At 37.7% G+C, this 121,424-nt stretch overlaps 1 protein-coding gene across 2 annotated transcripts; it reads left to right on the top strand.

The window, feature by feature from the left end:
* The first annotated feature begins 46,371 nt into the window (after positions 1 to 46,371).
* LOC149802600 (uncharacterized) lies at positions 46,372 to 117,761 on the top strand. 2 transcript variants are annotated; one of them, XM_089951878.1, is made up of 14 exons: positions 46,372 to 46,469; positions 55,783 to 56,270; positions 62,726 to 62,885; positions 78,972 to 79,105; positions 87,834 to 87,902; positions 91,633 to 91,762; positions 97,894 to 98,015; positions 99,182 to 99,688; positions 100,209 to 100,243; positions 103,128 to 103,159; positions 103,473 to 103,544; positions 109,150 to 109,238; positions 112,873 to 113,157; positions 115,030 to 117,761. In XM_089951878.1, exons 2-14 carry the CDS (start codon positions 55,865 to 55,867, stop codon positions 115,041 to 115,043), a joined length of 2,055 nt encoding a protein of 684 aa, XP_089808004.1. In that variant the 5' UTR covers positions 46,372 to 46,469; positions 55,783 to 55,864; the 3' UTR covers positions 115,044 to 117,761. The 2 variants fall into 2 exon arrangements, with proteins under 2 accessions (XP_089808004.1, XP_089808005.1); XM_089951879.1 differs by lacking the exon at positions 46,372 to 46,469 and adding an exon at positions 54,283 to 54,383.
* The last annotated feature ends 3,663 nt before the right edge of the window (positions 117,762 to 121,424 follow it).

Here is a 121,424-nt window from a genome sequence, read left to right as displayed (position 1 = left end):
ATGATAAATAGAACCAAAAGTAGTGAATGGGGCCACCCTAGCCTCAATGGGAATTAGCATTACAGAGACCCCTGGGCCACTCTAGCCTCAATGGAAAATTAACATGGAGAAAAATCGTGGGCCACTCTAGCCTCAAGGGGAATTTAACATGGGAAATAGTCTTGGGCTACTCTAGCCTCAAGGGGAATTGAACATGGAGAAAAAACCCTGGGCCACTCTAGCCTCAAGGGGAATTGAACATGGGATTTTTTTTTTTAATTTTTTTTAAATTTAAATTTAAATTTAAATTTTGAAAAGGGGTAGGCAATTGAATAAAGTCATTCTCTTTTCGAGAAATATGGCTGGCCCTGAAAAGGGCCTTTGGTTTTTCTTCTTCTTCTGCTTCTAATTTCTTCTTTTTCTCAACCAACTTCTTATTTTCTCTCCTACACTCTTTCTCTTCTTTTCTTTCTTTTTTTTCTCCTCCTCTTCTTTCTTCTTCTCTTCCTCCTCTTCTTTCTTCCTCTTCTCATTTTCTTCTTCTTTTTCAATTTTTTCGTTCCATTTGCGTATTCTTATCCTTTCCTCTTCATCCTCCTTCTCCTCCTTTATCTCTTTCATTACACCACTTATCTTATCCTTTACCTTTCTTAAGTTATTAATTTCCATCTTTACACGATGGGGACTATAGGAATAGTGGTCTTCAACGAGTCTTATTAACATCTGCTCCATCATTCCTAAATTGTCCAAAACGTCTTGCAATGTTTGCATTTTGTCAATTTGGTTAGAAGCCATCTTCTTTGTAGAATGGTTTGAACGACGAATACTGTGGGTTCTTATAGTGAAAGCGCGTACGTGATGGAAAACATCCCCCTAAAACATAAAATTGATATTACCTAGATCATGACCTAACATCGTGCGGACGTGAAAGAAAACATCCCCTACTTTTCTCATTTCATATAATATACTATCCACATAAGTGAAGCAACAATAAACAAACCCCAAATCTACTATTTACACACGCAAATCATTAAAACAAAATCCATAATCTACTATCCACACAATCGTACGTGAGCGGTTACAAAACCCAAACTATACTCTTCACATACGCTAAGAAACAATAAAGAAACCCATAATCTACCATTCACACAAACTTACGTGAGCAGTTACAAACACAAACACACAAACACATACCCTCGCACTATGAAAAAAGAGTGTTTATAATCACACTACTCTACCTACACACACACACACACACACACACACACACACACATACACACAGACACACACATTGGCAAATCGATAGTTATTTCTTTTCTAGAGTATTGGGTAGCCCTGAAAAGGGCTGTTTTTTTAAACTCCAGATGCAACTATCTAATGATTGCACCTTCCTGGCCTGGCGCCACACACGCATCTTCTTCCCCAGTCTCCTTTCACCTTTCTTCTGGGGAGCGAAGAGGGAGGATGATTCGCTTCAGCACCCCAATCCTCTGTCTCGGGAATATTGAACGACATCCTCTCTTCTCTTTTCTTTTCCTCCTCTTCCCTCTGTCTTCTCTCCTCCTATTCCTTCTTTATTCTTTCTTCTTCTATTATAGCCTCCGCAGCCAGTTCATTTACCAGGCGCCTGACATATTCCAGATGTATCTGGAGTTCAAGAAGTTTGCTTATTCTGCTACTATTCATTCTTGTGCTGATCAATCAACAAGGGTAGCTAGACTGCCGAACGAGTTTCAATTTATAGTGAAAGCGCGTACGTGAAGGAAAACATCCCCCTAAAAACATAAAATTGATCTTACCTAGATCATGACCAAAAAAAAAACAACAACGCGCGGACCTAAAAGAAACACTCACTCACTTTTTTATTCTACCCATCACTATTTTAAAAATTTTTATAAATCACTTCAATTGACTATCCACATACTCAAAGCAATCCAATCTAACCCCGAAATCTACACCTCAAACACCAAATAAAGACATCATTTTAATCTACTATCCACACCAACGTACTTGATCACTTACAAACTCACAAACACATATCCTCACATTTTTTTTAAAAAGAGTTAGTGTTTATTTTCACACTACTCTACCTACACACATTGGCAAATGGATAGTTATTTCTTTTCTAGAGTATTGGGTAGCCCTGAAAAGGGCTGTTTTTTTTTTTTTTGTTTGCTATGGCAATCTTTTAGTTTCTAAGAATGCGATGTCCTCTGAGGATAGACTTTCTGGCGATAGGTCTGCTTCTTCGGAAAGAGAAGAAGAACTCTTTGGTGTCGATACGACAATCGACAAAGCCTCTGTCAGCTTCAGGTTCTTGTTGCTGCTGTTGTTGTTGTTGCTGCTGTTGCTGCTGTCTCTGAAGTCTGTACTTCTCTGTCCATTTTTCTTTTTCCCTGTTCATTTCTTCTCTGAAAAGCTCTTCTATCAGGTCTTCAGTGATTTTTAACATTCTCACATTCTCTATTTCTTCTGGCTTCGGTATCAGACTGTGTCTGACCCTATGCAAATTCACGTAGGCTTCGTTGAGCTTAGCTAGTTCGGAACACATCTTCTTAGGAGGATGAGTCGACAATGGATGGTTAGACTGGAAACAAACCGGTTCTTAAAGTCAAAGCGCGGACGTGAAGGAAAACATCCCCCACACGGTTTTCGAGTCGCAATGTACAGTGAGTGTCATGAGAGGGATAGTAAGAAGTCAAAGAGCATCAATCCAACATTCTTATAGCTAAACAAAAGACAAAGTCATTTTTTTCAAAACACAACATTTTTATTCAAAAATCACTTAATACTAACCAACAACAACTCAAACATTTTTAACAATAATCCAACACTATAACATCAAACAATTTTTTCAAATCACCAACATTTTTTTCTCAATTCACAATCTACTTTAAACAGGGCTGACAACGTTGTGAATGAAATTGTGATTTCCACTGTTGGAAATCATTAGGCCATTGATGGACACTACGTTTCCTAGCTTGAGACAAAAGATAAGCATAATGGTCACAAAACCATCGATCTACTTTCACATCATTTCTTGAAGAAGAACGAGGATCAAAATGAGTCACTAAATGTTCTAAGGAATAGCCCAGGCTTCGATGATGCAGAAAATACACGCAATATTGTCCACACACCAAGGAATCTGTGCCTTGTAATTTCACATTATTGAATCGGGTGGTCTGAGCATTTCTTCTCATAAAGTCAATGATATCGTCTTCCAAAGGGGGCAATCCGTACGAATCGAAATATTCCACACATCCTTCTTGAGGAAAGTAGACGGCTACCCAGTGGGTTCCTGGGAGATGACTGTCGTCCGTGTTGATCACGTAAGCTTGATGGTCTTGAGGTTTGCGATGAGGGAGTTCATCTTTAGCACAGACGACAGGATTCAAAGAAGCCGTATACGAACTGTGGTTCAAAAGGTAATAAAGTTCCCAGGTATCCATTGATTTGTGTGTGTTTTTTTTCTTCTTCACAGGTAATAATAAGTCGTCAATTCGATCCTGACTTTTTGCTTGAAAATGTCTGACGAATAAACGGTTATTCGTTCTGTTTCCTCACTCTGATTCAGGAGAGCTTCGATACGATGGATATCTTGAGTGGTTAATGGTGGACAAGAATGTTTACGCAAGTCTTTATACCACTGATGCAACACGTCTTTGTTCGAGATGAGACTCCAAGCTTCGTCCAGATACTCGTCCAATTTTTCTTCTTGACTCAACATTCGGCATTTATCGTGTTGAATTTGACTGGGATGATCGTTTTGACATCCATAGCAATTTTTCTTGATCAATTCCGTCATTTTGTCGACCAAGTGTTTGGCAAAACAGGAGACTAAATGGGCTTCTTGTTCTGGCCATCTTGACTTCATCATGATCACTTCTTCTTTTTCCACGGTCTCCTCACATTTCATGTCCAAAGTTTCTCCACTAGGTAAAGAGGGATAACAGTCTTCCATGGTTTCTAGTAATCTAGGATGACTTCTCTCAAACTGTTGATTTCTATCGTATTATCGAATTCTGCATACAGGATGACGTTCGCCGTTTCATCAGGGTCTCGGTCTTTAAACTGAATTTCCACACGAATCTGGCCGGATTTTATAGGGTGGAAATGTCCCTCGTCGCTGCCTTGGTCTGGAGTGAAATCGAAAGCCCACAAAGCATAGACTCCTGCATAATCTTCGTACGTAATGCCGTGACTGGTGTTGGTTCCTAACTGGCCGGTGGCCTCGTACAGGGACAAGTACGATCTCAAGTAATTCTTCTTGGTAAAGTCAGGTTCGAAAGGTCGGGTACACAAGGTCTTGCCATCGCGACTGACTTCGATTTTGGACACGCCAAAGTGTTGAAAGTAGAAAGGATTTTTTTCGGCAGCTCCGTTGAAGGCTGTATTCTCGACGATACCAACGATCAAACGTTTGGGTAACTGTCCTTGGAACAGATGATCTTCGATCATGGATCGCTGTCCAGCAGGAATGGTGAAGGTTTTCACTTCCACGCGTCGTATGGGATACTTGGCAGTCGTTCTGCTCAACGTCTGATTGATGTCGTTTCCCACTTTAGGTAACACTTCCACACGGCGTACGTAGAGTCTGGCTTCTAGGATTTTGGTTTTGTAACCGTCACTATCAGCCAATAAATGGAAAGCGGCACTGCTACGATTCAGTCTCAGGCGGACATCCACCCCGTTCAGCAAATACTTTTCTTGCAACCACATGTCCAAATGCAAACGATCCATCAGTTCTAAACTTGTGTCGGCTCCCGTGATTCTCTTTCTTCGTTCTAGAAATCCATCATTGTTGTCTTTCTTTTCATCAGTTTCCAATATTTCAAACTTGGTAGGTTCGTCAGCTTCCCATACCACACAGGCATTGAGATGAGTGTTCTTGGCATCTATTCCGTACGTCAAGAGATTTTCCAAGTAGGCACGGTAAGGGTATGTATCCATGCTGCTGCTGACTAGTTTGTTATTCAAGTACAAATCCACTGAGCTGAACAAGGAATGCATGAAATTGTTGACGGGAGCTATATTCTCAGTGTCGTCTACTGGACCATCTTCCTTATCTAGAACTTGGACTTTCAAGTACAAGTAACTGCTATTCAGATCGATGTAATCTTCGGGCCGTCCTTTGATTTCAAACTCGATGGGAGCGGAATCGGCCAATGAGGAGACGGGATGAAATTCCACCCACTGGGATTCTTGCATGGTCATCATCGTGGGGGGCATGGCAAACAGATCCAGTTCCGTCTTGGAAGAAGCGCAAGACTCTCGGTGCATCATTTTTTTTTTTGTTCTTTCTCAATAATCGAAAACGTCTAAGTCTCGAACGGTTCTTCTTTTCTTGGCCTTTCTAGCTTGAAGTCTGGTGAAAGGGTGTTTTCTTCGTCGTCTCTTTCTGCCTTGTCCTTGCTGAATGCCTGACTCGGTAGCGTGCAGGGCATTTATAGGTGTTTCTCGGTGACCCAAAATGTCTTTGCCCGTTTGCAGCAAGACATTTTTGCCTGCCCTCATGAAGGCTTCTTTAGGGTTTTGTTTGTCGATGATGACATTTTGGAGAAATTCTTTGCCTTGCGTCAGTGCCGCATCTTTCAAGGCGTGCAATCCGCGTGTCACCATCGGTTTCAACACCGGGGCCACCGAACGAAAGGCCGATTTTAACATATCTCCTAAACCGTGTCCTCGCTGTCGAGCAACCCCTCGGTACACTGGATACATGACTTACGAATCGTGAGAAAACCGTTTTCGAAAATGGAGTTTCACCGTGACTTTTCCTTTGGTGAATGAAATATTTTGTCCCAAATCTCCTTTATAGTAATGTTGACCGTGTCCAAATACGACTTGCTGACAGGCAAATAGTGAGGATGTACAAATTCGCGGTGGACGTGGTAAGTGTTTCCACCTTCCTCGTCAGTGTTCGTGGCAGAATCCACTTTGAAAGGAATGACACGCAGTAACGGTACGGAGGTGTGTCCCACCACGTTATACTCCACCACATCGGAGTACACAAACATCAAATTCAGTCCTTGGTTCAGTTCTACCGGGGCACGAAATAACTTGCTAAAAGACTCGTTGTCGTAAACGATGGGTAATTCGCTTTTCTTCATCATGCTCATTCTCAGGTTCATGTCTCCGCCCAACATGTCATACAATTCAGGACAAAATAAAATGGACAGGATTTTACTCCGTTCAAATTTCATCAAGAAGCGACGAGCTGTTTTGTGGTACTCCATGGTGACACTTTTGTTAACATGCTCCAAAGCTTTCAGAAACACGACATTAAACCTGGAGGCTATGGTGCTGACCAAATGTTGACCACTAAAATAATAGCCTGGGGAAATGAACAAGTGATAGGTGGTGTACTTTTGTGTACGGATTTTCTTGTCATATTTGACATTGCTATCCATCCACTGTTGCAATTGTTCGTCATGAACTTCCACATCAAAAAAATTTTGATTGGGAAGGACATTGAGGACTTGGGTCGGGTGAATCATTTCTACTAAAGCCACTTCCCAATGGGCTTCATGATCTAAGGGGATCGCCTGAGGTAATTTGGCCGTGTAACAGCACAACGTGTTGTGGGGAAACACCTCCATGGAACTGTCACTGGGTAACGTTAAGTAAAATTGGTTTTGGTGACTCATAATTCCAGAGTTCTGTGGCTGTCCGAGGGGTTACTGGACGTCAGAGGCGTGTCTCCGCCCAAAATGGGGTTCTGATTGTGGTGATTGGAGTGGTGACTGGCACTGGCACTGGACACAAGGTTCCCGTTGGAAGAGAATTTCAGGGAGGGATTGGGAAGCAGGTAACCGATGCAACTGCTCAATAAAATGGTCCACAATTGTTTGTCTCCTTGTTGCAAACTCAAATTGGCGATGGCTGCCCCGATGACACAATACACCAAGAAGATTTGGCAGAAAAAGACGATTTGCGTTTTAGGCACACGTTCTCCACACCACACCCACAAGGGTTGTTTTTGTAAATCTTGCACAGAAGAACTAGGTGAAGGAGGAGTGGTCGACGTAGCTGCGTCTACTGAGTGAAAGGGCATGATGGTCACTTCTTTTTATAGTCGATGACTTGCGAAGCGTCGATCCAAGAATCAAAACTGGGTGGATATCCTTTCCAACGTACTTTGACTTCTTTGACACGTCGTTTGCCCACTTTACGGGTTCTGCGTTCGAGAATGCTTTCGATGTCGTACACGTCGTCTTCTTTTTTGGTGACACGTTGTAACTCGGGCAAATAAAACGTTCCTTTGAGCACTTCTCCGTTCATGTCTTCCAATTTATAGACGGCAGGATGACGGCCATGCACTCGTCCAGTGACGCGAAACAATTCGGTCGTCCAGTTAGGTAAGTAACCTTTGTCGAAAGTGCGTTTGGTTTTGCCAATGCGCACCCAATCTCCTACGGCCAAGTCTCCACTTTTCTTGGGGACAGCCCTTGTCGGGGACGTACCAAACAGGCGCTCAAACACCAACACTTCGTTGTCGGGAGTCACGTCTTGCGGGGCACGTCCAATGCTTCGATGGTAAGATTGGTTGTACGCTTGCACCAGGTGCGGTAAGATGTCGATGTACTTCAGAGTGTGGTGATGCGTAAAATATTTCCACATGCGTTCTTTCAAAGTGCGTTGAAAACGTTCCACGATGCTGGCTTTGGTTTCGGGATTCTCGGTGGTAAAAAAATGAATGTCACGTTTCTTTAATTCTTTTTGGAAAGCTTGGTTCAGAAATTCGGTACCTTTGTCCCTTTGCCATCGAAGAGGGTGACGACCGCTTTGTTTCAACACCCGTTGCAGGGCTCGCACTAACTCGCTGCTCGATTTGGAAGTCAAGGTTACGACCCAAGCAAATTTGGAAAAGACGTCGATGACACAAAACAAATATTTGTAGCCACGATTGTAGCTGGCCAAATGAGAGACATCGGCTAAATCGGCTTGCCATTGATGATCGATGCCTTCCACTCGGGTGCGACTTCTGGCAAACTTGCGTCGAATGGGTTTGTGTAAAGTATAGGTAGCTTGTTCTTGTAACCATCGTTGCACTTGAGGTAAACAGAGACTTTTCAGTCGCGTTTTGGCAGCACGATACAATTTTTGAACTCCTGCGTAACCTGCAGGATGGGAGGGATCGTAGTAAATGCTGGCTAAGACTTTTTACATATTTTTGTGTTGGTTGGTGTGTTAATAAGGCACCCACTCTTGGAGGATGCTACTCTTTTTCTGTTAGGGTATTTTCTTGGATTGCAATGCTTTGCGTGTGCGACCGGTAATAGGTGTTGAAGAGGAGGAGGATGTCTGAGCGGGGGATATCGGTTCTTGTTTCACTTCTGTCTTCACTTCTGTCTTCACTTTCTTTTTCTCTTGTGATGAAGAAGGGGTGGCCATCATCTTTTTAATCCATCCAATTCTGGAGGTAGGTGGTGTTGTTAACTTGTGTACTTTTTCTGGTGGAGTTTGAAACCCTTCTTCTTCTTCTTCTTTTCCTTTTTCTGTCTTGGTCACTGGTACTGGTACTGGTACTGGTGATGGTGCTGGACTTTTCATCAAGGTCTTAAAATCTTTCTGAGTGGGTAGAGCTGTTTCGTCTAAAGCTTTCTGGTGAAAGAGTTGCAGTCGTTGCAAGAGTTGACCGTCCTTTTGCGATTTTTCTGTTTCGGACAAATCTTGGCGATCCATCAAGGACTGCAATTCGTGTTGTAACTGGGACATCTCGCTCAAATTGGGATTGGGAGGTAAATGCGGGGTGTGTTGTTCTTGCCACCGATGGTATTCCATCCATCGTTTGTAAGGCACTAAAGCTAGTTTTCGTCCTTCCATGGGGTTGTCAGGGGTCGATTCTGAGATCTTGGAACTTCCGAGGCCTTTTTATCTTGCTCCCACCAGTCCTCCCAACATGGTTCCCAAGACTCCTTTCAGTATGGGGCCTAACAAGAGAGGTAAAATACCTCCACGTTGCACTAACATCTTCTTTTTTTGACGAATGGGAATTTTCTTTTGAACCATTTGGCGAAGAACGTGACGATGTTTGCTTAAGCATTGTTTCTGGTGTTTGGACAAAGGGATCGTGCCTTTCAAAACGTTCAAACAACATTCGCACACGGTATCGATGACCTCTTTGGAGGCTGTTTGAATGAGTTTTTTTCATAGGGGTGGAGAAGCTTTGGACAGGACAGATAACATGTCCCCATGTTTGGCTAAACGTGGTGGCAGTCCTTTCCTTTTCTTTCCTTGGGGTTTTCTGGAGGGTGACATCTTTGAGTCTTCAGGAGCACCAAAAAACACTGATACCCGACTTGGTCACAGGCCTTTTTTATACTGGAACGCGTCGCCACTAATTGTCTTTACGTCGTATTAGTTTGAGGACAGGCATGACACGTCGTGCAGGGGTACGTAACGGACTAAATCGAGCCAGTTCTTGCTTGGACAAATCCAGTAAACTTTGTAACATGTCCGATCTTTCTTGAACTTTGATTTTGGGAGAAGGTACTTTGTGAGCAGCAGCCACTGCCACTAAATTGGAAGGTCCTGCCACTGGGGAAGTTCTTTTTGGGGTCATCAACGGAGAAGTTCTTGGTGTGATCAACGTGTCCAAGTACTCTTCAGTTCTGGGTGTCATTAACGGAGAAGTGGACAAACGTGAGGCTGCCGGAGACGCAGTCACCGCCGTGGCAGGTCGTGGTTTGCGAGTGTAAGGTTCCGTCCTGGCCGAAGTGCCTCTCTTGCGACTAGTTTTCTGTGGACTTTTCTTTTTCTGGGGACTTTTTCTCTGTTTCTTTTTCTGGGGGTTTCTTTTCTTTTTCCGGGGTGGTGTCTGGTAAGAGGAGGGTCCTGCCACTGGAGAAGTTCTCCTTGGGGACCTGGTCTTTTTCTTCTTGGGGCTTCGTTGGACTTTTGTCTTGGGTATAACTTTGGGGGCATTAGGATCCCATCTTAAGAGTGAGCGAATGATGACCCCTCCTAGAGTACCGCTCCCTCCAGGTTTCAAAATGATTTGTTTTTTGGTTTGAGTGTCGATGCGGGGATCGGCCAGTTGGACCAAAGCGACTTTGTTTCGATCAAAAAAGCGTTTGGTTTGATGAGGAATCTGAATGATTCCTTGGAGTAATTGACGTGCCGTCACCGTGAACCATCGTAAGACTTCTTTGAGACTAGCTTCTAAGACACGAGCTCGTGTTTGTGGATCTTTTTCTCGACTGATGCCATACAAGGCACGAATCAATTTGACGGGAAGATGCGACTGAAGGGACGTCATGTTCGCACTGAGAGTGAGACAGACGAAAAAGGGTCTGAGGTTTTTATAGATTTTTTTATGTGGAGTGAAATGAAGTCGAGGACGGAGACGTGTACAGGACAGGCCCTCCGTCTTGGCACCAGTGGTGAAACAAGTGGGTACGAAATCGCAAATCCTCGGGAGTCGTAGGTTTCAAATCGACGAGTAAATAGGCGTGTGGCGTTTGAGTGGCATCGTCGTACGCCTGAGTCAGCCAAGGCGTTCCTAACTGTTTGGCTAAGACTTGCACTTGCGATTTATCTCGAGGGCTTTTAAACAAGACCACGTAATGCGCATTGAGACTGATGGTGCGATGGGCTTTACTTTGTTGAAACAAATTTTGGGTGATGTAAACGACACTGGCATTACGGTGATGCCCTTTGCGCGTGAACCACAGTTTAATTTCTTCTTCGTCTTCTCCTAACATGTCGTCAAAAATGACCAAATGGGTTAGACGGGAGTCAGAGACGATGCCGTCGTCTTCTTTAGGAATGCCTTCCACAAACACGATGGAATCGCCTTGACTTTCTCGCAAGAGGCTGTACGCCGATTGCCACTTTTTGTAACACCACACGATTCGTTGAGGGGGTCGATCGATCAAATGATGTTTATGTTCGATCAAACGTTTGACGAATTCGGTTTTGCCTGAACCGCTAGGTCCAGCAATGAGCATGTTAAAGGGATGGCGAAGATACAAAGCCTCCCAACTGGCACGATCTAAGTGTTCGTCGATGACTTTGACAGTAGAGGAAGAGGGAGCAGAGACAGCAGAGGTAGCCATAGTGTGAGAAATGTCATTTGTCAAATGTCACAAGACAAGAGTTTATATACTTTTTTTCAGAACACGTTTATTGAATGTTTTTTTTCAAACATGAATACGAAAGACAAAAATACATAAAAGCCAAAGGCTTAAGTACAAGAATAAAAGGCACATGATAACCATGAACGTGGAATAAAAACAAGTGTCTGTACAACAACCACATGTTTTGGGTAAAGTTCTAACCAGTTCTATAGTAGGGGGTAAGCTCACACAAGTGTCCTCCCGAAAGGGTCTTTCAGGCCTGTCCACGACAGTCCTGTCCTGGGTGACGGGTTCTTCTGGCACCGTCACTAGCACAGGTTGAAAAGTAACTTTTTTCCTTGAATAACTCTCGTGCATACTGGGCTACCTCTTGTGTCCAAGCCTCAAAACCCTGGTCTCGGTGATGTCCAACATTTGACTCCTAACCAATCTGGTTTCTTCTTCGTCAACGACATGGTAAGTTACTTCAATGAACAATGAACTATTGATCTTGCCTAGGGTTCCTTTTTATATACAGACCAATACCGACGTGACCGTACGGCAACGTAAAGTGATTGGGAAGTCGCACTCGCTTCTGGTATACAATTTGATAGACTTTTTCCAAGGGTCGACTGACGATGTGGTGAGTGGGTAAACGTACAATCTTGTTCGGTTGATAGGTGGTCACTTTAAAGTTTCCATCCTCTCCCGATTGCAAGGCTTCTTTCAATACCCCAAAGTTGACCACTCGACTGGTACGATAATTCAGAGTCAGTCCTTTCACTTTGAACGTCGTGTGCACTTCTCCTTGTTTGTCCCGGTATTCGTAGCCGTAATTTTTGGGGCCGCCACTGACGAAACTTAGAATCTTGTCGTCGGGATGCTCGTCTGTCCAGGCTCCTAAACGGTCAAAGTACAGGACGCGTTCTTCTAACAGTTCTAAAGCTTCGTACAATTTTAAGCGAGCATGAGCTGTCACGTAAGCCGCAATGATGACATTTCCAAAAGGGTCGTCTTGTACAAAGTCCAGATCTTCTTCGTAATTGACCAAGATCAAATCCTCTCGAACGACGTCCACGTGTTTCATGTATTTGGTTTTGTCGTGAATCATCTGGAAGTAGCGGGAAGGTTCTGTCAAATATTCCGTCTTGGGTAAACACGGTCGTTGTGCCATTTTACCCCACAAGCAATTTAACATCACTTTGGCAAACGATCGCCTGCCTTCGTTTTTTTCGATGTGGTCTAAAGAGATGCCTTCTTGTTCGTAGTATTTCTCTTTGAATTTTATTTGGTCTTCGGGAGTGTGACACCAGGAAGGATAGCCGCTGGCTTCTTGTTTCAGTTTCAAAAAGGCATCCACGTAGTCGGCGAAAATGCCTTTCTGGGTAGGGTCACCCTTGTGGTACTGTTGTGTCTTGGGAAAGTGGCAAATTTCGTACACTTCTAACAATTGGTATCCCATGTCCAGAGCTTTGAACAATTCTATGCTGACCCAGGTTCCCGTCAAGGTCCGTTCTTCCTGGGTGTGCTGACAAGGCTGATCTTGGTTGCACGTTTCGGCACAAGTACGGCACAATGGAAACATCAGTTTGCCTTGACAATGGTGAGGTAAGACGGGATGGTATAGGTTCGTGGGAGGCAAAACTTTACACTTGATCAAGCCTTCGTATTGTCGAATGTTTTTCAGGTCGATGTGTTCCGTTAACAATTGCGGGTGCCCTACAGGAAAGCGACAATATTTGCACACGTAGGGATACAGCGAACACACGTCCAAGTATTTGATTTCTTCTCCTTTCTCTTCGTCGGCTTGGTACAGCAAACAGGTGGCATTGGTCCTTCCTCCGTACAAACTATCCCTCGGGTTCAGCGGGTCCATGAACTGGTAACCTTCCACGAGGCGTTTAAACTAGGGATCGATTTTCATACGGTGATCGTACTCGTGTTCCCACATTTCCACCACTTGGTATCCTTCCTGTTCTAACTTTAGGCGCCGCTGACAAGTGTCCTGGCACAAGTCTTCCATGGTTCGTTGCAAAAACTGATTTTTAGTGCCACGGTCAGGGTAACAGACGGGACATCCGTGAAATAAGCAACCGTTAAACTCGTACACGATCTTGGGGTTTTCTAAGTTCAAGCCATCGACCGAATACGTTCCGATGGTATTTTCGCCCCCTCCATTGCGGGCATGCTGAATCCACTTGTCTTCCTTGTCGCACAAGTAATGTAACCAACGTAGGGCTTTGACCGAGTATTGACGTTTGACAAAGTGGGTCGTTTGAGGACTGATGACAGCCACAGTGTTTTCAGGTATGAATCGTTGTCGATACACTAAGGAACACGCTTTGGCAATGGTGCAAGCTTCTTTCAAAGGATCGACCCCTCCGTGTTCCATGAACAGTTCTCGAAATTTTCCACAGCAACGCCGTAAAATGTCCACGTCGGAACGACAATACTTTAGCATTTCTTCCTGAAAGTCGAAAGGGTCGGAGGCGTGAGCTTGGTACCAAGCGTAGAAAGCTTCTCGTTGTTCGGTACGCATGTTGTCGGGGTCGTAATAGTGAGCCTCAGGTAAATGGGGTAGAACGGCATGTTGATTGGCTTCCGTATTGAAAAAGTGAGGAAAGTACCCTTTAGCCATTTCTGTCATTCCAAACGTTTTAGGCATTCGACTCAAAGGCATGGCCAAGTAACTCATCGAATCTTTAAACTGCACTTGTCCCACTTGCATGAAAATGATTTTGGCTCCGTTCAAAGTCACTTTAGGACGCTCGGTGCCTTGTTCCGTATAGTATCTGAGAAGAAACTGTCCATCGTATCCGGAGAAATTGTGAGCCATCACTGTGGGATGACGATGACAATCTCCGTAACGTTCGATGTCCTCTTGGCTCCACGTCTTGTCGATGGGATCTAAGACCCATTGGGCAAAATCGGCTAACGTGTTCGGTCCTCGAAAGATTTTTTCACGCCCTCCAGGAATCTTGCTGCAGTGAGGGCAATGACTGAAGATAGGTTCTTGAATGCACTTCTCGCACGCTCGATGAGCCACGCAGAAATTAGGAATGTGAATGCCGGTCTCTTGCATGCATTCGAAATCGAAAAAGATGAAATTGCTTTTCTTCTTGTGACCGTCCTCTTTCTCTGGTGGGGGTTGGTATTTTTGCACGTAGCATTGGTGTTCCAAGTCGACGATGTGGTGACAAATGTGACATTTTTTCTTTCCTCGACATACGTGTGCCTTGGTGCTGTTGGTACGTATGCCTTGTCTACACGTAGGGCACAATCTCAGGAGTTGACAAGCACATTTCTTCTGTGAACCTTGTGTTTTCAAATGTTGTTGGTAACAGGTAGGGCTGACAAACGTGCGCAGACAAGTCGAACAAGGCACTGGTTCTTCGCTCAGACAGGGTGGAGAGGCCAAACATCCTGGGCATTTCCATCCACAATGCTTGTGTTGCTCTCGATTGTTATAACCATAATCACATTTCTCACAGTAATATCTGTATCCCAGGAATCCGGTGATAGTGGTAATGGTATCGAAATGGTCATCGTGATAATAAACATGAATGTATTTTCCGTCCTTAAAGTCTTGGCCTCGAAACAACAGAGGTCCGCGCATTTCTTGAGGGTGCACTTTCAAGGTGTAGCGTGGAGCTAGGGCATCTTGCAATTTTTGCATCTCAGGAATGCCACAGGGTGTGTCTTTGGACAGACCAGCTTGTTGCAACAGGAGTTCTGCTTCGTTTCGTTGTTTGGCTCGGTCCGATTGTCGAATAGTTTTCCAGGCTCTTTTCCATTCTGCCGTGTCGTTCTTGTTGGCATAGGTTCGTCCCACCACGATGGCTCGAGCTAAACACATCTGGTCTTGAGGGTTGTTAATTCGGACGAGACTTGTTTTGGTGTTGCGAAGGTCGTCCACCAATAACATCTTTCTGCGTCCTGTCCCTTGAGAAGGACAGACGTGGGCCATTTTCAGTGTGGCTTTACCATCGGTGATGTCAAACTGGTCATTAGATTGTTGTACGTGTTGAATCTTGTCCATGACTTTGGAAGGGGTTAGTTCTGCGGGTCTACTAAACTCGATCCAAACAGGGGATTTCAAACCGTCGTGATCTATGGATAGTGTCAAGCGATCGTCTTCTTTGGGTTGACATTGTCTCTTGAGTGCGGTGAGCAAAGAATCCCACATCTCGGTGATAAACCCTTCTGCTTTCTCCAATGGTACGTCGGCCTTGAAATCTTTAAACTTCACTGTGTAGGTGTAAGCCGTGGTCCTAAATTTTCTAGAGGAGCGCTTTTCCGTCTCTCGAATGGAATAGTACTTTTCAGGGTTGACTAAGGGTGGTGAACTTGGTTTAGAGGGTTCTGATTCTGGTTCACTCATGTCCTCTTCAAAATCACTGGCATGAATTTGTGCCAAGATTTCAGCCCTGGTAGGAGGCGATAGATCACGTTTCTGCCTCTTACTTTCTTCTTCTTCTTCTTTCTTCTCGAATGAATAGGATCGTTTCATCTTGAGTGAAAAACGTCAAATGACTAAAGTTTAAACACCATAGACTAATTTATAGTCATGACAAACCAGCGTATATAAAAGGGTGTGTGTCTTGTCCTTTCACTATTCATTTCACTCTCAAACCGAGCACAACGATGGAAGAGACTACCCAGATGGAACGTTTCGTCAGAGCTTTGCGAGGGGTCATTAGAAAATTCTCTTCAGACCAGCCTACGGACTACTCTCCTTCCTTTCAAGATAAAAGTCAGGATACTTGCTATATCTGTCAGAAGAAAGGGCATTGGTCTTCAGAGTGTCCAGACCGTCAAAAAAGAAAAAAAAACAGGGGCTAAAAAAGACAAAAGTCACGATACCTGTTATTATTGTAAAGAAAAAGGACATTGGTCTCCAGATTACCCAAAAAAGAAACAAGAGGAGTCAGAAGAAAGGAAGGATTCTTCAGAAGAAGAGAGGGATTCTTCGGAAGAAGAGAGGGATTCTTCGAAAGAAGAGAGGGATTCTTCAGAGGAAGAAGAGGAAGAAAGAAGACAATTCTATTTAAAAGAGGCAAAGAAACAGGAGAAGAAAAGAAGAAGGGAAGAAAATGAGGAAAAAACGGTGAAGAAATTCAAAAAACAGAGAGACTAAACAAGGAGAAAGAAGAAGTCAACGAACTTTTAATTAAAGTGTTCTGTTGTGAATTGTGAATTGGATTGTAACTATGGAGAAAAGAATACATTAATGATATAAGGTAAGTGTCTTTGAGTTTTGATTTTAAAATAAGAAGCTACACTCACGCACTCATACACACAAACGTACTATAAGGGTAAAATGGGTGGGGTTTATTTTTGAGTTATTGGCAAATTGAAATTGTATTTCTTTTCGAGAAATGTGGGTGGCCCTGAAAAGGGCCTTTTTTCTTTATGGTGTAGGAGTGAGTTTAACCAATCAACTTTAACTGCCTTAAGCCTTTGCCACGGCCAAGGCCTACTTCTGATGATTGGGTTGAAATCACTAAGGGTGGTACGATAGGCTTAGTCACAGGGTTGGCGTGTTTAGCTCGGGAAGGTCGTATTCTCTTCGGTCGTGATAAAGAAGTCTGATACATTTGTTTCAGACTTCTTAACTCCGCTAAAATGTCCAACAGTACCGTAGCCGTTTGATTTTCACCCTCTTGTTTCTTTGCTGCTACTTCTTCTTGCTGTTGTTGCTGTTGTTTTTTTCTTACCTCTTCTTCTTGCTGTTGCTGTTGCTGTAGGAGAAAAGCTTGTTCCGCTTCCTTTTGTCGTTGCATAAATTTCTCCAATTTTTCTTTCTGTCTCTGTCTAAAATTCTCCACTTGCGGTAATGAAGAATGAGACGAAGGTTCCGGAACAAATTCTTGCGAGGTAAGAAAATCCACAAAATCCCAATGTACCTCTTCTGAAAGTAAGTCCGGGTTCCCTTGGGCGGTCTCCCCTGCTGGTGCACCCCAATGGATCGTTTTCTGAATTTCCGTCATGTTGAATCACTGTCGCATAGATTGACTGCACACAAGCGCTAGCGAATCTATATAGACCAACTGACGTCACAGACTAATCTCTTCGGATTGGATGCGGGCTGACTGAATTTTGTAACGCGTGTTTGGATTGGTGAATGAACTCAATCCGTTTCAATCCTACCTCTACCTATAAATAAGCGCAGTTCAGTGCATTGATTCACTTGTTCTCGTCGCTTCAAGATGTGGACCGATGTGCAATCTTCTACGCTTGTGTCTTCCATGATGTTCCGGACGGACATACCCATGTATGTCCGATCCAAGTGGACCGTTGTCCACAGGACAAACACCAGTCTGTGGATACGTAGGATCTACGTAGAAAGACAAGGATGCCTCAAAAGAGTCCTGATTTACGGTCCTACAGTGAAACGCAGCCTAAGGACAAGAAGAAGACCAATGCGGTGCCCTTTATGTTAATGGATACATTAACATAAACCCAAAGGCCCTTTTCAGGGCCAGCCATATTTCTCGAAAAGAGAATGACTTTATTCAATTGCCTACCCCTTTTTAAAATTTAAATTTAAATTTAAATTTAAAAAAAATTTTAAAAAAAAATCCCATATTCAATTCCCCTTGAGGCTAGAGTGGCCCAGGGTTTTTTCTCCATGTTCAATTCCCCTTGAGGCTAGAGTAGCCCAAGACTATTTCCCATGTTAAATTCCCCTTGAGGCTAGAGTGGCCCACGATTTTTCTCCATGTTAATTTTCCATTGAGGCTAGAGTGGCCCAGGGGTCTCTGTAATGCTAATTCCCATTGAGGCTAGGGTGGCCCCATTCACTACTACCAAACTAATACACGACGTCCAAGCAAACCTAACAACTTGCTTACCTCCTACAGCAGAACAACTCGATAACTGCCTGCGTTCATTGCTCGACAAACATGACCCAGCTACCAAGTGCAGAGTATCAATTCAAAAGTGTTCTCCATGTTATAGCAGTGTTAGGGACCAGCTTCGCACTGCTAAAAGAGACCGCCGTAAAGCTGAGAGACTTTGGCTTTCCACCAGACTCACTATTCATAAGCAAATATATGAAGTCGCTAAGAAGAATATCACAAATATAGTCCATGCAGCGAAATCAGCCCACTACACTACTAAGATCATGGAAAGTTCCAGCTGCAAAGAGCTCTTCGAGATTACTAACAAGCTAATGTCAAAGAACCAATCTACACCACTTCCAACTACCTTCTCTCCAGTCGACCTTCCGGACATGCTTGCAAATTTCTTCTGTGACAAAGTACAAACCATGAGAAATAAGCTTGACACCACAATTTCAATTGACTCGTCGTCACCATACAGTTGGGATACACAATTTGAGCGACAACCATTTGAACCTGTCTCTATGGATTTCATACGTACAATCCTGATGAAGAGTGCACCAAAGTCATGTGAACGTGATCCAATTTCATCATCGCTGCTGTTTGAGTGCTTAGATCCAGTATTGCCTTCACTAACTGATGTTATTAATACCTCTCTCTCGCATCTGGGGAATTCCCATCAATTTTCAAAACTGCCATTGTAAAGCCTCTGCTAAAGAAATCAACACTAGACCATAACGATTTAAAGAACTACCGCCCAGTTTCTAATCTCCCATTCACATCAAAAATCTTAGAAAAGGTTGTTCTATCTCAGCTTGTATCTCATCTGAATTCAAACATTCTTTTTAGTAATGTACAGTCGGCATATCGCCCTTGCCACAATACTGAAACTACTCTTCTAAAAGTAGTTAATGACATTCTCTCTGCGTTGGATAACGGAAAGATTACAGTCCTCACTCTCCTTGATTTGTCTGCAGCATTTGACACGATAGACCATGATATATTACTTCACCGTCTCCAGCACGTATTTGGCATTCATGATACAGCCTTACTGTGGTTCAAGTCCTACTTGGTCAACAGGACACAAATTGTATCTGCAAATCGAATACACTCCAGCCCAGTTGATGTGCGTTGTGGTGTTCCATAGAGGTATGTTCTTGGATCTGTTCTCTTCATTCTGTACACTCAGTCGCTCTCAAGTGTCATAGATCATCATCCAGTGTCTCACCAATTGTACGCTGATGACACCCAACTATACAAATCTAGTCACCCAACCAAAGTTGATGCTACCATCCAAGGTGTAGAGAGGTGCATTTCTGATGTGAAATCATGGATGACATGTAACAAGCTGCAGACGAATGATGATAAAACTGAGGCCATTCTGATCACAACACAAAGACTTTCTCATTCACATCCTTTACCTCAAACAATAAATATCAGCAACATCAACATTAAATTCACACAATCAGTACGAAACCTAGGTGTTACTCTAGACAGTACTCTCGCATTGCACCAACACGTCATGAACATATGCAAGGCTGCATATCTTGAGCTTAGACGCATCAGCTCAATTCGCAAATATCTTTCAGTTGATGCCACTAAAACACTTGTGTGTTCATTAGTACTTTCAAGACTGGACTATTGTAACTCAATTATGTCTGGTTCATCTCAATATCTACTCCAGAAACTTCAAAAAGTTGAAAACACAGCTGCTCGGATCATACTTAGAGTACCACGATCAGAGTACACATCCCCACTGCTCTGTACCCTACACTGGCATCCATTCGATCCAGAATCAAACAAAAATTTGTTCTCTGTGCTACGTTTCACTGTCGGACTCTAGCCCAACATACCTATCCGATCTCACCCATGTGTACACACCAGCAAGAAACTTACGCTCCTCTTCTGACAATCGTATACTCATTATTCCCACTATGAAAACAAAGTCATATGGACAGCGTTCTTTTGCATACCAGGGCCCAGCAACGTGGAATGAATTGCCCACTGAACTTAGACACAAAGTCACAGTGATCACATTCAAGAGTGCTCTCAAAACTCACTTATTTCGACTGCAAGAACAAACTTAAAGACTTAATAATGTTTCCTACATGAAATATTCTCAGCATGTTTTTTTTTTTTTTAATGTTTTTCTAATTTCATGGTGTTTGTTTTTGTAATAATATTATTATATGTTTTTTATCTTATAGGTATTGTCTAATGTTGTAAAGCGCTTAGAGCTTCTAAAGATTAGGCGCTATACAAAGTCCTCATTATTATTATTATTATTATTATTATTATTATTGTTATTTGTATGAGTGTATAAGAGACATAGTAGATATGATTTTCATGGTTTCAAGTTCAAGAAGGTCATGGAATGGATCTTCATGTTGACATTTAGAAATCACATTTTCATATGCATTTCGAGTCGAACCGTGTTTGTACACTTTATGACTATAACTTTTCTTGTTTAAATTGCGATCGTTCTTTCTTGATACAAGATGGAATTTTTAGCCCCCCCCCCCACCACCACCAAAAAAACCCCCCAAAAAAACAAAAACAAACAACACGTGATTCAATGTTTACAGAAATGACGTATCGTTGCGCAGAATTACCCGACGTGCAGAATTGGCTGACATGGTGGGTATATACTGTGTAGCAAGCAAACTCAGTATGAACCAAGCTTCCTGTTAAATTATGCAAGTGGTCGTGCGGTTAGAAAGGATGGGCTGGTGATTGGCCAGTGCCGTTGATACAAAGGGTAAAGAACGTTAAATAATCACCCAAAATTAAAACAAATAATTATACAAACCACAACAACATATATTACAGTGCTATGGTATCGCGAGTCTTAAAGTTAGCGATCGGCGAATAAGGAAATAAAGACACTGGCCTTCAATATATTAAATATATCTATATGGTGTTCTTTACTCTATATTAAAATATATTTAATTTCCAGTTTACATCAGATAATTGCGGGAAATCATCAATAAACAGACGCTATGTAGATTTCAGATTATGCAAGTGGCTTTATTTTGATATCGTGGTAATACCGAACAAAAATATTTTGACAATGGCACATACTTTTCTTAATGTTAGGATCTCGATGTATGTGTTGCACAAATTATAAATCAGTTTGTAAATTCGATATTACTTCAATGGCTGTCTTTCTGTTTCCTGAACCCTCCAACAACATAAACTTATCTGAGAAAATTAAAGCAATGCAGATGTAATCACTTGTGACGGGGAATGGTCCAGGATTGTTGGTGAGAATGTGCACACGGTATGAGCATGAAAGTTCAGGTCGACCACAGACTATTTAAATAAAATCAGATGTTATAACAAAAGTAATAAATTTTGTACAACAAAGTTTTTAAATCAGTTGCGAAAGCCACCAGAGAACAACATTAACAGCTTTCATATTTTTACTCTTATTTGCTGCCATAGATTCGATCCTTTGCTTCATGACAAACATGGCAATCATGTGATGTGACTCTTGCGTAAAATCATCGGACATTATCAGGCGACAAACTAGTTAACTGTTTCGTTAGAGTGATATCGATTTTAAGAATATATATATATATATATATATATATATATATATATATATATATATATATATATATATATATATATATATATGCGTTTGAATTGTTTATTAATGTAATATTAGAAAGTATCACAGTTTTCTTACTGATTAACTACATGACGTTGAAATATAGCTGCTTTCTTAAACTCATATTTGAGACGAAAGCCCAGTGTAAAACCCAAATTGTTGCGACTGCAAAAACTGACAGTAATGCAAAATAATGAGAAATATATTTTATAACCATACTTTGGAAACATGTAAATCGGCAGAGTTTGGGAATTTAACAACACACACACACACACACACACACACACACACACAAGTGACACTTCCATGAAGGATACCTTCAAGAAATCCTTGTCTTCATTACAGTGTGGTTCGACTAGGCCGATAAATCAGCCCTTCATCCGTGATGATATTGATTTTCGGGTGAGGGACTGATATCACCTATTCAATAAAGGCTGCAATTATCTGCATCCAAATTTGGCTGCACACATCGATGTATATTTTATACACTTACCGGTATTTCTCGTGGCTGTACAGCTACCGTCGGTTGAAGGGTTCTTTTGGTGACATGTAGATTATATTTCCTAAGCAAATCATATCTTTAGTTACTTGTAAATCCACCTGGAATAGCACAACCATTTGTTCTGTGGCCATTTTGAATTTCGCGCTTGATATGGGTGTTACCAATTACCGGTGTGTGTCTAAAGTGTACGCGTGTTTGTTCCTGAATGATCTGCATGCAGCAAAATTGCATATTTCAATGAACAGGTAACATCATACCCACAACATCGTCCATCAGTATCAACACAAATTTGTGGGGTTGATTATTGAACTATGGTTCGACCTGCTTTTCCCCAAGTCTTATTTTTATTGGGGGGGGGGGGGGTAGGCGATGGTGTTCTAAATTTTCCAAAGAGCCCTGACTTTCCTTGAAAGGGCGCCAAAGTAAAAGTATATACGTTTATTTATTCAAAGTGTGCGTAATACCCAACGAACGTGCGCAAGAATAAAATGATGATCAAATTTCGAGTGACAAGTGACTACGTGTGTGTATATGTGTGTGTGTGTGTGTGTGTACGTTTCATTTTTTGCGGGGGGTGGGGCCACCCCCGATCCGGACCTGTTTCCAGAGAAGATATTTCAAAGTTTTTTCTTATTAAACTGAAATACCGACCGTCAAACCTAGTATCACTATTAATTATTATTAAATTATAAATGTTGTGTTAGATTTTCACGTTGTGGCTAATACGATAATCATGATATGTCGAAATTTAGTTACCGCTACAGATAGAATTTGATTCCAACCAACTGAACTCCGGCTTAACTTCAGGAATAGGTAGCACACGTTAATCTCGCTGGTGATGTTAATGTATGTAGTAGCGTTTCACAGCACGTCAGCACAATAGTTGCAATACGGTACCAGATGAAAGTAAATTCGACAAATGTAAATATGAGTTGAACAAAAATTTAGCAATTAAAACTCTTTCAAATATATGTAAACATAAAATATAGCAAGATAAAATATCGATCATAATGCAGTTTTCCCCGGTAATACACCATCTTACGGTTTCTTCGTGCAGTTTCACATCAAAATAATTCTGTTTGACAAGGTGGATTTCGATAAGAGGAGAAGTGTAATTATTTTATGATCGCATGAATAATGTATTATATTAGATTTGTGGGTAAATAGTTGTTTATTAAAACCACGAATCTTACACATTGAAAACTACAGCCAATTGACTCGCACTTAAAATAATACCATAGACACTAGTCTGGTTCCCTGATTCACTTATTTACGGCTTATAAGGGGCACGTCTGCTATATCGCTGTATTAGAGCTGTAAGACTATTGAATTGGAATAAGTCTTCGTCGTCGTGGCGTGTGTGTGTGTGTGTGTGTGTGTGTGTGTGTGCGAGAGAGAGAGAGCGTGTCTATAATAGACATGCTACAGCACTTCACTGGTAGGAGTATAAGGGTGGTAGGGTGTTCTATTTTTGTTTAAAAGGAGATAGAATGGAAGTTTTTGATATTTTACTTTGTTTATAAGAGGATAATAGTGATATCATGTGGGGACCGGAAGGTTTGTTTTGTTTATAATGGATTTAAATTATATTTTATACCATATCTTTTTAACCCTAGCCAGTGTGGTCAACGCTTACGATGTTTCTTTGTCCAAACCAACTCACCGAATAGTAAATGTTGGGTACTGGTAACTCCAAACGGGCTAGTGGACATTAAATGACGAGGTAATGGATAGTGCATGAACGGGTGATGGACAAACCTATTCATGTTTTAACATTCCTTTTTCCCTTCCTGACACATACACCCATATTGTTAAACATATGGACGTTTCCAACAATACGTTTCCCTTGTTGCCATACAGGCCCATCCCAAAACATTTACAGCTGCAAGAGTAACTTATTATTCAAAATTAAATTTAGTTTTTTCCCCTTGTCACAAAACAGGCTCATAACGTTACACACACATACATTTTTAACATTCCATTCCCCGTTAGAGGTCATAGACGCCCATAATGTTAAACCTATATTGCATTTTCCAATGGAGGCCACAGAGGATGCCCCAGAACAAAATAACAGCATCAATGCTAAATTCACCTTTTAGGCCATAGAGGCCCATCTAAGACATTCCTTAGGTTTACCAATAAGTGATATTAATTCGTGTATGACGCTATATCTATACTACTTAAAAATTTCTGTGTGTATTTATGTTTTGATATTTTACTGGGTATACATATATATATATATATATATATATATATATATATATATATATACACACACACACACACACACAGAGGAACGTGCTATCCCTTGATTCTGCAGGCAAATTCTTAAGAATACTAATAACAATTCGAATAGATGCGAATAAATAGCATTATCATACAGGCTAGAGAATTTTAATTATTATTTAAATGTAAAATCACGAAACTCTTTAAATATGTAATAACCCGCTTTTCATCTCGCCAGTTCATGTTTCCTAAATGAGCGTTGGTATCTAGTTAGACAGATAAATCTGTTCTTATGACCATTTTTTTCTTCTTTCTATTCTAACACGACAAGGCGAATAATTAAAAAAATCGTTCTGAGCATAGATTTGTCGAACTATTATTTTTTTTTTTATATATCCTAGATCGATTAGCGATGTTGAAGTATCACAACTGAAGTATCTGATCATCTCCATTTAATTGAAAAGGAAGATTTCATATCACGTATGGTAGTATTTCATTAGTAAGTTATATGATGTTTCTGGTACACAAATTAAATAGTTGAGTAGCGACTTCGCACTTACCTATGGAGGGGGATTACCGCCATAATTCTATGCATGTATTTTCTAATCTTCCATACTTACTAGTGGTCTTTTTTATTCACTAGTAAGGTAGGTACCTCTTAATCACGCGCACATATGGGAGAAGGCTCAGTATCAGGTAATATATAACAACATGTCATTTTAATTAATCGGTGATTCGGTTTTATTTGTTTCCCGCACACGCCGAAAGATCAGACTATTTTAAAATCGTTTTATGTCATTTATTACCTACTAAAACGTTAGCAGCACAGTCCATATGATCATCCTCATTATGAGGGCGGAACTAAATATTAAAGAAGACTCTCGTGTTAAGAACTTGTCTCGCCCAAAAGACACAATCTATCTAGATTTAAATATATATATTTTTTTAATTTCCTTAATATTTCTTTAAGCGTATAACTTTCTCATCAACATGCCATTGGAAGAAATATATTAACAGGAAAATGAGAGAAAATATAAGACAATTTAAATTCATCCTATGTAGTTCTAAAGTCGCTGATCTGGCAGTGATTTAATATATGCGCATTTGTCTTAAAGTCAATGTAGATCATACTGATTTAATAAAGCAGATGTTAACGTAAAACAAATGCCAGTCATTGCATGAATATCAAACGTCATTTTGTGTCCAAAGTTTATGTATGAAGTAGTGAAAAATACGGTCGATGGAAATGTAATTTGTGTTGCTAGAATTTTAACGTTGCTGAACTTTAGGGTAACAGGAGATCTCGGCCAATAACGGAGTCGGTCCATGTCGGAGTCGTCCCATAATGGAGTCGGTCCATGGCGGAGTCGGAGCAGAACAAACTCGGCCCTGAGTTGGTCCATACAAATTTCATTACAAACAAAAAAATTCCCATAACGTTACTCGGCCCATTAAGGAGTCAGCCCTCAACAAAGTTGGCCTTCTTACCCTTTCTCTTGTATGAAATCGTAAAACAATGTCAAAAATGATACGTAAATTATACTTTAAATTAAGTGCCCTTATAGCACGAAAGGCAAAATAGACATGGAAGTTCCTTGGCTTATATCGAACGACGGAATACTGAGGTAGAACCGCAATCATGCAGCAGCAGAGAGGGCGAACAGACCCAAGAATTCCGACAAAAAAAAAACAAAAAATAAAATCATCTCGTAGAAAGGTCCAGATTTTTACAAATAAACGTTTCCTGGGAGGTTTTTATTTTTGTTGAAACCAACCCCATCAATAAAACCTTAGTTCGAAAAGGTAGCTGAAAAATAAAATACTCTACGTGTTTATTTACTTTTTGTTTAATTTCCACGGACGACCAACGTTGGTAGGCGCCCTCTTTGCTGCTATTAATTAAAAAATTGTTATATTAAAATAATGGTACATCCGGAATCTCATACTGCAAGAATAGCACGATAACGATTAGAAGCAATTAAAAAATTTCTTCCTGTCAGAGATTCATTTAGAAAAAACTTGCAAGCGCAGCAAGAAGCACAAGTTGAGTACATCGGCTGTTGAAAAAAACTATATGGGGGGATATTGCGGAGGAAGATGAGAGGAGGAAAAAGGGTATTTTTCCGGTATTAGAACAAACTGCGGCACAAACCGAAAAAATAGCAAGAAGAACTAAACAGACAAAGAAGATTTTACGAGATCTTCCAGTTGATATAGCTGCGGCTCAGCCTCCACCTGCTGGTGAGGAAATACTTAAAGATATTGGAAAACATTATACTGAAGTCACAGGCGTAGAAAAAGAACATACACCTGAACCCTCACCAATAAAAGAAAATATAAAATTAATTACAAATGTCAAAAAAGGGGTTGTTGAAGAAATTAGAAATACTGAAAAAGAAAAATTACCCGAAAAAATATTAGATTATATATCTGGCAAATCTGGTGTTTTAAACCCCCCTTATGAAAAAACAAATAATGAAAAATTTATTAAATGGATATATCGCATATATGCAAACAAAAAACAGGCTAGAAATAATGATTTGGAATACAACGTTCTTCGTGAAAAAGTAGAAATACTTCATAGAGAGAGAGAATAAGACAACAAAAATAAGAAGAACTCTCCCAGTATCAGCTTCCTCCACCTTTACAACGTAAAAAAATTTCTGCGCCGGCAATGACATATTCACCGGTAGATTCACCACATGGATTTCGAAGAAGTGACTCACCTGACATATATCCGGTCATCACTGAAGTACTTTCTCCGGTAATGCTACCACCAGTATTTAAAACACCTCAAGATGAACCTAAAACAGGATCTGGTTTATGTCCTGATAATATCATTAATGATGTATCACGGTTAGAAGTTCTCATAGGAGGAAAACGTGCCGGAAATAATTCACCAGAAATAATTAATGAAGCATCTAATATTTGTCGGCAATTATTTCAAGGTGGTATCATGGATATCGGAGTTTACCGAGAACTTATCGATGAACTTGTTGATGACTAGTTGTTAGATAAATAACAAATAAAATAAGATGATCATACATAATAATCATCGTAAACCCGTGCAGGTCAGAGCGGTAAACTCACGATTACCAATCTACAGAGCTATTTACGGAGATGGACTTAGTGATGTTATACAGGGATTATTCACGAGGATAGCTCCAAAAGTAGCACCCGTTGCAAAACAATTATCAACGAAAGCTACTGATATTGTTCGTGACAAAGCTCCAGGTGCAATTGTCAATGTTGCTGGTAAGGCGTTCTCGGCGATCAAAGATAGACTAACACGATTAATAAGACGAAAACAACAACCAGTAAAATTACCAAGTACTGAGGTGATGCCAGCAGATATCAGTAAAATAATAAATCAGGCTGCAAATCAAAAACTAGCAGAATTATCTGAAGAAGCAGAAAAAAATATAACAGCAAATTTAATAGCAGGAAGCGGTCTTCGTCGACGATAATTTAGATCACCATTTGGAAAAATGGTAATTATAATAAAATGTTCAAGCGCGAATCAGACACAGCATTTGATATGGAAGCACCTGTCCTTAAGTATGAATCGGTACGTGATTATCAGTTTTATTCCTATGACGCAAGACAACCAAATCAGCAGGGGAGAATCGAATTACAGGTTCAGGATACAAGTAGATATTTCTTGCCCGCTGAGGCGTTTATTGAAGTAGAAGGTGAACTTGTAAAGGGGGATGATACGCCATATGGTGTCAATCTGCGTGTTGGTTTTGTCAACAACGGGATTACGGCGTTGTTTGACAGCGCCACATATATGATTGACGGAAAAAATATCGAATCAATTCAGAAGTATGTCGATGTTGCTACAACGATAATTGGTCTAGCGAGATATTCTGACGACTTTACAAGATCAGCCGGTCCAACAATGATGTTTGCCAAAGATATTACTAACCACGCTGATCATGTTCAATATACTAAAATACGAACACCACAAGATACTGCATCTGATCCACAGCCAGCTGATTTTGAACACGCAGCCAGACCGGCTGCTGCTTTTGATATTATAGGAAATGTTAATACAACTTACAACCTAGGATTTGCAACACGCCGAGCAGCATTGTCAGGAAATAATAGAAATTTTTCATGTGCAATTCCATTATCTCACATCTTTGGATTTTGCAGAAATGTTAGAAAGGTCATCTTTGGAGCTAAGCACACAGTTGTGCTTGTAAGAAAAGGTGATGATAATGATGCAATCTGGCGAGGTGCTGGTGTTGCTGATGCTGGTAAAGTAAATATAACAAAACTTCCACTGTGGATGCCAATAATGACTCCATCTATTACTGAAGAACAAAAATTACTCTCTTTTATGGATCAAGGCTGTAAATCATTGTTATCATGGTTAACAGTAACCACAGATGCTATTCAAAGTTCTGTTCTTGGTTTATTTACATGGCATATAGCATCACAACAAGGTGTTTCTGCACCACGACATATTTTTATTGCGCTACAAGATAATGCTAGGGCGAATAATCAAGAACGTTCACATATGATATTTGACAAACTTGAAGTTAATGAAGTTTCCTTACGGATAAATGGACATCAAGAACCAGCTGAAGATATATTGTTAAATTTTGGTCAAAATCACGTAGCGCGTGCATATCATCGTTTGATGTCATTCATGGGACGTGATCAAAACGTCGATACTGGGCTGCAAATATCACAATTAGATTTTACAACATTATATCCGATTTATTATTTTTCATTGGAACATCTTGATTTGTCCAAACAGTCTGTCGTTGATATACACTTTCGAGCTCGTGTTAATGCCCTGCCACAAATCGCGGCTGGTCCACCAGTTGTTTATGGTCCTTATAGAGCAATCGCGGTCATACTCAGCGATAAAGCCATGTTACTTGAAGGTGGTAGTGGTCGAATGAGAGTCGTTGATGCACCAGTGGAAAATCTCTAATTATTCAGAAAAATATATTTTATATAAAAATGTCGTATGGTCATGTTAATGTTACTCTGACTCCTGGTCAGGTAAAAAAGCTTCAATCAAAAACCGCCAACAAATGTGGAACTAAAATATCACTAAAACGAGATCAGATTGGTGGTGGTCCAAACAAATTATCGTTGACAAATAATCAGATTAAACATTTCAATAAAGCCCTAGAATCAAAAACTGGAGTTCAATTACATCTTTCTCCGAGCGCTATAAAAGATATGATTAAAATAGGTGGATTTTTCCCACTATTAGCTGCAGTACCAGCACTACTTGCAGCAAAAGCTGCTGCGTTACCTGCGATAGCCGCAGCTGCTGCACCGGCGTTAGCAAAAGCTGCTGCGTTAGGTGCTGCTGGAGCGGCGGGTAAAAAAGTTTTTGATAAAATTACTGGTGGACGATATAGCAAAAAAAAGGACGCTGTCTAAGATTACCCGGATCTCGCTGGGTAAGAGGTCTGAGGCTTCCACGTTAGACGTTCCAGCATCAAATTTTTGATTTACTTGATGCTGCTAAACGATTAAAAATAAAAAACTTCAGAGGTGTTTTTATGCGAGATCAATTACCGAAACAACCAAACAAACTCGAAACAGGTAATCTAGGCTCGAATTCAGGACCCGGTACTCACTGGGTATCAAACGCGGTTGATCCACGTGGAATTGTTTATTTTGATTCATACGGGTTAGCTCCACCCGTTTAATTTATCAAGTATGTCGCACCACTCCACCCAAGAACCTCTGGTTGTAAAGTTTGGTATTCAACACTACCCACACAAACAATGACAGATCCGCCAATATGTGGCCGTGAGGTAATTAATATACTTAACGCTATATCAAAATCATCCAAACCGCCACATAAAGTCGTGCATGATTATACAAGCAACCGCTTCGTTGCGCGTAAAGCGTTTTAAACAACAGGTCTTATTATAATGGTTGATATTTACGGAAGAAGATCCTCACGCGTTGAGAAAAAACCCGGCGACGTTGATCTGTCAAAGTACGCGACTAAAGATGAACTTGCTGATATCATGAATCTTGCTGGAGTTGATCCAGATGAGGTTGTTATTTTTCAAGATCGATATGGTAAACTAAAAACGAGCAACATCAGATGGAATGATGTAGTTCGACGAGTACTCGGTACAGTTACGGATAATATTCCCGTGTTTACTGACAGCGGCAAAATCAGAGATTTAAGTATGTCGTTTGCAACCATCAGAAATGAAATTGCAAGAAGCGTTGCTAATCGTGTGAGAAACACCGGCGACACAATGACGGGTGAACTCAGCATGAACGGAAATAAAATAGTAGTTTTAAGAGATCCAACATCCGACGAAGACGCAGCAACAAAAAAATACGTCGACACCGTAGATGGTAAATTATCCACGCTGCGGGCCGAGTATGACGTTCACGTGGGCGCTTTTGCAAGATTTCGTAGAAACTATCAAAAAACCGCAGAAGAATTCTTCGGCACTCCGAACACCATTGACATAAAACTCGTTGATATCAAAACTAACCTAGACACGATCAAACAAACACAGTAAGACATCGTAGCGGGGATTCCTGAGATCGTTAATAAAACCAATTTGATTAAAATTTCAACTGGAATAACTCCCGGACATATCACAAACATCGTATACACGGTATCATCGGGATTTGCAACGTGGTCGCAGCAAAATAAAACTATCAAATATACCGCAACAGTCACTGGCGTGTACAGGCTGTCTGTGTTCAGTGCTGCAAAATTTGAGATTTTCACAAAATATCCATGGCGTCATTCAACCGATAAGTTTTCCATGGTTGTATCTGTTATATTAAATAGCGGAACCGAAGAGGAATTTATGCTGGAAGCAGCTGATAAGAAATTAACCGCAACATCTTACTGGTGGTGTTTGGAATTTGTAGCTGAAACACCTCAATTGGTTACTACATAAAAATATATGGATGTGCACAATACAGATACAATCAAGCGCGTGAATGGCAGGCAACGTTGAAAGATCGAGTCGAACAATATACAGTAAAAGTAAAAAAATATCGACGACGATTAGTTATCGTTGATGTGATTGTTTATTCAGTATCCGCTGCTGTTGCTGGAACCGGTGTTATATTATCAGCGGTGACAATGATGGCATCAGTAGCCGTAACTATTTGTGTTTCAGCAGCAACAACGATTGCAGGTGTGCTTAATATCATCGCAAAAAAAATATGTACTTGCACGAACGAAAAATTATCCGATTACATAATAAAATTACACACAGCGACGGTAGCATACTCGAAATTGTCTTCGTTGTTATCAGCGAGTCTCAGTGATGGAATTATATCTGATTTCGAGTTTTCAATGATGACTAAAATATATGACGAAGGTATCGGTATTAAAGATACAAGTACTAATAATGACAGAATTACTCCAGCAGATCGTGACTAATACAACTCCATCAAAGATAACGATGATTTCGGTAAGTTCAACTAATCCTGAATTTAGTATTAACTTTCCTACTGCAATTCCAGTAAAAGAAATAGCATTAGCTCAATTACGGGTATATTACAGCTGGCCAAATATCAGATCAAAATCATTTAATGGTACACCAGCAAATAATTTGCTTGTATTTGCTAACAAGAACAAACCAGATGGTACTCCTGACTGGATAGATGTTGGAATACCCACTGGTAGTTATGAGATCGAACAAATCAATAAGGAATTTCAACGTAGAATAAAATCAATAACCGGAAAAGAAGCAAAAATAACGATAATGTTCATGAGCCGACGCTATCCTCGACGGTTGAGATACATTCTCCCGATAATGCCGTTGATATTTATCAATCCACGATAAGATCTGTACTAGGTTGGCCGGATGTTCCCCCGGTGCATGAAGGACCACCTGAACCGAAAAAATCTGATTATATCACAGATGTACAATCATATCACGAAATTAATACAGTGTATAAAAAAACGTTAATTAATGCAAAAAATTCAAAGGCTGGTGATAAGTTTTTTTATCCTGATAAAGATATATTTTATTGGTCATTTTCGTCTGAAAAAACAGAATTTGGAACAACTGACCTAGTTATTATTAACACAATTGAACTTACTAAAATATTTACAGAAATTAATAAACATCATAAACAACAACTAGAGCAACTACAACAGTACTTTCAAGAACATCTTTTTGATATAACAAGCTTACGCAAAGAAATCATTACGCGTATAGAAATATTAAATCAACTTGTATCCGACATGGAATATCTTAACCAGCGATTAATTAATACAGTAATTAATACTAAAGCAGACAACCATGACAAAAAGATTTTTTTAGACAAGTATAAAAAAGGAAGCTGATCTACCACATTTTAAATTCTCCGGATATAACGCGAATGAACTAAAAAAATCTGTCAATGATGTCATTGATGAGAACTTTCCTAAAATACTCGATGCATGGAGAAAACTAGCACCACCTCCAACTGTTTTAAGATATAATAATGATCCACATGGCGGCGGCAGACACGTCTCTCCGGGAATCGTTAATATAACCAGCACGATCGTTGTTAATCTAGTTTGTGACGTAGTCGATGGCAGCTATCAAATAGATCTCGGAAAATCAAATCAGGCTCAACAAGGACATATTTTATATACATTTACACCACAAGTTTCCCCTGGAAGTGTAATCGTGCAAGAACCAACTAATCCTCTGTATCTGCGGTGTCACAATAATATGTTAACACGAATAAATTTTAAGCTCGCAGATCACCTTAATCGCTTAATTGACATACGTGGAGAAGAGCTTGTAATAAATCTGTATGTGAAATCATAGATTTTTAATTTTAAAGATTCAGTAAATATTATATAATGTACCAGCACGTGAGGGTTATTATACATGACAAAGAAGTACTTGAAAACGCCATCAGAACAACGTTTTCACAAAACATGGAGCAATTTAACGTTAATTTAGTTATTGATGAATACGGAAGTGAGGATTTCTTATTAACACAAGAACAGTTAGATGAGCTCCGTCAAAAACATATTATCGAGATCATTTGAAGCAGAGATCAGATTCTAAATTATGCACACTCCTGTATCAAAGTCGATCAACTTAAAAAAATAATATTCCAGAATAAATAGAATAAGGGGTGGATCTGAAATATTTTATTTTATTTTATCAGAAATATTTTATTTTATCAGAAATATTTTATTTTATTTTATCAGAAATATTTTATTTTATTTTATTTTATCAGAAATATTTTATTTTTTTTATCAGAAATATTTTATTTTATTTTGTTTTATCAGAAATATTTTATTTTATTTTATTTTATTTTATCAGAAATATTTTATTTTATTTTATCAGAAATATTTTATTTTATCAGAAATATTTTATTTTATTTTATTTTATCAGAAATATTTTATTTTATTTTATTTTATCAGAAATATTTTATATTATTTTATCAGAAATATTTTATTTTATCAGAAATATTTTATTTTATTTTATTTTATTTTATCAGAAATATTTTATTTTTTTCTGAATTTCAGTGAAAAATCAACAAATTTCGTGTTTTTGAGGTGTATTTTACCCATCTTGGGTGATTTTGTCTATTAGATCGTCGGGTAAAGTTGCCTGATTCTCTGATTGATTTTAATTGAATAAAATATCAAAGCCAGTAAATCAGTAAAAAATTACATATTTTTTGAGCTAATTTTACTGATATTTGAGCTAATTTTACTGATTTTTTTGTAATTTTTACTGGTTTTGATATTTTATTCAAATAAAATCAATTAGAGAATCAGGCAACTTTACCCGACGATCTAATAGGCAATTCAGAAAATAAAATATTTAGAATAAATAAATCTGAGTACCAACTAACCCGAATTTGATCATTTTACATAAATCTGAGTATCAACTAACCCATCAGAGTTATGAATTTGATTGGTCTGCATGATTCTAACCCATCAATTTCAGAAAAAATAAATAAATAATAATTCAGAATAAATATAATAGTTCAGAATAAATCTGAGTACCAACTAGCCCATCAAAATTACAAAATTGATTGATTTGCATGATTCTGAGTACCAACTAGCCCATCAAAATTATGAATTTGATCATTTTTGCATGATTCTAACCCATCAATTTCAGAAAAAATAAAATATTTCAGAAAAAAAAATAAAATATTTCAGAATAAATATAATATTTCAGAATAAATATATTTCAGAATAAATTTCAGAATAAATATAATCTGAGAATAAATATAATCTCAGAATAAATATAATATTTCAGAATAAATATAATCTCAGAATAAATATAATATTTCAGAATAAATATAATCTCAGAATAAATATAATATTTCAGAAAAAATAAAATATTTCAGAATAAATATAATATTTCAGAAAAAATAAAATATTTCAGAAAAAATAAAATATTTCGGAAAAAATATAATCTCAGAATAAATATAATCTCAGAAATAAAATATTTCAGACAGGGTTGCTTTGGTCGTTACTTGTTGACATAATTTTTCTTAAGTATCTTATGCGGGTACTGATTGTTGTTTTCGTTTCGTACTCGCTGGATAATCCCAATCTGAACTTTTCTACTGCGACAGAAAGAGGAACAAATTCATTTACTTGATCATCGTTCACCATAGCCAGTGACTGAAACATAGCTGCCTGAATCCGCTTTATGAACTTATATTGAGATGATAGAACATACTTATTTTCATTTTTAAGTTCTTCTAACGTTTCAAAATCAGATATTATTTTTTCAGGATTTAGTTCATCAGATATATTAATTCCGTTTTCTTCTAGTTTTTTGATAGCAGAAATAATGTCTTTGATATTTTCATGGTTCATTATATAATATATAAATCTTTAAAATAAAAAAAGTTATCCCTATAGAACCCCTATTGAGTGTTTAGCGAGTTCGTCGGGATGTTTCAAGGACGGCACAACATATACAATGAAATGGATATATACAATGAATGAAGAGCCCCTATTCGAGTGTCTTAGCGAGCTCAGATTATGATATATACAATGAAATGGATATATACAATGAAATGGATATATAAAATGAATGAAGAGACCCTATTCGAGTGTCTTAGCGAGCTCAGATTATGCATGGGACGGCGCAACATATATTATGAAATGAAATGGGTATGTACAATGAATGAGGGACATTACAAACATATAATGAATGAAGGACAATACAAACATATACGCTCAGCAAAATCCCACCCACAATAATCAAGCCCGTGGGTGATACGAAAATATGTATCAACCACCGGTTGATATGGTGAATGAGTTTTGCTGAGCGAGGGTTTTGCGGTTCCCCAATTAATATAAAAATCGCAATCATGCGTACACCACCGACCAGTTGTCAGCCATGGGGATTCGGTCCTGGACCGCGAGCGTCACAGTCCAATACGATACCGATTGAGCCATCGAATATTGTTACAAACATATGTTTAGGAAGTTAATATATAGCTGAAAAGGAACTAATTTCAAATATATTTGCACTAAAACAACGGTTTCTGAATAATAATAGTTTCTACATTTAAATAACTGTTTCTGCATTAAAATAACGGTTTTTGTATTATAACAGCGGTTTCTGAATATATCTGTATTATAAAGCAGACTGCAAATACAACCTGCGAAATCTATAACGGATTGTGAAATACACCTGTGCACCATAACAACGGTTTCTAAGCTGATTGTAAATGCAGCATACACAGCTACCTGCGGATCCATAACAGCGGTTGTACATTGCCCTGATTTCTCGTAATGGATCCGCTATATTGTATGATGGGAAAATACGTTTATATATTTAAAAACCATAAATATACTTCTACGAGTAATTAATTACGACGTAATTAGTTAAACTGACTAATTACGACCATAAAAAATCAGAAATCTGCGAAGAAAAATATATATTACAAAGTAATCTCCCTTCTGTATAATCAAAAATTCAGTAGTATACGATTATGCAGTACTGGGTCTCCTCAAATAATAATATAATTTAAGGTAGTGATGATAGTTAACAATACTGAAAGGTGATTTTCTGTTTATATTTTTTTTTGAGAAACCAGTTTTATATATATTTTCTGTTACTTTTTGTACTGAATATGGGTGAATATTAAAGTATTTCGCAGCAGAAAATATCGAACGAAATATAATTTCTTCACCAGTTTCTGTGTTTGCAGCCTTGATCACCCTATTGAAACTGTCTTACATCTTCCAGTATTACCACGCATACTATTCTCACTCTGTGAGATAGCTTGTATATTGGATGTTATTTTGATGATTCCCGTCAGCATGATCAATAACAAGATCATCTTTGATCACTCCGAAGAAACAGTCGTACGTAAATCGATGACAAAGATATCTTTTCTTCCCAACAGTAAATCTAAGATAGCCAGTATTATCAACAGTACCAACCAGTCTCTTCAACATGCAATTTCTAATCATGCCATTACGATCTGATTCGTGATTCTTAATGACAGGATGTGGGACAAATATATTTTGCTCCATTTATACAATAATATTATTTGTTTAAATCATTGTTTGTCTGAAATCTTGATATATAATCCTCCACGGATTTTATAGCGTTTTCACTATTATTATTTTTTTTTTGTCATAATATCTTTTAAGTTCTCTGAACCGTTTTCCACCGCACTTTCCACATAATTCTGTTTTTTCTCGCACCCCAATACCACATCGCAAACATGGTATTGGTCCTAGACTTCCTCGTCGTATACTTTGTAAGTGCATCCAACAAAATTCCTTTCTGCAGGATTTACTGCATCGATTTACTGAACCGATCATCAACCATCTGCATTGAGACATTGTATATATAATATTTTTTATTTAAATATTTGTTTTAATTATATGAACGAGTTTGAGAGATTATCCCAAACTAGGCCTTCTAAATATAAATTTAATCTCGACAGATTATCTTCTGACTTACCAGTACGAGATCTGGTTGATCCGAAAAATAAAAGTTTGATCTCGAAAATTCACGACGCCAAGAAAGAATTTTACACGGATGGTGCATCTCATGTATGGTCAACGTTCAAGATTATTCGCAATACTGTCAAGGACGCTACAATGAATGACAAACGAGCGGCAACTATCATTAACTACATCGCTGAGTACGAGGGCAATCAAAAATATTTCTTCAAAGAAAAATTTATTGTATTAACAGAAACGGGTAGTTGGATTATCCGTGACAAATATGATCCTGTCCTTGGTAATAATAAAACTGTCATATTAAGTAAAAATTCCAGACCGGGTCTATTGACAGGTATTGACAAACCGTATTATGAGCGAGCGTATCCTGTAACAGCAGTTATTTATGGAATCTATGCGATAAATAAAAAACCCAACGTTGATAAACTGGCACCCATGAAATTTTCAAGGTTAAATTGTGTAGCCGAACGAGTAATAGAACACTTTACAAACGCGATGCGTGGAAATGGATTAACTGATTTAAGGCGTGAAAAAATAAACTCATGGGCTGATTCAGTTAAGGATACCGGTGCTACAGTAAAAGATGTTGCTGAATTAGGAAAAATATTAAAATTTCCAATAACCGTAGCGACAATAACGGGAGAAGTACTGTACGAATCGAAATATAAATCGAAAGGAGCTCCAATAAATATAATTATTATATGCTCATTTTTTTCCCCGTTAACTTTACATTGTCGGAATCGTTCAGTATTCCCCGATACTGAATGCGCGCGACAATACACATATAGCATTCACGTGAATAAAGGAACTACTTTCTATTGTAAACAAGCAAAGACGCAGACACCAGCACTTTTGATTTGTAAACAAATCAAATACACTCGCGTAAGAGGTTCTTTACGTTGTGGTTATTTAAATTTGTTTCTGAATGAACTAAAACATGTTTCGTAGACTGTACACACACAAAAAACCCAGCTGTTTTGGCACATTCCACGTTGATACAATGTTACGGATTTAGGCTAGCTACATTATATAAAAGACGGACGATCATGTCCTTACAAATAACATACAACTGACAAGGAATATAGTGTATTCTTTATGTGGTGATAAGAATGGCAAAATAAAATATACTTACAGTTTTACATCCTGAATTTCCTCAAAATGTTTTTTCTTAATTCTGCAAATCGGAATTACATGAGCCACGTCATAGGTTTTCAATCTGGATTACACATTTCAAAAGTGTGCTGTAATTTCTATAAGTCCAATTGCATCCTCCTTACTCCACTCAAAATGAAATACACATTAAATTCCATAGCGTTCTTTTGAAAATTGCAATTGAAAGACTTCATATTTTCCCACGTTATGATTTCAAACATTCAGTGACAGAAATAGAAACACATTTGCAGACGTAAATACGCTTATTTTCGCGCCACTTCAATCCGATGAATTTCATGTATAATTTGCACAGATGAATCCAGTCCAAAATCACAAACTTTCATCGAATCGAAACTAAATACCAAAAATACATTCACTCCAGATCAAATGGAAAAGTCGTTGCAATGCGCATTCATTCACAATATGACTGAAAATTTCAATTTTAACTAGACACGCCATTTTTCTTTCGAAAGTTATGTCGACCGCGCGACTAAGTTCAAATATATCTGGGCGGAGCTATGTGCGCATTAATAATGATGTCATTTTGTAATGTCAAATCTGCGCTTGTGTATTTAGTTTGGAATACGGCATTCATTCATTTACTTTGTTTCTTGTAGCGTATTTTATTTATATAATTTAACCTTAGGTTGAATAAAAAAAATGAGCATATATTAAAAAGGTTACTGCATTTGTATGGGAAAATAGGAACTCGTTTTTTCGGAAGGATATACTGCACTCACAAGTTCGTGCAGTATTCATTCCGAAAACTCGTTCCTATTTTCCCATACAAATGCAGTAACCTATAATTGATCATAACGCGCACGCATGGACTAGCGCAGTAACAATATTTCCGCGTGATCGAACTGTTAGATTTTACCGCTGAGGCATGTTTGATTTTATTAAGGAAATAAGTAAAAATGATCCTGTATCAGTATGGTTATTTAAAAGTAATGAGGAAGGTGAATTTGATCAGTTTGTCAGACCAAATGGTGAAATATATCGAACAGAATCCCTCCATGACGAGATGAAAAATCTTGCGGAGAAGTTTTTAGAGTGCAAGCACGCGGAAAATACTGACAAATTACTAACTAATTGCTTTACCGTTCCATCTGTTGCGGCTCATTTCGCTAGAGAAAAAAATTCATGGAAACCAACATGATTTGATTTACTCGAGCACGTACGCGCAAGTTGCGTTGAATACGGACATGGCTGATTATGGAATACCAAATATAATTACAATGATGTCATTTCGGTTGATATGGTTGCATGTTATCCGGGAAGTTTTCTAGGATACGGAGATTGTTCTGTGTACTTTAAAAGATTTGGTCACCCTACAAACGAGATGACGCGAGTGGCAATTAATGGACCATTACCTGATTTTGATCTGACTGGATTTGCTTGTGTTGAATCATTCGAGCTTAACGAAAATCTTCACAAGATTTGTTATGTTTGGTTTGGCAGACATTTTTGTGAAAAACGTTGGGTGCCTATAGTTTTATTACGATATATGCTAGATTGTGCGATACTGACATCGTTGGTGGTTAGTGAGGCAATTATATCATATCACGCGCAGACCGAAGTTTGGTTGCCCATGCCAGATTATATCAATCTCGATGAAGTTATTAAGGAATTTAAGGAAAATTGTCCTGATGTTTCCGAAGATAATATTATCAAAGAAGCTCCTAAAATTCTCGAGATTAAACTTAAAACCGCAAAAGATCTCGGTAGAAAAATTATAGGTAAATTTACTCAAGGTGGTGCATATGATCATAAAAGACATCACGCACGATGAATTTTAGATGATGCCGAGTACGATTTTATAATTGCAGATACAACAGCGAGAAATATATTTGTAAATCGAGAAAGTGTTTATTTATCCGACGGAACAAAATTGGGTACGATCGTTAGTTACATAAATGATGTCTCCCCACAGTATACTCATCTAAGATCTTCTATGTTGGCTTATGTTTCTAAAAATTTATTATCGATGATTAATAGATTTCCTGAGACCGCAGTCAGAGTCGCAACAGATTCGTTTTATATTTCGAGTAAATATTTAGAGTCTGTTATGAAATTTACAAGTACTGATGAACGATGGGGTTCGTGGAGAATAAAAAAGGAAATATTACACAATTATACAGAATCAGCAGATGTTCCAATGAGAGATTTTTATCGTAAGGGTAATAAAATATCAGAAATGTCGAAAGCACCGTCAGTGAGTGATCCAATAACTAGATATAAGACAGTATATCTCAATGGACCTGGTGGATGCGGCAAAACGACTCGAGCAATTAATATTTTTAGAAATTCAGATATGATCGTGCTGACACCCACACATATACTTGCACGCGAGATGAAACAACGGCAAGTACAATCGTGCACGTATCATAGTTTCTTTCGGTGGCGCGGGGATACATGGACTCCTGAACGAATGGGAGAAAAATATATACCTAAAATAATTATTTGGGACGAGATATGCACGGTGTCATTGGATACATTAAAAACGTTTCTTGATTGGTTGTTGACGAAAAATACCGCTATAATAATGTGTGGCGATCATGGTCAACCGCCGCCTTTTGTTGGACCATCTCCACATGATTGGTTAAAAACTTTCGTTGATTATTACGAAGAAATAGATGATGATCATAGAGCCCTCGATGCAAATTTAAAGGAATTTAAAAAATTAATCAGATTACAATGAAACAAAATTCAGTGTGAAATAATACGCGGAGTGATCTCAGAGACCTCATTGAGTGATTTTTTAAATTTATGGAGACCCAACGATTTGATAGTAGCAAGCAGAAAAATAATCAGAGACGCTTTACAGCAGCAGTTATTTCAACTACATAAAGAAAAATACTCAGAATTACCCGTACCGTTGTGTTATAGACCATCAGATACACGAAAACAGAATATTAATGTTGATATTCCAGGACAGACTGAAAAACAGAATCTCGTATTAAATGATATTGTCGCCGTTGATATCAGTGTAGTCGAAGATGCATTACGCGCTGACAAATCTCCATGGATGTTGTGATACGCTACGACGATCCACTCGTCTCAAGGATTAACTATTTCTGATACACGAGTCTGGATTGTAGACGATCGTATTGAGTGGTCAAATTTAGTTTATTTAGCGGTATCGAGGGTTAGAAAAATATCTCAATTACGAAGAATCATAATTCCTGAAATCGTTGATAAATTTAACATCATCGATGATGATATAATAAGAAAAAAATTAATCGGATACAAACAATCTGATAAAAAAATAAACGCGACTTTGATCTTAATGTTGAATTTATTATTGAGTTAAAACAGCAGCAGAATAATCATTGTGCAAGTTGCAATTGTATGATGTTATGGCGGTATTCGAGTAATGATTCAAGACAATTTACCGTAGACAGAAAAGATAATAGTCGCGGTCATACACGAGAAAATGTGATGTTGACCTGTCTCGAGTGTAATCGACGTCGGGGTGCTAATTAAGTGATCGCGGTGGTAGTTGTGTATCCTCGGGGATTATTTGTAGTTGTTCACGTGTAAATCCACGTTGAGGAGCAGCCGAATCTAATATGTAGATTGCAGGTCTACCTGAGGATCTTGTCACGGTGGATATTTTGTGTGTGGTAACACTCCAAATAGGATCAGTCGCTCTCGCTTTACCACCTTCAAGTTCACCAGGCTCGTATAAATATCTAACTGTAACATCACCAAATATTTTTTGTTTTTCAATATCTTTTCGTTGTGTTGGTATATTTTTTTGTAATTGCATTAATGGGTTTCATGTTGGTTGTTCGTGTAATCTCATTATTTAATGCAGCTATCACGCTTGGTAATCTTGCAACCCATTCGCGAGATCTTTTATCTTGAATAAATTCCTTCGCGTATTGATATCCAAATAACCGCTCAGCAAGTGTTCGATTAAATCGCTCAACAATTGCCTGATCACGATGAATTGCAGTATGCCCTCGTCGTATTTTGGTATTATGTTGTTTCATCAACGATAATACTGGACCAAGAAATTCCTTACCAGGATCAACCTGTAATAATTGTGGCCATCGCAATGGTCCTCGTTGATAAATTCGTTCAAATGCATCGGCTACTTCAGATGATGTTTTCGTTGATAGCGGCTCTGCCTCTTTAGACCTACTTGCAACATCAACAACAGTTAGCGCGTATTTGTATGTTTTTCTACGTACAATATCATGTGGTAAAAACAGAATATCTGCTTGATGAACTTCATTAGGAATACTAACATCGAAATACGCATACTGAATTCGTTTCGGTGGTGGTAGATAAATTTGCCATATTGCTTGTTTGGATAACCGCGCTTTAGCAGTAGAATGTTTAACCGCTGCTGCATCAGCAAGTTTACCAATTGCTGCTCTGCCTCTCCAGTATCCTCTTGGTGAATAATAAATTAATTCCATTATATATTACCAGCCCCTAATACGAGTTTACCTTTCATCGCAGATCTTACCAACCAATTAGCTAATTTTTCTTTGACATTTTTATTTTTTTTATAGAATCTAGCGCATGAATTAATTTTACATCTGCAATATGCCTATCTTGTAGATTTTTACTTTTATAAGCTACATCATGAGGGTGACAAGCTCGATCAATAGCGTTTACTGGTTCCTCGCCTGGTTTTGGTTGATCTTGATTATCAAGTCTGATATCAAGTCTGGTACCAGGACCGCAATAATTATATCCTGGTAGATGTTTTTCTCCGCTGTATTTAGCCCATGGAGTACCTGGAAACTTTGACATCAAATTAGCAATATCACCACCGCGCTTATTAGGTAAAAATGAAAATTTCTTTCTACCGCATATAGAACATTTTCCACCATACGCTATTTTTTATTTTTAGTTGTAACCGTAGCTAAATCAGCAGTTGGAGTTTTAACTCTACAGCGTAAACAATATAAATTCATGTTATAAAATATATGGATATAATTGATTTCTCAGCAACTCGGCGACGAGAACCAGTTAAACACCACCCTGCGTTACCCAATTCCATCAGAATGAGTATCATAGGACCATCTGGATCAGGTAAGACGCAATTATTACTTAATTTGATAATGAGATGGTTGAAATGGGATAAATTATATTTGGTAGTACCATCCGCTGATGGTCAACGATGTTATGATGTACTTAAAGATTTCAATGAAAACGCAAGATTACTGGACGAAGGTGATGATGTTGTAGAGTTTATAACCGATATTGATGAAGCACCGTCTGTTGATGCTTTAGACGGATTTATTAATAATCTAGTTGTATACGACGATGTGATGCTAGATAAACAATCAAATCCAGCCAGAATATTTTCTCGCGGCAGACATAAAAATACAGATGTGATCTATGTTACTCAACGGTATACACAAATACCAAAAGTGATCAGAGACAACTGCAATATTTTAGTTGTGTTTAATGGTGTAGACACACACACGCTGCGAAATATTCATCAAACTTGGTGTGGTGGTGACATGGATTATAATACATTCAGAAATGTCTTTTTACGAGTGCAAGCTACTCCGCATGGATTTATAACAATAAATCTACATGATCCAAGAACAAGATATCGTGTGGGTCTTGATAAAATCTTTTAACGTTTCTGATTTTTAAAATTAATAGCAGCAGAAAGGGCGCCTACCAACGTTGGTCGTCCGTGGAAATTAAACAAAAAGTAAATAAACACGTAGAGTATTTTATTTTTCAGTTACCTTTTCGAACTAAGGTTTTATTGATGGGGTTGGTTTCAACAAAAATAAAAACCTCCCAGGAAACGTTTATTTGTAAAAATCTGGACCTTTCTTACGAGATGATTTTTTTTTTTTTCTTTTTCTTTTTTTTTTTTTTGTCGGAATTCTTGGCTCTGTTCGCCCTCTCTGCTGCTCATGCAGATCGATATGAAATAGAAATGCAGTCACTTTTGACAAACAGGCAATATTGCAGAATAAAAAGGAATATTTAGTATGGCGTCCAAAAGATTGTCATCTTCAAAGAGCATTTCAGGAGAATGATTATCGGGATAACGTATTATAGAACTAAAATTACAGAAGCATATGTATTATTCCAGAACTTTTATATACTGTAATCAATTTGGAGCATGCGCATTTGGTTACAGCGCCCCGTTTTAAGGAATTCTTAGATTTTTGTGATTACTTGTCTGATTATTGGAATTCGGTGCTTTAGAAATATTCCTTTGCCCGAAATAATTGGCCAGTTACTAGGAACAAACGTCACGGAGTTAAGTGTTAGTGAGTTTCCATGAGGCTATGGTTCACTAGTAGTGAATTCAGGTCCAAACCGAATGAGTGTCTTTGAATACCATCGCCCCTATTAAAATCTAGTGGTGTAATTGGTCGTGTGACTGCACTGGCAGTATTTACGGTAGGAAACCGGTAAATTACACAGTGGAATCAATAAGAAGGGACTCGGCAGATACCGTTTATGTCGCCATGGTGGCAAAGATGCTGTAGTTACACTTGAGAACAGTGCCTGGAAACCATTGATTGGCCTAAAGTGGCGTAGTTAAAATAGTTCCATGTGTTAAGGGTTAGTTGTATAGTTTCTACGGTTTGAACTGCTGGCGGTACGGAAACCTAACAAAGAGAAACCATGCAGATGTGCGGTTGATGGATATTTGGCAGGTTGTGAGATCTGTGGTCTGTATTGATTAGAGCAAAATTTATGTATAGAATGGACACGTCGGGATTTCTAATTTACAACTGAAGTTGTGTGGTAGTCTTTGGAAATCTTGTGACTTATAGCGGGAATCGCGCCAGGTTTGAAACCGCTCGGTCAAGTAAAGAACCCTGGCTTGTAACAATACAAATACATTTTCGCGAAAACAAGTACTTGTGCTAAAGACAGCTGACAACCCAACTTTAACTAGTACGGTAAAATATTTTATTTGTGGTGAAGATGATAGACGGAAGATGATATTAATGAAAGCGAGAAATGTTCCAACACGTTTCATCTTCAGTGTATTAAAATGAGACATTGATTTCAGCTCATGAAAATTGTTAATCATTATAGTTTTCAACTTTGTATCGATTTGTTTATGTGACTGTTTAATGATCCATATGTTTGTTTATGAAAAAATAACAAAGATGGTTGAAATTTAAATGTTTGATTTGAATTTTTAAAAAGGGAAAAGTCACGCATTCGGTCTCGTGCGCTTGACATGCACAAAAGAATGTGACATTAGGATATCCTTACGCACAAAATGAGACGTGCCTTAATAATTATGTGGGAAGAATAATGTTGTTAGGTGTCGGTTTGCGTGGCTAGGGAATAAGAATGACGGATATAGAAGTGCACACGTTTTGAGGTCACGTGAAAACAACGGATGGACAGAAGGAATAAGACATGGCAAAGGCGGCAAAGATAAAAAAAAATGATACTAGAAGAATAAATACACGAGAATTTTACATGTTTGCTTTGTCTGTGTGCTTATCCTTTTTAAAAATATAATATCTAATAAATAAGTAAATTAACATAGCGGCTTTACAAGGTCAAAGACGTTGTAAACGTAGAATAATGTAAAATATTTACTGTTGATAAAACGTACGGTATATGGATGGGAAGTGCGACTGCAATCAGATTCACACGTTTCAACACATGTTTACATTTACAGATAGTAGAGCAGACATGTGCTATCGTAAAATGTCTAATTTACAACGGCAGGACGAGGACAGTTTCAAAATGTTGATTGTGCAGTGTATAATTTAATGAATCTGGGATTATGATTTTGGCCACTGTACTTCTATTGGAGAAAAAATGACCATTGACAGAAACTTACAAACAATATAAAAAATGAAATAGCCGTTGAACCCCCAAAAAACCTCATTAAATCCACATTACTAGTATATTAGTTGTGGACCAAAAGGCTGACAGAACATATAATGGGCCGAGTAGGTAATGGGCCGAGTTCGTTATGTCGACCGATTACGTTATCGGCAGAGTATTTTATTTTACCGATTTGACAAGGGCGAGTTCGTTATGGTCCGAATTCGTTAATGGGTTTACTCTGCTATGGGCCGAGTAGTCTCGTAACCAAATTAGTATGGACCGGAAGTTGAGGAAAAAAGGTCTCTTTAAGATTTCAGCTTGACTTGGGGAAAATCTATCAGAGGAACCATATAAAATAGCTCTTGTTACATTTGCAGGTAACAGTTATTTCAGAAAACGTATATACAATTTTGGTAACCCCAGCTAGCGAACACGCCTCTGTTGTGTTTTTGTAATGTACTTTCTCAAGTGAGTTATATTTGGACTACTGTATAATATACTGTAGTCCTACAAAAAGGCTACATGTAAGACCTCGACGCAGATATTTATATTTTGAGCGCCCAAAACATAAACATGAGCGTCGAGTTCTTACATTGTAGGACTACTTCGAAGACTGAATTATTTCATTAAGTGACAAGTACACGTAACTAAGAAATTGCGTCCAAACGAGCGCATGCGTATTTGTGTTGTAATGGGAGATAGATGTTTACATAGAGTATAGGCTATATAAATAATACAACGGGTCACACTAAACACACAGGGGCTCGTATCGTTGCTTACAATTGACCTGTCATACATGTACTGTATAATAACTACTGCTTAATAAATTTGGTACCGATATTTACCTCAGGCATTCGACTGAAGTCAAAAGTTTGACTTAATATCATACCTTTAAGGAATGCCAAATCATTTTTGCATGCTACTGCTCGACATGGCCCTGATTGTGTGCGCTTAATATGCAAGTCAGATCCCGCTGATTGTAATACTGTCCTCTCATTAGTTAAAAGAAAATGATGTCCTGTATTTTTTTACAACTTATTTTCATTTGGCCAATGAGCAGGTTTTATGGCATTCAGCACGTTATTCTTGTACATTTAGCAGGCACGATTCATATGTCTCTTGGTATCTTTCCTTCATCATTTCTTTTAATTTGTCAAAAGTCCTTGGATGAGTTCTTACAAAATGTTTTTCTCCTTGCCTATTACCATGTGATGCTGCGAGTGGCTGATGATTGACTTGGTATTCATAAAGAGCGATACTGCTGATGCCGGAGTCATTCTTTTTGACAAAATGCACTCTTTTCTTAAAACCAGGGTCAGTTTTAAGTGTTGCATAATATTTGCTCAAAAATAACCACCTTGTCTTCATTGGGTTGAGGCTCCAGTTCTTCCCAAGTTACTTAGTACTTTACACTTAATGCAGTCTTTTTTATTCATAATAACCACTTAAATTTATTAATTCCAAGACAACATCTCAAAGTCTTACGGATGCTTCTTTTAGAAATGATCACTGTCAAGCACCTCACCCCCACCCCCAAGAGCCAAAAGTCTCACACAAGTATAATATATATATGGTGGTGGAAACTTTTTGGTAGCTGTGGGCTATTACATTATTATTCATTCCATTATTTTATTAAATGGCAAGTCTTTCACAGCGTAGAAGTATACTAATTAAAGTGTAAGCAAAATGGAAATTGTGGTCTTTCCAAATGAATATTAGAGTATACAGATGAATATCTAACCGATGTTAATGCTTGATTAATGAAAAGAACACATATTATGTGCCTATACATTAGTGTGTTTAACTGAGGTGACATCATTAGATAAACTTTCAATGGTACATATGGCATGATTTAAGTGTATTTGAATTAAACGACATAGTGGTTTGTGGGTTACTGTTGATAATTAATTGTCCATGTGACTGTACCAGTCATTAAATGACCTATATATTCAAACAGTTTAGATCAATTAAATCTGATTTATCAAGTAATCAGCAATTTTTCTTGACACTGAAGTAAAATCAAGGGAAATGCATTGATTTATCTTCACAGCTAAGTAAAATCAACAGAAATCACTCCTGTAGAGTTCGTAACAATCATTGGTCAGGAATTTTAAATGTTTCTGTCAAAATTTTCAATGTATACTTTAAAATGAAAATCTGTATATAAACAGTTTATATTTTTTAAAAATGAGGGAATTACAGTATATTGCCATTTGTTTTGCTTCTTGATGTGTTTATTGAGAGCTTTGGTGCAATTATATGTAATATTGGGGTGTCGTGGTGTGTTTAGTGAGACTGTAATACAATAGCCTCTACCAACCATAACTAAGTACCAATTTTCAACCATCCACATTTTTAGTTGAATAAAAAAAAAGAAAAATCTTTGTTATTCAGCCTTTATATTATAGCAGCAACAAGGGGATGACTTTTTCAGAATTATGGAATATAAGGAAATGGAATGCTGTATGGATAATTTGAGTGTGTAGAATTACAAAATGAACACATCTTCTGTATGATATCTTTGGGGGAAAAAATCACAGGAAGCATTCAAACACATACACTGGAGATTTTTTTTAAATTGTTGTTTTAGTAACTTGTTGCAAAACCTTTACCTCATGTTATTTCAAGCTGAAATGTATACATGTATTTCATACAGATGGGGTTGCTGGTAGCTTCTCATGGGTCAGCGGTTCTTTTCAGGGTTTTCCCGGGTTCTTCCTCCACCATTTTTACTGGCTGCCATGTATAGCCTAACTTGTGCTGAAAAATGGTGTGAAACCCTATAACAACAACAGATGACCCCATATGGGGTCATTCCACACCAAGTCACCCATAGATGCCCTGCTGACCATCTCTGATTTCAATCAAATGTTTTGCAGGTGTACATCAATGTAAATGATGGCTGCATGCAGTTTATCAGTAAAAAAATTAAATTACTTATGAAGTTATTGTAGTTTCCTCTGACCATTCCCAGCCAATTTTAGATATGTGGCAGGGATGGTCCTGGCTTTTAAAAAGCTGTCGCCAAAAAAATCGCCAACCTCAATATTTTGTCGCCAATTTTCAAAAAGTGTCGCCAAAAAAAGTAGTGTACATTTTTCCAAGTGTTAATTTAGTCTATTAATGTAACAGGCAATGAAAATTACAAAAGATGGATTAGTTACTACTTTAATTACAACAAGCATTAACAAAATGTTACAAAGTGTTACATGAAGATCCGTCGCCATTTTAGGGCTGCCCACTTGTTGAATGCAGTTTCAAAGTCTAATTTTTCACATCTGTACATGCTGATTCTCATTAAATTCTCGAGAGATGAGATGCAGAGCTTATTTCTGATGTCACTTTTTATGAGGTTCATCTTACTGAATCCACGTTCACAGTCCTCAGTGCTGGCAGGTGACACCAGTAGTCTCTCAGCAGCTCCCCCCCCCCCTTTTTATGGCTAGCTTCACAAAGCTTGTAGGGAATTGCTTCCTAAATCCCAAGAATGATCACTGAATGCTGTATAAACTTTCTCGACAAGACAAATAGGATCTCCATTCCCACGAATGAAACTTACACGAGTCAACTCCTGGCAATATTGGACCGTATATATAAGCGTAAATTCACACCCAATTTAGGGATTCTTTCACTCCTATATTTTGAGAAATAAATAATTATTATTAATTATGCAAAACTGGGTTTTTTTTTTTTTGTTTTTTTTTTTGCTATTTCTTGTTGCGTAGTTTAAGTCTCTGTAGCCGTAACACGGGACTGATGGCAAAAGGAAAAGATCAATGAGTAAAATGCTGCACTGGCGACAGATGTAATTGTGATTTGAGATTTTTTCCATTTGCTTTGTATTTATACACAGTAGTCGGTACTTCAAAGGTTATCAGTTTTCTATGAAGGTTCAGCAAAACTACTGTATTGGTATATGTATAAAAAAAACAAAAAAAAAAAAAAAACAGAAGGATTAGCCATACAATTAATTGTATCTGTTCTATTCGCGTCTTCAGAAGTCGGTCAGTTGTAGGTATAGTGCGGTAGCATGATTGACTGTATCGCAGCATACAGTAGTACTCAGCCCAGATGTCAGCATAAGCAGATTATGACGTAACAATGCACTGTAAAGATAGGGTTGTCAACAAGAACAAAGGATCGTTTGTGTAACAGATTGATTCCAATGCATTGCTTAGTCAAGTTTGTGGCTTCCTTTCGTTCTGGCTTTAAATTTATTCAGTCCAAATCCATGATTGTATGTACAAATTAAATAACCAAAAAGTATGTCGCCAAAAAAATCGCCAGGTGGGATATTTTTGTTGCCAATAAGGAAAAAAAATCGCAATTTGCGACATTGGCGAAGCCCAGGACGATCCCTGTGTGGATATTTATGTTTGGGTATGGGGTCAAAACCTTCAAAAAAGTTGTAATTTGCTGTCAGCATCGAGTAGCCACTTTATAGTGGGCCTAGCAAACTAAAACAATCTTACATTAAGTAGTACCTGCATGAAATTGATCAGAAAATTATTTATTTTCTCTGAAATTATGAGTATTATATTAATTCTTCAACCCACTGACAGACAAGACAGATCTTCATTCATCATTGATGACATTTGACCTGGTACTCTCCATTTACATTGCTAGTAACATGACTACACAAATCTCGCAACCTATATGACCATGACATCGAAGGTTCATTAGTCTTATAACATCAACAATAAACCCATTTTAGATGTTGTACAAAAAAACTCCAAAATATTAAATAAAATTCATATACTGTTTGTAAAAAACGAAATGGCACATAATTCTTGAGACATTTATCTCAAGAACAGCACCCAGTAATATGTTGCAGCAGCCTAGAGAAAGCCAGATTCATCAAGCATTGAGCACATTTAGATGCTGTGGACATGTGTAAGCCATGAAGTGGCTCATTTGTCACTTCCTGTCATGCTCATCAGTTCCTCTTACTTGGATGAGGAAGAGATATGATTCTTTGATAAGTCAGTTAATGAAGTTTAGTGCCTCTTAACTACAGAATGGGGCCTTAAACCATCTGGCACACACCCCAGTTTGATCATTCCATTTTGGTAAAGACCTCAGTTACTCAACCACATCCAGATCGCCTGCTTCTTCCTCATCCCTCCAAACTTGAAGAAGTATAATAGAGGTTTGCAACTGATAAAAACCTTGCTCAGTGGCATGGAGGATGCTCTGTTCTTCTCTCTACTGTGAGACCTGTTAACTCTGCCCCAAGTTACCAAGTACATTATCTGAAGTGGCCCATTATACCTTCCCAGTTGGATGCAGGTGCATCTCAAATTAATATTTCAACTGGAACCTGGGCATGCCTTTCCATTAAAACAACTGAAGCTATTGAGCAGTCTGGAACCTGGTCATTTTAGTTTTACATATTGACTTCTTCTCAGCTACTTCATTTAGTACATTAGTATACACATGGGGGGCCCTGAGCGGTCTAAAGCGCTCTCCGTTATGGATCGCTGCCATCTCACCTCTGTTTGCGTGTTTTCGAGTCTATAATTCGGCCAATATGGGTATGTGAGAAAGTTTTCCAGTAGCTTCTCGTGGGTCGGTGGTTCTTCCTCCACCATTAATACTGGCCGCCATACATAGCCTATCGTGTGCTGAAAAATGGCATTAAACTCCACAACAACAACAAGTATACACATGGAGGTCACTCTGAAGCTTCTTGTTGCAATGGCTTTATTGGCTGAACTTTTGCACATCTGCCATTGCATTGCACTGGACTCCTAAAAAGTCACTTACCACAGTAAAGACCTTCTAAGAGCTGATGTTTTAGAAGCTGAGGTCCTCTTCAGAGGACTTGTCCGTATCATGGCTTTTTGTTAGATTCGCAGGATCATCAACATAGATCCTGAATGCCCACCCAAGGAATATCACAATTAGCCAAATGTGTACTAATGTGAATCACCATCCAGGTGCAATCCAAGAAATTATTAAAACAGATGCAGCCGCAGTCCAGTTTCCAGCCTCATATGAGACCTCATCATTCAGGTTCACTGCATTGAAAATACCAAGAACTGCTAGGAGGAAGTTCTCAGACCTGCCTTACTTTCCCAGGATGGGTGGGGTGGTGGGAAACAGTCCTAGAAACTTACACTCTCTCCTGCCATGGATTCCTCTGCCAAATATTCTCATAGTTGCAAGCTTAATGCCTCTCTTTGGAGGTTTGTTCAAGCATCTCGGATGATGGATGGGTCCTTTCTGTTGTGGACAAGTATGAACAAATTTTGGGTACAAACCTCTCTGTTAATACCTCCACCCTGTTCTTTTGCCAGTCCAATCAGTTGAAATCAGGGGAAGAGGTACACACCCTTTTGCATAAAGAGTTATAGGGCATCTTCACTAGCCAAGGATCTGATGTGTTAACCCTATCTCTGAACATTGGTGGATCTAGCAGATATTTCAGAGCTTTGTCCTAGTGACATCTGTTGGAGTCCATGAGTTGTCTCCCTTGGTATGTCATGACAACGAACAGCTGTGCATTGTACATTGGCTGAAAATGGTGGAGGCAATTGACTTCAAAAGATACTTTGTAAGTTTAACATCAAAAGTATGACTGTGTATCAGAGAGAAGCCATTACATGCGTATTTGAGGAAAAGTATATATTTGAACAAACACAGACTGGCAGTGGAAAAGTGATTATGAGTCCATTCCAGTTGTGTGTTCCACTTGTCAAGATCTTGTAGTAACAGTGTTCAAATTTGAACAATTTGATTTTGATTGGATGTGATGGCTTTCTGTCGCAACTAATGAAATTCGGAGACCCAAAGCACCAAAATATCAGAATGATCTGCCAAGGTATAAATAGGATTAACACATCAGAACTTTGGCTAGCAAAGATGGCTATAGAGTTGTCATTTCCTACATACATACTTAAATTCTCTCATGAATCGATTTCGATTTGCACCATGAATATCTTATTTTGAGCTGCAGAGAGTTGGAATCTATCATGTACTTTATGGCCTTTAATCAAGCCCCACCTCCCATGTACCATTAAGAAAGGCTTACATTCCTTACATTCAAGACCTCAAAATAAGCGCTTTTACTCACTTTGGCATCTGCAAGAATACGCAGTAAGAATCTTGCATTGTCGAGTGACATTAGCTGTCTCCATTGTAATTAGAATAAGGAATCTGGTTCTATCCTTTGTCACCTGGATCTTTAAGCCAAAAATCATTTACCTTTGGTTGATCCACTAACTAGAGTGATCCCAGTCTCTATCAAATCTGTGCTGGAGATGACAAAAATAGGCTTTTATAACCAGTTAGGACACTGCATTTCTATCTTACAGGAAAACTATGGATATGAAACATCTTTTTCTTTTTCTTAAGAACTCGATTGATATTTGGCTTCCATTATCTCAAGGTGGATTGTCACCACAATCAAAAAAGAGACCTTTTATGAAACTAAAAGCCCAGGAGGTATGAGCCTTCACTACTTCATGGGCCTATCTAAATCTTTATTTGGAGGACTTCATGAAAGCAGCATATTGGTGTTACCATACTACCTTCTCCTCCTACCTGCACTCATTAGTGCAACAAAGTACAGACATATTTTCTACGGAACTCATAGTTGTGGCAAAATGTGTGGCGAAGAAACACCAACATTCTGTAAAGTGAATCTCTCCCTCACATTGTGACTAGACATATATTAAATTAAATTATTTAATGTTCGCTTTTATAAAAGAAAATTCCAAAGGGTCAATTATATTGTTACATCATTCAAAGTATCTTTCTTTTTTCTTTCTCTCTTTCTTCTTTTAACTTATGGAGCAGTAGTATGTACTGATATAAAAAGCATAAAAACCAAACCAGTAAATATCTGCACTTAAACGTGTTGGAGCATGCTTTAATTTGGGTACGTTTTGACTTGGATACGTAGCAGGAGTCTGACGTTTTATCAATAAAGTACGGCGAAATCTTTGACATAATGAAATCCCCGTATCGGTGTTATTTATATATGGTTACTTTTTTACCTGCTTCCATTTGCCTCGTGCACATTTGTTTCAAAAAGCCGATTTACGACAAATTGATATAATCCAGCAGAAGTTTTGTAAAGGATAGACGTCAAGTCTGTTATAAAGTGTTGAACTCCATCTTGTATCTAAAGTTTATTTATTTTAGAATAAATTTCATTGGCTCAATAAAATCGTAACACAACCGAAACTTTAGTACAGGCCGGAAATAGTCCTAGCCTCGTTTTCAATTAGAGCATGGCTGCGGAGAATTTATAGTGAAAGAAGAAATTGCTACCCTTATCTAAGCAGGTCAGATGGATTTAATAGTATTATGGCATTTTGCTGATCTCAGATTGTGAAACTTTCTTTGTATTCTCTCCTCCATATGTGATACTTAAGTATTGTTCCGTAGTTAGACTGCCGCTAATTCCGTATGCATTTCATGCATCAAAACTTTGGATAGCTATGTGTAAGGTATTTTGAAAAATGCACTTTCATTGTGTAATATTAATTTCTTTGGATTTACCATCGTTTCATTATAATATTTGTATTGTTTCCCCATTAAACTCTGAAATACTGCGCCACGAGCTGTCCAAATATTAAAATCTAAAAATAACGGGTCGTCAAACTTTTCGACCTAAATATAACATGAACTAATGATTTCTTAAAATGTTGGAATATTTAGCTGAAATTTGGCATATGTCCGTGGACGGTGGTAGATTATCAGAATATATATATATATATATATATATATATATATATATATATATATATATATATATAGACACACACACATACACACACGCCATAGCAAACGTTTTTGTTAAGGATTTATATCATTGCCTGACAAGCATTTGTGTAATTGTATTTTTTTTTACGTAGCTTTTAAAAATTTTCAGTCATATCGCTACAGTGTCTGCAGTGTGTCAGTTTACAGTGATGTCTAGCTCTGGGTCATCATGCTGCAGACATGTAACACCATGTCTCGCATAGTCATAAGATAATTTGGTAGTAAATCATCTTTGATTCACATTAAAATTCACCTTGATTTACTCTGAAATAAAAAGCATAATCCTCGGAGCATTTAGTACAAGTTTGTCAGAGATAAACCTGTACTAAATGTTTTAATTTTACACAACTGTTTAGCTTTGCAGTTGCTGCCTTACTGAAGAATTTATAATAAGCAACAAGTATTTTGTTCTTCAATAAATATTTCCTGTCTAAATTAGTTTTTCAATAGAATCTAAATATAATCCAAGAAAACGTGTGAATTACTTTTAGATCATATAAACCCCAATAGGTTCTGGGGACCTTAACAGCCCCAGACTTTAAGGCTGTTGTATGTATGGTCATCATATCATTTAGATGAAATTCCTAGACCAGACTTCGGCATGGATTGCACTTGGGTAGTGCCATAGCAAATCCTGTAAGAAAATTGGTTCTGCATAGCAAGTTTAGTTGAGGCCCACATGCAGGCAAGTCTCGGAGATGTATTTATCAGTTGTCTGCAGTAGACCATGTTCTGCGGTACTATCACATATGACTAGTATTAAACACATTGCAGGTGCATAATGCTAACATAATGTTTACAGTATTTTTTTTGTCTTTATATTCCATAGTGTCTCCTTTCTGGTTCTTCTGCTTACTTGATATTCTTTATACATGCTCAGTGGAAGATCCTGACTCATTGTTACATAATTTTTTGCAGGTCTACACTATTTTAGTAAAATTGCTGACTACGAATCCATTGTTCAGTCAACTCCAAATATTAGATCATAAATAACAGCAGAATGGCAGATGCAATTACTGTCAAAGCAGAACCAGTTGGATCAAAAGAGATTGAAGGCATACAAGAAAATTCAAAAGTATTGACAGTGGAAAAGGATGTGGAGAGTACAAAAACTAATTCACCTTCAGAAATCAAAGAGCAAGACTTGCATGAGACAGTGTTAAAGGAAAAAGTCTTGTCAGATGAAGCAGAAAAAGAACCAGAAAGCAAAGGAAACAATGAAGAGAGTGGAGAAGAAGAAAATGGAAGCAAAGATGAAGAATGGATGGTGGTGGATGAAGATGATGATGTTGATGATCTGGATGAATCCATTGAAATACATGAGAAGGAGCTTGCTAAGGAAAAGGGAAATGAAGAAACGGATCAAGTCAAGGAAGGCCAGCAAGAAAGACCACCACGTACACTCTGTAAGCATTCAATGGGTCTTGCCAGTTTGAAAATCTGATGTGGTCTACCAAAAGTATAACCTGGTAGACCAGCCTAAAGATGGCACTTGTAAATGAAACTATATTTTTGTCTTGTGTTTCATTTACAAGTATTATCCCTTGTAAAATAATTATTTTGGTTTGTTCGAAAAAGAACCACAGTTTATTTTATATCAATCTACTGAAGCAGCTGGCTAAGTATCTTGTAGCCTGGGTTGGACCCTGATTTTAGTGACATGTTGGACCCTGGTTATAGTGACATGTTGGAACCAGATTATAGAGTGACCTGTTGAGAAGAGGTCATATTGTGTGTAAATGGTGATTATGCTTCTACAAAAGTAGTTGTTTTACATTGGCTAGTGAATTACATTATCATTACATGTAAAAAGATAGATATGGTACATATAAATATTACTGCAGTAGATATTCCATCATAAAATACATTTTATTGCTTTTAAATAATAGAGACAAACAGATGATTGATAATGGAAAGTAACTTTTTTTTGTCAAATATCATTTTGAATTAATTCTTTACCTTTAATATCGGTATGTATTGCTAAAATTGGATACATCTGTGAAATGTTTGACACCCAAAATTTTGGGTTTATTTTGAGAGGTATTGTCGGTGCCTCTGCAATATATTTACTTTGCCTGGTAAAAAACAAACTTCATGCTAGAAAAGTTTAAGCAAATGCAGACATAAGAATTTTCTGAATGAATCCATAATTTAAGATTTGTGGGTTTTGATATGACTTAACAAGAATGACCTGTTTATTTTATCTATCAGATGAATGCCTGGTCCATTCATGAACCATATATATTTTGCATGATGAACTTGCAGCAGTCAGCTCATACAGACTATAAAAGCACAATGTCAGATTTTCTTAGCTTTTATTTTATAGCAATCGTGGGAAATATTTGTGAGCATTAAGTTTATTGTTCTTGTATTACAGAGGCCAAAGCTAAATAGAATCTGATAACGCGATGCCTGGGGCCCCTCTAATTTTAGTTTGGGCCCAACTTGTATTCCAAGGGAGGTGCCTGTAGGGCTTGTAAAAAAAAAAAGTAGCTTGCCTGATGAAACTTGGATCACACTGATGAAATAAGTAAATGTACTTTCAAGATGTCGACATACATGCCATAACACAGCGTAAATCAGGTTACCACTGTCCTACGTGAAATTGAGATCTGATTTTAATCAAATGGAAGCTTTGATTAAAATATGATTTTGTACTCCCAAACCCCACTGACACAGTCATATTTTTTAAAAAAAACACAATTTTCATTAATCTTAGACAAACAATAATAATTTTAAAAAATCCAGTCTATGCCTGTTACATGTGTGTATAAACAGCAATCTGTAATGATTGGAACTGATATAAAACTATCCCTTGGTCAGTTTAAACAGCATCAATTAAAGGCAAAAAATGTCAGTTATAAAATCTAAGTTTCACATTAACAATATCTAGTGAGAGGTCTTGAACATTGCACTGGGTGAACCCATTGTGCTAATTTGCATAGGTAGGATCAGGACGTGGAAAAACCCATTATAGTAAATCAAAGAGATGATAGATGCATGTACAAGAATAAAAGTTGCCCAGAATGAGACTGTTTAAGCAGCAGTGTATTATAATTTTGACAAGTTTTGTGAAAAGCGGCAGCATTTCTTTGAAGTTGAATTTTACTGTATATATATAATGTAAAGCATGATGATTTTAGTTATGGGAATAGTGTTCCAAGTGTAATTCATTTTTTTCTTCAAATTTATATTCGAACTGTAGCTATAGCAACATTGTGTAACAATAGTCAGAGGTCTTGGAAACGCTTAATCATGTGTATTTGGATGCCAGTGTTTTATCTTGGACGCCAAAAATCACTTCTGTGGGTGTCCTCCATATGCATGTAATAATTTCTGAGCATAGCGGAATAAGCAGTGCACATGACCTCATAATCAAGACCTGTTAAGACTTTGATTAAATGTCGTTCACAAATTTGGGGTTAAACGGCAAACTGACGAAGACTCTAATAAGATTCAGAAGAGTACTCAAGTTGCTTGAACTGATAGTTCGGATGGGACAGTAGCTAAGTGTAAGAAAGTGTGTGATGCCTAGCATAATTCTTTAGACTGACAAAATTTTGTCTAACTCTAATGGACAAACAAGAGCTATGCCGGTGTTATAAAGAATGTAGAAATTAAACTCGGTGGCAACCAATAGTTCTTCTGATTTGCAGTTTTTTGGGTGGGGATTGCAACTTTTGCTGGTGGGACTCCTAATTTTACCAAAATGGGAGTCCTGGACTCCTATGTTTAAAATTATAGTGAGACCTCTGAATATTAAAGAAAGAAATTTTGGGCTTGTGGAAATTGGAGTCCGCCATACCTGTCAACTTTTAAAAAGCCAAGTAGGGAAAATAACAAATAAAATAGTGAGATTGGGACAGAAAATCAGAAGGTTTTTATGCTGCATTTTTTAAGTGCCAGTTTCAATAGATATTGACCGATCTTACATGTAAATCGAGGGTTAAATTCTCTATGGATGCACCAGAGAAGCCTGTAGAAAATATTGGGGGGTGGGTGGGCACGGTCATGTAGCGGTAAGCCATTAAAGTTTATGGATGTTGCCCAAAACATTTTTAAGGTGAAATTGGGAGAGGTGATTATTGCCCCAACCCCTTGCCTTGATGTGTGAAAGCCCATGGGATGCACCATTTCTCCCTGTGAGATGCCTTATTTTCCCACAGGACAAGCCCTTGTTTTCATATTCTGATCAGCTGTGGCTAATCTGCATAATAGTTAAAGGTTAAACTGATGTACACAAGCATAAGGCCAGTGTGACTAATTAACAAATTAATACTTATTACATTCATCTTGCGAAAAGGACTGCCCTTCGGACATACTTTCAAAGAAACCATGTGCTGCAGTGTGTGTATATAAGCACTAGCAATTGATTGGCAAATAAATGATGCCTTATTTTGTTATAACTTGCGATACCTAGGACTTCATTTTAACGGTTCATTTCTGCAGTCACAAGTTACCATACATGTAGCAACTGTTTTTCCGACATTTTATATCCCACCTTATTTCCTTAGGCTTAACTCTTGAGGCATGTAACACTGTTTACTAAATAAAATATTTACTCCGAATTAGTTCTTTTTGGGCACATATTAAAGCTGCACCAATTAATTGTCCATACTCATAATCGGACCGATTATTGGAACAATCGGTATAATCGATATCGGCAGAAATAATTGGTGCCAATGTAAACAAATTTCCAAAATATAAATTTAATCATAACAGTCATCTTGACATGGCTTGAATTTTAAATGAGAATTAAATAGTGGAAATTAAGGAATAAACATTTATTTTGGGGGTTAATTGAAAGACAGTATTTTCTTAAAAGTAAATACTTTTTAACACGCTTACTGTAAACTACTGCTGATTGTCTGCTCACAATAAATTATCAATGCCATGCATGCACTTATCCCAATCACAGCAGCCAATGAGGCCTCGTGTGACCATTGAACTTCCAGCATACATATTACAGGGATGGTCCTGACTTTTAAAAAGTTGTCGCCAAAAAAAATCGCCAATCTCAATATTTTGTTGCCAATTTTCAAAATATGTCGCCAGAATAAGTAGTGAATATTTTTCCAAGACTGTTAATGTAATTGGCTCTGAAAATTGAAAATGATGGGATAGTTATTACTTTATTGACAACAAGCAATACAGCCATAATATTACAAAAAATAAATCATTACATGACTGTTTTGCACTACTTCCATGGTCTTTGCGTTACACATCACCGTTAGTGCATAGATCTGTCGTCACCTGAAATAAATGCATTATCAAATGCAAAATATCTACTTTCCTAAAGTCTGTCTTTTTTTAATAGAAACATCAGGTATTAAGCAAATCTATATTATGTATATTATTTTCCAAATAATAGTTTTGTAAGAAACTTTATTTAGATAATGACATTTTAATACTAAAACCCTATGATCGTACTTTGCAGTGTAAGATAAGTGACATATAATGCGATCGTCGATTTCACGCATTCAGAAATTAAATGCCCCCCACCCCACCCTTTTATGGCTAGCTTCATAAAGTACATCTCCATCAACCAGGAGTTCAGAAATTTATTTTTTCTGACGCTTTATATGCGTTGCTTGTTAGTGAACTGCTTCATAAATCCCAGGAATGATCACTGAATGCTGTAGATTTTTTCTTGACAAGCAAATTATGATCTCCATTTTCACCAATTAAACTTGCACGAGTCACCTTGACCTGGCATTACTGTACCATATATATAAGCATTGATTACCGACATTAAAAGAAGGAATTCAGAAACATCACAGAGCATATGTGCCCCCAAAAAACTAATTTGGAATAAATGTTATTTAGTAAAGAGTTTTATTTGCATATATGAGTTAACAATAAGAAATAAGGTGGGATATAAAATGTGGGAAATAGTTATCACATGTATGGTAGCTTGAGACCACATTTGAACTGTTAACATACATCTGCACACATTTTAGGCATGGTTATAACAAAAATAGGGCATGGTTTACTTGTCAGTCAAATGCTAGTGCTTTCACTAACTGTAGAACAGGCAGTTTCTTTAAATAATTGGTCTCATATGTGGTATCGGCATGATCGGTAAAAAGTGATATTGGTACAGCTTTAGCACATATACTGCTTGGTATATTTTGTTTTATTCCTTCTTTTAATTTAATTATGGTAATTAAAGTTTACGGTAGATGAATGCCAGGTGTTTACTATCTGAGTTTCTTTGGCAGAAATGGAGATTTGATTTTGTTTGCAGATAATTTCTCAGCATTCACAGTGATCATTCATGGGATTGAAACTAATTGATGACAATCTTTTTATTTTGTTTTATATTGTACTACTGTTGTGGGGGTTTAACAAATCTGAAATTTATGTGAATGTTTAATCTCAATCTTCTATTTACTGAAGAAATAAAAACTTTGTAGTGTGATATTATTTCATCACAGCAGTATTCACAAGTGATAATATAGAATATGGCATCTGTGGATTGCAAAAAATAATTCTATGTTTGGGTTCTTTGTTGTTTGTTTTTTTGAGAAATGAAAATTGACAGACATAATGTATTAATTGGGAGTTCGCTGTGAAAAATTGGGAGATATTATGAGATCGGGAGATAGATGTGAAAATACCTCCAAAATCGGGAGGTTTTTCTCCTGGCTTGAGAGTTGATAGATATGAACTGTCTGGGGTTGTGGAATTTCAGTCAGGGCTTGTGAGTTTATTTAAATAGCCAGTCCAGGGCCTGCGTCTCAGAAAGATTTTCTTTGAGTTCTGGCGGCACAAGTACACAGCATTAAAAAAATCCTCTTTTTCTGATGCAGCCATTTGAGAAAGCTATTGAGCTTCTTTGCAGTTTAAAATGGGACACAAGATATATTTTAATTTAGAGGGAGGGTGTGGAACAGCCTGCAATTTCATTGTCAGTTAATATAACTGCATTGTGGTGATCTTTAAAGAAATACTTGGAAACATTAAAGAGAAAGAAAGTGTTTACCCACAACTGAGTTATTACTGCTCTGTGAGTGTATTTGCCTCCAAGAAACATTAATCTGTTTAATTGCTACAGCCTTTGGGCAATAAAATACTGATAATTCACTATATTCTTCTGGTAACATTTATAACAAACCTGGTCTGGCTGTAAAGAACATAAACCCCAATCTGTCATCACATAATGTACCTGCAGATTTTGAGTCTCTGTTTGAATGAAATCAGCATCTATTGTGGTCATACATCTCTGGTTTGAATAATTGAAAGTTTCAGCTGCCATTGCAATACCTCATGGCACCATCTTGAGTTGTTTGCTGGATATAGCCATCATTTTTACCAGTCATATTCAGTTCTACTATCTACATCAAAACCTGTTTTTCAGAAGTTGTTTTTTGGGATTTCCTTGTGTTCATTTGCCAGGATTGTGACTGGCAAATGTTATAAAGCAGATTACCCATTGAATCATGTTTGGCATGCAGCCATTCGCTGGAAGCACATTTGGACATTAATTGAATGCCTTTTGTTGAAGCTCAGATGATATTTGGACAGGATCTATTTAAGAATGTGCATTAGTGCCGTACATTTCAATAGATTTTTGGGGGTGGCTCGTGAGAAAATGTGTATGAATCTTACAGTCATACAGTCTTAGAATAAACCCTGATGATAAACTGATAAATCAATCTTGCTTGCTTTCTATTTTGTTATTTTTGTAAAGATGTAGATTAGTACCACAGAGTTTGAGAAAGTGTCCAGCATTTCTTCCCTTCAGCTGCTTGAACCATATGGAATGGTCCAGGGCTAATAGATTAGCTTTTAAATAAACATTATAATGTGCTTATAATTTATGTCAGAAATTGACATAACTATATTTTTTTTCTTGTAGTGGCTACCATCACTGTGAATATAGGACCATTAAGGATGGAAGACTTGGACAGTCCACAGATGAGAGACATTTTAAACTACAGTAAAGGCTATACATTGACTTTTGAAAAGAAGGAAGAGGGTCTTTTAAGCAAGGAAAAAGAAAGGGCCCGGCACGAGGGGTATGAACTACCATACAAGCTCAATTATAAGTCAAGTCAGATTGCAAACAACAAAGATCCTGATCTGCTGTAGCATGATGCACAGATCAGTCTGTGTTGTTGGTTTTACTCCTTACTCCTAACAAACTGCACAGAACCAGATCTGACAGCACATTGTGTGATGGCAGATCTGGTTCTATGCAGTTTGCCATTGGACTCCTCTTAACGGTACATTGATTACAAGACCACCATTATTGTAGTATATCTTAATTCAGTAAATGCCCTGGCCAGTAGCAGCAGAGGGGGCGAATCCGACATTTTGTCCAATCGTTATTTTGCTTAATTATTACTTTCTGCACTCAGCGGATCCGGTGTAGTCAGCGCTGGTAAAAAAAAAAACGACGACGTCGTTGGGGGATCGTCCAATCGTCATTTGGTTTAATTAACACCTTCTGCGCGCCGATCCCCAGCGTCGTCAGCGTCCGGTAAGCACATCGACGACCGCGTCGATGTCATCGCCCCCTCTGCTGCTAAGTGGTTATTTACAATGAAAATTATTTACAACTAACCGAATATTTGGTCAAGTCCGATACGATATCGTGTCCGAGGATCATGTAAATTTATCGTTACGAATCCATGTGGGGTCGACTGAGCATGACTAAAAAAGTTTCGAAAAACATTAATGTCCATGTCACCGCCGCACCATGTCTGCCAAATATTTCGTAGCGTGTGTGTATCAACGCCGTTGAACACAGCAAGAATATTACAGTTGTCTCTAATTACTTTTGGAATCTGAGTGTATCGTTGAGTGACATATATCACGTCGGTGTTTTTATGCCTGCCTCTGGAAAATATCCTAGCTGGGTTTTTTTGATTGTCTAACATAACATCATCGTACACGACTAGATTGTTAACGTCGCCATCAATATCATCAATACCCGGTGCATCATTGATATCTGTAATAAACTCGATGACATTTTTTTTAGCGATCGCTGATGCATTCTCGTTGAAATCTTTCAACACCTCGTAGCATCGTTGATCATCTACGCTAGGAGCAACCAAATACAACTTATCCCACTTCATCCATCTCATTATTAAATTGAGTAACAATTGCGTCTTGCCGGATCCAGATGGTCCGATGATAATCATCCGGATCGAGTTTGGTAACGCTGCAACATGCTTAACTGGTTCTCTTGTTTTAGTCGCCGAAAAATCAATTATATTCATATTTCTATACATAAATTATGGATCTATATTGTGTGAAGTGTAGAGTACGTACTGGCACAAATGATATGACAACCGCTACAACAAGAAATAACAGATCGGCGCTTACTGGTAAGTGTGTACAATGCGGTACAAAGAAATTTAGATTTATTTCTATTAGACCCGGAGATGTTTTAAAAAAAAGCGAGGAGGTGACATCGCAGCCAAATTGGCAAAACTCCCCGGAACACCGTGGGCAAAGTATCCAGGAGAAAAGCACCTCCCAGGATATAGCTACTGTGGCCCCGGAACACGATTAGATATTAGACTCGATGATCAAAATCAGCCCAAACCCGGTGAGTATCCAATAAACACTATCGATAAGGCGTGTCATGCTCATGATGTTGCTTACAAAAGTAGCGATCTGCAACAGCGTCATATCGCGGATGTAAAATTAATTCACGCATTAAATGTTATTCCTGATAAATCCGTCAAAGAAAAATTGGCCTCATGGTTGGTAAAATCGGCTATGAAAGGTAAATTAATGATTGGAAGCGGAGCTTCTCGCGCTGGTAATTGAAAACGCTAGCGTTTATAATAACAATATGGAATCCATCTATTATTCTCCGAGAGGATACTGGAAGGGGAAGGCCGCAATTGGTAAGCTTGCAAGCGCTGCAAAAGTAACGAGGACCACTGCGGCTAATTGGTTATCCAAACAGGCTATATGGCAAATTTATCTACCACCGCCTAAACAAATCAACTTATCGCGCTTTGATGTCAGCGTACCTAATGAAGTTCATCAGGCTGATATACTATTTCTGCCGCATGACAACGGTTACAAATACGCGCTAACCGTAGTTGATGTTGCGAGTCGATACAAACAAGCGGAGCCGTTAAAAACAAAGTCAGCAACTGAAGTAGCCGATGCGTTTGAAAGAATTTATCGAAGAGGTCCTCTGCGCTGGCCAAATCTATTACAAGTTGATCCTGGCAATGAATTTCGCGGCGCTGTTTTATCAAAGCTGAAACATCATAGCGTCGCGGTACGACGAGGTCATACTGCGCTACATCGTGATCAGGCAATTGTTGAACGATTCAATCGGACTCTCGCTGAACGGTTATTTGGATATCAATACGCGAAGGAATTCATCCAGGAAAAACGATCTCGTGAATGGGTCAAAAGGTTACCAGGCGTAATTGCAGCGTTAAATAATGAGATTACCCGAGCAATCAACATGAAGCCCAGCGACGCGATTAAATACGAGTACATACCCGGAAGATCAAAAATAGATAGCGTTTCCAAGCCGATTCTCGGCAATGTCACTGTTAGATATCTATATGAACCAGGAGAGCTTGAAGGCGGTAAAAAAAGAGCTACTGATCCTATTTGGAGTGTTACCACACATAACATATCAACGATAACACGATCAACTGGTAGACCACCGATCTATAGACTGGATTCAACTGCCCCACAGCGCGGATTTACACGCGAGCAACTACAAGTGATACCTGACGATACTCAATTACCCCCGCGTGGTCTTAACTAGCGCCGTTGCGTCTATTGCACTCAAGACAGGTCAACCTCACATTGTTTTTTACATGACCGAGACTGTTATCGATTCTGTCCACGGTAAATTGGCGAGCGTCTTTATCCGAATAACGCCAGCGCATTACACAATTACAACTCGCGCAGTTATTATTCTGTTGTTGTCGTAACGCAATTATTAATTCGGCATCAATATCAAAACGCCGCTGTTTTTTTTTATCCTGTTGGCGGTAACCCGAGAGTTTTCTATCAATGACGCTTGCATGATGTCGTTGTCGTTGGTGACTCCGTCACTGACTCCGTCAATAACAATTCTTCGAAGCTGATTTATCCTCCGTACTCTGGACACTGCAAGATAGACTAGATTTGACCATTCGATGCGATTATCAACTATCCAAACAATTGTGTCCGTGATGGTTAGTCCCTGCGAGGAATGTATTGTTGTTGCGTATCCTAGCGTCCACGGGGATTTATCAGCACGTAGCGCGTCCTCGACGACGCTGATATCAACGAGCACGATATCATTCAGCACGAGAATTTGTTTTTCTGTCCGGCCCGGGATTTCAACTTCGATGTTCTGCCGCCGTGTATCCGCGGGTCTATAACATAACGGCACTGGGCGCGTTGGAAACTTTTCCTTATGCAACGTAAACAACTTCCGCTGAAGTGTGTCCCTGACTATCTTTCTACTCGCTACAATTAAATCGTTTGGTCTCCATGTTTCCCAGAATTCATTTAACGGCGTTTCCGGAATCACCTCGCGGATTATTTCACACTGAATTCTATCCGGCTGTAATCTGATTAATTTTTTAACCCCGCGCAGTTGTTCATCAAGTGCTCGGTAATCAGTATCGGTTTCTTCATAATAGTCCACAAAACCCTTTAACCAATCATGTGGACCCTCGCCGACAAATGGTGGTGGTTGACCATGGTCGCCACACATGATCACCGCTGTATTCGCGAGCACCAACCACTCAAGAAACATTTGTAAAGTATCTAACGAAACAGTACATATCTCATCCCAAATGATAACCCCAGGAATAAATTTTTCACCCATTCGATCAGGAGTCCACTCACCGCCGCTGTATCGAAAAAAGCTGTGATAAGTAACGGCGTCAACATTTCGTTGTTTTATCTCTCGCGCTAGTCTATGGGTCGGTGTAAGCACGATTATACTTGCCCGCGTTCGAAATAATTCAATTGCCCGAGTCGTCTTTCCTGACCCGCCACAGCCGCTTAAATAAACCGTCTTGTGTCTACAAATTGGATCAGAACACGGTGGTGCATTAGACCATTCTGATAAATTATCACCGCGTAAGTAATTGTTTTCAACGGTGACATCTGCTGACGGGGAATAATCGCGTCGTATTTCATTTTTAATTCTCCATGTACCCCAACTCTCGTCCGGACTAGTAAACTCGGCTACGTTTTCCTTATACGCTACATCAACATAAAACGAATCAACGGCTACTCTAACCGCGGTGTCGAGAAATCGATTTATCATCGAGAATAAATTGATAGCGGCGTAACCCAGCATAGACGCCCTCAAATGTGGATACGCCGGGCTGTCTCCATCGCTGTAGGAAACAACTGTACCCAACTTTGTTCCATTGGACAAGAAAGCTGTTTTGCAGTTCACGTATCTATTTTTTGCCACTGCGTCCTTGATTACGAAATCATATTCTGCGTCATCTATAATCAGCCGTGAGCAATATCGTTTGTAGTCGTGGTTTTTTCCACCTTGTGTGAATTTACCAATTATTCTTCTACCGAGATCTTTTGCCTCGCGGTTTCGTTGGTTAAATATCCTCCTGGACCATTCAATGATATATTCCTCGTCGGCATCAATGTGTTTTCTGGATTCGTCAATTATGCTATCTAGACGCTCTGGTTCTGGTAACCAGACTTCAGTCTGCGCCCGGTATGATATAATCGCGTCACTAACAATCAACGATACAAGCATGCTACAATCAATCATATACCGTAGCAGCGCTATTGGCAGCCACTTCTTTTCAGACATGTGTCTACCGATCCAAATATAACAACAGCGATGAAGTCCTGCCGCGAACTCAAATGATACTACGCGAGCGAATCCGGTTAAATCAAAATCAGGCAGTGGTCCATTAATAGCAACACGAGTCATTTCATGTCTGGGGTGTCCAAATTGTTTGAAATACTCAGCGGCGGATCCATACCCGAGAAAACTCGCTGGATAACAGGCAACCATATCAACGGAAATCATAGCGTCGCGGTTGTATTCAGTGTTCCATAATCCACCGTGATAATACTCCAAACAACTGGATTGTACATCCGGCAGAAATTCCTTGCGCGTTGGTCTCCACGCATTTTTCCTTGCTGCAACATGAGCTACAACCGATGGAATCGTAAAACAATTTGTTAGCAGTTGTTCATCATGCTCTTCAAATTCCATGGCGGTTTTTTTCATCTTGTTGTGAAACGCTTCAGTGCGATATAATTCACCGTTTGGTCTTACAAACTGATCAAAGGTATCCATGTCGTTTTCAGCGCTGCGAAGTAACCACACTGACACAGGGTCGTTTTTACACAAACAAGCAATAGCATCAAATAGTTTCCTCTCCGCGATAAAACCATCCTTGGAGAATTGTTCTCCCAGGAATTCTTCGGGTATATACTTTACTGTTCTATCCCGTGGAAATATTGTGATCGCGGGCGTCCATGTGTGTTCGTTATGATCAATAATTTTGATTGGGGCCCCATTTGATTTGTACTTTGATTCGTATAATACTTCACCGGTTATCGTTGTAACGGTTATTGGAAATCTCAGCGATGTTTCTAATCTCGCTATGTCGCTGATGGTTGCTCCACGCTCTTTTACGGTTAGTTCCCACTGGTTGATTTTGCTACGTCGTAAATCAGTCAATTTGTTTCCTCGACACGCATTTGTAAAATGCTCTATTACTCGTTCTGCTACACAATTTATCCCCGTTGACTGTTTCATTGGTTTCAGTTTTCCGATATCAGGTTTCTTATTTAACGGGTATATTCCATAAACAACTGCTGTTTCAGGATACGCTCGTTCATAGTATGGTCTGTCAATTCCGGTTAACAGCCCTGGCTTGGAGTCGCGGCTAACAATGACTGTTTTCATGTCGCTGAGAACTGGTTCAAATTTATCACGTATGATCCAATTACCTGATTCCACCCGGACAATGAATTTTACTCTGAAGAAATACCTTTTACCGTCAAGTTGTGATATTATCGTTGCTGCGCGGTTGTCGTTCATGGTAGCATCAACAACGCCATCAATTCGAAATGTTGACCAACTATGAGATGCGCCATCACGCTTGAATTCATCGATACAATCGCGTATTTTACTCAACAGGGTTCTATCGTTTATTAACGCTTTTGGTGTGTCCTTGAGGACTCTATCGAGATTGAACTTAATATTTTTCCGGGGCTTAATTGCTGCCAATCTCTCGAACTCATCCATATAATTAAAACAAGTATTTAAATGAAAGAATATAGTATAATGAATAAATGCAAATGGTTGATGATTGGGTCGACAACCCCGTGCAATAAATCATGTAGAGGTGAATTCTGCGGGTATCATTTACAAAGCGTTCGTAATGGTTCTCTTGGCCCCCTCCCGTGCTTGGTTTGCCACGTCGGTGTAAGAGGAAAATCGCAGTTGTGTATTAATTGTGGCGGAAAGCGATACAGGGAACTAAAACGCTATTATGACAAGCGAATTAAAAACGCCGTCATTGACCTCACCGCTGACTTCGTCATCAAAACCCCCCAAGACTACGTTGAAAGATTTATAATTAAACCAAATAATAAATTAGACAAATAGTATTATTATATAAATGGACCAAGAATTTCAGCCGCATCCTGTGCTCGTCAGTTACGAGGCGTCTCGCGACGGCATTGTTAGAAACCACAAACTGAAGAAGCCGGTTGGTACCGTAAGTAATCAGGGGTATCTGATGTTTGGTGCCGGAAAGAAAAAATACTATGTTCATAGGGCGGTATTTGAGGTATTCAACGGATTAATCGAGAACGGACTTGTGATTGATCATATTAATAATAATAAGACTGATAATTCTCTTACAAACCTGCAAGCCATCTCGCAAAGTCAGAATGCCAAAAAAGGCCAAACTGGTAAATACCCGAAGAAAGCAAGGGGTGTCAAATCGTTTGATACAACAACGCACGAAGAAAAAACATTTCACTCCATGAATGCGGCAGGAAAATATTTCGACATTTGTATCGCCTCAATACGATTTGTTGCAGAAGGAATACAGAATTCAGCGATCTCAAAAAAGACTGGGCACAGAATTTGATTTTCATATATAACAGAAATTAGCGAGTGACGAAGTCACCGTGACAAGGCCACCGGCGCCTATGGCGCTGACGAAGTCGCCATGACAATAAATTGTCCATTCCGGAAGAAAACAAAGTATGAACACCTCGGGATTGATACACGGGGTTTCATTTTTTTTTTATTTAAAAACAAGATGTTCTATAAGAATAATGAATATCGAAGACATCAATAATATATTAGCCGAGATTTCAAAATTAAAAAATCAAGGAATTGAATTATCTGATGGTCTCGACAGTGAAAAAATATTATCCGATTATGAAATTATTAACGAACAATCAAAACGGGGGCGTTTTACCCTGGCCCGCGAGTACTTTTTTATAAAACGATTACAACATACGATCAATGAAAACTTGTACCACAATGACGCAAATGCATTCATTGGACTATTCACTGCCGTTGAAATAATACGAAAAAAACTCGGAAGTGTTTATGAACGACGCCGGGAGATTTCCAGCAAGATCAAAAACATTAGAAGGATTATAGACGAAAACTCCGGTGAGAAATTAGAAATTGCTTCGCAATTGCAATAATGGTAGGTGAATCACTTACTACTCGGCTAGCCAGAGAGCGGCTAGCAGCGCTTAAAAAGTTTATACCGTTACGAGACAGAGTGAGAGAGAAACTTCAAACGCGGCAGCAACTACAAACCGATTTTACTGTTGGAAGCGAACAACTCTTTGCCCCGGTAACTAAAGCGACCAAAGATGTTACGGCGGCAACTGTGCCCGTCCTCGATGCGCTTGAAAAGATAGCGGCAGAGACAAAACAAACAAAAAGGTCTTTAGAAACACTCCCTGCAAAAATAGCGGCTGCTACAACACGGAGGCTATCACCACTCGCTATAACCGAACCACAAGAACCTTATGTTACAATGGCCGACGAGGAAGAACTAGGCGCTACTGCGAAAGAACCAGAAGAAGAAATACCGGAAGAAATACCAGAAAAAGAAACACCGGAAGAAAAAAAGAAAGAGGGGAATATACCCCGTAATGTTCTTAAAAAGTCCGCAATAGATCAAATTAGAGACATCGACGACGATGAAGAATTAGTTAATTTTGTTGCTACAACATCAACTAAGAGCATTCGAGATGAGTATATCAATGAAGGTTACAAGAAAAAAATAACCTCGACGGAGAACTGGGCAAGAATAGTGTATTTAGCGAGTAAACATAGAGACGCATTACCACATCGTGGTGATTCCGATTACGATAAATTCCTCGAGAAAGTTAAGAGTAGAACACCAAAAAAAGGAAAAGGATACCCTGTTGGTAAAGAATCCTACGGCGTTACCTGTCCTGGCAGTGTTCTCAGTGATATATCACGGCTAGAGGTACTAATTGGAGGAAAACGAGCCGGAAATAACTCTACGGAAATAATCAATGAGGCCGCTGATATTTGCAAGCGTTTATTTGCAGGCGGTATCATGGACATTAATGCATATCGAACGCTCATAGACGAGCTCGTGGATGATTAATTGGAAAACTGGTGTTTTTATAATAAGGATGATCATACACTACAACCATGATAAACCAGTACTCGTCTACGTGGTAAACTCGCGATTGCCTGTTTACCGCGCGTACTATGGAGATGGTCTCGGTAGCACCATTGCGGGGTTATTTACAAGAATGGCTCCAAAAGTAGCGCCGTTAGCCAAACAATTAGGAATGAAGGCTATTGATGTTATTCGTGATAAGGGAATTAGTGCTATTGGAGATGTTGCCGGAAAGGCGCTTTCAGCCGCGCGGGACAAACTAATGTCATTGGTGAAATCCAAGAGATTTTCACGAAAAAAACAAAAACCACCGGTGATGCCATCAACGACAGTGATGCCCGCAAATGTCAGTAAAGTAATAAATAACGCCGTGGAAGAAAAATTAGAGTCGTTGGCGACGACCCTGTCGTTGGCGACTTCGCCATCCGCCGATGCGGCAACCAACGCGCTCATGAACGCGATAGCGGGAAGTGGTCTACGACGAAAAAATCGCAATTGAAAACATCAACATGATAAATAATAAAATGTTTGCGCGTACCGCTGATCCCACGTTTGATATGGACGCCCCAGTGCGCAGGGATGATTCTGTCCGTGATTATCAATATTATTCTTATTATGCAGCGCAACCTGACCTACGATCGCGAATTGAACTTCAAGTCCAAGATACCAGTAAATATTTTTTGCCGTGTGAAGCGTTTATCGAAATTGAGGGAGAACTCGTGACAAATGCCGCCGATAATGCACCATACGCAGATGACCATCGTGTTCGAGTTGGCTTCGTCAACAACGGTATTATGGCGTTATTTGAGAGCGCCAGATATCTTATTGACGGGCGAGAAATTGAATCAATAGAACGCGAGGTTGATGTTGCAACGACGATAATTGGGTTAGCGAGATACTCGGATGATTATACAAGATCGGCGGGCCCATCTATGATGTTTGCGAAGGACTCCACCGATAACGCTGACCATCTTCAGTACGTTAACGTGCTGGTGGAAAGAGATACCGCAACTGACCCACAGGCTGAAGCAAATAACCCAGACCGCAGAGCAAGACCAGGCGCTAATTTCAATATTATAAAAAGCACCAACAATGATTACAATCTAGGATTCGCAACACGAGTAGGGATGTTGCAAGGACCACGCCGAAAGTTTTCATGCGCGATTCCACTCCATCACATATTTGGATTCTGCAGAAATGTTAGAAAAGTCATCTATGGGGCCAAGCACACAATTGCCCTGACGCGAAGGGGCGATGATAACAATGCAATATGGCATGCTGCTGGCGTCGCTGCCGGTAAAGTCATTTTAACTAAAATGGCATTGTGGATGCCGGTGCTGACTCCATCAGTTACCACGGAAGCACGATTGTTAGCATTTATGGAACAGGGGGGGAAATCGTTGTTGAGTTGGCTAGCGGTAACAACTGATGCTAAAGAGGATAACGTCGCCGATACGTTTACATGGCACTTGGCATCAAAACAGGGTGTTTCAGCCCCGCGTCATATATTCATAGCGCTACAGAATAGGGAACGATTGGGCAGTCAAGAACGCAGCCATATGATATTTGATCAATTAGGAGTCATGGAGGTTTCGCTGAGAATAAACGGACAACAGGAACCATCCGAGGATATACAGCTTAATTACGGTGACAACCATGTCGCACGTGTGTATCATCGATTGCTGTCATACATGGGTCGTGATCAAAACGTCGACACTGGTTTGCAAATATCACAACTTGATTTTAAAAACCTGTATCCGATTTATTACTTTTCGCTGGAACATCTTGATTTAACGAGACAATCCGTCGTTGATATACACTTCCGAGCTTGTATAGCCCCGGGTGGTGTTAATTATAGAGCGGTTGCTGTCATTCTCAGCGATAAATCAATGCTGCTAGAAGGTGTTGGTGGACGAATGAGATTCGTTGATGCGTCAGTGGAAAACATGTAATTGAAAGCACAAAACGCGTTTACAATAAAATGTCGTATAGTGTCGTCAGTGTAGAGTTGACTGATGGTCAAGTCAAGAAATTACGATCAAAGTCGGCTAAACAATGCGGGACCACAATAACGCTGAAGCCGTCACAGATGGCGGGTGGTAATCATAAGATATTGTTGACGGCGCGTCAAATAAAACATTTCAATAATGCGATGAAGAATAAAAAGGGTGTTCAAATAGATTTCTCGGCCGCAGCAATTAAAAACATGGAAAAGACCGGTGGGATATTTCCGCTGTTAGCTGCGATTCCGGCATTGATTGCCGCGGCGGCCCCAGCAGTGGCTAAGGCGGCTGCGTTGGGGGCCGTTGGTACCGCGGCGGGAATGGCATTGAAGAAGGCAACCGGGAAAGGCTACAAAAAAAAACGACCCGTGGCCGGAAAGGGTCTAAGACTACCGGGAACCCCGTATTCATGGTACTCGGGGAAGGGTCTAAGACTACCGGGAACCGTTTAATGACTCCCATGTCTAATTTTGATTTAATAGACGCCGCAAACGCGCTAGCGATAAAAAACTTCAGAGGTGTTTTTATGAGGGATCAATTACCGGCGGCCCCAAGGAATACTGAAACAGGCATAATTAACCTCGATGGGTCCTCCGGAGCGGGAACTCATTGGGTTGCATACGCGATTGATCCGCGTGCGATCGTCTATTTTGATTCATACGGGTTAGCCCCGCCGAAAGAGTTCATGCGGTATATCCGGGCGTGTTCAGCCCGGGTTTTTTATTCCACGCTGCCAACACAGCAGTTAAGTGACCCACCGATATGTGGCCGCGAGGTATTGAACGTACTCGCGGCGATTTCATCATCGCGAAAACCACCTCATGTGGTTGTAAACGAATACACTAGTGGGAAATTTAGAGACAATTACATTAGATAATAATGATTGATATTTGGGGACGACCGGTTTCGGCGCTGAAAGAATCCACGGAAACGGCCGCCGCCGACATAAAAAAACTAATCGAGGATGAAATCGCTGATACGTTGAATTTAACAAGTGTTGACCCAGGTGAAATAGTTGTATTTCAAGACCGCCAGGGTAAATTGAAATCCAGTAATGTGTCGCTGGATGACGTTTTAATACCACATCCTAATGTCGCCAATGGCACTATCGCGTTGTATACCGGCGACGGACGACTCAAACCGGGTAAACATATATTGGAGGTGACGAATGAGATAATATCTGTTCGAGACAGACTTACATCGTTGAACATATCTATGATCGAATTCGACGCGCGGGTGAAAAAATCTGTCACCGATATACAACTCACTACCGCTAGTTTTTTTGGGACCCCGACGGTAACCGAACCAAATCTTGCAACAATAAAGAATACTATTTCGGAGTTTACGACGCTGTCGGGCCAATTTTACACGTTACGAAAAAATGTTAACAGGATCGATGACAACTTTGATAAATTCCTTGGTAAAAAAAATACCAAGCCGGATGAGATTACAATAACTATAAATGATATCACTGCGTATGGACAGGAAATAAAAACAATCAAAACTGATGTTGCAACAAACAAAAGGAGTGTAGACGCGCATGAACGGGAAATAGAAATAATCGGCGCTAATGTTGCAACGATCATAAATAATGTAGACTCGCATGGACGGAAAATAGAAACAATCAAAACTGATGTTACAACGATCATAAATAATATGGACGCGCATACACAGGAAATAGGAATAATCAAAACTGATATTGAAGCGAACAAAAAGAGTGCGGACGCGCATACACAGGAAATAGGAACAATCAAAACTGATATTGAAGCGAACAAAAAAAATGTAGACGCGTATTGGCGGGGAATAGGATTAATCAAAACCGATGTTGCAGCGAACAAAAAAGGTATAGACGTGCATACATATGAAATAGGAACAATCAAACTTGATGTTGCAGCAAACAAAAAAAGTATGACCGAGAATACACGGGAAATAGAAACAATCAAAACTGATGTTGCAGCGAACAAGAATAATATAGACGCGCATTGGCGGGAAGTAGGAATAATCAGAACTGATGTTGAAACGATTAAAGACGGACTACCAAGAGTAGCAGAGCAATTCGAAAAAATAAAAACCCCTCATGAGAACATGATCAACACAGTATACACAATTCGGCATGGATCATTCGATTGGACTCCTACACAGAATACAGTAAATATTACCGCAACTGTTAAGGGTATTTATCGATTGACACTGGTTTCAATGATGCAGTTTAATATATTATCGTCGAGTTCATCCGGGTTTAACAATACAATATTAACAATTATAGACAAGAACGCAACTGAACTGTTTACAATTTATGCCGTTGATAGAAATCTAGCCGGGGCAAACATCACATGGTATGCGGAATTTGTAGTGGATCTAAGTAATTAAAAACACTAGCTCTTTTAAAATAAAAATGACCACCAAGGAAATTGAATCAGAGGTATCACCGACGTCACATCAATATCGATTCGATACCGCAAAAGAATTTTCCGCGAACTTAAAAACGCTTTCCGAACAATACCGTGCAAAAATAAAAAAATACCGTCGTAAAATAACCGCCATCGACGCGGTCGTGTACTCGGTGTCGGGTATAGTGGCCGGTACCGGCGTCGTTTTATCCACGGTGACCACGATAGCCCCGATCGCTGTTCCAATCGCTGTCTCCGCGATGACAACAGTTGCTGGAGTCGCCAACGCAATCACTAGGAAGATATCATCGTGTTTTCAGAAAAAACTCAACGAGTACACAGTAAAACATCAAATAGTATCCGACGCGTACTCGAAATTATCCGGGTTGATCTCGTTATCGATTGATAATTTGTTCGTATCCGATGTTGAATTCTCCACGATGGTCCAGTTCTATAGCTCCGCGATGTCAAAAATCGAGGATTTTCAACTGGAAGCCGGAACCACATGGTTGTTGAAATTAAACACTAAAGACAACGAATAATAATAATGTCGCTGAACCCCGAAGGGTTTCAATTACTTCAGCGGATCGCGGAGAACACCACTCCGGTACAAACAAATATGATATCAATAACGTCAACGAAACCCGAATTCAGTGTGAACTTCCCGTCGCCGGTTCCAGTGAAGGAAATAGCGCTGGCAAAATTGCGAGTATATCACAGTTGGCCTAATATCCGAGCGGACGCATTTAACGGACAACAACCTAATAACTCGCTGGTTTTTGCACGGACAAATAAACCCGATGGAACCCCAGACTGGAAGGAGGTTATAATACCAACTGGGTCATACCAAATAGAACAAATCAATAAAGAATTTCAACGCAGGATAAAATCGATCACAGGAAAGGAATCAAAAATCGCTATTACGGTTCATGAACCGACGTTATCGTCGACGATTGAAATAAGCACACCGGGGTATATGGTTGATATTTATAACAGTTCAATAAGAACCATACTAGGTTGGCCCAAGAATCCACCCGCGGACTCACACACGAATGCGCAATCGTATCATGAAATTATTCCCAATTATCAAATTGATTTGCCTATTATAAAAAGCGTGTTATTATTACCCAGTAGGTTTACATTTCAAGACAGGAATACCATGCAATGGATATTTTCGTATAAGGAAACTCCTAAATTGTCCGACGCGGCCATAATTAGTTTAAGTGATATTAATAGTTATTTTGCCGAGATTAATCGTGATTACCAATTACAACTAGGACGGCTACGGGCAACAAAAGCACAAAAACACGTTGAGGCGTTAAATCAACTTATATCAGACATGGAATATATCAATGAACGAATCGTTAAAGCAATATCCGATAGCAGCGATGATAATAAACAAAAATTCCTAACCGAGTATAATATCGCAGAAGCCGATTTACCCGATTTCAAGTTTCCAGGATACAACGCGCCAGAACTAAGAAAGTCTCTTAATGATTTTCTCAGTCCATCAACTCATATCCTCAGACACGATAACGGGGATGATGGTAGGCATATTGCCCCGTACAACGTAAATATCGCATCGGTGATAGCAATCAATCTAGTGTGTGATGTTATCGAAGGGAGTTACCAGGTAGATACCAATCAATCAAATCAAGCTCAACAGGGATATATCCTTTATTCATTTTCACCAACAGCCCCTCCGGGATATTTAATCGTTGAGAATCCGATTAATCCGGTCTATATGCGATGCCATGATCGGTTTTTAACGAGAATTAATTTTAAACTCACCGATCAGTCAAATAACCTAATTGATCTACAGGAGGAGGAGTTAGTGATCACTCTGTTTGTAAGATCATAAAGACCCTCATTGTAAATAACCACTTAGCAGCAGAGGGGGCGATGACATCGACGCGGTCGTCGATGTGCTTACCGGACGCTGACGATGCTGGGGATCGGCGCGCAGAAGGTGTTAATTAAACCAAATGACGATTGGATGATCCCCCAACGACGTCGTCGTTTTTTTTTTACCAGCGCTGACTACACCTGATCCGCTGAGTGCAGAAAGTAATAATTAAGCAAAATAACGATTGGACAAAATGTCGGATTCGCCCCCTCTGCTGCTCCAGTTTTAATAGAGGTAATGTTCTGTATCTATTACCATTTTTATTTCTCTGGATTAAAATAAATCTGCCAAGTTTGCTGTTGGAACTTATCTAAATACTTGCACGTCAGAGATATTACAGTGTATCTTGAAGATGTTGATTTATTTTTTAAGTACTTTATTTGTTTATATTAGGCCTCTAAAATGGGAACTGCTGAGGTGGCACAGGTGTGAAATTGTCTCAGGGCTTTTGTAAACACTTTAATGTATCCACCACCAGGGAAACTAATGCTGCCTTATCAGAATTGGGTAGACAATAAATTTCCATGGAATAAGAATCCCCCCCCCCACCCCAATTACTTTTTAGGAAGATGGAGGCAGGACAAATGTAATAATCATTGTACAAATTAATTACAAATATAATGCACAGGAAATATAGTGAGTAGTAAGAAACAGCCAATTCCTCAACCCCTACATATCTTCGTTGGTTCTGTTTCATGGTAATGATAAACTAAATGTTGTATACTTTACTGTGTCAACTTGCCCAGGTATGTACTTTAAGCAATATGAAGCTGACATCGGCATTGACTTGCTAGCATTTAAGAAAATATTGGAGAGAGTCACAATGCCAGTTTGTCTACAGTGGCTACCAACACTCTGTAACTGAAACTTCTGATTACAGTACTTGTATGCCATGTGATAGTCTCTGCAATCACTATGTTGCGATTTGGCTTTGTATATAATTTTTTTTGGGGTAACAAACTGTCAGAGACTTTGGTCCATTAACACACCTACCCCCAAAAGAATTAAATAGAGTGTTTACATTTTCATGTCAAATAACCATGATAACATTTTCATTGACATTCCCTTTGACTTGATCAGTGGCTTGTTTTCAACTTAAAATTTGATTCTTATTTGACAGGAGAGTTGAACTGATTCCCAGAACCTGCCACAGCATTGAATTTTGGTATCTATTATAAACAAATGCTTTTCTTTTCAGATTTGTGAAGATACCGTATGAGTTTTACAATGATGCATACTTGGTCAAGACCCATAATAAACTGAGGAATCTTCATATTGATAATCGAGATTTGAGTGTTACTTTCCCAGAAGAATTTCTAAAGATTTTTGAAGGTAATTTACAAGGGCTATTGCATTTAAAAGTTTTCAAACCAGTTACTGTCATGTTGAACTAATTTTTAGCACAGCCAAGCATAAGGAGATTTTTGCTCACCTGGTAGTAAGATTAATTAATCTTGTGATGTCCTAATTATTTAGATTATGGCATTTTCTCACATTTGCGCATGTGTGAAGTTTGGACCATTTCTGGATGGTAAGATTATTTTCATTAGTACTTTCAAGACTGGACTACTGTAACTCAATTCTTTCTGGTTCATCTCAGTATCTACTCCAGAAACTTCAAAAAGTTCAAAACACAGCTGCTTGGATCACAGAGTACCACGATCAGAGCATACCTCCCCGCTGCTCTGTACCCTACACTGGCTATCCATTCAATCCAGAATCAAACACAAAATTTGTTCTCTGTGCTGCGTTTCACTGACAGACTCCAATCCAACATACCCATCCGACCTCACCCATGTGTACACACCATCAGTCATATATTCATTATTCCCACTATGAAAACGAAGTCATATGGACAACGTTATTTTGCATACCAGAGCCCAGCAATGTGGAATGAATTGCCCACTGAACTTCGACACAAAGACACAGTGATCTTTTTCAAAAGTGATCTTTAAACTTGTCTATATTGACTGCAAGAACAAACTTAAAGACCTAATAATGTTTCTTACCTTAAATTTTTTCCGCGCTGTATGTTTTCTAATTTCATGGTGTTTGTGTTAGGCGGTATATAAAGTCCTCATTAATATTATTTATTATTATGATCTGATGGTGGATCTGCATCTTTCACAAAAATGTAAAAACCCTTTATGCTTTGGTTTAAAAAATGGTCCAGTGTTTTGGGTTCTTTTTTTTATAAAGACATTTCAAATATAAATTCTTTAAGGATGTTTGGTGGCTAACAGAAATTGGATGCAGAGACATACCATAAGCTTATAGGTGAGCTAAAATAACACCAAGTGAGTAAACCATAGTAAAGCTTCCTTTAAACTTGTTACTGCATGACTGAAAATATAGCCCATAAACTTTTAGGCCACCCTACTTTTTAACCGTCTGTTGTGGAAACTTGATTTTACAATGTTTTCTTACTCTCTTTACAAACTTGATGAAACCTGTGCTCCAATACACTCCATATGGCAAGCAATGTGTATAGCAACACAGAGCTGCCAACCCTCCAGACTCGCATTTAGTGTAAAGTGGGATAAAAATTAGTGAATTTCGGACACAATTAGTGAAAAATTATATCACGACACTTAACTCCATCCACATTGATTGTCAATACTGCATTATATGAAAATACCAAAATAAAACTAAAACATATTATTTACAATGATTACATGTACAGATTTATTTGCAGCAAAATTTACAGATATACACAAACTTCACACTATTTGTCATGATATGATGGTATGGCAGTCTTGAACTTCCTCAATCACTCTATGGTAAATTTGTTTTCAAAATTTTTTTGCACATTTTCATCAAAAGAGGAGGCACTAAAGTTTGTCTTATTTTTCCTCACAATAGGAAATAATCTTTCACTGTCACTGTTGCTGATCTCCAGCTAAGAAAGACAGGTTATTTTCAACAAGCTCACCTAAATTTTGGTGTACTCCAGTCTATACTTTACCTTTTGTGGAATACAAATTTTTTTCCTTGGAGTTGAAAACATTTTAACTGCAATTACAAAGTTATATTAATCCAGAACATGAAACGTCAAATGGTGAACAATTAGTTGTGTCGGCGCATGTGCAGAGAACTATGAACTCGCGCAAATTACGATGTATGTTAATCTTTCAATCTGAAAAATTCCAGCACTCAAAAATGCTGTCATCATGTAGTTTCCCAACTTCTATGTGCTTTATGCTATCAATGTGCCTCCTCACAATGTCTCTGCCACCATGCCCAATGCTAAAATTTGTGGCACACTGTCCAAAAAGTATGGCTGAATGCATGGCCAATTTTTGGTATATTCCAAACTATAAACTTCACTTTTTGTGCAATGCACTTCTTTTTTCCTTGGTGGTGAAGACATTTTCAAGATGAGATGCCAAACGGTAATTCAAATCAGTCTTGGTGGCGCATGCACAGAGAAAGCTTCCGGTTAGGCCCAAGTTTCTTTCAAAAGCATTGCAGGGCTGAGCAAATATTTTTTTTAACCACTAGTCCAGGCCAAGTGGTTTCAGAAAATTCACTAGTCTCCCCTTTCTCTTCACTAGTCCCACCTTACTCTTCACTAGTCCCGAGTGGTCTAAAGCGCTCTCTGTTACGGATCACTGCCATCTCACCTCTGCATGGGTTCGAGTCTCAGATTCAGCCAATGTGGGTATGTGAGAAAGCTTGCCAGTAGCTTCTTGTGGGTCGGTGGTTCTTTCAGGGGTTTTCCCGGGTTCTTCCTCCACCATTAATACTGGCCGCCATGTATTGCCTATCATGTGCTGAAAAATGGCATTAAACCCTACAACAACAACAACAACAACAACAACAACCAGTCCCACCTTACTTTTCACTGGTCCCAAAATGGTAATCACTTGCCAAGATTTGATGAAACGTATGTACTTAATCCATAGAAAAAAAAATAATATACAACATAATTATTTCTTAAAAGAATTTAATTTTTCAAAAACATTGGTTGTTATACATTTTGCTTCTTCAGGTTCATGTATATATGTTTTAGCTGATGGATTTGAAAATATGTCCATGTATATTTCTGCCACTTGCACCAGCACTAAGCCAGCAGTTGATAGCTGCGTCTGGGTTAAAGTCATCAAGCTCTGGTCCATTTGCAGAAATGTTCATTAGCATTTGCAAACTCTCTTGGTTTAAGGAATTCCTTAAAGAAGTCTTGATTAAGTTCATTGAACTAAATCCTCATTCACACTCAGAAATAGCTACCGCACACTCAGTATCCGTCTTAAGTTTTATCCCTCCATTTTCAAACATATTTACCTTCACCAAATCGCCGTTATTACCTTGGGACCGTCCATAAATGACGTCACGCACCGGGGGGGGGGGTCACACATTTGTGATGATGTGTGATGAGGGGAAGGAATTTGTTTTAAAAATGTGTGACGAGGGGGGGTAGGGGTAAAAAATCGCGTGATGTCATTTATGGATGGCCCCCTTCCCTGCAAAAATAATTTAGCAAACTCATTTTATCCACAGAGTAACTATCAGCTTGCTTGACAACTACTTCTAAAGTGATCATAACATCAATTTTCTCTTTTAAATACGAACTGAAACAGCTCATTAATTAGCGTAATTGTTTCACTTCAAACACAATATCGCACGTGGATGTTAATCATCTGTATAATCAATTATAAATTAAAGAATCATTACTGTCATTTAATCAGTTCATAAAGGAAACCAACACTGATGTCGGTAAAGTACCTTTCATTAATTTAATTACACTGACTCACTGGATTAAAATCATAGTGAGCTGCTCGTTATGATCTAGATTGAGTAAACTCATTGCATCAAAACCGCTTACAACACTGCTAATTGATCATACTGGCTTTCTTTTGTTTGATGTGTTTTGATTTGCCAATAATTTGGTTGCTTAGCCCAATATGCGGTCAAGCGGTAACAAGATGTAAATGTATACGCGAAGAGGGGTAGAATCAAGTATTCAGTACGCCCAGAGTGTATGATTGGCCAAATAAAGGCAGATATAGTGATTAAAGCACGAAAATAAGGACTAGCCCGACTTTTTTTAAAAGCACTTGTCCCGGACTAGCGACTTGGAAAATTTTACTTGTTCGACTTCAAAAATGACTAGTCGGGCTATGGGCTATGGGATTTGCTCAGCCCTGATTTGTAAAACTACTCTTATATATATTGATTAAAATACGTTAAAATGCTTGCTACCATGACAACTCTTGCAATCAGCTATAGTTCTACTAATATTGTGACTAGCAGTACCGGAATGTTTCAGCAACTGCCAATATCACAACTAGCACTTAACAGGAAAATTTAAAATAATTGAGAATTGGGGAATTTGTGAATTTTTTTTGCATGTGGCCTGAATCCGTGAATTACTGTAGAAAGTTGTGAAATTCACGCCAAAATTGTGAGGTTTGGCAGCTATGTTAACAGTGTCTCAGCATATTATTGGTCAAAATGTTAATTAACCCACCTGCCCTCAAGTTTTTGCATTGGTTCAAGCTAATCATTTGTTGTCTCTTAGACATCACTTTTACAAATCTTAAAGCCTTCAAACAAAGATGTTTTTTTATCTAATTTCTTAAAATTATATAAATAATTTATTTTAAAAAGATCTAAGGTTTATTTTCTGTAGCAACAGACACAATGGTTGGTTGTTTGGGCATCATTCATACAAAACTAAAAGCCCTTTAAGCGGTATTGTTCTGTCAGATTTAGTTCTGCAGTGTTTTTTAATGTAATTTAATGGATATTTTATTTTGAGTCCTGATGGCCATATTGGATGGCAAATTAGTACAATTTGTATCAATTTGAAAACTCATAATACTAGAAAGCTTTTCTAGCTAATATGGTAAGAATTCTACTAAGCAGTTTTACACTTTGTTCCATTTTTAAAATGGTGGCCATATTTGATGGCTCATTCGCATGATTAGCAACATTCTAAAATGCCATTATACCATGGTACTTCATTAAATTGTCAAATAACATTTGTTGGCTTTTAAGAAAAATTTGTTTAAAGGGTTTTCTAAGCACTGTGGAGACACTGCTGGACCCTCCCCCCCTCCATTGCACATATCTATCAATTGTTTTTTTAGAATAATCTGTATCTAGCATCATCTGTGTATTAATAGAGGTATGTGACAAGAACCAACTTTCAGCCCACCATCTGATGGGCATATGCATACCTAGTTTAATTGGCTTCAACAAGTTCAGAAACTGTGATTTGTTTGTTTTGTAGAATTTTCCAGTTCACAAGTACTGTTTCATGGTTATCTCTGTTCCAGATTGTATGTGATCCAGAGGCGCTGTGCATCATGCGAGTTAGCTTCCTAAAATTCAGATACTGATATCTGATGTAAAAGCACACAAAGACATCTCCTAATGTTACCAAATATTACATAACTCCTATCTTTGTGCTGTATTAAAACATTATGTACTGAAATAACCATTATGCTATCTGAAATTCTGCAACAAACTCGGTGGTGCATGTCACATTATTTTATAACTATTATCTTCACTGGGCAAGAAACTCACTTCATCCTGCATGTTCTTAATCTGGCATTTACTTTACACATTTACTTAAGGATATTGTGTTGAAAAGAATCTGCAATTTTCTGCTCAGCCATGCTGGGCTATAATAATAATAATAATAATAATGAGGATTTTGTATAGCGCCTAATCTTTAGAATCTCTAAGCGATTATCGAGTTGTTCTACTGTAGGAGGTAAGCAAGTTGTTAGGTTTGCTTGGATGTCATGCATTAGTTTGGTTCTATTTATCATACAGAGGTTTCTCTTAATAGCCAATAAAGGTGTAGGGTGAGGGAATGATATGTCAAGATGGCATATAATGCAGAGGTGATCCAATGCAAGTTCATGGAATACCCAGAACTGCCAACTCTTACGATTTTGCCGTAAGTCTTTTACACAAATTACCCTTAAAATATGGATTTGTGGCATACAAGCAAAATTATGAAAAATGATCATTGCCAACAAATCCGGATAATTGATTATTCTGTGTTTTATTTGGATCTGGGTTTCGTATTAGAATTAATGAAAATAGTTAGGGAACCAGACTAACTTTACAGCAGCATCCCATATACTTTAAACTGCACCTGTTTGTTCATGCAAAGTGTCTGCATGATCAAACTGTTGATTATAGAATTTTTTTTTAATGGCATCCCGAAAGTGATGCATGTTTAAGATGAAATGGAAAATAAGCCTCTGGAAAGTGTTAATAATCAACACAAGAATAAAAAGGAATATTCATAAACCCAAAAGTTTTTATTTCTTTCCATAATCACAAATAAAATTGCCCAAGGTTGTTAGATTTGGATGTATAGTCTGACTAAACCAACACGTATGTTTGTACCCCCTACTGATTTCAATAATGGAAACCTTTAATGTGATAAAAAGTGCAAGGAACTTAGCCAATGCATTAATTGAATTATAATTTCTAACCTGACTGAGTAGAGTGGCCCAAAGAGTGTCATTATTTGTGCGTTTCATGCTTAATGGAAGTTTTTGGTATAATAGACGGACATGCTCGAGATCCATTTGTAGTTCCTGAACAAGTTCATTTTCAGCAAAGGGGTGTGTCATCTGCTCCTGATATTTACAATGTCGAATCAAGCAAATAAACTGAATGACAACAAATTTGACTTTCACATGGATTTAACATACATGCCAACCATTACGCTTTTGGCATAATCATTACGTTTTTTTCACTAAATTACGCCTTACGCGTAAACATATATGGATTATGCTTTTTCGGTATATCCACCTTCCAAAAAAACTCAATTGTTTGTTTTCTCGTTTTTATTAACATTCCATTAATCCACAGACCGTATTTTAGAAAAGACGGCTTCTACTTAACTACAATATAAGAGTATGCTTGTCCGTGCACTTTCCTATCGGTATTATGTTCTATTTATAGAAACTATCCTATCACCCAGAAACTTTCAACCTCGTATTCTATTTATAGCAGCTGTATGGCTTAGTGAGGAGAGAACAGACTGGTTTTAATCTTTACTCGCAGATTCTTTTTCCTAATATATATTTAGTACAGAACCAGTCTATAGGTATTTGGCGCTAAAGTATAATTTTAGTCGATGCGTGTATGAGAGCAAAAATTAGAAACAGGCCAAAAATAAACGCAACATAAAATAACAATCCTCCAAAGATGAGGACACGAGGGCAGCATCACGTGATTTCTATTGCAGGCTGTGTGGAAATAATTTTACTATTTGGCACTAAAAGTCTTCAGGTGTATTCTAGTCGATGTTTGTGTTAGAGCACATATTTGTTCAAAGAATTTCACAGTGGATCAGAAAAAGACACAAAAAAACAAATCCTTCAAAGATGAATACATGAATGGCATAATACAGCGTTCCATTCTCAGGCACAGGGGCTCGTATCATTACTTAAAATTGACCTGTCATACATGTACTATATCGTACATGTATGACAGGTGTCATCAGTTTTAAGCAACGATACGAGTCCCTGTATTCTAGGGCAGCATGATGCTCATTGCAGTCTGTGCGGAAATGATTTTAATATTGGGCATGGTGGTAAATTTTATGTGGAGAAACACTTGAAAACAAAGAAACGCATCGAATTAGCTCGTCTTACGAACTCCAATACTAAGGTAACTTCTTATCTACAGCAGAACTAAAGTGTGGACGTGATTGTTATAAATGCAGATGTTCTTTACTGAGTTCTTAATAGAAAGATAATGAAGATCTTGCTATTGGTGCAGAAGCAAGAGAATTCATAGAACATAATTCTACTCTAGCTGTGAAGGTGTTTTATGATAATGTTAGAGATTATTATGCTGCAGCCTGTGATTACATGCTCCAGAAATTCCCCTATGGAGATGGTGTGCAAAACATTCGTGGTCTCAGCTGGTACAAAGTTAAAAATGCAACATGAAAATATGTTGCTTTCGAAAGCTAAAAGAGCTACATATGAAAACTTGAAGCAGTAAAGGATGTTAAAAGACGAGAGGGGCAAATAAATCATTGTTTATTAAATTTTTAGCATGTTATATGTGGATTCCTCTTTTTCTGCTTGGATTCCTCTTTTTGTCCACTTGGATTACACTTTTTCCTCATCAGGGGTTGGCATGTATGATTTAACAAGCGGATTAATTTCTGTGTTCATGTGTGCAAAGGGGTATAATTCCAAACTGGTAATTTACGGAATTATCCAGCAATTACTGAATAGGATGAACTACATTATTATGTTGTCTGATGGAAATAAAGTGGCCCATAGTGAATGCAACATGGCGCCATGTTAGTATGGAAAGTATATTAAGCATGAAAGGTTCAGGGCCAGTATTAGTGCCATTATGGCCACAGCCAGGTTATTAATTATAATTCAGTGATTCAGTTGACTTAGTTCTGTGCACTTTTTATCACAGTAAACGTTTTCGTTGTTGAAATGGGTAGCGGGATACAAACAAGCGGGAATGTATAGTCAGACTATAGTTGAGTTTTGCTGGTTTCTGTCTTTTGATGACCCATTCAGTTTCATTGCCGTCGCAATAACAGATAGTATTCTGGCCAACATGGGCATGTGAGAAGTCATGCCATTGGTTTCCTTGGTTTAGTGGTTTTTCCAAGGTTTATTCTGAGTACTTCCTTTACCAGCTATTCTAGCTGCCATGTATAGCATATTGTGCTGAAAAGGGCATTAAACTAACAACAACAGAAAGCATCCAGGCAAAAAGGGGTTTCATCTGGTATCTGTTATTGAAAATAGAAAAGCTTTAAACAAGGTATGAAAACTGGAACAGAATTTTACGAGCATTGGCAGAAAGCATCCACACATGAAGGCCTTTCAGTATTGGACAATTAATGCTGAGGTATCATCATAAATTGATGAAGATGCAAATTATTGAGAAGACTTTGCTTTTCATAACATGTAATTAACAGCATTGGAAGAAATCTGTAGAAAAATAATCCTTGTCCAATTGTTTTCCCAACTGCTCTTGCATTTGGCTGTTTGGCAACTGTCAGGTAGGTAAGCAATCTTAGGTCCAATTTTGCTTTTTTATTTTACAGAATGTACAGCCAGAATCAAACTAAGGCAGGATAGAAGAAAGAAGATCCAAGACATGAGGAGGGCTAATGGTTTGTATTTCACTTAAAAACTTGCATGGTATTGAAGTCCAATTTTTGTCCTAATGCGTTAGAGAAGCAATGTATGCATTCAGAAATGAAATCATCACACTACATCATTTTTGCCCTGATTTACCATATGGCAGATTACTTTCAAGCCCAAATTTTATTTTATAACATATTAGTAGTGTTTTAACTTACTGTATTTTCCGGCCTATAAGTCAATACCTTTTTACTTGAAAGTCAGGTCTTCTTGTACTCCAAATTGACTTATATTTGGATTATTTCATTGAAATATCATCGATTTATGTATGGATTATGGTACCTGGTATGCTATTACAGTTACTCCTTAATCGGCATAATTGAACACAAGGTCACATAGAAGTACAAATTCTTGTTCAATTACTATGTAAATAAATTGTTTTAAACTAATATGACTTATTTATAAGTTTTGTCATTATTTAGTTTGCATTCTGCATGTATTTTCTTATTTCTCAAACATGAAATAAAAGAAAACAATTCCTGGTTTTAAAAAATACCAGGCCGCATAGCACATGTATGGTCTGTTTTCTATAGTGTACTGTACTAATTCAAAGCATATTGTTTGTTCCTAAAAAAAGATATGTAGTAATTTTGTTTTATTCATTCTTTTTAACTATACCTCATTATTCCTGACCACATTTTAACAACTGGTCCATTGATATTTGATTTTCCAGTATACTGCTGGACACGTGAGCGATTACTGGTATAGTTATTTCATTGATCTAATTGATCCTACTAAGGGATGTAATCCATATTAACTCTAGCGTTTTATGATTATTTAAAAATGCCATAGATTATGCTTTCTACTGAATCCCCATAATCATGTTTATAATTGTATTTGACAAAGTTTCTAAAATAAATATGGTTTAAACTAAACTACCATATTTCATTTAATTTTTCATACACGAAAAAATAATTGAATTTCAGTGTGCCAAAAATTATATGTGAAATAAATAATTATCATTTTTTGGTTCTGATCATTTACGAAAATTAAAGGGATCATACCTGAACAAATTCTACGGAACAAACGCTACTTGACAACCTAATGGTACAAACGTACAAAGTAAACGTATATTTTCGACTTATATATTGATGATGGATGGAAAATTTACAAAAATTGGTGAATTCAACTTATACTCCGCATTGACTTATAGGCCAGAAAATACAATTAAGGATGCCATCTGATGGTATTCATAAAAAAAATTTGGTTTATTTTTGTAGTTTTATGAAACTTTCATGTACAGTTTGTATTTACAAGAGACTGCTCAGGAATATAGCAGAAATAAAACTCACTGAAAATATATTGGCTGTGGAGTAGGTGGAGCGACGTGCAACAACATGAAAGAGCAAATTAGATTTTTGAAAAAGGCATGTTATTTAAATGTAAAGCAGCATACATTGTTTTACCTAAACTTTGTATGAATACCTTTAAATCTTTCATAGAACACATACTAATTTTCCGACGTTAATTATATATTGAAAAATTTTGGAATGTCTTTTTAAAAAAATTCAAATTTAAAGTTAGAACCAGCACTGAATTATTTATTAATTTTGAAGAAAGCAAACACTTGATGCTGTCTGGAAAATTGGCTCATCACAAGAGAGTAACAAAATGTCCATATAATTGATATTTTAAAAAAATTCATAAACTTTATAAAAGAAATTGATCATGTATAATTATTAAGAGTTGTTAATTTCAGAGGGATATCCGACAGAAGCTTTCAGTGCAGAAGCTTTAGAACATCCTGTTCTCGTGACCAAAAGCACAAATAATAACACATTGTTCCAGAACATTTTAATTCCTTTCTTCATAGATCAGGAACAAGTAATGGGTTTAGAATTCTGCAACTAATTGATCGGACTTTGTTTTGGTTTGTCTTTGTCTTCCATGTCATGATGTTATTCTATGAGCACATTCCATAAGTCGTTTCATTTAGGAACATCTACATATTTTGTTGTAAAAGTGATTTAAAAAAAATGTTTCAGATAAGCACAGTTTATCCAAAGAGAACTAGTACATCTTCTGGCATCAAACAGCTTGCGTGATGCCTGTGAAACCTTGGATTCTGTATGTGTTGAAAGCAGTCTGATGCATGCATGTTGTGGTGCGAGGCAGGAGACCCAGTTTTGCCTTTCTCATGTACAACGATTATCAACTTTCTAAGAAGAAGGAGTTTAAAGTCTGAATGATTTTGATTGTTAAAATTGAGATATTCCCTGCAGACCATGATCTTTCTAGGTATTGTCAAATCTCTTTTGCAGTTCCAGGCAGTCTGGATAGAAGTCCTTCATCAGTGTTGTTTAATTAGCAACACTTTGGATAACTTTTCCTCCATTGACCTTGTGTCAATTTTGACGGGTCACACTATTCCAGTTAGAATGTGCGAATGTACTCCAGCCCACGCTGCAGCACCATCAGATTGGAGAAGAATTTTTCGACAAGACAATTGCCCTGCTCCCTCACGCCACCAACAGCATTTCTCCATTTTGATTGTTTGGTTTTGTGTTAGTCACTAGAATGGTTAAATAAAGGTTTAATTGTGGCTAATTAAGTTGTGGCAGGGAATGGATGAGCTTTGCTATTGGAGGACCCTGATACAGTATAGCAGAAAAACGGTTTCTTGTCTTCTGGATAATGAATACCATTTTCTAGTTTACATTTTTTTGTCATTTTCCTCTTGTCAGAATACTAATTTGTAACTGGCATTGAGGCAGAATGTACATTTGGAACAGTGTACTACTTTTGCTTTTGGACTGTCACTTGTAGAATGTTGAAGTCACCATTTCTAATCTGTTAACTTAATGAAGATCATGGTGGTTTCAGTTATCAAACCAGAGTCTCTGTTGAGATTGCCATGGCAAGGTATCCATTCTGATATAGCTATGATGAGACATGTGTATTTGTTCATGTTCATGTCATTGACACCTTGAAAGAAACACCCATAGTGTACATGCTTCAGATTGTTCCATTTTCATCAGATATGAAAATTAAAGTAAATGATGACCTTTGGTCTACATAAAAGGTGTTTTCTTTTGGGATGATTTATGTCCATGCACAACCATGCAATCTCTGTCTGAAATTACTTGAATTACAGAATGCAGCAGGTAACAGTCTGAATGTACATCCAAATAATGATTGCAGAATCCAGTCAGTCTTAACATTAGCTGCTACCCCCCAGCAGGTTACCAGTAAAAGAACTGGGTAACCCTGTTTAAATTTGGATGTCCAGCTGGGGAACATAAAATGAAGCTGTTAGCTTTAAGATTTGATTTTCTTCCTTGTTAGACATTACCATTATTTCTCTGTGTGAAATTGTTTATTTTTAAAAAAAAATGTATTCAAAGCATGATATCCTGTATTAGCCAACTCGGCTACCTATATTAAACATAATGGTAGCCCAGATCCAGCATTCTGTTCACTACTGGGCTGTGGGCAAACTTTTACCCTGAACGGGTAGCTCATCCCACATGAAAAACAAAGATTTCTCTCTAATTTATCAATTTAGATGAGAGGAATCATACTGACATCATCTCATTCACATTGTGGCGATTCTACTTCGGAAGTTTCAAACTGTTCCATTGAACCAGAGCTGAACTTGGTTTGTCTGTAACCAGTGGTTGCTGGCACCAGTCAAAACACTGGTTTATTAGCCATGCATAAAATGTCACACTGTATGCTTTGCATTCAATATTTTTACAGTGGAATCAAAGAAGAAGTCACTGTTTGCTAAAAACATTCCTCCAAATATCCAAGAAGAAACGTTGAAAGCAGAATTTCCTGGATGTACAAATGTAATAATTCCCAAAAATTCAGAGGGAATTAGCATTGGGTAAGTTCTATGTGATACTTTCTTACATTTGTTTAGTATTACATAAAAGCTTGACAAGGGTAACTTTTCAAGCTTATTAAAGTTTATTCATGTGTTGCTCAGCTTATCACATGTTAATTATCTATATAACTTCTTCCAGTGAATAGCGACAGGCTCAGGAAGATGATTCTGTTATCTTCTTGTTCACGTGGACAAGTCTCCTACTTCTTATCCTTGTCCCTATACACAAGTTCACATGTACATATGTAGAACCTGTTGAGATGAGGAAATGATTTATTCACTTAAGATTGTCAAGACAAATAGAAACCAACTCCTAAAGGAAAGATAGCTACATTTGCATCTTGTATCCTACCTTTCTGGGTCAGCATTTATATGGCCTTCTATGTTTCTAGATTTTCCTAGGCCTAAATACTTTGTCATGTCATTAAGAAAATATTCCCTTTGGAGAATCCTATTTAAAAAATGTAGCCTGTTGGAAGTAAATGTTTTTTTGCCTGTGATTTTTCGCTTTAGTGTCTTCAGTGGGATACAGCCTTGTGAATTTTAAGCTTGATGTTCTGGAACTCAAGTTTTAAAATTAACACAAAACTAACAACAAGCAGAGTCTGGCACATAAGTCTCTGTTTAGAAAATGTTGTTTTGGAAGATCATACTTTGCAAATGAGAACAAATATTTGGAGGTCCTGGTAGATTCTACAGGAGACTGGTGGGAATAATTTTTACAGTTAAGAAAGGACTCGACTGCTGTACTAATATATCGCTGTATGTTGGTACAATGCCACCATGTGTTGATACTATCGATCTCTAACAATCTCTTGCAGAGGCATGCAAAATCACATAATTAATAGGCCCACTGGAAATTGTAAGACGTTCAGAGCCATTGTCACATCACCAAATGCCATAGTATATCATGTACAAATTCAGCTTGTCAAAACAAAACATGAAAGTCTTGGTATGGACTCATTATATGACAGCGTTTTTCATGGGGTGTCAGCATAAAATTCTTTGAATATGTAATGTGAGCTATGTTAAGTTTTTTTTACATCTCAGCTATGATGTAACACTGATTAATGCTGATAGGTATTTTGTATTATTATTTGACATGTCAGTACTTGGGTTGATACAGATATCAATGGACCTGGCAAACATAATGTGATAGATTTATATTGAATGTAGCAGAGGCTGGTTACATTAAAATTTGAAAATATGCAGCTTCAGCAGATTTGCACCAAACATTTGTTGCTTTTAGCATGTGTCAGAGAGAGATGGATTATGATAGCCATGAACTAATCCATCTTTGCTGGCCAAGGTTCCGATCAGGTCAGATATTTCCTTGCTTCAGGTCTGTGAATTTCATTGGATGCAGCAGCAATCCAAGGCATCCAAACAAAATCAGGTCGTTCAAATTTTAATACTGTTCCTACATGATTGAGACACGGGAGCTCACAACTGAAATGGACCCATAGATAAGCAATGCTTCATTGCCGGTTAGGGTTTGTACAAATACATCCTTTCCCTCGAATACAGCTGTAATGGCATTTCTCTGGTATGTAGTCATACTTTCAATGTTAAAGGTACAGCATATTCTTTTGAAGTCAATAGCCGTCACGATTTTCAGCCGATGTACAATGTACAGCTGTTACACGCTACTTGGTTAGTTGGCATTGCATATTAAGGGAGGCAACTAATGAAATCCAATAGATCTTGGTAGGACACAGCACTATCTTATATACATGCAGGCTGCATGAAAGAATATGACCTGCCAGTGAAACACATCTCTGGTGGTATGTAGACATTGACAATACAGAGCCTAGAAATGTTTAAGGCTAAATTTGGATAAAGATTTATTGCATTTGATAATAGATCAAACAAACCATGATACAGACCAGTGGGTAAATGGGGAGGACTAGACGGATAACAGCCAGATGGCAAATGGAACCCAGACACACCTGACCAATTTAAACACTTTTGTTGCAGTGGTTATAACCATGGATTTGGTGCATAAATCTGAGACCAATTCCTGCTGGGCTGCTGAAGATGAGATACTAATCCTATACCTTGGCAAAAGAATGAGATGGGATAATTTTCTTAATATTCTATGCAGTTTACACCTAGTGGACAAATAGAATGCAAAAGGTGACCCTGTATACAAGATCCACCCATTGATTTAAAAAAAAAAAATGGATTCATTTACTGAGGTTTATTCAGCCGATGTGAACTTCAGTTTTGATTAATGCATTACCTGCCCTTGGAAAGGTTGTTTGAATTTGAGGTTTATAACCCTATCAAATCAAGCAAGGTTTTCATAAATTTGTTTTAGGTATGTAAGGCAAGCAGTGGATATTGCATTGCCTACCATATTAACACTGGTAAAACCGGTAGAGACCTTGACATTTTTTGTGATGGACTAGAATTAAACGAGGATGAGTGAAGTAACTCAAATAACAAAAGAACACAACATATAAGGACAGCTATTGTTCTTTGCCAGAACTTTTTAGTGAACTTGATTTGCTGTACATATGGAACCCTTGGAATAATTTGGATAGGTGTAGCGGAGGCAATGAAGGTTTAAAAAAACTGCACCAAGGTGATTGTTTTTTGCAGAAAGGAAGATTTTCGTTTTTAAAATATGGTAAATGAAGTATGAATATGAGGTATAGTTTTCCAGATGCAAAGGTAGAAGTAGTGAAAAGGAGACAATTTGCAGTAAATGCACCTGTATTGTTGTACCTTGTGTTGTGGATAGATGTAAAACTGGGAGTAAAAGATTTAAATGACAAGTCTGTACTAAGGAAGTATGAGAAATGGTGTAGAAAAACCATTTTTAAATCTGTATATATTTATTGTTAATGCCTATCAATTCTTCCTGAAATTATCACTAATGCAGAGCAAAAATTTGGCATAATTTTTTTATTTCATATAAGCACCTAAAGTTAAATAGAACACATTTTTGCCATTTATGCAAACTACCACAACAGGAGAACTTTGTTTTTTTTTTTGTGACATTACACCATTTCACTAAGCCCTCTCTGCAGTAGAAATTAGCTTTTGAGGCAATTTGTATTATTAGCACTGTGACTGGCTGAAATGGTACTTTTGCAAGGCAGGGATATACCACTCAGGTGGCCTGGTGGTTAGAGCATCCGCCTCAGATGTGGAAGGTCATGGGTTCTATCCCTGGCTGAGCCATACCAAAGACTTACAAAAATGGTACTAACAGCTGCCTGGCTACATGTTTACATGTCTGTAGCATGATACCCCAGTGCTAGACATCACTATAAACTGCCACACTGCAGACATCATAGCGATATGACTGAAAAATTGTTAAAGCTGCATTAAAAATCCAAATCACACACAAATACACACAAACACACACACACAAAGAAACCTAAGTTTGTGGCCCAAATATTGTACCCCTCTTGTAGTTAGTTAACATGTAACAGTTTGTGTATCATTTTTGATCTGATTAGCACTTGCCTGGATTACAGGAATGAGAATGAAAAGATGCAACAATTCAAGCTGGGGTTTTGTCTTAGTATGTAAAAAAGTTTTTGATGTGCAAGATATTTATTGGGATAATGCATGTTCTTCAATTCAGAGATCAGCTTTAAAAAATTGTGAATTGATTAACACATATCTCTTGGCAATTATATCCCATGTGATTCAAACATAAAAATGGTCCTAAATGTTACTTTTACTAAAATGTTACAATTTGTTAGAAGTGGTAAAGTTGTAATGTTGACAACTAGTGTCAAGAGAAGTACTGTTTTATTCTGCTTCTTTTTTTATGAAGGTCAATTTTTTTTAATTTTTTTTATTTGCTCAACTCGTCATATATCACAATAGCTTACAGGATGTTTCTTTGTTCCCATAAGCCCATCTATCGGCACCAGCTTGTTATTGCTGCTCCATCTAAATTCCATGGAGAATTGTAATGAAACATGCATTCATCCCATTGTTCACTCAGTGCAAAATGAAATTTGATTGGACATTAAGTATGGCCACGACAGCAGGCATCTTGAAAATTCAGACCTGCCAAAAGTCTTAGAAAATGACTTAAAATACAGACTTGTAGAATAAATGCAAAAATTACGGAATTATGATTGTTGCAGTAAAATCAAGATACTTGTCTGTCCTTGTTTAATATGGGTCCAGGTTTCTTATTAGATTTAGTGGAATTTGTCAGGGAACCAGACTAACTTTACAAGATTACATCAGATGCTTTTAACTGCACATATTTTTTTCATGCAAAACATCAGCATGATTAATGTTATGGTTACAAAATTTTCCAAAAATGACATTAAACAAGTGATACATGATGAAGATGAATAAAAAGGAATTAGATTCTTGTGGAGGGCAGCAATTATGTCAGTTGCATGTGTAGATTTGGGTATGTTTCATGGCTAAAGATATTACTGTTGTGTGAAAATGAATAAAAAAATTGAAGAATTACATCAAGTTGGGATATAGCAAGAAGCCATCAGGCTCAGTAGGGTTTGGAACTGCAGTTTGTGAAAGTATACTTGGGTAATTACAGTCTAAGCATGATTCATGAACTTTTAGTTGAATGTTTACTGTTTCTGCATCAATCTTGAATGTAACTTGTGAATTTTTTATATGCACAGAGATGGTTTGGAACAATTAATCCATTCTTGAATTCCTGGAAATTCTTTTTACCCAGTAGATTGTCAGTTCCTTTGAGGAACTTGTTTGTCCAACTGTTATTGCTGCTGCTTCTATTTACTTCTTACATTTTTTCCACTTCAGATGTTATGTACAATGGATGTCATTTTAAATTAACATGCTGTACTAGTAGATAATGTGTACCTAATTGCAGACAACATTGACCCACCATTGCAGTAATGTACAGACTGTACTAGTATATAATGTGTACCTAACTGCTGACAACATTGACCCACCATTGCAGTAATGTACAGACTGTACTAGTATATAATGTGTACCTAACTGCTGACAACATTGACCCACCATTGCAGTAATGTACAGACTGTACTAGTATATAATGTGTACCTAACTGCTGACATCATTGACCCACCATTGCAATAAGTTACAAACTGTACTAGTATATAATGTGTACCTAACTGCTGACAACATTGACCCACCATTGCAATAATGTACAAACTGTACTAGTATATGTGTACCTAACTGCTGACAACATTGACCCACCATTGCAATAATGTACAAACTGTACTAATATATGTGTACCGAACTGCTGACAACATTGACCCACCATTGCAATAATGTACAAACTGTACTAGTATATGTGTACCAAACTGCTGACAACATTGACCCACCATTGCAATAATGTACAAACTGTACTAGTATATAATGTGTACCTAACTGCTGACAACATTGACTCACCATTGCAATAATGTACAGATTGTACTAGTATATAATGTGTACCTAACTGCTGACATCATAGACCCACCATTGCAATAATGTACAGACTGTACTAGTATATAATGTGTACCTAACTGCTGACAACATTGACCCACCATTGCAATAATGTACAATCAGATCAGGGTCTAATTTGTTTGCATACTGCAGTCACAGATCTGTGTCTATGCTGCTGGTGGTTATTCTAAGTAGAACAGTAGACATATGAACTTCTTTGTACTGACATCACACATCTGATTATACTGTTTTGTAGGATATTCTTGTAAAACAGTATAGACCCTGATGTACTTGTGCATACTGCAATCACAGATCTGTGTCTATACTGCTTGTGGATATTCTAAGTAGAACAGTGTAGATATGTGTTTGTGCATACTGATGTCACACATCTGATTATACTGTGTGTTTATATTCTTGTAGAACAGTATAGACCCTGATGTGCTTGTGGATATTCTAAGAAGAACAGTGATGACAGATGTGTTTGTGCATACTGCCATCAGAGATCTGTCTGTACTATTTGTTGGATAATCTTGTAGAACAGTATATACAAAGATGTGCTTGTGCATAGTTTCATCTCAAATCTCTTTATGCTGTTAGTTGGACATTACAAGTAAAACAGTGTAGACAAAGATGTTCTTGTGCATAGTGCCATCACAGATCTCTGTCCATACTGTTCATTCAGGTTACATTATACCTTCATGTAATACAACTTCTTACAGGTTTGCTGTTCTGGAATTTGAGAACATAGAGAATACAATGAAGTGCTTAGAGACTCGCAATATGGTGGAGATTCAGAACCACAAGATCCATTTGAGCAAAATTTCTCTTTCTGGAGCACCAAGTAAGTAAAAGGTTTTCATCCTCAAATTAAATCGAGAGCTGATTTCATGGTTCACCTTAGCAAATCACCACACCTTTGTTTTTGTGTTTATTTCTTTAAAAATGTTTACACATCAGCTAGCCCCCAACTGTGACTCTGTGGTTTGAACCAAAAATCCATTACATATATTCTTTGTCTTCTTCCATACAAATGCATGGCTGTGGACAAACACTTGTTATGTTTTAACTTAAGCTCAGAATTTTACTATCTCCAAAACCTGACCTGGTTGTCAGGGCATGCAACATATGAATGTGTATGTAATGACAGTCCGTTGCAGTACTTATCACCAGGTACATTGGGTTAACTAGGTAACCAGTCAGATTCTCTAAGCTATGCAGCCAATAAGTATTTAGGTAACATTATTTCAGATGTCTACAAGTGTCTTATATGGTTGAACTGATTGGTTACAGTGATTATGCATGGAACACTAGCTCATTTCATCTCATTCTTTCATCCCCTACCCCGCCCCCTGGAAATACTGTTTCCTTTGTCATCTGTAAGAAGTGAGATTAAGCACCTTGTCCATTGATACTACATTATCCTTCTCAGGCCTTGAACTCGGGATCTCCCGATTAAGAGTGCTATGCCTACCCTGATGTTATGCTTTTTTTTTACTGTGTTTTTTGTTTACATATGGCATAATAAGATCAGGCATAACATGACAAGACTTCATAGAAATAATAAATGGGAAGATCTTTGCAAATAAAAACTTTATATGAGGACATCATTTATTTTGCCTTATTTGGGTACATGAAAACAGCATGAATCCTGATCATTCAGTCCTTAATGCTTTGGCATTTCTGGGAATACTCTGTTCATTCCACTATTATTTCAAAATGAAAAGAGCTGTCCCATTATGGACTGGTTGATCAGGGACTATGCTGTTCAGTTTGGATTAATTTTATATATGCTAGGAACAGACCAGAGAGACTTAACAGTAAAAACATAGGCATTCATAGCGTCACCATCAAATTTGTTATCTAAAAAAAAAAGAAATTTTGCAAAAGAATTTCTTATAAAATTTCTGTTTAATGGTAAAGATTTGCATGCTACTCAAGTCCATAATGAATTGTAGGAGGTAAAAGTTCGTACCACAGAATTAATTTTATATTACATTGTTTCTCAAGCTGATGGATCGCAAAATAAAGGAAATCAGCAGAGGGGAAATCGAGGAAGAAGAGATCAAAGACGAAATCGAGGGAGAAACCAGCAGAGGGGAAATCGCCAGCAGAGAGGCAATAATCAGCAAAGAGGAAATCAAAGATTAGGAAATCAACAGAGAGGAAATCAGCGAAGGGGAAATCAACGAAGAGGAAATCAGCAACAAAATAGGCAGAGAAATGATAGGTCTCGAAATGGAGATCGTAGGGGTCCAAGATTTCAACCTAGGAGATTGCCAGGCCCTTACAATAGGGATTTTCAGATGCCACCACCTCTGATGGGAAATATTTCAATGTGGTCTCGGTTTGATGACAGCAGAGCTGTTGGAGAATTAGGCTATTTTAGGCAGGATAACCGTGGAGGAATTCTAGGCGAGTCACCCAAGAGGTCACAAAGCCCTTCAGACGGAAGAGATCAGAAGAGGTTCAGAGGAGAAGATTCCTATGGCAGGATGGAAGATTCCAGACAGAGAGGTAAGTTTAATTTTTTATTTATTATCAGTAAATCGGGGAAATTTTGTACATTTTTATATCTTTGTCACATTTTGCATGAATGTACATGTGAATTCAAAATGCTAAACAGTGCATAATGCTCACTTTGAGAACTAGCTAGAATTGCCAATGAAAAGAACTTTTGAGCATTTTTAACCAACATGTGTGGTGTCAATCACCCAAAACTTTCTTTTATTCTCTAATTACCCTTGTCCAGACCTTTTATATTCCCATGATCCGGAGCCTTCATATATTGTCTTTGCCATCTCATCATTCATTATGTTTTTGAATTTTTATTCCTTCTTGGTAATAAACTTATTTTGATAGAGAAATCTTTATCATATAACCTTTTCTTTGTGGCATTATCTAGCCATGCATTGCTGGTGTGCCGTAAAATCTAAATCAGTCAAGCACCAAGGAATTGACAATATGTTGCCGAGTATGATAAAAACTGTAAACAGGTGGATCAGCATTTACGCTAATTTTTTTCTTTCTTTTGTAGGTGATACAAAGCCTGGATACACCAATGTTGGATGGGTATGTATAGACTAGTGCAAGACAAAAGTTAATCAGTTCTGCAATGAATTACCATGGTGCATGTATTTAGTGACAGTGTATTGCTTCTATCTGAGTAGTTGATTAGAATGTTTAATGTATAGTAGCATTGATACAGATATTATAAAAGACAGCTATATTAATGAAGCCTTCATTGTTGGAATCATCCAAATTCAAGAAGTACTGAATGAAATCCGTGGCCTCCATCTAGGAGATCTGATATTTTTGTGGAAGATTTTGTTGCATTCTTGTATCCATGCATTTTCATGTACTGGGTTTGTAAGCAACAATATGAGCCTCAATAGGCATGTGGCAGCATGATGTGACAAAGCACACAGCTTCCAAAAAGCACATAGATTGGAAACAGTGAAGAGAACCCAGCAGATTTAAGCTCTGGAGTTCTTGAAGCCACCTACTCAAGTTCTGCAAGCTGCCAGTGCTGAAGCATTGTTTGTGAGTCTTCTTGTTAACATAACCTGCCTTTCTCAGTTGGAGATCAACAACAGTGAAGTGAAAGAATGTTTCATATTGTAAGGCAAAATAAGACAAAATTTAGTGCCTCCTTAGGTGCTGAAAATTTGCAACAATTTTAGTCACCAAGATTAAACAGGCAAGAAGCCTAAACTGTTTTGAAAACAAACTTACCATAGCCCAATTGAGGAAGTTCTAGACTTACACAGCATTATATCATGACAAATAGCATGAAGTTTGTGTATACAGTAATACCTTGAACATTCGCGAGGTTAGGTTCCAGAACCAGTCGCGGATCAGGAGGAATCATGAATGTTTGGTACGAGACACTAAAAATGCTAATAAATGCTTATTTCTAGGGTTTAAACCCTAAATATAACCCAAATCATGCTCCCAAAGCACTTTAATTTCATTTAAAAGTTAGCTTAATACATTACCCTTAAAAAGAAATAAATGGTTGACGTAAAAATAGAGTACAGTATCGCCTAATGGATATTTGCCACACTATTGCATTTACAGTACGGTACATGTATACTAATATTACCCCTATACTAATTCATTGGCTGCCGTTTTCTTTTGCACTCACAGTAAGGTAAAACCAAGTAACGAATGGGACCGTAAACTTAATGACTGACGTTTTCTTTGTCATTGTCAGAAAGGTAAACTAGGTAAACTACATATGTCACAGAAGTCATATAACGAAGGTACAATTCAATAAAATAAAGAAAACATGTACGTAGAGGGTACCAATGAAAATTTCACGAATCCGTGAATTCGTGAATCCAGAAACGCGAATGCACGAGGTATTACTGTATCAGTAAATTTGGCTGCAAATAAATTTGTACTTGTAATATGTGTAAATAATGTTATAGTTTTATTTCAGGATTTTCATATAATGCTGTACTGACCATCCAAGTGGATGGAGCTAGTGTCATGATATAATTTTTCACTAATTGCGTTTTTATCCCTCTTTTCACTAATTGTGAGTCTGGAGGGTTGGAAGCTCTGTGGGTACAAAGAACTCAATATCGCTACATGGCAGCCAACTTAAAAACCTTGTCACAACTCGATCTGAACAGAAAGTTACATTGAGTTCGGTTTTTGACCAGAATGGTTATGATGCCCAGTTGGACTTGAATGAAAAGGGTGTTGATCTGACAACCAATATCACCACCACGTATCAGCCATCTTGAAAATATTGTCATTGCTACTTCTTAAATTGATGGTTATATCAACAAGAGGTTTTCACGAAAAGACTTTATGATGTCCAGTTCTCTCAAATGAAAATGGTGTCCGACTCCAATGTGGCTTGAATAGGAATTCATATCTTGAAAATATTGATATCTCTACTTCCAAATGGATGGCTCTCTACTTCCAAATGGAAGACATCATTTGGGTTTTCACCAATAGGTTTCTTATGATACTGTGTTGGTCCTAACTGAAAATTGTGCCAGTTGTGCAGTGAGTATGGCTGCCACAACAGTTGTCTTAAAAATCTTGCCTCCTGAATGGATTACCATTATAACATAGTTTTTGACCACATGATTTTAAATGTCTAATTTGACCTGAATGAAAATGGAGCCCGACTGACATCTAATAAGTGCAGCATGACAGCTAATTTGAAAATTGTGTTATTTCTCAAAAAATATGAGATGGTCGACTGTTAAAAGGAAGAAGTGGTCCTATCCTGAATTCCTGGACATCCTTTTTATCCAGTTGAGGGACTGTTGGGTTTTTTTGGCCTGAAGGTAGCAAGACCATCTAGCAATCAGCCAGATGTTAACATAGCCGATTCCAAATATCCCCTTCACATTGACCATGCACCACAAAATTCAATGGACTGAACATCAATTTATCAAAACTTGCATGCTGTACAGTTATTACCCCCCACCCCAGCAAGTAAAATACTTGGCACTATTCAGAGCAATTTAGTGTAATGACTTTGGAATACTTTCACTATTGCCAAGTGTGTTGGATTGATCAATATTTGATTATATGATTCTAACAGTGTTGGACCAATCAGTGTAAATGGAAATTCATTGCTGTCATCAATAATAAGTTCATTTTGCATTTTGATTCACTTTTACTCTATTCAAAGTTAACTTTATTGTTAATAGAAGAATAATTGATATTTTAGGCACAATTCTGGGAGTACTCTTATTGTCTGCTCTTCATATGACCACTAGCTCTGTCCTGAATTGTGGCTCATGTGAATTTCTTTCTTGCCCTCTCAGGCAGATCTTATATTGAGGCCTCAGTTGTCAAGTTCTGTATGCACAATTGTCACATTTTGTATGAACCATTTCTGACTCTTTCATCTGAAAATAAAGAAATGTGTCAAATAGTACAAATATTATTTAATATATTTTAATGTTTAAATCTTTCTTATTCATAGGGTGGTCCTGCAAATACTGGCAGAAGCAGCAGGTAATGCAAAGATATTTCAGAGAATTTTACTTCCTCATTTTTAAATTTAAAAATATAAAGGCATATACCATATTGTTCTTTTTGTTTTACAGTATGTGTAAATCTTCCATTGTTCAGAAACTTTAATTTTGACGATTGCTCTTTCGTAAATGAAATTTGAGTCTTAAGTGAAAATTCATTTTATTCACAATTAGTAGATCTTTACTGGGGAATGTTATAAGCATCATGAAATTTGCCTCTAATTATAATCCAAGGTGTGTTTTGAAGGAATTATGTGTTTTATATTGCTAATGTGGATCTTGTATTTTACCAGTAACCCAGAGGGTGAGACAGAAGCAACACTTGTGTACCTGAAACAGCAGCTGGCAGCAATGGAGAAGAAATTGTGAGTTTTCTTCTTTCATTTTGTTAAAAGAAAATTTTGTTTGTATGGTGACTAGACATCAAATCTAGGTGGCTCTTACTGATATTTTCTTGTTCATTTTTTTGCTTATAACATCATAAAATGTATGTAAAGAAAATAATTATATATATGTAGTTTGTGCTCTCTGTATTTGTGAGGTTTATTAATGGTAATCCTGTAGTGGTATCTTTTTGTTTTTTCATCATTAGAAAGACATTCTGCAGGTTATGTCAAATCCATCCATCTGCCACATTAATGTTAGGGAAATAAACTTCTACCTCTTGAATCCCGAATGTCATCTGTATGTTGTGTAGGGAAATGAATTCCTGCCTCGTGAATCCAGCAATTCATCTGTGTGTCAGACCTGCCAACTCTTATGATTTTGCCGTAAGTCTTCTGAAAATTACCCTTAAAATACATACGGCGTACTAGCAAAAACTACAGGAAAATGATTATTGCCGAAAAAATCTGGATAATTGGTTCATCTGTGTTTTATTTGGATCAGATTTCATATTAGAATTAGTGAAATTAGTCAGGGAACCAGACTAACTTTACAGCAGCACCCCAGGCACCTATTTGTTCAAGCAAAGCATCTGTGTGATCAAACTGTTGATTATAGAAAGTGATGCATGTTTAAGATGAAAGGAAAAATAAGCTTCTAGAAAAGTGTTAATAATCAACACAGAAGAATAAAAAGGAGTATTCAGATTCTTGTGAATAAAAACTGGAAAGGACACAATTACATTTATTGGACATCACATGCCATTTTGAGTATGTCTCGTGGCTGGTATATATGATTGCCATCGTCATGTGAAATGGAAAGAATTTCCAAGAATTATGTCCATTTGAGAGATAGCAACAAGGCATTGAGCTGCATAGGGTTTGGAACTTGAGTTTGTGCACCTGTACTAGTAGTAAATAAAGTCTACACGTACTTTACAAACTTTCAGTTGAACATAATGTTTATTGTTGTTCCGTTGAACTTTTAATTACGTTTTCCAGCTTTACAGTAGCAGTTATTGATATTTTGTTACACCTTACTGAAAACTGGTCAATCTAATGGAAAAAAATAAACTGCCTTATTGAGACTGACTAGTGAGGGTTGGCAGGTCTGGTGTGTCATATAGTGAAATTAAATTCCTGCATCTTGAATCAAGCAATTCATCTCTATGTCATATAGGGAAATAAACTCTTACCTCATGAATCCAGCAATTCATCTGTGTGTCATATAGTTAATTAAACTCCTGCATTTTGAATCAAGCAATTCATCTCTATGTCATATAGGAAATAAACCGCATTTTTAATCCAGCAATTTGTCTATATATCTTATAGGAAATAAACTCCCATCTCTGCCCAGGTATGTTCCTTAGGGCTAGTAAGTCTGGTTGCATGTGGTATTTTTCAGAAATTGATGATTTGTATTTCCATTCATCCATGCAGTAAGAGCCCACCAGTCAGTTTCCCAGTGATTCCAGACATCCGATAGTACCTTTTGACCAGTAGCTAGAGTCCATCACATTTTGGTTAGTAGTGCCACATTCCAGCCAGCCATTCCTATACTGGTCAAATGGGGATCTGAGTCTTCTGTCTGTTTCATTGCACATTCCATCCAGGTGGTTTCCTAGCCAACAATCAAGCTGGCCACCAAACTGACCAGCTAGCAATGTCACCTAGCCAACAGTTCAAATGGCAGGCCAGTTATTCACAGCGTATTATTACTATGCTATACAAAGGGATGATGTTACTGCACAGTTAGGATTCCATTTTGACGAGTGAATTTGTGGTCGGCATAGATCTAACTGATTTATATTTCCATGTTCCAATTCATCAGGATTCAAGAAATTTTCTTTAATTGACTTTCAAGGAACAAGATAACCAATTTTATTTACTGCCATTAGTCTCTACATCAGTTCGTGGGCATTTATAAAAATCATCACTGCATCATCACACTCTTCAGTTAGACTTGATCAGGAGTGACTGAAGCATACTTGGATAAGATCCTTCAAAACAGACAGTAATTTCATCTTTGTTGAAGGATAAGAACAATGTTTTTTGCTTAATTCAGTTGAATTTTGTTATGACAAAGAAATCACATCTCTGCCCATCTCGGCACATAGACCACCTTGGTATTTCAACTTTGTTCAGTTTCCTCACATATGCTTGGCATGGAATATCCAGCTTGTAGAGTTGATTTTATTTCCAGAGTGAGTTTTTCACAGTTACTCCGGTTGCTTAATGTAGCAGATATTTTGATTTTTCTACACTGTTCCATGCATATTTGGAGTATAACTTTCCAGTGATCTCAATAAGCAAGTTATGATCTCGACCACAATAGTATTAATCCTGCATCAGTGGTGTAAGAAGCAATGGCTCATAGCAGGAATTTGTCTGGAAAGCTCCAATTGGAAGTTGATTTCAGCATGGATGCCTGTTCTTAACATTTGGAAGCCCACTTATGGCTATGCTTCACCATGGTCATTAGTAAGTTGGGACCAGAGGAGTTGAATATTTACATCAGCCTTCAATAATTTAAGGTTGTAGTAATCAAATTTAATATAATACTAAATAGTAATACATTAACTGTCATTATTGCCTTGCTTACCTCTTCCAGGAAGCATGTCCACTTGTTGAAACTATAAATTTAATCCTCCACTTAATATGGAGAGTTCTGGAAGACAAAGAAAACAGTCCCGCAGGTTTTGCACGATCTTTGAAAGTTTGGGGAAAACAGGGTAGCATTTTCCAGGACTCTAAACTTTGAGAAAATCAAGCAGATTACCCTGTGGTCTTTGAAAGTCTTTGAAAATGGAAATCAGCCTGAAAGTTTTAATTTCTTTCCAGAACTTGCAGAAAATATGGTAGGACTATTTTGCATTCATCATATTCTCATAAAACATACTCAAAAGGTTTGGCAAAATAGGTCTTGGAAGTCTGTGTTTATGGTCTTATGTTTGGGAAAAGCATATGAATTTGTCATTTAGAATTCTGTATGAACCCTGTCCCAATCTGACTCTTACATCATAGTCCCATGCAAATTACTCATGTCATTGGAGGAACTATATGGATACAATGGTGTGATATTTCACTGTAAGAAATTTCTTTTGTGTTCTGAAGATTTATTTTGGCATTGTAATTATGTATTCCATATTGATCAAAATGATAATCCTTGTAAATTTTGAGTGTTGTTTCAGCTTTTCGGGTAGAATTGAGTAGTTTGTTGTTCCTTTCTAATCGAGTATTAATTTAGAATTATCACATTACCTTTTGTCCAGTGATGAGGCAAGTATTAACTATTAAATTTTACTTCTGGAATTTTATTTCTTTTCAGATTATTGTACTGGAATATTTTTTGCACTGTTTTCACTAGATCACCGCTTATGTCTGTTTTGCCCATGTCTAGAATTGTGCCGAAGTATCAGATACAACCACCTTAGCAACCATCTTGAATTTTTTTAAAAACTTCCTACAGAAAGGATGGTCATACCATATGATGTACTTGGTCCTTAACACTGCTGATCTTACGTCCAATATGGCCACAACAGTTGCCAACTTGAAAAATCATGTCAGTGCTCCAACTGATTGAAAAGATATCACTGGGTTTTCACCAGGAGACACATGATGTCTAGTTGGTCCTTGATGAAAATTGTGCCACTTGCACAACCAATATGACCAATAGAGCAGCCATCTTGAAAATTTTGTCTTTGGTAAACCTCTAGATGAATAGTTGTATCAACCTTTTTTGGTCCTAAATGAAAATGGTGCTTTTGAGACATTCAATATGGCTGCTATAGTGAAAATCTAGAAAATCTGATCATCACTACTTTGGAGTGAATGGTCACTGAGACACTTATTCCTATGCCTAATTGGTCCTGAATAAAAATGATGACAATCTAACCTCAGATATCACTGCCACAATGACCCTCTTGAAAATCTTGTCACTATTTCTAGATGACTGGTCATATTGTTAATTGTGCTTTATCCAAAGACCTTGTAATATCAAGTTGGTCCTAAATGGAAATGGTGCCAGTCTTATGTCCAATATGGCCATCATAGCAGTTATCTTGAACTTTTGTTTTTATTTCTATATTTAAAAAATGGGCAGGCATATCAACACAGGGTTTTTACAAGACTTAAGATTTTGTATTAGTCCTTGTGACGCCCAGTTGGTCATAAATGAAATGTTGGCAATCTGACATCTGATATGTCCACCCAGTGAATTGAAAATCTAATTATTGCTTAAGAATATTGGAGATGGTTTCAACACTAGGCAGCTGAAAAGAAAAAGAAAACTATGGATGGTTGAATGGTCATATTGATGCAGTCAAGTTTCATACCTAAGAAAACATTGCCATCCTTCACTCCCTCACCTCAGTTGATATATTCAGAGGCAGCAAAGCAAGATCCAGTGGTGTTCTTAAGCACTGATTGAAGCTCAAGCAGATTGATTGTGGTGCCTGACCTCTTTCTTGTGATGACCACGAAAAGAGGATGTATAAACAATGGCTGAAGTGGGTAATACGGTCAGCATAGGGGCCCTGAGTGGTCTATAGTTCTCACCATTACGGATCACTGCCATTTCACTTCTGTCTGCATCTGTTCAAGTCTCAGGCTTGGCCAATGTGGGTACTTGAAATAGCTTGCCAGTAGCTTCTTGTGGGTTGGTGGTTCTTTCAAGGGTTTTCCCAAGTTCTTCCTCAACCATTTATACTGGCCGCCAGGTATTGCCTATCTTGTGCTGAAAAATGGCGTTAAACCCCATAACAACAACACCAACAACAATCAGCATACTCTGAAGATTTCAACCCATGAGATTGGACCTATCTCAGCAGGCCTTGTGTTCAAACATGTCAGTAGTTAATGGCACACACAATCAACCTTCTCAAGTTTTTATATCCATGATCTGGCACAATTAAATCTGGTAGGTTCAGTTGTTGTGGCCTAGAGGACCCCCAGACCTAAATGATGTCATGACAACTTCATCACAGGTTTGGATTCATGAGGATTTTTTCTCAGCAAAATGTCTTTGCTTTTTTTCATACTTGTATTGCCGCATTGGGTTAAATGACTTGATTGTACTGTCTTTGTGTTAAATCTTCACATAGGGAATCCATCCATTTTTCCATCAATGTGTGCCCATCAAAGAGACTGGATGCTCTTCGTTGTCTCCTTATGATGCCTTGTTCTCCTAATACTAGTTTGATTAGGAAATATAGTCAACAGAGAAGTAAATTTGTTAGTGAATTCTGTTTCTCATAGAATAACCCAATTAGATTAATATTAAAACCTCCCACACTTCCATATTGGTAATATATTGGTGTATTGCTCAGCTTAAACTGGTAACATGGTTGGTGGGGTGCCACCTGATGGTGATGTATAGAGGTAATGGGTAAAAGTTTATTGTCTTTGTTTATATGGTATATAGATGGGAAGGAAAAACTTCATCTTCCTGTGATACCTGGATTCAAGAGGTAGTGAATTTTGTTTCCCAAACATTCTTGTGATTTGTTTTCTTCTAGAAACATAATTGCCTAAAATTTACATTTCCCCATGGAAATGATTATTATTCTCAGTATCAATATTTTTGTAGGGTTCATACCCAAGTCATTCCTTCAGCTGGTTCTGTTTCCAGTTCAGGAAGAAACTATGGCAGTGGTTACAGCAGTGTAGGACATGCAGGTGAGATATACAGGAGGGTATTTGAAGAAATTGCATGGATGATGTTAGAGTCAGTTTTCCAAATTTCTGTATAATTGAGTGTAATTCTATTTTTAATCTGCAACACATTGGTTACCCGAAAATTTAAATTTGCTAAAATGGATTTCCTGTATCAATTTGGTAGCAAGATGCTCATTTTATGTTTTTACGGTCTACAAAGAATTTGAGTTTTAATTTGATTTTGGGAGGGAGTGTAGCTTTAAAATGGGGGAAATAAATCTAGGAAATTGCCATTCTTGGATGGATGATCATGTACCCATTCGTGTGCTAGATTTAAGGAGTTAACCCAGTACTGTTGATGTTAGTAGAAAGCATGTTGCCACTGCAACTGCTCCAATGGCCTAAATTGTTAGAGTGTCTGCCTTGGATGCAGGAGGTCATGCGTTTGAATCCTGGCTTAGTCATACCAAAGACACATAAAAATGGTACTAACAGCTGTCTCACAGACACTCAACATTAAAATGTTAAGTGTTAGGACTGGTGAGCCTGGTGTCAGGATATTGTAACTGGGTGGGACATCATGCTACATGTTATTGCATGATGCCCCAGTGCTAGACATCACTGTATACTGCCACACATCGTATTGATATGACTGAAAAATTGTTAAAGCTACATTAAAAATCCAAATCAAACACACACACACACACACACAACAGTTACAGATAGAATAAACTTAGTGATGCTGTGAGGAATGAACTTGTGGAGTCAAGGTACTGACTTGTGACACTGTCCATTACAAAGGCAGCTCCTGGAAAGGCATTTATCTGTGTCATTTTCTCACTTGAAAGTATTGTTTACACATAATTTTTCCACTGTGTGCAAGTGTTGAACCATGTGTTTATGAGATTATTGATTAGCATAAGTACCAGCAAATCTTTGATGGTATGAGCTACCAGTGGTAGCTCTAATTTAGTGGAAATGTTGATGATGTAGTACCCTTTTTCATAGAATCCATCAATAAATTTTACACTGATACACACAATTTTCAATGAAATGATCTGTTGCTACATGTCTAACACACCCGACACCTGCAGATATATGCATGTGACATAAAATAGATAACTGGCAGTGACATTAAAATGACAGATGAGATCAATTCTGCTACTGTGCAAAGAGCATACTTTAAAATCCAGACACTTCAGGGTGCTCAATTGAGGCAGGGTACCCAGTAAAGCAGACTGGGTACAGATGTATTTCTCTTTATATCCTACAAAGTTTGGGTGATTTTATCATTTTAAAGAGAGTCACAAAACTAGGGATTGACATTTATGATTCATTAATGGGTAGTGGCAGCAGTGAAGCAGAGATTTGATAAAGATGCTCAATTCACTGTGGAAGTTGCTGTTGTTATCATTAGCATTAATTCATCTGCTGCTTTTAATATATTGAAGTACTGTTTGAAATTCTGAAAGGCTTATGCAAGATGGATCCTACATTTGTTGCCAGCAGCCCCAAAGCATGCTCTGGTTGAAATTGACAGATGGCTACTTTCAAAATAGGAAAAGAGTGATTTGAAACTTTGAGTGACATTGTCACAGGTGATAAAACATGGATTTACTTTTTTGAACCAAATTTGAGAAAATAATAATGTTTGGATCAGAGAGAAAAAAAAACAAAGACTGCAGATAGATAAAGTGTTGTAGATGTCTGCAAGTCCAGCATGTTATGATAACCCAAATGACTAATTAAGCCTTATTAGCAGTTCTGATGTATACCAGTAAATACCAATGCATACATATGTACCAGTATATAACTGGGCAGATGAACAAGAGTAGGCTATACTTGAATGAGGAAGTGGTGTGCTTTCATGCATTGTCAGTACATTTAATGACTGCAGAATGACAATGAAATAGAAAGTAGAATTGTATTTTCATATTTTCAGAAATACTTCACCATTTTATTATAAAGGTATTGCCATTAAATAGTCTGAAGTTACCTGAATTTAATTATGTGCTTTTTTGTGCGATTTTTTTATATATAGGTCTATTGGGCATAGACCAGCAGAGCTTATGAGTTGCCCATCCATCCATTAGTTCAAGCTTTTTATTGATACCCTTAAACTATTTAAAGGATTGCCATGAAAATGTGACACTTGCATTCATCCCATGGTCTGGTTTGTACGTAGTCCTACAATGTAAGACATCTACCATGATACGTACATTCTTTTGGTCAACCTCTTCCAGCCTAAATTATTTATTTTGTATAGTGTTTTTCCCCAGGTGACTGACGGAGAGAGAGACTGAAATATGCTACACACTGGACAGCACATATTGAACCATTGCCACAAATTGAAGTCTAATTGCCATAGTCAGACTATACTTACTCAGATGGTCTTTTCCCCCAATGGATTTTCAGGTTCTGTTGACATTTCATTTGGTTCAGATGTGATGGGAACTAAAGAATGCCAAAGTTGGTTTAAAGTGAAGTACCATATATTCCTAATTAACGCCTCCTCCCCTTGTTGAAAACAGAACATTTCAAAGATGCACTGTTAGACCTGTACTTTTCAGTACCCATCTGCTTTAGATTCATTCAACAAAATGCTACAGTGGTCTCAGTTGATCACACTGTGACAATATATCTATCAGTGTATAAATTACTTAAGTCATAGACATGTAATGTTGAACATGATGCAATAGTTGGGTGGTGAGCTGAAAGACTTACCAGGCTTCAGCTGAGTGGAAAAATGTGATTGATTGAGTGATCATTTTAACTGTGCTGATATTTGCAGTGACATAATTCAGTGGCAGAAAGATCACAGGTGAACATGTGGTCATTATAAGAGTACTTCAAAAGAAAGTTAGCTTTCATTATTGTGTTCTAATAAATGCCTCCCTTTTGGAGAATGCAATCGGGGGGGGGGGGGGACATTAATTAAGGAATATATAGTATGTTTTTTTAAACAAAGCAAATGGGTGGCCGAGTGGTCTAAAGCACTCACTGTTATGGATCACTGCCATCTCACCTTTGTCTGAGTGGGTTCGAGTCGCGGTTTTGGTCAATGTGGGTATGTGATAAAGCTTGCCTGTAGCTTCTCGAGGGTTGGTGGTTCTTTCTGTGCTTTTCCTAGGTTCTTCCTCCACTGTTTATACTGGCCACCATGTATAGCCTGTCTTGTGCTGAAAATGGCATTTAACCCTACAACAACAACAAAACAAATAAAAATATACTAAATTTGATGAAAGCTATTAAATAGCTTCATTTCCTTAAAGATACTTTTATCCCTTTAACTGATTTCAGCATTCACTAGCTTTCTGCACATTCCAGCCAACTGAAATGTATGTCAATGGAACTTGACAAAATGTCCACTTGTATCACCCAAAAAATGTATAATGATGTATATTTAGTTCAAAATTAAAACTGACATTTGACATCCAATATGTCTACCACAGCAGATAATTTGAAGGATTACTTTGCAGTCGAAGGGAGAAATGGTCTTATCTGGTATTCCTATAAATTGTTTTTTTCGAGGGACTGTGTGTTTTTTTGGGGGGCATGAATGCATGTACATACATGCATTCATACATACATACATACATACATACATACATACATACATATAAATGTATAATTATATATTATGTTCATTGTGTAGGAGCAGTTAGTGGTGCAAGTGGCTATGCATCAGGTACACACAGCAGTGGATATAGCAGCTCAGTTAAGCCAGGTATTAGTTATCCATCCAGTGGTTACACATCAGGTACTTACAGCTCGAGTGGCTACAAATCTGGAAGCTACACACCAGGTGGTTACAGTTATGGATCAGGTGGCCACACAGCAGATTCCTTGATGGCTTCTTACTACACTGCCTATCCTTCAGGAAGCCAACCTCGTTCTGGAGGAGGATCAAGTAGGATTGAGGATATTTACAACAAGTTTAGTAAGTTTCAGTAACGAGTTGAAATCCAAGTTAAGTCGAGTAAAGATGTACAATACATAATCTCTGTTTTTATTATTACTTGACACATTCTTTTATGGCACAGGAATACACATTCAAAGAATTCAGGCAATGGCATGATTCCCGTGCCATATTTAAACTAGAATATTTTTTAAATGCTATCTTGGGACTTACCTGTTTGTGAATAGATAATTCACATAAGCTTAAATAATATTTACCAAGAGTCATCTTGAAAATCTTACTACTGTTGCTCTTGAACAGAAAGTCATTGACATTGGGTTTTCATCAGAAAGACTTGTGATTTATGTAGTTGGTCCTAAATAAAATTGAATTATATCTGATATAAAAAAATGACTACCACAATGTTCATCATGAAAATTTTGCTATCGATACTACTCCTGTATGGATAATCATATCAGCATTAGGTCTTCACTAAAAGACTTCCAGAAATGTCTACTTGGTGACGAGTAACAATAGTGCCAATCTTAAAACCTATATGGTCATAATGGCAGCCATCTTGAATATCTTGTTATTGCTTTGTCTCCTGAATGGAAACTGATTGTCTTGGGGCTTTCTTCAGATGACTTATTATGTCTGGTTGGTTCTAAATGAACATGGTGCCAGTTTGATATCTAATATGGCCATCATAATTGCCATTTTGATAATCTTGTTATGATGTCTAGTTGGACCAAACATAAAATTGTCTTGATCTGATGTCTAATGTGGCAGCCATCCTGAAAATCTTGTTTTTGCTACTCCTAAGAAGAAAAGTCGTATTGACACCGAGTTTTCACCAGAAAACTTCTCTTTCGTTGGTCCAAAATGAAAATAGTACTGCTCACAGATGCAATATGACTGCCACTGCTACCATCTTGAGAATCTTCTTGTTAATCATCCAAAATGGATGGTCATATCAACAGTCTTTTTTCTTTACTAAAAAACCTCTTAATATGTGAAAACATTGCCAATCAGACTTTAAATATGGTCTGGTCGTTACAGCTTTTGCCTTGACCAGAATCATTGTGATGTCTGATTGATCCTAAATCAGTACATCTGATATCCAATATGGCTACCATGGTAGCCATCTGGAAAATCTTCTTTTTTACTTTTCACTGGAAGACTTTGTGTACTGTCTTGTACAAGACATTGTAATTAATGACTCGCCAGTAAACTCTTTAATCTAAACATCAGTTATATAAGAGTCTTGGAGGTGTTTAACATAGGTAAAGTATGTGGCAAGACCCATTCAGATGTTGTTAATCATCCAGTAATGGCATGAAAAGAATAAGATTAATAACGTCTGAAAACTTTCCTGCCTGTATCTTGATTGATGAGTTACGTGTTCCCATGCATTTGATATCATTTTTTTTTTTTAAATTTCACATGCTGCTGAATCTTTAATATTGTTTAGGAATTCAGAGTAATGAGCCAGGGTTTTTCAGTATTCCACTGAACAATCAATAGTTTGCACCAGTTTATTTCTATAAATTTCATGTGATCTGTTCACAAACTAGAACAGTGAAGAACTGATTGTAAGTGTTACAGATCTTCAGGAATGTTTTTCCTTATGAAAATTTTCTTTTTTTTTTGCAGTGAGTAGCATATATGGACAGTAAATTTCAAAGTTTGAAGGACTGCTTTGAAAAGACACAAGATGTTATCAATGAAAATAATCCTCAGACATGCTAGGACACTGTTCATTGTTTTTGGTGAAGAGACATTTAAAGTGTTTGTTCGTGACATGCAAGCAAATTGTATTTTAGAAAGCAAGTACTTAACCAGGTTTAAGTTACTTCATGGAAATTATAATTTATTAATTAAAAGTGGATTTGACTCCTTATTTCTTTCTTTCAGAAACCAGTTTCTGAAGCAAGCAGTCAGTGATGAAATAATCTGGAAAGAAGTCCTTTTTTTGTAATACTTGTAAATATGAATGTGGGTTACAAACAGATGAGAGATTTTGCAAAAGAAATATCTTCTTGCAATTCATGCATTCAGGCCCGTCTGTTTTAATACTTTACTTAGCATTTTGAGTAAAGAAATTTTAATCTCGTCTTGAAAATATTACTCATAATTAATAAATGCAACCCATTGATTGATCAGAACCTATTTAGAGTTAGATTTGAATCCAGTTTCATTTGTGACGGTGTCTGAAAGGAATCCAAGCACATGTATAACTTGTGGAGTGAGAATGCCATTGTATAATTTGTAGGCAGATCAGCGTCCATGTTTTAAAATATTAATACGGACTCAGATATGTCAGGGCAAGATGTGATAGCAGATCTGGCTCTGCACTTTTCATGGAAAGCACACTTTATGCACAAGTAGATACCCAGACATGTTTTGTTGGGTTTATTGAAGAGCCCAAGTTGGTGGGTGAAACAGTCAATTTTCTGTCTTTGTCATCATCATGAACAGTTTGTTTTTATTTCAGTTGAATGTATTTTATTGCTTATATTTCCTAAACCCCCTGATGTATTTTCGTTATACTTTGGATTAGTTATTGTCAACATTCATTGAGCAACATGCTTGTTCTGTCTTTTAATGAAGACATTAACCCATCCCACAGTTTTAAAAAAAAGTGTGGTGTGGGTGGATAACAAGTATTGCTGTGTAAATAAACCAAGTTTGAAATATTATGTGATTTCATGTTTCCAATTTCACACGTCTTGTGATTCTCTGTAGTACCATTAGTGTACATAGGACCAGGAAACATTGTTCATTCTCAATTTGCTAAAATGAAGTACTGATTGTAAGTTTAATATGCACATTAAATGTATCGTGATAATAGAATTACTTATCGAGCATTTTTTTAAAGGTGAAAAAAGTGACATGTCAGTAGTGAAACATTGCTTTTCATTGGTCTAAAGATTATTTTATAATAGATCAAATGTTTTTAATTTTGCATTAGTTTGTAAAATTCACTAAATTTAGTATGTCCTTGGCATAGTTTTTTTGATTAGTACTAAATAAATATGTGAAATAAATATGTGACCATCACTTGAATCAAGTTTGTGCAAATTTCGATTGATCAATAAAGATAGATAAAGCTACGTTTGTTAAAAAGGGCATTTCCATTTTTAGATATTCATTCTTTGGTGTGAACAAAATTAAATTTTTAAAGAAATTTGTATGGTTGTAAATGTGACTTCTTCTGTTCAGTGTTGCAGGAGTTTCCTGAGACTGTTTTGATCAAACAATATTGCATGTGTTAAGACTATGGTCTTTAACTAAGTAACAGAAAAGAGCAAAAACCAACACCTTTTGTAAAATTCGACACATAATTTATTTCCTTATAATACAAAATGAAAATTTGAAAGTATTGTGAAATAATCCTAAATAGTTCTAAAAGTTTTATCACAAGACCAAATGTATGAAGTTACAATTGAATTCCAGTGGTATTCCAAGTAAGTTCTAATATTGAATGTGTTGATCTGCTTGTAGTCTCAGATTTGCTAATGTGCCAATGGTCTGTTGTGTGATGATGTGCTAATTATTTTCTTGTATCACAATAATATAAAGCAAAATGTCCTTGTCTGAATTCACAATGCTTAATGTTTCTGTCCAAGAATATTATAGATGACCACTTTGTATTTCCATTTAATAATAATTTGAATTAAAAAATCCACCAAGATGAAAGAAAAAACTGAATGCAACAATAAGGATTCTGCTTCAGATGTTAAGGCAAGAATGACTCATTTTTAAACATACACGATTTTGTACCCCTCTACTTGATTCAGGTTGCAACTATCATTTCGGAAAATCTGTTCCATAATGGAATTTTCCATTCTAAAAGCTTCTGAGGTCAGAATCAAGACTCGTTTAACTTAAGTTAGGTAAATACGTTTACATTGGTAATGATCTGAATATTTATTCCACAATCATAGAGAAAGTTGTAGCTATATCTTTTGTTGATTACAAAATAAATGTTGCTGGTCAGGTACAACATGAACTTGATTTTGGACAATGTCAGGTACAAAATACAGATATATACATAACAGACATTTTGAAAAGACAACAAAATAATACAATTTAAATGTACAGAACACGTTTTTTTTTAAAGCATTTATTATGCAAAACTATTAATTATGAATGTATGTTGAGTTTAGAGGGTTTGTTGAAATCAGAGGTCATTTAGTCAATTGAGTGCTGTGTAGTCTACAACACGATAATGAAATCATATTTTTACCAATTCCCTCATTTTGAATTTTGATTTCACATCCATCAGTGTGATTGATTGACACATACAAACTATTTGCCATTTATGCAACTTGGAAAGAAAACAGAAAGAAATAAAGAACAAATAATGAAGGTGGCGGAACCTCAGTGGAATTGAGAAACAAGGTCAGATTTTATCCTTTCTCGGCAGGCCTATTCATCACATGAAGAAAGATTTTTTGTGAAGAATTCACTCTCATAACTACATATTCTTCAATTTCTAATTGGATATCATTATCTTTCTTTTTTGTTTGAAACATTTAAAAGTATTGATTACATTGAACAGAACACCATGACTGGTGGAAAATGTTTCAGCATTCGCCATTGCATTATTACCCATATTTCTGAAATAAAATGTCTCAATACTTTCATGTTTTTTGTTTTTAATGAATTTATATTAGTAATGAATCAACTAAACATTCAAATGTATATTTAAATTATGTTGTTTAGAAATGTGTGGATCTGTTTACAAATTTTGTGAAAAATAAGCTATACAAGACTAATACTTTTCCAAGGGTTGATTTTTTTTTGTGTAGTTGTATCAGTAGATGAACATAAATACCAGCATACATATATTGATCAGTATAATGAGAGAACGAGTAAAAGATGGACAGTCAAAGTCACTATAGTCTCAAACAAAGAACAAAATTCCTTCCTTTTTTTTTAAATGTGCGAATGAGATGAAATGAGAATAATTTGAGAAGTTACCTGACAGGATGTTTTGTAGAAGGTGATAGATGGAGATGATTTTATTACTGAATGAAAATAATCTCCCACTAAGCTGTATATTCAGATGTGTTACTTTGTCTTTAAAGGTCAAATGTAAAAAGTAATTTTCTTGATCCTTCGACATGTATACTCCCACTTGATTCTGACAATTGAGCACTAAAATGTATGTAAAGTTGATCATCCAGAAGTGTCATCTGTATTGCCTCGTATATCCTGGTGTCGTTTTTGCAGTTATATGTTGTGTCCTTCCAGAACAAATCAACCATCCATAGCTATAGATGTACTATTGAAACTGTCACATCAAGTGAAAATTGCACTTGAGGATCAAACAGAAGAATAGGAGGCATTTGTTTTCTGCCTTATTTGACCTTAAATTGTTTTTATTAGATTGTTTGATTAACAGGTGCTATCATTGTCACTTACCATATATACTTGCTCCTATATTCATAGCTGCCAACCTTCACGAATTTGGTGTGAATTTCACGACTTTTTCAGCGATTCACAGATTCACGCCGCAAGCCAAAAATTCACGAATTCTCCAATCCTCAGTTATTTTAAATCTTTAATAAAATAACCGATTTCCTGTTAAGCGCTAGTCGTGATATTCGCAGTTGCCGAAACGGTCTGGTACTGCTGGTCGCGATATTAGTAGATCTACAGCCGATTAGTACAGTTGGCCCGGTAGCAAGCATTTTAGCCTATTTTAATCAATATGTATAAGAGTAGTTTTACAAATGCTTTTGAGAAAAACAGGGGCCTAACCGGAATTTTGCTCTGCGCATGCGTCACCAACACTGATTTGAGTTACTGTTCAGCATCGCATGTACGATTTTGAAAATGTCTTCACCACCAAGAAAAAAGAAATGTATTACTCAAAATGTGAAGTTTAGTTTGGAATATATCAAAAATTGGCCGTGCATTCTGCCATTAAACATTGATATTCATCATGCTTTTTGCACTCAGTGTGCCATCGCAGAGACGATGTGAGCAAGTATGTCAGTTGCGAAAAACACGAAGTTGGGAAAATTAAGAATTCGCAGATTTCAGCTCCGGAATATTTTAAACAATTGGCGGAAGAAATGCAGGCTACCAACGCTGAAGCATTATTTGTGAGTTTTCTTGTCAAACACAATCTACTTTTATCAGCTGGAGACCATGCTAAACATTTGTTCTGACAAATGTTGCTGGACTCGAAAATCAATTCCAAATTTTCATGTGGAAGGACCAAAAGTGCTGCAGCTCCTGTGCATTCCTCACAGCAACAGTGCAAGCGAAAGTGTATTTTCTCAAGTGAGGAAAAATAAGACTTTAGGGCCTCCTTAGCTGCAGAAAATTTGTCAGTAATTTTAGTCACCAAGATCAACCAGCCGGCAAGAAGTATGAACTGTTTAGAAAACAAATTTATGATGAAGCAGTTGAGGAAGTTCGAGTCTGCCACAGTATCATGTCTTGATAAATAAATATTTCTGCATATATGTAGTGTTTTAGTTTTATATTGCTAACTTGATATAGTGTAGTATTGACGGTCAGAGTGGATGGAGTTATTGTCATGGTATTTTTCACGAATTCTTGTCCAAATTCACGACTTTTTATCCCTATTTTCACTAATTGTGAGCCTGGAAGGTTGGCAGCTATGTATATTTAGTCTAGCTGCAAACGACATAGAACCTGATCTGTCATATAATACACAAACAGATCTGGATTTATTTTGTTTGATTGATTGCAGATCTACCTGGATATTATGGAAGGGAAGATCAGTGTCAAGTTTGCAGGTGGACCCCATTTTGTAAATTAACATAGTATCTTTCCATCAAGATTGGATCAGGGAGTGAAATGGGATGCATGCTACATATCTGTGGCATGATGCCCCAGTGCTAGACATCACTATAAACTGCCACACTGGAGCATCATTGGAGATGGGTGATGATGATGTCTTTGAGCCAAAAGAAGAAAAGAAACTACATAAGAAAACTACAAAGCTATAGTGATGATGTCGAGATGGCTGGAACAAGAGGACACAATATAGTGTCCTGTTTTGCTAAGCACCTGGGTGAACTGATCAACTGATGTGGGAGTGGAAAATATGGTAAGTAACTTGAATCCAAAGTGATTCAAGATTGAAAAAGAGCAAAGGTTGCTAACCAAACTGGGAAAACTTAGTAGCAGTCTTACTGTCACTCAGGACTACCCTAAAGATACCCTAATCGTCCACAATCAAAAAACAGTAAACAGCTGTTTTTTTAAAAACTGTTTTACTGTTTCTAACGGACATTGAGACATTGGATTTTGACGCTCTCAAAACTCTTCTGAAGGCAATGGAACCTGTGAAACTTGCTGTTGAGAATCTAAGTCGAGAAGACGCGACATTGATGAGTGCTGACACAATTTTAGAATTCATGTTCAACAAGCTCTCTAACCTGAATAATGACATTAGTACCAAGCTCATGGAAAATTTGAAGTGTCGCGTTGAAGAGCGATTGAACAATGATGTCATGAATTTCTGTACAAAATTAAGATCGCGTCTCTCAGACAAGTCGCTTAATGCACTTGTATTCTTGAAATATTATTATAAGAAGTAAAAATGTATTGATTTAGAACTTATCACGAAAGATATATAATAAAACGGTGTTCATCACAAAAATAAGCTATTGACTAAAATTAGTGAAAATATGGGAAAAAAACAGCTGTTTTTTGAAAATTGAAAACAGTAAACAGCTGTTTTTCAAAAATGAGTTTTTCAGAAACCCTAATGCCATCTGTACGACTGCCAAAACAAAATTAGATTCTACGGGAGGTGCAAACTATGGTGCCACTTCTCCTTTAACTGCAAATGCCCCCAAATATGAGGCAAATGTGGATGGCCTTGCCAAGATATATGCAAATTCCAAGGACAAAAGTGCGCAAACTGCAAAAGCCCCCACGAAACGCAAATCAGATCTTCACCCTCTCAAAATTATAGTAGCATCATCAACCTAAAACAGCAACAAACTAGTTCAAACTGCCGAGTTAAAAGCAAATACTAAGTAAAAAATATTGGAAAGACCACAGAGCTCACCAAATCAAAATAAAGACCAGAAGCCAAAAAACCTCAACCTAACCTACCCAGGTGAATTTAGCAAACAGGGTCACATCCAGAAAATCCCATACCAGCAAACTTTTGATAACCCAACACCATCAAATAAACACATAACCGGAAACACCAAGCCAAGGAGGCAAATACCCAAAATATCAAAGCAAACCAACTCGATAATAAACCTCATTCCAACCACCCAAACTCCAAAAGTAATACTTCAAAACCTCAC

The sequence above is a fragment of the Sinohyriopsis cumingii genome, chromosome 3 (assembly GCF_028554795.1).
Source record: "Sinohyriopsis cumingii isolate HCF-2022 chromosome 3, ASM2855479v2, whole genome shotgun sequence".
NCBI classification, from domain to species: domain Eukaryota; kingdom Metazoa; phylum Mollusca; class Bivalvia; order Unionida; family Unionidae; genus Sinohyriopsis; species Sinohyriopsis cumingii.
This window is presented reverse-complemented; position numbering and strand designations above follow the sequence as displayed.

Excerpts from the sequence above, each read along its gene's own strand:
- LOC149802600 (XM_089951878.1), top strand. The coding sequence starts at position 55,865 with ATGGCAGATGCAATTACTGTCAAAGCAGAACCAGTTGGATCAAAAGAG. Across the intron at positions 99,689-100,208 it reads GGAAGATTCCAGACAGAGAG|GTGATACAAAGCCTGGATAC; the intron begins GTAAGTTTAATT and ends TTTCTTTTGTAG. Across the intron at positions 109,239-112,872 it reads CAGCAGTGTAGGACATGCAG|GAGCAGTTAGTGGTGCAAGT; the intron begins GTGAGATATACA and ends TTCATTGTGTAG.